Raw genomic sequence first — 144,179 nt, 5'->3', positions numbered from 1 at the left:
TCAAAAGTAGAGAAGTATAGGCATGAGAAAGTATATCTCTATATCTCTATATAGATGTATATACTTGCACATATATACTCTATATAGATGTATATACTTATACATATATGTATATATACTTATGCATATGTGTGTATATACCTATATATGTAAAAGAGTATATAGATTAAAAAAAGAGTGCAATTTTTACTATAGTTCTTCCCTTTGAAAACCTTCAACTGCTCACTACTTCCCATTGAATAAATTCTAAATTCTTAAGCATGGCTACAAAGTCTTCCATAATCTTCTACCAAATTATCTTATCAGTTATGTCGCACTACTTGTTATGCTCTCTAGTCTTGGCTCCAACCAGAGTTTTTCTGTTCCACACTTGTTTTCACAATATTTCTGCTGATTTCAGATATTTTCTCTCCAGTACCTCTACACACTTCCCCTCCACCTCCTTAAATAGCCTCAAACCGCTTGGAAAAAAAAGTCCCCTCTATCATAGCCTTTTAACCCTTAGAAGTGTTGAATAAATACTTCCTGAATTGTAGACCTCACTAATTTGAACTGTAATTAGTTGGTTCATTTTAGCTAAAGGGGGAAAAAATGACACTCTCATAGCCAAAAAGAAATTTAGGGCTTCCATCATATACACAATTAATACAAACTCTGCTTTTCAATAAGCAAAATATGTGCATTAGAATTAGAAACAAAATAAAAAATATACAGAAAATGTATTTTATATTTTATCTAAAGGTCAAGTTAGTCAAAGAAGTTTCTGTGGAGTGATCAGTTATTTTGATGATATAATCAATAAAGTCAGTTAAAATAATAAGGTGAATTGTATATGAAGGTGCAGGCTATTTGGAAAATACCCTATTGCACTACACATCAGGGACAATTTCATCATAGCAGAGGAATCCCTAATGCTTGGTCCAGCTTGCTAAGGATACTTGGTGGATTAATACACTTTCAGACAAACATGCAGAAGGGCAAGATTGCCTGTTCTTATCAGTAGCTTCCCTACCCACAGGGCAATCATCCAATGGCGATTAAGGTAAAAAGATTTGACAAATTATTCTAACAGTGAGAATTTCATAACCATCTTATTTGAATGATAAATGCAAAACTCAGATCAGATTGTTAAAGCCAAATCATTCAATAGAAGGCTTAAAACATCTGAATTATCCACATCGATCTTTTAATACTGATGTTCAAAAACTAAGTTTCACTTTGTGGAAATCATGTCTCAAAAATGAATGCAGCCATAGTATAAACTGATCATTTAAAGTTACAAAGGAAATCTATGAACCTATCTAGATATTGAAAGTAAATTAATGACATCACTTTTTTTTTAAGTGGCTTTTTAAAAGTTATTGTATTTTTTCACTTTAGAATTGCAAATGAAATTCTTGGGGTATTCTTTTCCATAGACAATATCTTATTCTGATCCTTGTTTTATTGCCATTCTACACATACATTAAATACCATTAAAATGTGATTTTATATTTATGGGTTAATATCAAAAATGGAAAAATAGACTTTGAAATTAAAATTATATATATCTATAAATTTCTATGAGCATAAGTAGCATTGTGGTAATCATGACATATGTGAGAAGCAATATAGCATGATGGTTAAGATTGTGGATTTTGAAGCCAGATTCAATTCTAGCTCTACCACTTACTAGCTGTGTGAACTTGGGCAGGTTGCTTAACCTCTGTGTGCCTCAGTGTACTTATCTATGTGATAATTCCTACTATACTGTCTCATTAAGAAGACAAAATGACTTGATATTAATGAAGCACTTAGAATGGTTTTTCTGTAGCATATTACTGTGGCATAGGGATTATGAAACATGTCACTTATTAAATAGAAATTTCTTCCTTAAATAAAATGGTATTTCTCTGCAGTATATGATATAAAGTTATATAAAACTACCCAACTTATATGTGACTAATTTATTCTGAGGACTATAAGAAGACACTACCCAACATTCTGTATTAAATTACTGAGACAGCAGATTTGTTCAAGCAATATCTTTGGTGAATTCATTTCTCATTAGAACATCTATCAGAAGATGGAAGAAAAAAAGAAGGAATAGAGTGTAAAACCCTTTGGCTGTTAGATAGTCAATCTCCATTCATTCATTCATTCATTCATAGGTCAAAACCAACCTCCATAAGGCATAGAACATAATGAAAAATAGCCTCCTAAAGGACCAGAGGATGCCATCACCCTGGTGGATAACTATAAAATAGACGAGCAGAAACTCTTGGGTCTACTGAGTGTGATGATTTATCAAAATGCTAAAAAGTTTTTTCAAAGCTGACTCCAATCCAGGGCCGCTCAACCCAATAAAGCCAGTCCTTATGCAAGAGACCACTGACACTGACTAAATTGAGTTGGGACTCTGTAGGAATAAACTTTTAAATATGAGTACAATAAGTTCATTTATACTTTTACTTGCAAAGTTGCCTGCTCTGAAGAGTCCCCTCCAACAAAAGATTCTAGAATCTGTCCAAATTGCACTATAACAAGCTGTCCAGAGATTCCTATAGCGGTTTTAGAATTTCCTCTCATAACTTCTGGAGTCTCTGGACAATTTATGCCCATCATAAGTTGTCCATGAGCTTCTAATACAAGAAAATGTTCTCCTTAGCCCCAGGCCACACACATTTGAACACAAACTGCTGTCTGTATACTGGGTCTTTCTTGAAGCAGAGGTCCTAACAGACCCTGAGCCCAAGAATTTTCATACCCAGCTAAGCCTCATGCATTGGATTACTGAGGCAGCACCTGGCATACCTGGCATGGTCACAAAAGACTTATTAAAATGGAAATGGTACAGGATAGAATCAAACTTGGGCCTTCCAGCATATCCCACCTACAAGACCTTGCAGATGCAATGGTGCTGGAGAGGTCTACCTTTTTCTCATGCCCACTGGTGTGTGTGTGTGTGTGTGTGTGTGTGTGGGTGTGGGTGTGGGTGTGTGTGAAAGAGAGAGAGAGTGAGAGAGAGAGAAAGAGAGAGAGAGATTACTCAGAATGAACTGAGCAATAATAAGTATGAATCAGAAAATTGAGCTCCTTTACTTTATGATAAGATCAACACAACACGAGATGGAGCCTCTAGCAAGCAATTGCCTTCCATTTCCTAACCAGGCCAATCTTGACCAAGGATGAGACTCAAGGGTCAGCACAACTGACTAAACTTAACACAGTCATCTTAGCACTGGTGGATGCTTGGCCAACTATGTGCATGTCGTTACAGAATTCTGGGACATTACCGATTATATGGTTACTTAGTCCAACCAATGTCAACAACTTTTTATCTGAGTTTACTCCTTTTGGGTTAAAAATCTTTCGGAACATCTTGCCTCACAGACACCCAAAATATAAATCAATGTCATACATGTCTGCGAATTGTAAACCAAAATAAAGCACCTTAGACATTATTGATAGTGACCAAGGAAGGCATGTATTTCACTTCTCAAAATACACACCACAGACTGTTAAACAAGACATTCAATGGAACTTTCACCTCTTAATGGCCACATGCTGTAAGCCTCATAGAGAACCATAATGACTTACTTAAACAAGTTCAAAATCAATTAAATGAGACATGGCACACTTCAGTCATCAATCAAACATCAGTCATGAGTTATAATTGATTCTAATTCTGTTATGGTCTGAATACTGACACTATTCAAGTCCCATCCATCTTCCTCCTGCTTTTTGCCCCACATCTAGGCAAAGTCCATAAGAGGGCCCATGGCCTTCATCCCTTAGCACCTGCTGCGTAGTTAATCACAAAAATCCAAACTCTTGCTCTGACCCCACCCCCTAATCACAATGGAAAATAAAATATTCTCTCTGTCCTGAGTTTTTTCTTCTACCCTTCATTTCTATTTGCTGCTTCTTCAAGATAATCTTAAAAGTTAACACCTCCATGAAACTTTGCTGTTTTTCCCCACAAGACAAGTTCTCTCCTGGCTTTGAATCACACTGTTTGATCTCTGGTGGTGATTTATAGTGTTCTATCCTATAACAAAGTCAGTCACATCTAGTTGCTCCTAAAATTCATCCTGGAGAAGGACAAAAATGAAATTTTACATGTGATTTTTTTGCTATTTAGTTGTCCTTGTGTTAGTTACCTCTATAAGTCTCAATTTCCTCGTCAAATGAGAAGCAATAAGACCAAACATGTGAAGGACTTTGCCTATTATCTTCTTCATACTAAATACCCCAAATGTTAGCTATGATCATTAGCTATCCTGCCTATTTTATCGGAAGCAGTTTTATGTCAGAAATTTGTTTTTTTAATTCAATTATCAAATTCAACAACACTGAGATATAGAAAGCACTTAATGAATATCCTGAATGAACTATACAAATGAACTCACTGAAATTTTAAAGCAAATATACAGTAAGATTAGCACAGTTATATTTTGTGCATGGAATCTAAATCAACTCTAAGTTTACATATATAAATCATCTATTAAAAAAACAGTAGAATTCAGGCAAAGATATGGGTTTGTCTTGAAAATTGCTCACTAACTATAACTAGTTAGGGATTAATTTCCCAAATGTTCACCACCTTTTCTCATCCTGCAAGACACACACACACATATTAACTGGGTTATGGGCCTAGCAACACTCCAGTTTTGTTATTTTAACAGAGTAGGCATTTGTGGGTTAAAAATAGTAGCTTAAGGTTTCTTTCTGTTCAAAATCCTGTCCACCAAGAATTTAGAATTCTGTCCAAAGTCTGACATGACACTCTTAAAACATAGTGAACTAAGCTGGTCTACATGTAAGATTTATAATTTAAAAAAATCAAAAATATTCGCAGAGGTCAGGAAAAAAAGAGATGATACACTCTAATGCAGTAATGCTCTTTCAAGGATCTAATTTAAGGGGAAAATGGGAGCTTTAAAAAGCTTTAAAAACACAGGTAGGTTTGTACAACAATGCTCATTAGAATATTAGTTAAAATGGCAAAGTGTCCTATAAACATGTAATTGTCTGCAGTATTCTAAAGCCAGATATTAAAATAGTTGTTAAAGATAGGTGGGAATGCTCACTAATCTAGAAGTAAAAAACACAAGATATAATATAAACAAAAGGCAGTTATCTCAATTAAGGCAACTTTTTCCTTAACTACAGGATTATTCATGAAGTTTTCCCTTGTATTTTTAAATAAACTACAAGAAACATGAGTTAATTTGAAAATACCTTTTGTGTATTTAATAGCTATGTGTTCGTCATGACCTGTAAGAATAGCCATAGAATGTGCCTGATTGAAAGATAAAGACTTCTTTGAATATGGTTTACTAGCTGTATTGTGAAAGTGACAGAAATTGCATCCTAAAAAGAAATGCCTATTTGTAGATAGACTCATGTAATGTTTCAATCAGTCCTATTCCCCCTGTGCAAATAGTCACCTTAAAATGTTATATATCATGCTTCTCTTTGGAAACAAGAATACAAAAAGTAGTAGAAATAAGACTGCGGAAGGGAGGAGGAAGACAGTTGGGAAATCTAAAAATTTTCATTTAAAAAAAGCCTTAATAATATCCTCGGGTTCTTTAAAACACAGTATTAAATATTTAGTTTTCACAAAAAGTATTACAGTTGGTCATATTTTAAGCTTTTGCTTCCTTGAAAATAAATATATCCTTATACTAACCAAGTTAAACTATGAGCCACAAATAAATCCTACTGTCATAAAGCGTCAGCTAAACATAAAAGACATTTCTGTTTTTATAAACATTTACATACAAGTTTGTGATATAGTAATCATAATCCTTAATCTTAAACCTCATTTTATTTTAAATAATAAAGCAAACATAATTAATTTCCCACATCACACATTAAGAGGCACCATGATAGATTTTTCTGAAAATTCACATAAGAAACTTTGTGATGTGTGGCATGCATGCCATGACATTTCTGTCGTGTCATGCATATGTAAAGACAAACAGCATGGCAGCAGCAGGGCTGCCTCGGTTTTGCCAGTGACTCCACTGGTTTTCTAGGGTGATGATGGATTTGCATTGTCTTAGCTCCCCTCTTTGGATAGGCTCTCAAACGGATGGTAGCAGGTACCTGAAGCTGCAGGGGCCTGGAGAGCAGACCAGAGCATGCAAAACAGACTCTCTCTCCCCTGGCAACTGAATGATCTCATGGCCATGCACTTGGTCTCATTTGTTTAGTGTTCTCACCAGCTGAGCTCACTCATCTTCTAAGATAGAATGAAACAAGCTAGCACAGCTTTCCACAGTTTTATTTTTCTTTCCAAAAGAAATATCACCGTGAAATTTCCAAAATATTTCCTATTATATCATGGACTCAGAGGAGTTTCATAGTAATGAGATTACTATAACAAAATTATTTCAAAAATATGTAAGCATATTGCGGGGTCTGAAACAAAGTCATTTTTAACATACTGGAAGTAAAATTTAGAGCAAACTGAAACATTTACTCATAGCAAAAACAATAAGAAATTTGCCACAGCATTTGCTTTCTTTTATTAGATATAGGAATTTCAAGGGTCTCAAAGTAGGTAGTCAGTCATACCACGTGGCAAAAAGAGCCCTAGCAATAAAGAACCCTGAGACCTAGTCCTAGTTGCCGTTGTATAAAATAATGACAAGCCAGAGTGATCAGTTTCCTCATTTGTGAATGGAAAACTATGTTTGACACAGCAACAGCTCTTACAAAATTCATATTCTTATCAAGACTACGTTTCATATATCAAACATTTTTAAAATTCTAGATATTTTTTATCTGTGACAAAATAGAGCGACAAAACTGTTTTAAGATAAAATGCACAATAAAACCAGTCTGTGCTTTAAAATAAGTGTACACACATCTTCAAGGAACTGTTTTTCCCCATCTGAGAGGAGACAGGATCGCCTGGGTAATACAGAATACAGTTTCGTTAGCTGATTACTTTTCTAGTGTAGTATCGTGGTATTACTGAAAGTTTTATAAGACATTGTCAAGGTATTTTTCATATATTTATTATTTAGAAAGATATTTTCCTCACTTCTCTGTCCTTTACTGTGAAAAATCTTTGAACAAGGGTAAAAGAGAAACCTGAATCTCATCTAACAAACGTCTGCCTTCACTTTATGGTGCTGCTCTCTGAGGCTGGACGGCTGAATGGATTTCGAACAGAAAGCCCTTGCAAATTTTTTCTAACCTTGCATGTCCTAATGGTGTCTCTTTTAGGGTGGCCTTCAGAAAAATATAAAATGGAAAGCAGAAATGATATGAAAGACTCCTAGAGCTGTAAAACCTCTAATGTCCTCAACAAGGTAAGCCCTGTATTGGAACCTCAGATCAAAAGGGATAGAGTAAAAGATAATTGCTGAGGAAACAATCCCTGTTCATTTGGACCTCCCTTTTTCAACTACTTTTATTAAAAAGACAGAACGCAAAGATGTAAGTCATCTCAAACCTTCTCCTCTGAAAAAAAATAAAATCTTGTTTTCTATTGATAATATCCATTTATGTAACTCATTTTTCTTTAAATACATTTATCAAATGTGCTTTAGAAGTTTATTACAAAAATCTATTAGCTCCCAGGTACAAATGTGTTGTATAGGTCACCACTGAATCAGATATTAATGCTGCAAAGAAAGGGGAGATTAGGATCCATGGTCAAATAGATGTATTATTCTAAAATCTTTAGAAATTTATTGGACATTTTGATATGTTTTTAAATTTAGGGATTTAATCAAGTGCATAAATATTTAGGTATTTGCCTCACTTTCTCCAATGAAATTTGCCAAGGATAAATGAATTGTGCTTTCTGCTGAAAACTTCATTAATCTCGTAGCAAAGTGTATTGCCAATAAAAATAATTTTTTAAAATAGACTGTAGGTTTCTAAGCTCAATAATGCATAATGGTAGTAAAGAACAGTGTTTAAAATAAGAGCATGTAAAACAGTGATGACTTTTATTTTTATTTCATTCTTTCTATATTCCTTTATACTGTCGTCCAAGGGACTCATAGTGCCTTAAAAGTTTATAGACTTAACAGTATTTTGACTATACAGTAGCAATTGTTTTCAAACAGTATTTTTTACCCTAAGAATTTTCTGTTGCAATGTATTGGAGAACAGCAAGGAGTGATGTGCTATAAAAGAAAGCAGTAGCAAATTGAGGTGTTCAGACAAGGGAAGAGTTAAGGGGATAAAAAAGAAACAAGAGATCATAACTTCAAAAAAGTCATCTACCTCACAGGAGACAACTTGGGTTCATTTTATCACAGATTCTGCTTCAGTGGGTCGATGATGAGAAAAGCTAGACAAACAAATCTACTGCTTCCTGGATCTTATGAAAGCTCAAATTTTAACTGTTAGATCACATGATGGAGAAATGATTCTTCTCTATAGAGATTACATAAAGATCATAATTTGTTGTTTTCCATAATATCAGCAGACTTAACTAGTGAAAGTCCCTCAGCAACTTATTCCTGAGATAGTAGGCTGTGATTTAGATGCTTCCACTATTTTGGGCAGATTACTATCTTCTCATCATTCTCAGGAAATAATGGCAGCCAATTTTTGAATTCCTTGTGAACATTGATAAAATGTTAATATTAAGTACCATATAATAACCTTTTCTCAGGTAATTATAGGAACTGAAGTATAACCCATAAATAATGAACACCATCATTCATAAAATGAGCTTTATGAAAGCTAATGTATTAAAATTTCATATTCTGACTCCATAGTCTAAACAAGGAACAGATTCATTATCTTTAGCTCTATTTTTAGAAACTTCTGAATTTAACTCAAAGAATGAGGTAAAGATTTCTAGAATCTGAAGTACTAGCTAATCCAATGAATATATAAAAATAGGAAAACAAATTCTACTTCAAATATAACACACTCACACATAACCAATTTAAAGGGAAAAGGACCTAAGACAAGTTTATGTACACTTTCAGTTAAGCAATAATGGCTAACTTAAAGTCACTTTCACGGTAGCTTATAGATTAATAGAATTAACTTTTGGGATTAATTGGAAAATAATAAACTAAAAAAAGTAATCTTGCTAGTATCAATTGATTAACCGATTGCTCTTAATTATATCTAAATGTGATTTGTTCTTCACAAGTGCTTGCATATACTAATATAGAGCCCAATTAAAGATAAAATATCCCCAAATTCTTAAATTCTGAACTGAATATAATTAATTGAGATACTTGTTTATGGATGTAGACATTTATCTTTGGGTATTTCCTCAAATTCATACCTATGGTTACAATTTCTTAAAAATATTAACAGGGTCTCTGAAAAACTATCATCCATGTATGTTCCATTTAAAATTTGAAAAAAATATTCTCAAGACAGTTTAAGTTCCATTTACATATTGATCTTACAAAATTTTTTGGAGTTACATTTAAATTTTTTTATTTTAGAATATACTATATCTATTTAAGACACTCCCTTTCACATTTATTTGCATTATATGTGTCATACTCTGCTCTAAAACCCCTTAGAACAATTTAATGTGGAGAATTTTAGTAAGTAAATATTGTTCTGTCCTAACAACTTCATTAGTCTAAAACAAGCCCCAAACTATCAAGTGTTTATCATACAGAATTATTCTCTCTTACCAGCTTCAGAATGCTCTTACCAAATTGCTTTCATGAATAGCATTAACTTTGGGACCAAAAGTATGTTCAGATGAATATTCAAATTCTTGATTTAAATCCTGAAAGAAACCACCATTGCAAAACTATCGCCAAAGTTGTTTTATATAAGACACTGCTACAGTTTCATTAACTAATAACTTAATTACCATCTGAACCAAGACCATTCAAGATCACTGTCCCTAATCCTTTTTTCAAATAGCAAACTTGAACACAACTGTAGTTCTTTTGAGAATCTTTATTGAATTTTTTTTAACAGTTTAGTCTGTTGGCTCTTGATGCAGTTTATTAAAAAAACTTCAGTACAGCTTCATATAAACTGCAATGGGAAAAGTAATTTACTTTGTCAAAGAAGTTATCTGAAGTTGCAAGTTATGTTTGTAATATGCAGAACAATAAAATGTAAGCATGCTCTCAGATGCAGGTGCTCCTGTGTACAATGGAGTTACTTTGAAGAGCTTGCTAAGGTCTGCAGGCAATTTATGCAATGCAATCATTCCCCCCCCCACAATTTAAGTACATGAGAATAAAACTGATATTTATGAATAAAGTATTTTTCTGAAAAAAGTTGAGGCAGCTTTTGTTGAATGCTATCTGTATAGGTACATTTGCTACACCTTGAATTGTACTAAGTGAAAGAGAGAGCCAGGAAAGAGTCCATGTTCATGCTGAAACTTGAAAAATCCCTCCACACGTGTTGAGGAGTTCCACAAAAACGAAGAAGGTAAAACACTACGCACACTTGTTCAGGGTCATACATTAACAGAACACACCAAGAGGAAAAAAAAAAAAAAACTTTACATAACAAGGAAGCAAATTCCCTTCACTGCTTTCAAAGTCAGTGGTGTCTGCAGTGGAGGGTGGAGGTGGAAGATGCCTAGGACAGGAAAAAGCTTAAGTCTACGTCTCATGCATAGTTGTCCTTGTTCTGTCCGCTACTGTTTCTCAGACATCCGAATTAGAACTGAGGTTTGTTAACCTGGGATCCGCATTGATTTCGTATCTGTAATGATACCCTTCCATGTGATCCCTGCAGGCATCTCTGATGTTATGCATCCACTTTTTTATCCCCTTGCGGTTCAAATACAGAACCAGAAGGAAAATGGCACCTATCAAAGCTAAAACAATACCCAGGAAGACATAAGAAGTCTGTAGAGATGGGGGGAGGATAGGGTCACAGTCTAGATCAGAGCTATTGAGTTCCAAGAGGACACGATTCCTCATTTTTTCCGGGAATGCACAGGTGAGCTTGGCTTTCCCCTGCACTACCTCTGTCTCCTTGAGCCAGGCTACCATGTCAGCCATTTGGCAGTCGCAGACCCAGGGATTGCTGTCCATGAAGACCCTGACATGCGGCAGGCCTTGCAACTCGGCCAAGGTGCCATTATGAAGGACCTTGAGGGCGTTGTCCTCCAAGTGGAGGTCTTCTAAGTGTGTCAGGTGGCGGAAGGACACGTAGGTTAAGCTCACCAGCGAGTTGTTGCGCAGGTCCAGGTACCTGAGGTTGGGCAGTTGAGCCAGCACGTCCCGGGGCAGGTAGAGGAAGTGGTTGCTGGCCAGCTCCAGGCGGTGGAGCCCGCGCAGTGCTTGGCCAGCTCGAAGGGCCTCTGCCACCACACCCTCGAAGCTCCGCTTCTCCTGTACCTCAGGGGGCACGATGTGGTTCAGGAACAGTTCCACTAGGGGGCTGGGGTCCGAGATGCTGGCGTTGCTGCTGGAGTTGCTACCCAAGAAAGCGAGGGAGCTGAGGTTGGTCAGTGGGTTGTGGCTGAGGTCGAGCTGGCGCAGGCCGGGCAGATGCTCGAAGGCGTACTCGCGCACATCCTGCAGACGGCTGCCGCTGAGGTTGAGCGCGGCCAGCTCCGACAGCGGGGGCTGGCGGGCGAAGGCGCCGGAGGGGAGCGCAGTCAGCTGATTGCCGGTGAGGAAGAGGTTGCGCACGTAGTGGGGCAGGTCCGCCGGCACCTCCGTCAGGTTACGGTTAACGCACTTGACCGTGCGCGCCGCCTCCGAGCACTCGCAAGGCGGAGGGCACTGACCTGGCAGCGGCGGCTGGGCGGACACCGCGCTGGCCACAAACGACGCCGAGGAGGTGGACGAGGATGCGGACGAGCTGAGCGAGGACGAGGAGACCCAGCCCAGGAGGACCAGGGCCAGCCGCACTAGCCGTAGTCGCCCGTCCCCGGCAGCGGGGCTCCGTGCGCACCCCGCAGGCATCGCGGCGCGGGTCTCTCCGGAGCTGGGCTGGGACGGCGCCCGCTCCGAAGACTCGGGAGGCCGGGCCCAGAGGGCGCGGGCCGGCCGGAAGCGTCGGGAGAAAACTTTCCTCCCGTGGGAGCGGAGGAGGGCGCCGCCGCCGGAACTCGGCTCACCCCTTAGCCAACTGGCGTCCCCCTCCCGGGGCCGGTTCCCCCGCCCCTTCCCTCCAGAAAGTACGCACGGCGGGTCGGGACGTGGGGCTCCGCGCTCCTCCTCAACCTCCTCTCCCAGCCGCCGCCCCGGGGTGGCACCGCCTCGCCTCTTTTGTTGGCGCCTCGCGCTGGACCCGCTGCGCGACCTGGGATAAGTGCAAGAAGAATGTGAGGGGGCGCGGCGGCCGCAGCTCGGGCGGGGAGTGCGAGAACCGGCCTCTCCGGGCCAAGTCGTCCCCCCCATGCTGTCCCCAAGACCGCCCTCCCAAAGCCCGTCCGGCCTCGCCAGCGCCGATCCCAACTAAGCACATCCTTACCCGGGAGAGTGGCCAGCGTCCCAGACCCTGAGCACGGTCTTCCTCCGGCGCGGGTCTGCGCTGTAGCTATATATACCTTTCCAGTCTCCCCCCCTCCTGTCGCGATCCGACTTGTCCACACGTCTAACTTCTCGCTTAATCCCCAGCGGCACCCGGACCCAACTTGTCCTACAGCTCCCCGCGCGCCCCCGCCTGCGCGCAAGACCTGCCTTCCGGGATCTCCGCCCCCGCCCGGACCTCACCTCCCGGTCCAGGTTGGGATGAGAGGGAAGTTTCAGGTTACAGGAGTCTTTTGATCTCTTTTAGTACCTTCCCGGATTAACTGGAAGTGGAGGAGCGTACAGCTGTCCCCACCCCACCCCGCCCCAGCGCGCGCCCCCGCCAGCCTTTTGGATCCCAGAGGGGTTCAAATCATCTCCAAAGGGGAGGGGAGAGACCGCGAACAAAGGGGCGGTTGGACTCCAGACTTAACCTACTCTGCAGCGTGAGGACGGGGAGGAGCCGGGGTGTCTCCGACTTGGCGGCTACGCTGCTCGCTCACCTCCGCGCCAGCCACGTCCGATGACAACTCCGAGTCCCACCGGAGTCGCCACGACTTCCCGGCTCCGCGCCGCGGGCGCCGACTCTTCTCTCACCCCAGCCCCTGGCCCAACCTCCGCAGTTGGGAAAAACCAACCCGGGGGCGGGGGAGGACCAGGCCTGCCGGAGGGACTTTTCCTGCCCGGTAGCCAACCTCGGTCACCCTGGGCTGGGGGGATTTAAGAAAGTACAATGGGGGGTGGATCTGGGCTACGCGCTTTCTTCCGCTGGAAATTAAAGAGGAATTTGCCGGAAAAGGTGAGGGAATCCCTTTCTTTCCCCTCTCCCCGGCATCCTTTGGTGGTTCCTAATTTTGCATACTTTATTTACCTTGGACAGAAGCAAAACCGCTGGTGAATCTCGTGGAATTCACCCTGATTCGGGCACCTATCGCAGTAGCGAGATAGATGCAGGCGTGACAGAGTCGTGCAAAGCAGCACCATAAAGAAAGGAGCTGAAAATGCACAGCGGCAGCAGCAAAATGCCCAGCTGGCTGCTAGGGAGCTTGAGAAAGTCTTCCCACCAAAGTGACATCTTAAATTATCAACTTCAGACTTAGGTATCATTAATGCGCCCGCACCTGACCCGCCCCCTCACTTCTAGGACAGTCAGGGAACTTGTGAATAGAGACAGGCAACTTTAAGGAAGTGGGGGGGGGGTAGATTCGTGGAGAGAAGATTCCTTTTGATTTATCACCTTCCTCCTCCCAAAGTTAAAAGCAGAGGAAAGAAAATGGCAGCCAACGCATTTTAGAAACAAAAGGCAAATAGCAACAACGTGAGTCACCCAGAAATCGAACCAGCTCTTTTCACCAGATGTTGCAGTGGTCTGTCAGTGCAAATCATTTAAACCCCGAGAGTTCATGGGGTTGGGATTGGGGGTGGGAGGGACGGAGGCCACCTTCAGGGAGAACTGAAGTTTGAATTTGGTCCTAAAATCTAGCATCCAAGACTCCCCTCTGCTCAACTCACTCCACTTCCCCTTCCCCTTCCTGGAGGTGAAGGTAGATGACAAGGAGTTGGGTAAAGAGACCCCTTTAATAATTGATAACAGGGGTGATCTATTAAATCGAAGAGATTTGGGGTCCTGAAAGCTCTATAGTTGCTCTCTCAAGAGCAATAAATCCTGCTTATCCCAGTCAAATAATTTCCCTGCGAGTATGAGAATGCACTTCATTTCACAAAGAAAGTGGCGATGAGAGAAAACATAGTTGGGAAAAATTAAGGTTTGGTGATATAAAATGTTGAAATAAGGAATGTTGGAAATTTGTGCCTGTGATATGTCTTTAGTGTGAAGAAAGGCCCTGTTTCTCAAGTGGATTCCTGTTTGATTACTTTTGTAGAAAGGGATAGTTTGTAGAGCCAACAGTGTAAGACCTGAAGGGACTGGAGACTGCAAGAATTTGTGCAAAGTTTCGTTAATTTACATCTTCAGCATACTTATTAAAATTCATTTTTCTTATTTTTAACTGTTATGCAATGTGAATGTGAAATACTTTGACAAAGGAATCTCAAAATCTGTAGTCACGTAGCTGTGAATCTTGATGGTGGTGGTTACAGAAATCTATACATGTGTTAAAATTCATAGAAGTTGGTATACCAAAAAGAGTCAAATTTTATTGTTTGATAATTTTTAAAGTGAAAATCATTACCGTTGGGAGAAAACTACATTAATACTCCGACATATTAATTCTGGTTCTAATCTATAAAGAGTAACTGTTCTGTTAAGGAGAAAGAGAAGCACCCTAGAATTTCAATAATATATTCTCATCAACTCTGCAGTAGTATTACTGTCTTGTTATTACATGTATTGACTACTTGCCAAGCACTGTACTGATCCCCTTTCCGAAGTTATTTCCTTTATTCCCTATATCAGTACTCAGATAGGTCCTCTCCAATTTTCCAGACAAGAAAATTGAGGCAAAAATAAATTATGTAACTTGGTGAAGTGAGTGGTGGAGGTGGCGACCAGGCCCAGATTTATCTGACTCAAATACATCCCACATTCTACCTTCACAAAAAGTTACTGGTTTTGTTGTTGTTGTTGTCTGTTTGTGTCTGCAAAGTCCTATTCTGGTCCACACAGGCAGAAGCAGACCTTCACTCCTGATTCCATTTCCCTTTCTCTTCTCCCTCTACCTCCCGCATCTAGCAGTTGATTATCCTACTGAAGCAGGACCTAGAAATTCGTTGCCATGGTCATTTCTAGTTCCACCACTTACCTACTGTGTGTCTTCTATATACCTTTGTTTCTTAATCTGTACAGTAGAACCACTAACAAAGCAGTGAGGTATTTCCATGAGAATTGAGATAATGTATGTATCACACTTAGAAAATTTCTTATTTTTGTGCCCTCCTTTGTTACTTTCCCTCTTGCCATTTATTATGCACTCAGTGTATCCCTATAACTGTGTCGGTTGATAGGAATACAAGAAGGATATTCATATGTCTCCTTAAAGAAGAATTACAAGATTTAGCAAATTTAAAAGTTACTGAAATACAGTATACTCAAATGTGAGCTTTAGAGAAGCAATGAATTTTTTATTGCATGTACGGTGCATGTTTATGCAAAAAAATATTATTTACTTGAAATTCTAATTTAACTGGACATCCTGTATTTGATCTGGCAACAGTGGAGCCTGGTGGAAGAAACAGACATAAAAACAAAAGCTTTCAATACAGAACATTGCGTGCCCTTTAATGTGTGTATCTTTCCAATCTCCTCTCTCTTTGTATATATTTTACTGGTGCTTCTGCTATTTTTATATGAATGGGATCATAAAATATGTATTATTCATAGTTTTTCTTATTTTAAGACAACTGTATATCGTTCTGTGTCCATACACATAGATATTCTTTCTTCTGCTTTAAAAACTGCAAAATATTCCAGAATGTGTATTGCTGGATCATAATTTTTAACTGCCCTATTGAAAGACATTTAGATCAGTAAATACTTTTTAAAAGAAGTTTCTTCAAGTGAGAAAAGCATACTAACATCAGTTCTATTTTGATTGTCTTAAGCATTTAATTATCCTAAATTATCATACTTGCCTTACTCCTGACAGCTTGAAAATTTTTTGTGTGAGATGCTATTTACATGCTCTAAAGCAGGACAGAAGATTTCAGAGCACATTTTTTCTCATTTATTCCTCCACTTCAAAGTGAAATAAAAGAAGGATCTGAATGTCCTGTTGGAGAAGAACCAATTTAGTATATTACAATAGGTCACTTTGTAGCCTCCAGGAAAATGTCTATGCACTGTCATTTATTTAGCTGATTGCTTCTTCAGGAACAATTCTTCTTCTAATGACTCAAAGGAAAGTCATTAGTAAATTATTGAACTATTGCCGCTAAATCCTGGGAAGGCATGGAATAATGTAGCATAAAAAAATATGGCCACTCTCAGAGTAACTCGCAGAGAGAAACCATGTGGTCCAGCATGGACAAACATCAAGATTATTAAAGACTAGTTAATTTTGGTCTCCATAAAATTAGCAAAGTTATTAAAGGGGAACACTTTCAAACCTAAGAAATATCTAAAATAAACTCAAGTATTGGTGTACATCAAGAGCATACACTGTAAACTCATGAACCAATACTGAAAACTGGAATGAACACCTTGGGGGGCCCTTTGGAAAGAAAATTTACAGTCATACAAATTTAATTATACATACCTACGTACATGGAAAATAATTTCTAAAAATTGTTAGTGGTTAAAGAGAAAACTCTTCACGAGCTGATTTCAAGTCACTTTTGAGAGAAATTGACTTCTTACCTAAAATATATAACCAAAATGAAGTAAAATAGAAGCTAAGTAATGGGTCGAAGGAGACATTTGTCTCATGAGTGAGTACAATAGGTGTTGGAGCTAGTAAAAGTAAAATATAACAAAGACATTTCAAAATTCACTGGAGATTAAATAAATGCAAAAGAAAGGACAACCTGAAAGGCTATAAACTGGCAAGATTAAACTAATAGATGGAAATGTGATTCTTCATGGTTGAGAAAATATTGAAAGTTAAATAAAAACAATTATATAGTAATCTATAGAAATCACCAGATAGTGTGATTCAACTTTAATTCAGTAAACACTTCTTAAAACCTTATTAGATGCTGTCCACCAGTTTGATGTACTTGAGATATAAAGGAAGATAGGATAAAAATCTCTGCTATCAAACAATAGTCTAGTGACTGAGGTAGACTGTTTTACGTGATAAACATGTGGTAAGTGCAAGGATCAAGTGTAGACTGGAGAAAACTTTATTGGAAAGAAGCTGCATTTTGAATTGTTAGTAAAGAACTTGCTAGACAAAAGATTTGTTGAAAAGGCTCAGAGAACCTGCTCAGTTCTAGAGATTACATGGGAAAAGGATAGCCCACGTGGGATGGAAAGGTAAAAAAGCGTATTTGAAATATGGTGGGATCAGATTAATGCCCTCCATCTAAAAAAGTTGACATCATTCTATTGTCAGGATGCCACTGAAAATGTTCAGCAAGGAAATGATATCAAATGTGCATCTAGAACATTTATAATTAGAAAGATCATCTTTGCTCTCTGTTTGGAGGGAGAATTATAGACAGAGAAGATCGAGGACAGTGAGAAAAATTGGAAGATCCACATGGGAGATGATGAAGAAAACTAAAAACAAAAGCAGTGGTACAGGACTGGCAAGGCAGAAACTAGTCTGTATAAACCAGTAGTTCTCAACAGGGTGGCACTGCCCCTAGTGGGCATTTTGGAGATTTGTGGAGGCGTTTCTTGTCACAAAGATTGGAGAGCCACTGACATTCACTAGGTAGAGAGTCCAGGGATATTACACATTCTGTAATTAGAGAGGCAATACCATCATACAATGAAAAATTATTCTGCTTCCCACGTGACTTTCAAACTTCCATCTCAGCATTATAGTAGATTTAAAAAAACATTATAATCCTTTCAAACTAGGAACAACTCCATTTTACATATGAACTGTAAGTACTTATAGCATAGTTTTAATATAAATTAAATTTTCCAGGGCTGCAACTATCATGTTCATTAGGAAAAGAATATATATTTGGAAGTTATCAAAATTTCCTCTATGATAACTATGTCATTCCTATTATTTGATTCCCCATTATAACTCAGTTGGGTCAGTTTGCATTTGTAGTTACTACATTTACAATGATTCTTATTTCAAAACATCTAATATAAAGAAAAAATAATTGTTTGACTATTGTTCTGATTTCTCTTAAGTCCTAGCCTGTTTATAAGTAGGTGGAAGCATATCACCACTTCATTAGATAATAAACCTTGTTTGACTTTCTAGTATAGTTGTACCCAAACACTTACATGTTATATATTAATTAATATTTGATTATTTCCCTTTCCTGGGATTTGTGTATGATGGTATGTTTTATATAACATACATATGTATATATATAAAGAAGGGGTTTTATAAAATATTTGTTAAAAAATGGTTTTTAAAAGTTTGAAAACATTCTATATAGATACTTAAGAGGTAAAATCTATAAATGTTGGTTTTTCAGGATGAGAATACAAACATTTATAATTCTAAAATATGTTACAGTACAGATAACTTCTATGTTTGAGAAATTCAAATTCTAGATTAATGAGTCAAAACTGACTATAAGGATGTTGGAAAATACCTAGCGTAAAGGACAGAACAGTGACCTTATTTGTTTAAAAATCAGCTTGTTTTGTTGAAAATATGCCTTTAAGAGAAAATGGTGGTAAATACTTAAATCAACAATGTTATCTAATACCCTTCTTCTAATATAAATTAATTCACACATTCTGAAGGTGACATTGAAGATTTTCCATTTCTCTACTCCTTGCTTAAACTGGGTTCAAACCAAAGCTGGAAATCAACCAAAAAAATGGAACTAGTTGCAGTTGTAGCCACAATCCAAATTCAATTAATTTCAATTAAATTTAATACAGTTCAATAAATGTTTATTAATGTGCCTTTTTTTGGTGGTACTCACTTTGTTTTTCAAACAGAGCCATCTCCAAAGCCAGAAATTTCCCTTAAGTTTCTTTCGAATGCTGGCATGTTGACAGGCAATCTATTGCATGTCCATGGCAGAGATTCAACACATAGACTTGGCCAATGCTTGCATCCATGACCCCAGTTTCCCTAAATTATTTTATAATTCTTATCTAGTGAGCTAAAGAATATAGGTAAGTTGCCTGCTAGCACTGCTTGATGTCTTTAAAACCAGTAAGAAAATATTAGATTTAGTTTAGATCTCCATATTAATACTCAGAAAGAAAGGGCTAAAGATATTGTGCATTTCAAAAGAGAAATTTATCACATTACCTTGGCATTGCTTTCATTGAAAACAATGAAATTTAAAGAGTTTAATTGGAAAGACAAAGTTAAGCCTGACAGGGTGGGTAAGAGTAGAATTAAGGAGTGAGTATAGTGTACGTGCCACTGGATGCCTATACTGAACATAAATGAAAGCATGCTGGAGGAGGTACTTTAACCCAAGAAATATTATGTGGTGATATTTGCAATGGATGATATTCAAAATAGTTCACAAATGATATAGATTAGACAATGACCCATCAATGTTCAATAATCAGGGTATTACCGGCAAATAGCTAATTAGCCTTTGTTGGTGCAAGCTGCCTAAATATAAGCATGCACCCGAGAACCTTGTATCTAGGTATGCACACATGCATAGGTTTCTAATAATCTCTACAACTACCCTCCACAGTGCAGTCAATCACTCAAAAATCATTCCTTAACTTCCAAACTTTGCCATAAGGAATTGAAAGCTTTCCTTTAAAATAAGAAAATAAATAGTAGCTATGGATTAATTGTTAAACATTTTTTGGCATGCATGATGAGTGTTTCTGGACACTGTACTGAGAACTGAAGGGACAGTGGTTAAGACAGATAAGTGTCCTATTTTCATGAAAATATTGTTTCCACTAGTTTTTTAAGTCAGTTGACTCAAGTTTGGAAATCTGTTTTCTTTTTTAATGCCAGTCCTTGTTAAACATTCAAAAAAATTAAAGAGTACAGAATGCTTCTAGCCCAGTTTATGAGGCTAGCATTGTACTGAGACAAAAGTAAGACAGGAACAATATAAGGAAAGAAAGTTACAGGCCAATAACCATGATAAACACTGATGAACAATACAAACAAACTGCTATCAACAGCATATTTATTTTTTTATTTTTTGAAATAAGGCCCGTTTATTTTATTTATTTATTTGTTTGTTTTTGAACATTTATTTATTTATTTATACAAGCACTGGGTACAGTCAGAAGCACGGGATGGTGAGAGAATTCACCAGAGCCAGAGCAGGGAGCAGAGCAGGCAGAAGGACCGAAGTACACTGCTGAGGGGAGCAGCAGGCGGCAGGAGAGGTCTGCGCACCATGCGGGACCCTCCTCCGGTGGCCAGGGAGCAGCCGGGGATAGAACCGTCGCTGCAGAGGCTGCGGGCAGCTTTGCAACCCAGCGCTCAACCGCTGCGCCACCGGGGAGGCCCTCAACAGCATATTTAAAGTATCATAAACCTAATCAAGTTGGCTATTTCCCTGGCATGCAAGGGTGGGTCAACATACACAAATCAATAAATATAATAAACTACATAAGCAAAATGAGGAATAAGAATCATGATCATTTTAATAAATGAAAATATTTTAACAAAATTCAACATATTTCATGCTAAAAATACCAACATATTAGATATAAGAAGATACTACTTCAACATAATAAAGGCCATGTATGATAAGACAGGTAACAGTGAAAAGCTAAAGGGTTTTCCTCTAAGAACTGTAACAAGACAAAAATGCCCATTCTTTATCCACTACATTTGTCATATTACAGTCAGAGAAATTAGACAGGACAAAGAAAGGTGTAATAATTAAAAAGAAAAAAATGTCTTTATTTGCAGATGACGTGATGTTACATGTTGAAAACACTAAAAACCCTACAAAAAGTTAGAATAAGTAAATTCACTAAAATTGCATGATACAAGAAGCAACACAAAAATCAGTCGTGTGTCTACACCAACAGCAAGCTATGAAGAAAATAGTTCATTTATAATAGCATAAAAATAATAAAATACATAGAGGTGTTCCTCTGGCACCACCTCTGAGAGCTGTCCCGTCCTGTGCCTGGCACTGCCCAGCCTGGCTTCCAATTGCTGCTGTACCGCTGCAGTGCAGCCTCCACCTGTGATTACTTCCAGCTGCCACAGGTCATTTGCATCCTGGTCCTCCGCTGTCGGTATACGCCAGGGCCAGGCTCACATCAGAGGGAGAACGCTCTCTTGCATGAGCAGCTTTTGGTTTGGACACCTGGACACTGTGGACACTATCTGGGGTAGGACAGTTGGCCACTTGTGGCCAGTTTTCCCTTCTCCCCAATCTCTTGTTTGTTAATAAGCCCACTGTTGTTGCACCCTGAGACTGGGCCATGTCTTGTAATTGTGAGCACCAGGTGAGAACCCAGACAGTGACTCTCTCCCCTGCTCTACTCTGTTTCATTCCTAGTTACTGAAGCATGAAATGCTATTTATTATAACTCCCAACTTTGCTGAATTTGATTTTCTATTAACATTTCTGTTATAAACTTTCCTGTGTATAATCTCATATATTGATTTTCAGTTAAGAAACAAAAGTTGGCAACTCTTCTGCCTGTGACTATGCAGGTGTTTCTTTTCACAAACCTCTTTCCACAACAGCAGCAGCAGCACTCATGCCCACCTGTGACTTTTCAGGTGCCTCTCTTTTTCTCCTTTTCCTAATAAAACTGTCTTTTAAAAATGTTTTGTTAAAAAAAAAAAACACAGAAGTCATCTAACACATACAACTCTATTTTATTATAAAGTCTATTGGGAAAACATTATGCTCAAGAAAACTGCAACAACATATTATCAATACAGATAGGACACAATTTTTGTTTTCAATGTTTGCTTTATATTCCTACAAGCTTATCACTTAAAAGAAGACCACAGAAATTATTTTTTTATATAATTAAGAATTAGAGCGTTCTTCTTTGTCTCTTGGGGGCCATTGTAAAGCTCAGTATAGTTGTCACTGAGTTAAAAACCAATCTTGAATCTCTCTGTCTTTTCTAAGTCTGCTTATCACTAACTTCAACTAGTTGGGCTCACAAGTGGACCTTATTTAAGGAAATTGCCAGTGTTTGCAATTTAGACTAGACTCAGCTGTTATCACAAGAAATAATAAATTGCTTGGTGCAGAAATAATTTCTCCATCTTAGAATTTTCATTACTGTTAGTGCTTTTCTTATGACTTTATAACCAGAAAATGCCAGGGTCAGGCTGCATGTTCCTGACAGAAGCAATTGAGCAAAGACAGGAATCGAATCTATAATGCACACTTGATTGTCATAAAGCCAGTGATCCGAGAAAACAGAGGTATTTTACCCCAAAAATCTGTTTTGACATATCATCTTGAACTGGCCTTCTTCTAGTGAGGTAAACAAAGACAGTTAATCATGAACGAAGAGCCCATCACAACAGTCCTTCACGGTTGGTCTCCTGGTCTTCTGATCTTGGTCATGTTTAGGCCCCCAGAGTTTGCTGTTGCCTTCTTGGAGATCCTGACCCAGGGACATCCAGTTTTCCTGATGGTATCAATGTCCAGCACTTCCTGATGGTATCACTGGGGCAGGACTCTCAGTTCAAAACAAGAGTTTTAGTTCAAAGAAAACAGATTATTAATCACATAGTGTTTACTTGTAGCCTATGCTATGTATGTGCAGATTCTTATACCACGTATGGTGCCCTTTCCTTTCTCTCTAGCCCCTATTAGATATTACTTCTTTGCTTCTTGTTTTATGGTAACTTATATGCAATGCTCTTCTCCCCTACTTGATTGTATGTAAGAGACTGAGTTTTACTCTCCTTTTTGTAAGTCATATCATTTTTTACAGGCATTATGTAATCAATGTCCTTTGAATATTAAATTGTTAATTTGTCTAAATTCAAGTATAGAATTATGATGCCAAAGGCAATAATTAGAGAAAATTTTTACTTCAGCATGATTACAAGCATCCGTAATACAATAACTAACTTGCTGTGTAGATCAATTTATCAGCAAATGTCTTGATCTTCCTTTAGTTCATTTTCTTGAATAGGCAGCAATTCATTGAAGTACTTCCTGTTAGAAGGCTCTTTGATGTTTTAGCACACTCCAGGGGCCTCCACAGTTTCCTGAAACATGTCTTTGGAGAATATGCAAATGCACTGCTGGCAGAAACCCACAATGTTACATTGGAGACACCAGGCATGTCATTGTGGGATTGAGGCAGCCTTTGTCAGAGTATATCTCAGCAGCCCAAGGACCTGGTGCTAGTCGCCTGCTCTAGGGAAACTTTAGAGATGCTGTCTCCTCAGAGATGTACAAGATGACCTTCAAGATGTGAAAAGAAAATATTTAGAATTTCCATTTACAGATTTTGCCTAAAATGTGTGGGAAAAATAATGCTTTTTTAGTGGTACTTATTACATAGATTGCCAAAATCTGTTCCTCATTATATCCTCACAAAAGAATGGGAGAAATGGATGCTGGTGCTCTTTGTTTGCCTTAATTTATCAGGGTTTATTGACCTCAATTCCAATCCTAACCATCGCCAGGTGTCGCACTGTAGTAACCATGCCTCATGCTTGCTGGTTCTGCCTGAGTTCATTGTAGGTGACTTGAACAGTTTGCAACATGCTACAATTTCCTACCTTTAATACCAACATCTCTCCTTTCCAGATTCTCCAGCACCATGGAAATTTGTTCTACCAAAAGCGGCTGTACCCAGCAGTGAAGGGAGTTAAAGCTGCTGGGGACAACCATTAACCAATAGGGGATGAGAGCTGGACAGGGTCCCCAGTCACCCATCATCTAGATAAGGATGATAGTGAGGTAAGTCATGCATGGCTTCTCAGAAGGCTGCTATTTAGGACTGGCCCTCCAGCAGCCATGTGCTTGTTGTTGTTGTTTTTTTAAGATTTTTCTATTTATGCATACAAGAACTGAGGTGTAGGCTAGAGATGTGAGGAGTGAGAGGATTCACCAGAGACAGAGTGGGGAGCAGAACAGGTGGATCTACTGAAATACTCTGCTGAGGGGAGTAGCGGGCAAAACAGAAGAGGTCTGCTGAGCCAGGTGGGTTAGCTTCCTGGCTGGGGATCAAACTCACGCCTCAGTGGCTGGCGATAGCTTGATAACACTGAGAATTTAACCCCACACCCTGCATTTCCCTGTGCCTACCTTTTGCTTGTGCTTCCTGGTGTCACCTTCCATGAAGATGACTTGCATTAAATCCTTCTCTCCAGGGCTGCTATTAATGTAACATAAGAAATTAGTTGAGGTGGATTTATGTGCTATATTATCTGCTTAACCAAAGCACTCATAATAGATATATTTTCAAAAGATTTCTGCAAAGAAACTTCATAATGAAAATAACAGTGATACATAAGAATGCGTGAACAAGAAACTGACATTGCTGACACTTCACTGAATCCAAGAAAGAGTTCTTTGCTAGTCAAACTGCAAAATAAATGTAATGAACAGCTAGTCATATCTAACAAGAAGTGGGGGGAAATCAAAATTGTGAAGGACTATTTGAAACAGGCTGTAGGGTAAGGTGGAAGGTATCAGGCTTTTCTGCTTTCCCGCCATTAGGATAGATGACGAAACCCTGCAGTCCTGAATGCATGCCTGATGGCAGGCACCTGGAGTAGGGTGTGGGCATGCGTAGGTGGGTACACCTGAGCTAAGAGACTGGTTTATAAGGGTGGTGCAGCAGAGTGCGGTGTGGTGGTAGTGTGGTGTCGAGGGTGGAGGAGTGGAGTGTACGGAGGAGTACAGCAACTACAAACAACAGCGAAGAGCATGTGGCTGCTAGAATCGTTCATAAACCTACCCGGAATGGGTTGGTCGCTTTACACAGGCATTTATAGCCAATAAATGAAAAAGCTCACCCCACCTATATGTTGTTGCTTGAGATACTAGTTAATGATACTATATCACAATTGACAAGATTTTTAACTATATTATTTAATTTTGTTTAATCTTTAATTACTTTTCTATTTTTCTGTTTCATAACATGCTAAATAGTAAAGTGGTACATATACAACTTTATGCATTTATAAATAATTGATAAACTTGTCCTTGTATTACTTTCCTAAATGGGGGTGCTGGCTCAAATTTCTTTACTAAAAAGATTAGACATTAACACCACTGGGTAAAGAACACTAGACATTATAACTACGTAATTATCAGAAGTCACCATATTGAAATCTATATTTACAGATTAAAAAAAAGTGAGCTCCACATGGTTTAAGTAGCTTTTTCCAGGAGCACACTTCCACCTGATGGTAATACTAAATTATAATACAGGTCTTCTGACACACAATTCAAAAAATCTTTCTCCTCTCACAGAGTATAAGATATCTAAATGACTTTACCTTGTTTTAGAAGGCACACATTCTCTTCTGTCATCTCTGGCCTTCTTTCATCCATGACCCACCTTGACTCTCAATTTCTTTGTATTCTCTACCTTTTCATGTTTATTGCCATTAACCTATTCTTCCATGTGTCTCTCTCTTTTATCTTCGCTCACCAGGTCTGGACTATCTGTTTACCTTTCCTAAATGCAACTCCAAGACAAACTCCATTTGTCTTGTCTTAAGCTTTGTATTTCCAACTCAATGCTAACTGTGATTTAATGTGACAAGCTAATACTAGGAGGTCCAAATCTTGCCCCCAAGATCTAATTTTGCTTTGAGTTATAGGAGCAAAGGTGGTTTTTGGCATTTCATGTGTGGTTGGCCAGTGGACCCTTCTCTAATCTCCAGTTTCCCTTCAAGCTCTGAATTAATTTTGATTCTGAATTGCTCTAAGATTAGATGAAGTGTTGGAGCTATGAATATGAATTAATTTCTAAATCTACATCTATAAGCTTGTGAGATTGGTAACCATTATATTTTCATAGCTGTAATAGAAAAATAATTAGGACATCAATATAATGCATAGAAATAGAGCAAAAGACAACCTACAGAAATTCAATTGTTAAAAGTATGAATTTTAAGTTAAACTGTGATATAAGCCAAGCCTTACTATGTTTTAGCTGTATAAATTTGGGTAAGTCAGTTCACTTTTCTATGTCCATCTTCCCATCTATAAAATAGAACTAATACTTGTTCTCTCTTCAAAAGAAATTTATGAACATTAAATAAGGTAATATAACAAAAGCTTTTAGAATATGTTTGTGCTATATAAGTTTTAGATAATAGAGTAACCATAAAAGACAACTGATTGGGAGAAATTCATCTATTTACTCTCAACAAATTTCTAATGGCCTATTTCTATATACAAAATTGGACAGGTGATTGCAGTGTCAATAATAAGATACAATACACAATGCTTGAGCTGCAAAGGGGTAAGATAGAATGGGGGTCTGAGGTAAATCAACAGAAATGGTAATAGATATGAGCGTACATAAATTTAAATTTAAAATATTGAATACACAGGATATAGCAGCTAATTAAATATGGGAATAAAAGATGTAAAAAAAATCCCTTTTTCTTCATCCTTCAGCTTGTATGTTTATATAATCTATGTTTTAGAATTAAGTAGGAAATGCAAAAGGAGGAACAGACTTTGAATGAAAGATAATGAGGTTGATTTAGATATTTCTAGCTTGTGATGCCTGTAAGTAGAGAAGAACCTGGAGCTCGGGAGAAAGGGATGCTAGAATTAGAAATGAGATGATAGTTGAGGACATAGGAGTCCTTGAGCTTACCCAGGGAACACATTTATAGGAAGAAGAAACTTCAGATTAGGGCAACATCTAAGAAAACAGGATAAATCAGCAAAGTAGGAAAGAATAGTTAGAAATGTGGAAGCAGGGCCTCCCTGGTGGTGCAAGAGGTTAAGCGTCAGCACTCTGAAGTGAGTTGGATCTCATGCCAAGGAGCTGCCCACATGGAGACCCACATGGAGTGCAGCAGACCTTTCCTGTCTCGTCCGCTATTCCCCTCAGCAGTGTATTTCAGTCAGTCCATCTGTTCTCCCCCACTCTGACTCTGGTGATTCCTCTCCCTGCACCTCTGGCCTACACCCCAGCTCTTGTATGCAGAAATGAATAAATCTTCAAAAAAAAAAAGTGGGAGCAACAACATGGTATAATATTGTGGAAATGAAAGATGGAGAAAGATCCAAGAATCCAACTGCTCCAAGAAGACTAAGATACATCTTAAAAATAAACCTTTAGATATTCTAATTAGGCAATAACTGGTTACAGTGCATTGGTGGAGACAGTACACACTGTGGATAATAGTGTGGGTTAGAAAGGCCTACAGGACAAGACTGGAGTTTCTATGTTGCCACCCACTCATGGTCTGACCTGTTGGACAACATATAACATTCTTTAAATCTCAGTGTTCTCATTTGTATAAATAGGGCTACCAAAGATACCCACTTCATTGGATTCTTGAAAGATTTAAATGAGCTAATACATGTAAGCTGCATATTGTCTGACACACATTATTCTCTCTGCAAATATGAGGTATTATTGTTGATAATGATATTATTAAATTGGTAAGGAGCACATGAGAGTTTAGAAACTATAGACCTCTCAAGGAGTCCACAGAAAAGGAGACGTGAAATATTTACTTGAATGGGAAAGTGTTCTAGACGGGATTTTTTTTAAATTCCAGGATGGAGAGCTTGCGCATGTTTTTAGGCAGATTAAGAGCCAGTGACTGAATAAAACAATACTAGCATAATAATGGAGGGTTCTTTCTATAGAGAAAATTTTCTCATAACAAATGAATTTCACAGATAATGTGATAAGCCCAATACATAATAAAAGAGAGCAATATTTCAATTGAAATTTCTATAGGTGAATCTACTTTGAAACACCTACAATTTGCTGGCTATTCTCACACATAAGTGTTTCCCCTATGGAGTGCTTTCAATTTATAGTTCTTTACTGCTTCAGGATGAATGTGCCTTCCCCAAAGATGTGGCTAAAAGTTCAGGCAGGTTTACCTAGATGGAACATCATTCTTTCCAACAATGTTTCTAATTATGTGAGAATTGGAAAGATGGGGGAGAGAAGTGGGCAGACAGGGAGAGAGAGAAAAAGGGGTAGAGTTAAGAGAAAGAGAGAGAAAAAGGGGTAGAGTTAAGAGAAAGAGAATGACAGAAAAAGCCTCGACAAACCAGGCAGCCATTACCCCAAGCAGATCTCAGGCTGTAGAGTATGAAACTACATTGTTGACCTTAAAATATTCAGCAAAGAAGTCAAATAGACTTCCAACAGAGCTCGAAACTAGTAACTTTCATAACAGGTCCCAGAAAGTGGAAAACAGAGGACAGAGTACTTTCATCCCAGTAAGGAGCTTGGTTCAAAACTAGGCTCTTCCAATATTGTGTGTGTAAGAATTGTAAAGGACCACTTTTGACCACCAGGGACCATTTTGAGCTTTGCTAGAATCATCTTTACACTTGTCATGCTAAAAGCTTAGAAAGCCTTAATAGATACCTCTCCAAGATTTTGCCTAGAGTTGATCTTACAGGTAAGGAAAGAAAATTTTTTGAGTTCAGTTCTCTACATGGCTCAAGTCCCAGTACTTCCTCCATTTAAGGAAGCTCTGCTTTCTTGTTCTGTGGGAAGAGTGAAGGGAGAAATGTTCCTCAGATTTTCACTCTCGAGGCAACAGTAATAGCTCACAGCTCACTGTTCTCACTTTCTTCTTCACCATCTATTGTTAGTAAGGAAAGAAACTAAAAGACCAATTCATGCTGAGTTGCTGATGACTGATAATGGTTTATTATGATAACCCTTCAGGCTATTTACATTTGAGTAAGAAGCAGCATAGACTATGAAGGTAGGAATTTTAAGTACTTTGGAATGCTCTAGGGAAGATGTGTGAACACTTAGGACTCTTCTTAGCACTTCACCCATTATATCACATAAACAACATCCTACTCTTAGCTTTGACAATTCTTGGCAGGCAATAGGACTGAGGATACTAAGAATAATAGCCGTGTGACCGAGGTCTCAATTCTAAACTCTGCCTAGAAAGAAGTCTTTACAACCCAGGAAGACATTGTGAAATTACCTCCTTCCTTTAGCTCTCATCGTGGGTTGGCTAGGACAATTACAAGAATCTTGTATTTAAGTTTTCTCATAGATTGGTTAAAAATCATCCCCAATAGTTCATCAAATCTGAAAAAGGAGAAAGAATATGTACTGTATAAAAGTAAATCCTAAGGCCACCTTCAGGACATAAAGAATTTTCCTTGATGAAAACTTTAGTATACAAAAGCACTGAATATATCAGTTACATAGTAACATTGTAGAAAAGACATATATGCTAACTATTGTAAGTAAATATAAAGGAGGAGACAGCAAGAAACTATTAAATACATGGAAACAAATGTGAAAATAGATATATAACCCAGTGCAAGAGAGAGAGAGAGAGAGAGAGAGAGAGAGAGACTCTGTTAGAATGAGGATGAGGGCATATGGAGTTATCAAACATTGCTTTAAGACAAAGACAGTAGCAGTGTTGTCTTTTTGTAGGGAGATCACTTTTCCAATATATTTTTTTATCTGATCTTTACAGCCACCCTAAGAACTTAATTATTAAAACCCTAAAATCTCAAGTGCAGCAGAGATCCAGAAAAGAGAGACTTGTCTAAAAGGTCAGGTAGCAGGTTGACAGTTGGGAGAGGGATGGGAGTGAGGACAAAGTCTTGCCATTTAGAAATTTAAGATTATAAAATTCACAATAATTTTTCACTTGTTCTATACAAAACATATTATTTCAATTAAAGTATTCACCACTCCTTTATATTTAATCCAGGATAATCTCACACATATGTGAAATGACACATGCACATATCATTTATACATTATTTTTAATGGCACATGTTTGAAAACAACCTAAATGTCTATCTATAGAAGACTGGGGGTGTGTGTGTGTGTGTGTGTGTATTTATTATATATAAATAGAATGAAAAATTTATAGCTATGGAAAGATTTCTGATATTGTTTGATAGGGTTACTGGAAAAAAAGTACCACAAACTGTGTGTCTAAAGCAATAGCTATTTACTGTATCACAGTTCTAGAAGTCTAGAAATCTATAATGAAGGTGTTGACATGGCCATTTTCTTCTGTAACTTCTGTTGGAGAATACTTCCTTGCCTCTCCCTAACCTCTGGTGATTTGCCAGCCAGCCTTGGCATTCCTTGACTTGCAGCTGCATTATTTTAATCCCTGCCTGTTGTCTACTGTCACATGACATTTTCTCTGTGTATCCCTGTGTGCTCTTCTTATAAGGATACCAGTCACATTGGATTAAAGGTCCATCCTATTCTAGTATGAGCTCATCTAACTAATTACATCTATGATAATCTTATTTCCAAATAAGGTCACCTTCTGAAATACTGGGGTTAGAACTTCAACATATCTTTGGGGGAGGGGGGTAGATACAATTCAATCTCTAACAATCTCAAAAATAAATTAGGTGAAAAAAGCCAAGGTACCTAGCAGAGTATATTATCATGATACCTTTGTGTAAAAGATAAATGCACAGGGCCTCCCCAGTGGTGCCGCGGTTGAGCGCTGGGTTGCAAAGCTGCCCGCAGACTCTGCAGCGCCTGTTCAATCCCCCGCCACCAGGCGAGGGTCCCACATGGTGCGCACATGCACATGGACCTCTCCTGCCACGCCCACTGCTCCCCTCAGCAGTGTATTTCGTCAGTCTGCCTGTTCTGTTCCCCGCTCCGGCTCTGGTGAATTCTCTCACCCTTCCGTGCTTCTGACTGTAACCAGTGCTTGTATAAATAAATAAAATCTTAAAAAAAAAAAAAGATATATGCACATACATATTACATAAATGTTTATAAATGCATTAGAATATCTCCAGAAGGACTCACAAAATGCTAGTGGCTTCTTAACAGGGAAACTGTATTGCTGGTAGAAACATTATAGAAGAATCATATGTTTTAGTTTTTGTTTAATTACAGTTTTAAAATTGTGTGTTAAATAATTTTCAATCCCCTTCTACAACTATTCTTTAGTTTCCTTGGATCTATTTAAGATTCAGTTCCTCAAACATTAGGAAAAGGTATTCAGATCTTTTCTTCTAAACTTCTCCGGCAGATAAATTTGAGAGCATTTACTCACTTTAATGCCAGTCCAAAATATTAACAAGTAGAGAGAGAGAGAAACAGAACCAAGATGAGAGACTGGGCTCTGCAATATACAATCAGAATCTGAAGCAAAGCTAATAGGGCAAAAAGTGAGTTCAGAGTCTCCAAAAGGATTATCATGCACGTGAAAGCAAAGTGGAGGTCATGCTCAAAAGTGACCAGGGGAGCCCCACAGTTGTGACTTAAAGTACAGTATCTCCTAAGCCCGCCAATCCTAAGAATCATCTTTTCTTTTTTTTTTTTCTTTTTTTTTTTATAGAGGCATTTTTTTTAATTTATTTATTTTTATTTGTTCGTTTTGTTTTTGTTTATACATGCACTGGGTACAGTCAGAAGCGCGGGAGGGTGAGAGAATTCACCAGAGCCAGAGCGGGTTGCAGAGCAGGCAGAAGGAATGAAGTACACTGCTGAGGGGAGCAGCGGGCGGCAGGAGAGGTCTGCTCGCCATGCGGGACCCTCCTCCGGTGGCCGGGGAGTAGCCGGGAATCGAACCGGCACTGCAGAGGCCGCAGGCAGCTTCGCAACCCAGCGCTCAACCTCTGCGCCACTGGGGAGGCCCAAGAATCATCTTTTCTTCATAAAGATTCCTAAGCACCTCCTCTGGTTCAATTACGAGGCTCTGGCCATTAAATCTGACGTTTAACACATGCAGAGAAAAAATCTGGACAACACTAATGAGCAGAGAGAGCACTCAGTGAGTGACCTTGGTGTTATCTCCCACTGCTGACTCTGCCTTACAATGACTCCTGCTTCTAGGGCATCAGCAAGACATTCATTTCAGGACTGTTTGGATGGCCACCACCTCCCACTGTTATCTTTTATTCATTTCTGCTTTCCCCCAATAACTATAATATATAAGTTCTCTGACACAGGATTTATTTCCCCCTGCATCATTTAGATCTGGTATTTAGCTTGGTATTCCAGAAGTTTTCAAGAGAGACTAATTCTGAAAGATCAAGATTTAAAATGCAATTGGTAATGAGAGATATGAAGTTATCTTTTAGGACAAAAATGAGGCCTTTTATAGATATTGAAATAGGAAATATAGTGTTGATAAAAAAACTTTCCAAACTATTTTGTTACACATGTTTTGTAAGAAATAAATAGTACCCTACTAAACAGGATTGATAGTAAAGCAGATTTGAAAATGCTAATAAAAAATTATTCCATTTTAAAGATTCATAATACATATTAACATAGACAAGGCTCTAAGAAGTTCTTAATGTGGATGGAAATTAGACTTGAGGGGGTAATCATCAGATAGTATATGCAATTGTCTGACTATAATGGTGGACACCAGAAACTTACACAATGCTATAAATCAGTGTTACCTCAATTTAAAAAAGGAAATTCATGATATAAAGAAGTTTTTTAAGTTCATTGAACTAGGGTTTATAAAATTTACTTAAATATAAATTCTTGCATTTTACTTATTAAAGTAAATTTTGAAAACCTGAGGTTCCTAGGAACACAGTTTGGGAAACATTAATGTAAAAATCTTAACATCTTCTTTTGACAAGAGTTTGGAGAGTAGTATGGGAAAGAAAATATTTTCATAAAGGTGAAGTCAGCTGAGTATATGAGATAAGACTATGGGAGCATTTGTTTATTCAACATTTATTGAACACCATTTAGAAGAATAAACAAGACATGAAACCTAGAACCATAGGAATTTTTTACAAGCACCTTTACATACATAATTTCAAAATTTTGGTTTTTTAAATTGCAAACATTTTCTGATTTATCCTACTGCACAATATATTCACAGATTAATATGAAAATAAATCAAATTGTTAGGCCAACAAACAATGACTTACTGGCTCAAAAAAATAGTGGGTTATGAGAACATTAAGGCATTATTTTTTAAAATGTAGTACAACAACTGTTTGTTTTTGTAATGCATTCATTTAAATGCCATTAAAATATTGGAGTTAAAGACAAATATAAAAAATGTCAAAGGACAAGATGACACTTCCAATCAAGCATGGCAAATTGAGCCTGACTGTTTATTTCTGTGCTCTCCTAAAAGCCCTCATAAGTGGCAGCAAAGAATTTTTTTTAAAAAAGATATAAACCCATTATGACAAAGAGGACAGTGTGAGTAATAATAGCAGCTAAGAGATATACAAAAGATTTTACACAATGGAAAGTAGATGGATAAGTGGTTAAGCTTCAGAAAATAACTGATGTCTACCTGCCTGCAATGAGAAAAGCCCTCACCAAGTGTGCTAGTTGAACTATAAATGCCATTTAAAGACATTGGCTACCCCTGATGAAGCAAAAAGGAAGAGAATTAACTGAGAGGCTATCTGTAGGAGTTAAGGCACCCAAGATCATCTCTTTAGCCAAAAAGTGAAGCACACCTTTACAGTGCCTAGAAGGCAAGATAAAGAGCCAGTTACCAGAGCCTCCGGCTCCCCTCTTACACAGATCCCTTCCAAGGCCCTATATTTAACTTTGCTTCATAATTTTTATCTAGAAGGAAATCCCCAAATCATTTAAGTTCTAGGATCTACAAAACCTAGATCCACTCAAGACAAGGTAGAAAGTGTGGACCAGGAGACACCACATTAAAAGGAAGGAAGATGTGGGAGAGTCTGCGTGAAAAACACCTGCCACGCCTGCCATAGTTCAGCTCCCAAAACACTGGTGACCAGGCTGATTTTCCCAGACAAGAGACTGGAAAGAAAAACTGAGCAGTTCAAATCAAACATCCACTAGAAACTGACATTTCGAGGAACCTATCAGTCTCTTGGTTTACCAGCTGACAAAGTCTCAGAGCTTAACAGCCTCGATTTATTTTATTTTATGTATTTTTTACATCATTTTTCATTTTTGCACAATGTATGCATTTTCATTTTGGTTATATTCCCCATACAATTGCACCCCGCCCCCCCTTTTTTTTAAATAAATTTCATTTTTATATTCCCCATACAATTGCAACCCCCTTATTTTGACCCCAATCCTTCCTCTCCCCGCCCCCGCTCCCGGTAGTGTGTCTCTGGTTTATAGTTGCTTGTTGCTTTTGATTTTTACTTTGTATTAATTAGTCTTTTTCCTGGTCCCTTTATTTAGATTTTCTAAATTCCTGCTATGAGTGAGACCATCCAGTATTTTTCTTTTTCTTTCTGACTTATTTTGCTGAGTATGATCCCTTCTAGCTCCATCCATGTTGCTGCAAACTGCATGAAATTCAATATGAATAGACAGTGAAGAATCACCTGATAAGAATCATTAGAGAAAAGTCTCAAATGTAAAAGATAGGGAAAAAGCCAAGGAAAACTTCAACAACAATAACAAACCTTATAATAAACATCTTAAAGAAAAATACTGCATCCATTAAAAAACAATTATGTGTATATAAATACATAATTTTATGCATAAGTATACATTCAGAAAATAAAAACAAAAATGCAGACTATTTAAAATATCAGAGTATATGGATCAAAATATAACATTGAGGAAGTTTCATTAATTACAAGGAGTCCAGAAAAAAAAAGTATGGAAAAAATTATCCAAGAAACAGCACAAGCACATGCTCCAGCTGTGATAATCTGAGTTTCCAGTGAGAGTCTACTAAATGCCCAGCACAATAAATAATAATAATATTAGCAATAATAATGATGATAGTGTTTACAGATGGCTTGTTTGTTATGTGCTTGACACCTTTCTAAGCATTTTTAAGTATTATTACAATCCTCCTTAACGCCCCATGCTGTGAGTACTAATATTATCCTTATTTTATAGTCAAAAGAGGCACAGAGAAATACAATAAACTGCCCACTGATAGACCCAGTGGTCTGGCTCTAGAATCTGTGTTCTTAATCATCACATATTTCTGCCTTTCCAGAAAAAAAAAATCCATGAAAACCAAATTATTTTTTAAAAATTAGAACCCTAAGGCTTTCAGTGGGAAAAAAATTGGTCACATACCAAGAACTGGAAACAAGAATGGCATCAGAATTCTTAATAGTGCTCCTGAAAGCAAGAAGGCGATAGAGCAGTGCTTCCACATTTCTGAGTAAAATTAATTTCCAATCTAGAATACATATGCAGACTAGCTATCAAAGGTGAGAGTAAAATCAACAAAACATTTTCAAATTGCGTATTTGCAAAGAGAATCTGTTTCCTGTGCACTCTTTCTCCAGAAGTTACTGGAAGGCTAAATCAAGAAAGAGGAAGATGTGGTAGCCAGGAATGGAGATCTCCCAAGGAGGGACAGAGGGAATTCCTAGGAAGATATGAAGGGGACATTGTAGCTGTGCTGCAAACTTTGAAAGCTACTACCCTAGACTGGAGCAAGAGGACAGAGGTCTCCAGAAGAAATAATAAAAGAGAAACTGAGAGACTAGCTGTCGTGTTTGACCATATTGAGAAAAGTCTTAGAGCTCCAGCAGTGTGTGAGGAATGAATTAGTTCTCAGGACATGGAAAACTAAACAAAGGCGAAAACATGGCAATTATAGACTCAGATAAAATAAATAGTTGTATAATAAATGAAAGGTAATCATAGTACAATTTATGCTTTTGGGTTGAGTAATATTTATCTAATCATACCAATGAAAACATCAAAAATGTTATAACTATATTGGGTGAAGGAAGGGAGTATGTGTCCTTCCCTTTTCTATTTTTTTTTCCATATCATGGGTTCTTTCTGGAATTATATTATTCAACTCTTTGTCTACTTATCTATTTTTTTTGACTTTTTGCACCAGAAAGTTTACAGGTTTGAGAACTTTGTCTTGTCCACTAGTATCTCCACAATTATATCCAGGAAGGAAAAAAGCAGAGAGTTTAAGTGGGCTAAATCCACATCTGTTAGAGTAAAAAATCAGCAGGCAATGTTTAGTATTGAAAAAAAATCTCAAAATAACAGTATCATTTCAAATAATATCAGAGAAATTTAGTTGGGAGTGATTTCCTCTAGGGAGCATAAATTGGGAACATGAAGGGAGAAAGCAGGCATGAGCTGGGTTTCATTATAGGCCTTGTAATATATTTTATTCTTAAAATGTGTATGTGGATGACTTTGATAATAAACTTCTGAGAAGAGAAAAATATAAATGGAAGCTATATAACTATGTATCCCCAAATGAAGTTTTATTTTACATTAAATCATATTACAATAATATTTTAGAATGACTAATCAAAAGTTACGAAATTAGAGGGGGGGAAAGCAGAAAGGAAATTTCAAGATGATTCAAATGATAGGTGATGAGACCCTGAACTAGATAAGTATCCTGCATATTAGACAATGTTTGGGAAGTTAAAAAATATTTAAAAACATATCCAAGAAACCCACATACTCCACAACCCTCATTTGTAGCCAGACTCATGTACTTTTTCAGAATTGTGGAACTGAGTACAATTCTGTAATTTAAACACTTAAGTTAAAAGAAATCAAAGGTTACCCTTATTTATTGCAAAATTCTTCAGGGCATTTTGTAGTTCTAGTGTCCATGAGGAGCCAAGTTTTTACAATTCTTTGGTACACAAGGTAGTCCCCAAATTATAAGCTGGAATTTTAGTATCCGTATCATATTATTGTCCACAACCCCATAAGTACAGTACTCACTAGCTTCCAGAAGTCAACACCCTCTGATTTTAAAGTGTCAACTGCCATATTCCTGCTACAGATGTTACTTCTTAGCCTTTCAAAGTATTAAAATACCTTGTATTTTCCTTCATATAGCATTTACCTTATTCTGCCTTGAATAATTTTGAATTATTTTCATCCCTCTTATGAGCTGATAAGGCCATTTGGACCAGGAATTATGCCATACTTGTATGTGCTCAATAGTCTTTCTGAGTTAGGTATTCATATATTTGTACATGAATAGAAATTATAGGAAATTAATTATTCTCTTTAAAACAAGCTCAGTTTCCTCACTGAATAAGGAATTAAACTAAATGAACTATCTGCACATTAGAAACATCTGAGGAATATTTTTTTTAATTATGGTACCTAATCAACAAAGTCTGGGTAATTATTTTTAATTCCCTTGTTGACTCTAACAGAGACTGAAAATTACAGGATTAGTTGTATAGCTTTGATTCCCAAACTTGTTTAAGTATCAGAATTACCTTAAAAAGTCCCCTAAAAATGCATCCCTTCCAGCTGTAAACTCTATGATTATGTCTAAGTGGCCCTCAGTCCACTACTAATGATTTTCTCATTCAGTGAACTAGACTTGACAACTTACAGAAGCAAATAGACTTAAGTTTGGACTTGTGTACAGGAATTGATGAACTGGCAGGGAGAGTGTCACTATCATTTACTGCTGCAGGAGGCCTTGATGCCCCAGCCAGATAAGACACTGGCAAGCAGCGAAGCCCAAAGGGCCTCACACCGTGGGGCCAAAGCCAAAGGGCCTCACACCGTGGGGCCGAAGCCAAAGGGCCTCACACCGTGGGGCTGAAGATTCCTTGTGCCTCACACCGTGAGGTTGAAGATGTAACATTCCTTCACTTTCTGTTCTTGGTCATAAATAAGAAAAAATTTCCCAAAAAAGTACATTAGGCACTATATTATATGCATCAGTATATTGCAAATAAACGGCATGGAAAATTAGAAACTAATTATTAAACAATTTGGCCTACTTGACAATGGAAGACAACTTATTGAATATGCCTGACAAGCATTACAATACAATAATCATAGCAGGTCCTTCTAATTTGTTTTCTCTTGAAGTTTCTTGGGAAAGTTTTTAATATGAAGCTATTTGAGTTAAGGAATTTCTAGGTAGAAAAAGTTCTGATAGCTGAACTGCAACTGGTTTCCGGCTGAAGGTCATGTGAATAGAATAGTCCTTTGATGCTTAGGCTTTAGCTGATAGGGATGCACTGGCGGTTATTCACTGTTTTAAATAATTGTCTGAATGAAAAAATAAGTAGCTTTAATGTTAGGTTTGGTTTATTATCTGTTAACCTTGAAAGCTGCCGTCTAGCTGAGACCTGTAGGGGCCAGTGGTCTATGGGAAACATAATATACTAATTGTTTATGCTTTACACATGATAATGTATTTTCTTATTATTATTACTAATAATGAATAAATAAAGACCTGCTGAGTCTCTCGGCAGAAGATACTAGCACCTCACCAAGTGTCAGTGTCTCCTCATTCTACCTCATCCCCTTCCCCTCAGCCCTTAAGTTTTCAGTTCTTTCGTTTTCGCCTAGGCCGTCTCATCCTTTCAGGAACCCCTGACAAGACGTTTTGCTGGAGGCTGGTCCCCGGCAATTTACCTCTACTCACATCCTCCTTCTGGACAGAATGTCTCTCTCCTCCTTCCATTTGGCCTATGTGCAATGGAGGTTTGGAGGTTGGAGCAAGTAGCACCTACAGACTTGTTCCAAGGCCCTGAGGAAGCAAACTGGATAGTATTCCTGAGATGCTTTATGTAATGCTATGCTTGCAAACTATTTACAAATGTTATTCTTTCACCAGAAATAGGCATTATTTATTGGTAAATAATGGTTGTGTAAAAATTACCTTTTTGTATAATGTGGTAAGCTATCCTTAATACTATTTTCACTACAAATAAATATATCAATTACTAAGTAATAATACTGATTTTACTCAATAATTTCATAATACATGCTCATTATGACAATCTGTTAGATAGGTTTGGGTATCACCCCCCATTTTGTACATCAACAAATTGAAGTTAAAACTAGTTATATAACAGCCAACAGGATTTTTGTCACCTGGTTCTAATCTTTGTGATCTTTCTACTCTAATATATTCACTGTCTTTTGTGAAGAGGGTAGAAACTTTTTAGACTCTCAGACCCCCAGTTCCTTTTTGAGGAATACTCGCCTTCCAAGAAGAAAGCAATTAGGCAATTAGGTACTGGATATCCCAAGCAATCAGGCCAGTACAATTTGTACAATAATTTTATATGTTGTGCATATTTGTCTTTTTTCCACGTGGAAATAAATAGCATATTTAAAAGCTGTAAATTTCCAGTAAAACTGTACAACTTAGATACACATTTTTATTCTATAAAGACAAAGAAGAATGTGATAAGCATCAAAGGACTCTTTTCCCAGGTTGGTGAGGTAGGTATTTACTATCCGGTTCTGGAAAACAATCACCCTCTCTGGTTCCAGTGTTCAGGATGCATGCACCTTGCTCATCCTGCGTGTATCAGAAGACACATTTGACCTTGTTGTACAGAAAAAAGGAAAGATTGTATGTGGAAGAGCCAAAAGGAGACTAGAGTGGTTATACAGAGAGGTCTAATTACAGGTATTTAAAACATAAAATCATTGTTTAGAATCTCTTCACAGAGAAAAGCTTGTCCTCTACCAGCTGTATTTTTCCTTGCTCTTTTCTGCTTTTATGGAAATCAAGTCCTTTGTTACCCTTCCAAAATGTTTAAATAGACCGGAGCTATATTTTGAGAGACAATTAGAAACTCTAGAGCCCTACAAAAGGTTAAAAAAACAAAAAGAGCTTTTCTAATTAATGCTCATAATTTTACTTCATTTTAGAGTGTAAAACTGGGCAAAGAAAACCTGAATGGGGAGTTGAGACCTTATTTCTAGCCCTGATTCTGCCACAAGCTTGTTATAATACCCTTGGGCACATCATCTAACTTCTTAAAGTCAGTATTTCCTCATCTGTGAAATGAAGGCATTAGACTAGAATGATCTTTGTTCCCAGCCTGAACATTTGTAATGCTAAGTTTTACAATTCTCAAGTTTAATCTTCTTTCTACATTGAACATATCTGAAATGTAAAATGTTTTATAGATCCTCTCTTCAGAAATTTTGCAGCCACTAACACTGTTTTTCAACTTATGGTCCTCAAACTTCCTCCTAACAGAGTCACCTGGAAAGATTAGGACCCTGACCATGCTCACTAAATCAAGACCTTTAGGATGGGATCTAAAGTGGAGCAGCAGGACTGTGTTAATAAATGCTGTATTTTATACTTGAAAGTTTCTAAGAAAATAAAAAAAATAAAAAAGAAAGTTTCTAAGAAAATATATTTTATAACTTACACACACACACACACACACACACACACACACGGCAACTCTGTGAAGGGATTATCTGCTATCTGCCTTACTGAGGACATTGTTCACTATATATATGTATATCTCAAATTACTCTGTACCTCTTATACTTAGGCAATGTTATATGTCAATTATATCTCAACAAACCTAAGGGAAATTTTTAATTTAAATTTAATTTAAATTTAAATCATGTTCCTGAAAAAAAAAATCTTTAGCATAGGAGGAGGGAAACCCTAATATATGTATCTAGTGAGCACTGTAATAATCCTTATTACCCCTAAAGGCTGAGAATAACCGAGAAACCAGGAATACAACATGAAAGTGGGAAGGGAAGAGTGATGATGAAATAGTGATAACTGCTACCTAGATTTGGAAGGGGAAGAAAGAAGCATAGAGGACAAGAGGGCGCATCGGGATGGAGAGGCTGCTCAGCGCCCCACCCCCGCCAGAGATGGTGGCTCTGCTAACTTGGCTCACATTGGCCTCGTGTTTGAATTGACTTAAGTCAAGTCTTGTTGGTGAGAAGTGGTTGTGTGACCTCACAGTCATAGCATCGACTGATACAAAGCGTCCCTAGCTTTGGTTTTCCATGATACTCAAAACCATACAAGTAGCTTGTGATCAGAATATACCCTTGACTACAGAAAATAAAGGGCCCACTTTTTGGACAATAAAACATGGCAACATTATAATAAGTATTGTTAAATATTTTGTTAAAGATTTATTTATTTATGCATACAGGAACTGGGGTACAGACCAGAGGTGCTAGGGGTGAGAGGATTCACCGGAGACAGAGTGGGAAGCAGAACAGTTTCACTGAAATGCACTGCTGAGGGGAGCAGCAGGTGAGACAAGACTCATGCTGCAGTGGCTGCTTATAGCTTCATAGTGCTGTGCTTAACCCCTTGCGCCACAAGGGAGGCCCTATTATTAAATATTTTGATTTGGAACTATCAAATCATTTGTCTGTTTTACTGCAATTATCTGTTAAGAAGTAAATTACTTTTGGATTTTTCTCATTTGAAACAAACACATGCAGCAATTATTTTGTTCCAGGTACTATTCTAAGCACTTGGAAAAAGTTCCCATGTGGCAGTGTAAATGAAAATTTTTCAAACTCAGAAACAAACTTTCATAGATAATGTTATTATTTTTATTTGTTCTGACCATGACATAAACTCTACATGGCCATTTTCCTGCCTTCTGGTGTTAACAGTGAACATTCATCACAATAGGCTTCCGTGTAACTGAACAGCAGAATGCAAAATGCAACCTGACTGTTATAGCCAAGATTATCCTCCAGTTCGCCAACCTTCTGAGGCTGTTTCATTTCATATCTCTCAAAATGAGTCAAGTCTTGTCTCTATTCTTCAATGTCTCTTTTTGAGGACATCATTTTCCTTAGGTTTCCTAGCTTTCCAGGCTCCACACTTATTTCCACCTAACATTCTTCTCAGTACAAACAGGCTGCCCTTCTCTTGGAAGTGCTCCACCTGGATCCTCCACTGCTTTTCTTTCATGCCTCCCAGAGCACTGTTTTCACAAAGCTGTTACCTGTAGTCAATTTTTATTGATGTTTCAAGGGAGGGATGCCAAAGTGGGGGAGGAGGTGAAAAGAACACAGTAGCGGTAACTTCAACACAGAACAGAAAATAATCTTAAACAATTTTGACATCACTCTTTCTGGCATTTATAGCCATTTTCCTCCATTAGAATTCTCGCTGCCTGTTTTTTGCTGCATCTTGAATTTCCTCTCTTCCATGATCCTCCTTGCCTTTTCACCCTTCTCCCTGTTTCCCAGGCCCTTTACTCATTTGCCCATTCCTCGTTTCAAGGTTTTTTCCCAGAAAGCAATTTCCTCTCTTCCTCTCTCTCTCTCTCTCTCTTTCTCTCTTTCTCTCTCTCTCTCTCTCTCTCCTTTTTCAACCAAGATAACTATGCCATTATGATCCTTTTCAATTGAAAGGGCACTGAGAAAACTTATCATGAAATTGTGTGGGCAAAGCAAACAAATTTTTTAAAGTAATGATGCATCAGAATCCTGGCAAGAACCAAAATTCCACTCCAAAAGAATTTAATTAAGGGACTGAGGTGTGAGGCAGCTTTGAGAAACTAGCAAGAAGCATTGAGGCACCCAGGGAGCAGCAGCCACCCAAAAGGAAACTTAATACTTCTAAGTCTGAAAGAGCAAGAGAAGGAAATAGTGTCTCTGAGCCTGGTGAGAGTAAGAACTGCAGAAGAATGAGTGAGAGTTGTTATTTTAGGGGTCAGTACACCAAAGCAGGGAGAGAGTAGAGGAAGAAATACCCTGATCTCTCGTTGCTCTAGCCCACCAAGCTCCTTTAGTCACTCCCTATGGGCTGAACCAAACCAGAAGTGAAAGGGCAGGGGAGCCTGGTGAAGTAGGCTGCAGAGATCTCTACTCATGGTCCAGAACAGATTGGGTGAGGCTGGGTAATGGCAAATAACCAGAACAGATTGTTTATTTACTTAGGGTAACACTGAAAGCAGAAACTGGAAGGTCAGCCACTGCTGGAAGGCAGAAGCAACTGCAATCAAACTGTTGCACTCAGAAATTTTGCACTTCTCATACACTGGAAAGCTTTTGTGGAGACCAAGGTTAGAACTCACCTTCTTCCCTAGTTCTGGGAAAGTGTCTAAGTTGAGGCAGAGCAAGCACAAGGAAATGTTCAAGCAATATTCCCTGTGTTTATATTGTCAAGAGTCCTACCTCCTTTTCTCCTACCACAGGTATGCTCTATAAGAAAAAGGAAAGCACTTTTTGAAGCATAAAACAAATCTGTAATGACCAATCTAGAAATTTAATTAAGTACCAGGAGAAGCCAAACACAACTGAGGATGTATACTTTTTTTTTTTTAGATTTATTTATTTATTTATTTATACAAGCATTGGGTACAGTCAGAAGTGCGGGAGGGTGAGAGAATTTACCAGAGCCAGAGTGGGGAGCAGAATGGGCAGACCAACCAAACACACTGCTGAGGGGAGCAGCGGGTGGCAGGAGAGGTCTGCACACCATGTGGGACCCTGCCCGGTGGCCAAGGATCGAACCGGCGCTGCAGTGTCTGCAGGCAGCTTCGCAGCCCAGCGCTCAACCGCTGTGCCACCGGGGAGGCCCTGAGGATGTATACTTTTGAACTCTAAATTCTTTATTTTATTTAAACTTAAGCTCTTAACCACCCATGAGAAGAGTTGACATAATTCTTTGAAATCAGTGAGGCAAAAACAGATTATCAAAAACTGGAGAGGGGATATAGGGTTGTACAGGGTTGATTCTTTCCTGAAGGCTGAATACTAATTTGAAGGGATGGGGTGTGTGTGTGTGTGTGTGTATGTGTGTGTGTGTGTTACAGAGAATGGATGCTGCAATATAAAACCCTGGGTACTCTCCCAGCCAACTTGGACTTCTACTTGGAGCTCCTTCATCTGATGGTATTGCAATTTCCAAAGGAATGATGAAATAATTTCTGGAGGAGGCTTCAGTTCAACCCAACTCTGATATGCCTCTGACCTGCATGTACCTAGATAACTATGCCATTATGATCCTTTTCAATTGAAAGGGCATTGAGAAAACTTGTCATGAAATTGTGTGGGCAAAGCAAAAACTGTGGTGTCAAAGAATGAATTCTATAAAATTTTTAAGAAGAGAGTATTGTCCTCCATAAAGATTACTCTTTTCTGACTTGAGGAATAAAAGAGTGTTGTCCTTAGACATACATATATTCTCCTTCACATTTTGGTGTTCAGGACAGCCTGTAGAAGAGGGGCTAAAATGACTAATGAGATAATCATTATGTTAAACTCTAAAATCTATTAAGGACTGAACTTAGTGCTTTACATCACCTCAAAATAAATCTGGAAAATACACACAAAAATATCCCTATTTTAGAAAGAAACCAGGTTTAAAGAACTGTGTTTGCACATAAACACACAACTTGTACAAGGTGTAGATGATATTAGAGCACAGTTCAAAGCTTTTGCTCCTAACAACCACATGACACAGAATGAATACGTCAGGGAACTTGGAAAGAGGGCAGTGAGATGGTGAAGCAGAGAGATGGTCACAGTTGTCTTCAGGATTTTGAATCTATATACTGTAATGATTTAATTAGCCAGGAATCTGGTTAGAATTGATAGAAACAATTCAAACCAGTATAAGCCAGGATTTGGGAAGGAAGGAATTTATTATTTTTTTAACCTAAAAGTCCAAGAGCTGGTAGGTTCCAGTATAAAACCAGGGGCTTAAATGAAGTTTCAAAACAATCCTCTGCATATATTCATCTACTAATCTTACTTTCTTTGGTATTGGCTTTAATTTGTAGATTGGTGGTATCTATGTAATAGAGAAGTTAAGTACTGACAGAACTAGACTTACATAGCTCATGACCTCATAGATCATAACCTCAAATCAGTAACTAACATTTTCTCCCTAATCATCTATATCAATCCTTGAAAAACACTGTTTTCACTTGGATCACATGCCCATCCTTGGTCCAATCACTGCATCTGAGAGAAGTAAAATATTCTTGCTGGCCAGCCTGAGTTATAGGCTCACTCCTAGTAGGACAGTAAGGCTTCCCAAATGAGAGAGTTTCCAACACAAACGAAAGAAGGCTGAAGAGGCAAAAAATACAAGGAAATAAAAATGGGCTCAAAAATTACTAAACAAACAGTTCGGTCTCTGTTTGTAGGTGACTAAATGAAGTTTGTGAGCGGAGACGAGCATATATAAAAAATATTGCTTGTTCCCTCATTGAACAAGAGATACACTGTGTTAAAAATAGCTCACTTTATCAGTGCACATTGCTCGAACAAAGATAGATGTTTTCTTGTTCTTAAAATGTAGACCTATACAACTGAGATAAGAATAAATTTTATTCCTGAAACTTGTTTTTTCCTAATAAGGAAGTCTCCATAGATACTGAGTCGCTTATCACCCTGAGGAGTATATTAAGTATATTGAGGAGTATATTAAGTTTATTTTAGAAGAGAGAAGGGGAAGGGAAGAGAAAGATCCAGAGATCATCCAAAGTCAATGCCTGAACACTAGCATTCTTGCATCTAGAACTCTCCAGGCAGAACAGCATTCTGAGGTGTACTTCTGAACTCCCTAAAGCTCAACCTACCTCCAGATTCAGTTTTCTAACAGCCCATCTTAGCTATCACCCTTTGGATTCTTCTTACCAGCCTTTGTCCCCTGACTGGTCAGTGTTCAAGGGGTCTTGGACTAAGAATTTGAGTTAGTTTATTGATTAACCTAGGGAATCCTCTTCCTTCTCTACTCTCCTCCCTCCTTTCTTCAGCTACTTGAGTAACTGCATTTTTAGACTGTTCAACCAGCATCCCTTTTGTGCTCACTTCTATTACAAAACTTATTTTGTTGTCTATTTGTTTATATATGACTCTTTCTCCATTTCCTCCTAACCCTCCGTCACTCACAAGATGATGAAGCTCATGTTAATTCATGTTTGTCTCTATAGCAGTTTTTATACTACCTGACATATAGTAAGTACTCAATAAATGTTGGGAGAATAGTCATTTGAGTTTTTCTATTAATAAAATGGGATCCTTGTAAAAATTAAAAAGTTATGTGCAAAACAATTAGTTTGTAGTAAATGCTAAAATGTTCTCTTAATGTTGAAAGAAAATATATAGCAGAAACCCTTAAAACTAAGAGAATGATATCTAATAATTATATTAGCCTAAAAATTGAGGAAAGACTAGTACTCTTTTTTTTCTATAGGAATTCCTTATGGAATACCAGTATTTCATAAGAACATAATTTAAAATGCATTATGTTCTAACAATTTTTTTACATAGTCATTGCGAGTTCCAATCAACTGACTCAAATATGAGCCTTTGGAACCCAATCCATTTGTTTGTAACTGAAAAGTTTTCCATATGTGTGCATGTAAATACACAGACATTTCCTTCATCAGATTTAGTTTTATTATTTGTGGTCATCCTTATTTAATTTTAAACTAGTGCTATACAATAATCTTGTTATCCCTTAAAGCTTCAAAAGGAAAAAAATCAGAAAAATATCCATCAGTCTTAAATTACATGATTTTGAATTATGCTAAGAAATAAGAGGTGACTGATGGTTGATCTTCATTTAACACAAAAGCAGGAACTTTAAAGACTATCAGAGCCTTTGCTGAAATAGCACTTTCATTCAATAGCTAGAAACATAATTAGTAAAGAATAGGAAAATCATGGGTGAAGACAATCATCCTTGTAATCAATCTTTTATAAATTTCCCTGTGGGTAATTTATTTAATATAATACTACCAAGTATTGTAATTCCCCCCAACTATCAGGTGTTAAAATTTCCCCAAACCCAGACATATCTGAAATTCAATTCAATAACTCTAGCCACAGAATTATATCAAAAGATTAAATTAACAGAAAATTCTGCATAGCATATCTATCAAATACAAAGAGATTGTCCTCCACAGAGATGGTAGGGATTCCTGAGCCACCTCTGTCTATGGAGCCCACTCAGTTAAATCACATTCTGTCCTGAGAATCTGTGACAGACATTAGTTTGCAATCACTTTTATATTCAGTTTCCCAGGGCTTTTTGGAAAGAGTTTGTGTAATAAATCTTGAGAGTAACCAAGAATTCCCTTTTGACTCTTGGCTTGTAGAATCATCTCTCCACTCTAGAAGCCCTTGCTCCTTTCCTCTGGCTGTTACTTATTTGTCAGTCACCTTGCCAGAAGCCATTGAACAAAAGAAGCAGTTGCCTGTGGACCCTAGAGAGATGAGGATTCACTATGCTGTTGCAAAAGGGAAATGAGCATATACTCTTGGCTAGAGATCACTACGTTATTTCTCTCTTTTTTTTTTTTGGCAGGGAAGAAGTGGGGTATAGGCCAGAGGTGTGGGGGGGCGGGGTGAGAGGATTCACCAGAGACATAGTGGGGAGCAGAACAGGTGTACTTACTGAAATATATAGCTAAGGTAAGCAGCTAGTGAAACAGGAGAGGTCTGCTGCTATATGTGGGTTCGCTCCCTGGCTGGGGATAGAACTCAGGCCTTTGCAGTGGTAGTGCTGAGACTTAACCCCTAGGTCACCAGAGAGGCCCCATGATAACTTTCTTATCTTAATAATATCTCCTACCCCTATCCACTGAATCTTCCAATGGTTTTACTATCCTCTTATTTTTGCAATACTTCCTTTAAGGCATACCTGCATGACAACCTTATTTTCATTGGTGTGCTGGAACATACCCAAATGGGAGGGAGAAAGCCAGCTTGCATAATAATGACCTAACATCAGTGAAGAGAGAAACAGTGTAATCTAGTCAATGTTGAATATTAATGAGGAATAAATTAACCAACATCCAAACCAACAGCCAAACTCTGTTCTCAACTCTCCTAGAAAAATATGTATTGCTGTCTTAGTATTGTTTTTTCTCCTTTCAGATATGCTGTTTTTCTTCTCTCTTTGTTGACTAAGAGTTAACTCAGTGATTTAGGGGGCAAAACTCCTTTCCTGCCCCCTTCCTAACAAAATATTTCCTTCCATAGTCATTTCCTTCATCAGATTTAGTTTTATTATTTGAAGATATCCTTATTTAATATGTAAAATGTATATATATTTAAAGATACAGAGATAATGATTTTAGATAGATGATAGATAGATAGATAGAGCAATAGATAAAAAATCAGAGACAGGTGGATTAAAAGTATTGGGTATTATTTTAGTGAGGGTATATTAACAGAATTAGATTTTCTGATACATCCAAGATTTCCTAGGATTTGAAATGTTGCTAGTTGATGGGCTCAGAATTGAAATACTGAATTTTTTTTTTTGAAACACTGAATATTTCGATGGGATAGTTTTGGTAAGTCAGCCAGTTCTCTAGAGATCATATGCTGCAGCAAATCAGCATGTGGCAAGATTTCACTCATTTCCAAGGCTACATCATATTCCATTGTATACCTATACCATGTTTTGTTTATCTATTCATCCATCAACGGACATTGAGTTGTTTCTACCTCATGACTATCAATAATGATGACATAAGCATGAGTCTCATTGAGTCCCTTCTTTCAATTCTTTTAGATTTATACACAGTAGCGGGATTGCTGCATTTTATGGTACTTCTATTAAGAATGTTTTCAAGAACTGCCATTCTTTTTTCCTTATCTGTACCAGTTTATAATGCCACAAACAGAACATGAGGGTTTTATCTTGCCATATCCTCACAAACACATTATTTTCTGGTTTTTTTTTTCCCCCCACTAATAGCCACTATAATTAGTGTGGGATTTCATTATGGTTTTGATATACAGTTTTCTAATAATTAGTGATGTTGAGCATTTTTATATTCTAATTGGTCATTTGTATATCATCTTTGTAGACATGCCTGTTCAAGTCCTTTGCCTAGTTTTTAATGGGAGTTATTTGTTTTTTGTTGTTGTCATTGAATTATAGGAACTTTTTATATATTGTGATTATTAATCCCTTACAAATAGATTTTTTCAAATATTTTCTCCCATTTTCAATGTTGCCTTTTGCTCTGTTGATTCTGTCTTTTGATGCACAGAAGTTTTAAAATTTGATATAATCTTATTTGCTTATTTTTGCTTTTGTTTACCAGTGCTTTTATGGAAATTATTGTCAAATTCATTATGAAGTTTTTCCCATTCTAAGAGTTTTATGGTTCAGGGTATTACACTTAGGTACTTAATTTACTTTGGGTGAGTTTTTTTTCTTATTTAGCATAAGAGTCCAGTTTCATTCAATTCCATGTGGATATCCAGTTTTCCCAGCACCATTTGTTTTTTTGTTGCTGTTGTTAAAGATTTATTTATTTATGCATACAAGAACTGGTGTACAGGCCAGAGGTGTGGAGGGAGAGAGGATTCACCAGAGACAGAGCAGGGAAAAGAACTGACAGATTGACTGAAATACACTGCTGAGAGGAGCAACAGGCGAGTCAGGAGAGGTCTGCAGCACCATGTGGGTTTTTCCCTGGCCAGGGATCTAATTCGTGTTGCAGTGGCTGCAGATAGCTTCATGGGTTGTGTCTTAACCCCTTGCACCACCAGGGAGGCCCCCCAGCACCATTTGTTGAAGAAAGAATATTCCAATGGATGTTCTTGATACCTCATATTAAAGATTATTTGGCCATGAATACAAAGGTTTTGTTTTTTGTTTTTTTTCACTCCAGCTTATTTTGAATAAACTCAATCCTACTAAAATTAGGTGCCTCTGACTCTGTACAGAGATTTAAATGCGTCTCTTGTATAAGTCAGCATGAGTGTAAGTTCTCCATCATTTACCAACAATATGATGTTAGATAATTTACCTTTTTCTGGTCTTATTTTCCTTATCTGTAAAACAGGAATAATGATATTACCTTTCTTAGAATAGGATTGTGAAGATTAAATACAAATAAAATTTGTTAGAAAGCGCCTGATACAGAGAATACTCAACAAATCTTGGCTTTTATTATTGCTGAAATTCACCTCTCACAATTTTCCTGGAACACATTCAACATAATTATACCTCTCTAAGGATTTTCAAATCCTAGTACTTCTCAATTCTAGATGCCAACATGATTCATTCCTATCATGCACTCTCCATTATGTTTCAGCACTTCAAGGGGAGGATATTATTTACTTTATCTTAACTCCATGAGAACACTTGGATTGCAGATTTCTAACCATCCTGTACTTTCTCTGAATGCAAGAAATGGAGAATGATCAATATTTGAAAAAATATAAAGAGAGTAAAGGTGTCTGTAGTTTCTCAAAGTTGGTGCTCACTATGTATTGATCTGAGGACCTAAAATAGATTTGAAAAGGATCAGAATCTCTGCCCACCCCAGTCCCCATTATTGTGTTCTATTGTGAAGTGAGCGGTGTCAGGTAGGGAGCTCACTAAAGTTCTCTTTATAGCATACTAGAAATTGACAGGCAGCTACCACAAAAATATACCTGATTCTTATACTGCTGCACTGCCCAATTCCTTACCAACTGACACAGCTGGTTGAATAAGAATAAAATAAAATTATGTTAAATAAAAATGAACATATTCAGTATACTAGCTGCAGAGTAAGTCAGAGCAACCAAGGAATTTGCATAAATCTAAGCAAAGGTGAAAGTTAATATTTGTTGCATCCACCTGGGGTTAGTCCCATCTCTGTGCTTTGAGTCCTTGGATAAATTTTTTTTTGTTAGAACACAAGTTCTTTCCCTTATTATTTGATCACTATCTTTTTCCATATTAAAAGGTATGATTCAGAGGTATAGGGTTACACCCTTTCAGATTTATGTTACCACACCACACCCACCACCAGGGTCTTCCACCCTATTCCATTGGGACCCCTACACATTTTGTTTTGCAGGTCTCCTCTGATCCCTCTGGTAGCCTTGAGCCTACAGTCAAGTTTCTAGGGTGTGTGGTTGGTTTAATTTTGTCTGACCATTTGTTCTGCTTCTCCACATTCCACATATAAGTAAACCACCCAGTATTTTTTTCCCTTCTGACTTATTTTGCTAAGCATTATCTCCTCTAGTCCCATCCATGTTGTCACAAATGGCAAGATTTCATCTCTGTCTATAGCTGAGAAGTATTCCATCGTGCGTGTATACTATTGTCTGTCACTGGGTACTTAGGTTGTTTGCATAACTTTGCTATTGAAAATAGGGCTGCAATGAACATGGTGTGCAGATATCCCTTCAAATTAGTGCTTTTACATTCTTTGTTAGATATTTAGCAGTAGAATTGCAGGGGCATATGGTAGGTCTATTTTTAATATTTTGAGAAATCTCTATACTGTTTTCCTTAGGTGCTGGACAAGTCTATATTCCTACTGACAGTGTCCAAGTGTTCCTTTTTCTCCACATCCTTGTGAACACTTATTGTTTCTGGTCTTTTTGTTATGAGCCATTCTCGTAGGTGTAAGATGTTATCTCATTGTTTTTGTCCTTTACACTAGGAACCTGACTTCCTGGGACTACCCCAGCTTCTCCACATGTATGTCCCCTCAGTCAAAAGTGTGTTTCATGCTACTCAGCTCTCCTCTTCCCAGGGCCACATGCTGAACGCAGCAGCTCCAAGGTTTGCACCATCGCCTCCTAACCCTGGACTGAAGCCTCCAAACTTCCCTTCCCATGAACCTTTTCTTGAGTGGAGGTGAATCTCATCAGTGTCCAATCTGGTTCAGTCTGGACTGGTCTCTCAGGGAAAAGAGGTATTCCAGTTTTGCTCCAAGTCACAGGACCCTCTGGATTTATTTAGCACCCTTCTGGATAACATTCAGATTATCCTCCTAGTTGTGAAGCAGGAAATCTTCTCCGATGCCATCTTGGCAGGAACCTACACATCACTTTCTATTAAAATGAGGCTGTAAGTCCTTGGAATCTTTATAAACTTTTTTTTTTCTTCTGAGTGTATTCCTTTTCATAGGTAGAATTCCTCCAGGAATATTTATCTTAGACTTGATAGTCAGCAAAAATTCAATGAAACACTAGATGGATAAAGACATTGGGAACCCCCATTAAGAGAAATGAATTTAGCAAATGGGGAATAGATTACATTGAATGCTTAGGAAGACCCTAGCAATGTCACCATAGTACATGTGAAGTTATTCCTGGAGTTGTATGGAGATTAGGTGATTAAATGTTTTTGAGTATATGAAAAGATAATTCTGACAAAATCTTAGCCTGCAAGAAGCTTATTGCTCAATAAAAGATAAAGCTGTATATACAAACCAAGATAAAGAAAGCTGGAGAATAACATGAAACTGGATCTGAAGTTTGGATAAGGAGTGTCTTAGAGGGTCAGGGACTTCCTAGGATGACAGTGTGGAAGAAGAAAGAGAATCACAGAGAAGCAAGAGGTTCTCTACAGAAGCAAAGTGAAAAATTCACCTGATATCTTAGGCCCTGGCTCAACAATTGAAATTGTGGCACAGAGACTCAATTCTAAGCTTGGCTTTCTCTCCCTCAAAATTTCACTCCCACAAGAGAGTTCCCAGGACCTTCAAAAAATGTGCTCGCGTGGAGGTAGTTGGACCACAATTAAACCTTTTTTTTTAAGATTGATTTATTTATGCATACAAGAACTGGGGTATAGGCCAGAGGTATGGGGGGGGGTGAGAGGATTCACCAGAGAGAGAGTGGGGAACAGAACAGGCAGATTGATTGAAGTACACTGCTGAGAGGAGCAGTGGGCGAGTCAGGAGAGGTCTGCTGAGCCATGTGGGCTGCTCCCTGGCCAGCTGGGGATCGAACTCGTGCTGCAATGGCTGCAGACAGCTTCATAGGTTGTGTCTTAACCCCTTGCGCCACCAGGGAGGCCTCTAAACTTTTTATTTTTTAATGGAGTCAATATACCAATATTTTCTCACTTGAAAAACTTCTTTGTGTTGCCAAAAGGGGGATAGTTGAGCTAGCTGTGGATTCTTTAGTAACTAGCCCAGTGTGGTTATTAATGCAGATTTATTTTCAAAATGGATCTGAATCATAATTGATAACAAATTCTAACTTCATGATTTCTCTTTTCCAACTGCTGGTGACACCCACTTTCTGGCTCTGAACTCCCTAAACTCAACCATATCGTTTATCCTTGTTCCTCTTCTGCTCCCTCCTCCAGTATTGCTACCGTAAAATGCAGTGTTCACATCTCATTTCTCAGCAAAATTATGAGATGTGTTGAATGACTTTACATTAACAATATTTTTGCTAACAATACTGAAGCATCTACACACCATTTACCAAGGAAACTAAATTATTTCAAATACGTGTGTCAAAATAAATGAACCAAGGCTTTAATGATGTAGTAGCCTTTCATTTCATTGTGCGTATAAACACAACTCACTAATCTCCAAAACTCAGCAATCTTTTTTTTTAAACATTCTTTCTTCATTAGTGGGAGTAAAAAATGATCTGCTATAGATTTTTCTCTAACTTTAAGTGGTGGAATAAGGTATTTCTTCCCCAAAGTAATTCAAACTAATATGAAACTCTTTTCTAATATAAAAGTATCTTTAGGACATCTTAGAGTTATTGCAAACAATAAATAGAATTTATTAAGGTTATGAATCAAGGAGAAAGAAATGCTGTGTGATCTTGTCATTAAAAAAATTTAGAGGTTAATTTTTTCTCCATTTTTTTGCTTAGCAATGGCTATTTTTTTCCCTCTCTCTCTAATAGGTTCTTTTTGGTTCTAAGGTATCCCCAGCTGCTGAAAGCCACAAATTCTGTCTGAATAGCGTGGTGACTTTTTACAGAGAGGAGCAATATTTGTAAGCTAAAATACAAAGGTAGAAAAAACATGTACCATATGACTGTGAAGAAGAAATCTCATTCAGACTGTCCTGTCTCAACCCCACTCCCACATCCACTTGAGTATTCCAACTTCTTCACCTATCCATTTTTCCCTGACCTTGCTGGACAACTAGAACTGCCAGCTCCAGGGACATGGGAGTCCACTCATGCTCTTCGATGTCTTTAAATTTCTGCCTCAGTGCCCTTTGTCTCTTGCCAGGAGGAAGCAGCATCTGGCACCTGAGTTCCATAGAACATAGCTGACTGCTCCTGGGAAGGGGAATTACCAAGCTGCCTACCTGCCTTACAAAGACAGGTGACCTGAGGTAACCCTGCTCACTACCAGCCACACATGATGTTCTATCTGGACCAGATGGCCTCAGGTCCCTAGACCTGAATACACTTAACTTTGATTCTCCAAACTGCTTTGCTTTCTTTACCTCCTCCCTTATTCCCTTCATTTGTAGCTCTAAAAAAAAAAATCACAGGCACTGCAGTTACCATACATCTTCTGCCATATCTTTGCATACCTTTTTCAAATGTTCTCTTTTCTCTCTCTTGCTTATTTTTAACCTCACAATTCTGCTTTTTGTCAACCAACCAAAGATATCTCTGTGTTACTTAAAAGAAATATTATGAGACAAACCCTTTCCTGGTACAATAGCTACAGAATTATTTGCATTTATAATGTCTTCCTCTGCCTCCTGCTACATGGGCCTTTATGTCTCCAATCCTCATGGTGTAACAAAAGAATAAATTATGGTACTGCTGATAGAACATTAAACTGACAATCTTCTGAGGCTCTGGCAGTTTCCGGGCAGTTTTAATGGAAACCAAAGAAAATTCAAAATTATACATTTTCTTGTAAATGTATTTCTTTTTCCTGTCTGCTGCCTCACATATTATCAATTTTCTTGCCTTCTTATTCCTCAGTTTCTTATCGTCCAAATAACAAACCTAAAGCTACTTTGTAGTCAATCTCTCATCACTGAAACTGAATTTTATGATAGACAGTTAAGGCAAATCAATTAAAAGATATTTAAGCTTATAATTTAAAAATTAGTTAAATCAATAAATGATAGCAATTTCAGAAGGACTAAATAGATTACTTAATATTTTGCCACCTTTGCGACTACTTTGGAAAGACAGGAAAAGTCAAAATAAAGGTGTTTATATAGTGCCATCTAGTGGCTAATATGTTTTAAAACTGTTTCATTTAGTTGTGTTTTTTTTTTTTTTTAATTGTGGTGATAACATTGGTTTTCAACAATGTTTGTGATCCAGAGGTTTAGGATCACACCTCCTCAAATGCATGTCACCTCACCACACCCACCCACCAGCAGCACACCCAGAGTCCTCCACTATAGTCCACTGGGTCCCCTCTATAGTTTTTTCTCTATCTTTCCCCTTTCTCTGATAATTTTAATTCTAGAGAAAGATTTCTAGTGTCTGTTATTGAATTGGCTTTGATTGACCCTTTGTTTTATTTACTTATATTCCACATGTCAGTGAAAGCATGTGATATTTGTCTCTTTCCTTCTCACTTATCTTGCTTAATATTATCCCCTCCAGTTCTACCCATGTTGTTGGAAGTGGTAAGAATTCTTCCTTTTTTTTTTTTTTTTTAATCACTGAGTAGTGTTTCATTGTGTACATATACCACATTTTCTTAATCCACTATCTGTCATTGGGAACTTAAGATTATGTCCATAACTTGGCTATTGTAAATAGGGCTGCAATGAATATAGAAGTGCAAAAATCCTTTTGAATTAATGTTTTTTGCATTCTTTGGGTAAATATCTAGGAGTGGTATTGCTGTTTCATATGTACTCTTATATTTTTCTAAAACCTTACTTTCAATAACTAAGTTATGAAAATAGCCTAAGTGCCCAAGGACAGATGAGTTCATTAGAAAAATGTGGTATATACATATGACAGAATACTACTCAGCTATGTAAAAGGAAAACTCTTGCCATTTTTGATAACATAGATAGAAATGGTGAGGATAATGCTAAGCAAAATAAGTCAGAACAAAAAAAAAAAACCAGATTATCTCACTCATATATGAAATATAGAGAAACATAACAAAGGGTCAGTCAAAACCAAACCAATAATAAACTCTAGAGAGTTTATTATTATTAGGAGAAGGGTGACAGTGTATGTGAGAGGAAAAGAAAGGGCCCAGTTCTACATGGTAGAGAATTTTTGGGGCTCTGGTAGATGGCAGCATGTGAAAACATACACCTGTATGGGGTTTAAACCTATCACTCCCAAAGCAGATACAACAATCTAAAACTACTTTTCCTCAGTAAACATATTCTTTTTAATTAAAGAACAACACTAGCAAAATCAGAAATGACTGTCCAATATAATGTATTTCCAAGGATCTTCTTGCCCTTTCAAAGAGTGATCACTAAATTGTACTTGTGCCTGACTTTGTTTTGAGTGAGGTACTTACAGCAGCAAGTCTATCCTATCTCATACTTTCCAGCTATTATTTCCAAAGCACTTCTGCCTTTTTCAGCATGGCTCTCCTGCACTGAGAGGCTGAGGGAATCTTCATTTGACAATCATCACCCTCTCTCAAAAGGTGACAAAGGTAAATTCTTACCTTGCTTACTCCAGAGGCTTCAAGTTTCTCAAGATCTCTTCTTGTGTATTCTTTCAGTCTGCCATAGTCTTGTGAATAAACCAACAGTTGTGAAAGCAAATTGAAATATAAAAGATGCTTAGCAAGTAAAAGATGCTTTGAATATAAAGAGATAGTTGGGTCCTCCCTGGTGGCGCAAGGGGTTAAGCACTACACTATGAAGCAATCCGCAGCCTCTGCAGCACAAGTTTGATGCCTGGTCGGCCAGGGAGCAACCAATACGGCGCAGCAGACCTCTCCTGTCTCGCCTGCTATTCCCCCCAGCAATGTATTTCAGTCAGTCTGCCTGTTCTGTTCCCCACTCTGTCTTTGGTGAATCCTCTCACCCCCTGCATCTCTGGCCTGTTCCCCAGCTCTTGTATGCATAAAAAAATAAATCTTTTTTTAAAAAAAGAAAGAGATAGTTGAATGAATAATTCTCAGACCACATGAGATATATCTGTTGAATCAGGGGGCTAAATACTAACTTCACAAAACAACTTGAAGCATGGAAATTTCTCCTTAAATTAATAGGTCACCAGTCTCATGTTTCCTTAGCACAAAAGAATTTCTTTGGTTTTAATGTTTTATTCATTAAAATACTACCAACTATGAAAACAAACATTAATTTCCAGAATGCTGGATTTTAGGACATTGTAATTTTATAATGTTAATCAGAATGACAGTAACTGAAGGAGGAATACTTGTCTAAAGCAGTCTCAATTAAAAAGAACTCAAAATCTCTGTTCTTAACTTCAGTTAACTACAGAATTTTTTTCTTTCACAAACAGAATAGTAATCTCTTTATCTCTCTGGTTTCAGTGTCCTTCACCCCCCAACTCAAATGCTTCCATTTTATTGATATCATTAGCAGGGATTTCATAATTGGTAGTTAGAATTGATATGCAGTGAAGTGTAAGTGGTTGTTAGGATCTTTGTTGCTTAAAGATTTTTTAATTAAATACCAGTTTAGTTTCTGGTGTTGTTTGAAAGGCCAATCTTCCTCAGCAGGAATTTTAGTGGAAGAATGCCAAGCAATGCTCTTAGTTATGTCTCACTTTCAAACCTCTTTAGTGGTGCCAAGTTTGTTATGGGTTAGAAACCGAATAGGATCAAGCAGTCCATTTCTAAAATGTCATTATTTACTTTTCATATGTTTTTATGAAGGCAGTTTAATTATTTCATAGTTACATAACCAGAACATGATATGATGCAAGGATTTGATAAGTGCACTATTTGAGACCATAAGTTAGGAAGAAAATGTTAATTAAGTCATATACAGAGATTCAAATAAAGTAATACATAATTGTATTAGCATCTCTTTCCTTTCCAGATGGGCATTAATCCAGTTTTCATGGGGCTATGTAATATAAGCCTTCCTTCTCTGTTATTCTGGTTTCTCTTAGCCCTTAAGCTTTCTGATAACCCATAAGACCCTGTCTATATCACTCTGAAAAGTGGAATAAAAAGATCCAATAGTAAGAAAGAGGAGCAACGATTTATTAGAGGACCCTCTTCCTGGAACTGTTTTTTTTTAAAGATTTATTTATTCATGCATACAAGAACTGGGGTACAGGCCAGAAGCACAGGAGGGTGAGCAGATTCACCAGAGACAGAGTGGGGAACAGAACAGGCAGATCCAATGAAATACACTGCTGAGGGGAGCAGCGGGCAAGACAGGAGAAATCTGCTGCTCCATATGGGTATCTCGCTGGCCGGCCGGGCTCGAACCCGCACTGCAAGAGGCCACAGACAGTCTCACAGCACTGTGCTCAACTGCCTGTGCCATCAGGGGAGGTCTTCCAGGAACTGTTTATCTCTGCTCAGCTTTTGTCAGTAACATGCAAATAGAGCTGGAGGGAGGGATTAAGCTCACAGCACACCTCGAAATAACTACAAAAACAGGCATGTTTGAGCTGTCCAAAAAATATTTCTAGATTATTTAGATCTGATTGAAATTTCATGGGTGTTATGGACATAATTAAGTGGCAAAATGATGCTTGTTCTGAGACAAACTCAATCTGAGAATTCTAAGGTCACAATAATCCGTTTTACTAGTTTTCCTTATCCTAGGAAGGATTTTTATATATCAGGTACTAAAGAAAAGAATGAACGCAAACAAATATTTGTATTCATGGTCTAGAAATATTTGTATTTCATGGCCTAGAATTTATAGTTGTGAATATGTTGTCAATGTTCTGGAAATGACCTTTCCCTGGTCTAGCAGACAAGGAACAAAGCCATCTGCATAGACTTGAAGTGAAGCAGAAATGTAAATCTGCTGCCCGTGGACAAAGCCAGCCTTTGCAACCTCTACTAAAGATTGAGGAGCCAACTAAAGAAGATTTAAACAATGGATTTCCAGTCTTTGTAACTTAACAGTACATTTCCTTAGAAACCAAGATTAAAAACTCCACTATTTGCCTTCCTCTGTGCGTAGATAGCATCAACATATCTTTAAGTCAAAATAACTTAGGATCAGAAGCCCATCTCTGAAGAATAATTACATTTTTGATGTCCATGATTCGCTGTTCCTATCTACATAGGAATCAAGCTTGTGATTACCGGGACAGTTCTCACAGAGTAAAATCTGTCAGATTGCTTCCTGGGATTGAAGTGTCACTGTGATTATCTAATAAAGTCTGTCTAACTATTATTGATACTTTTATCCCAGTTAATAAGTCTATACTTATATTATCTAAAGAGACTCTATCACTGTATATTTTTTAAAAAGAGACAGGGTGATTCTGATATTAAGCAGAACCACAGGGAACCAAAACTGATACCAAGTGAAACTGCAGGGAACCAAATCAATACTGATGAAACAAATGAGTGTCCAGGTACCCCAAAGTGTTAAGGGGAAAAACCCATGTTGCCTGTCCTAGAGGTTCAAACCACCCACACACATAAAGACAGGTAATTAGACTCTAGTGTACTCAAGGATTTTTAACAGAGAGAGGGGAAAGGAGTAGGGGAGAAAAGGATTTCAAATAACAGAACCCCATCAATCTCCAGAATCACCCATCCCTTCATGGGCAAATGCCCAGGAAAACAGGCAGGGTCCAGAGCTGAGCAGCAAGTCTCTAGGAAAATGAGTACAAGGCACTCATTCCAGCAGGAGAAAATAAGAATAGGTTGGTCAGAGCTCACAGGTCAGGGAGAAAAGGAAAAACCTGATGTTCAAAATGTACCAGCTAAGCTGGAGGACCATCATAGGCTCAAGGTAACAGTGTAACAGGGTGGTCCCCAGGAAAGGGGGAGGTTTCCTGCCCCACCCAAGAGAGGGTGGAGCTGAGCAAGAAGAAGAGAAGCTGCAGAGGAGACTGAGGAAGGAAGCACGATGGAGCCAGAAGGAGACCTGGAGGAGGCGCATGGAGCCTAGAGACACGTGAAGAAACTGCGCTTGTCTTTTGGTCGTGGACTGGGTGACACCGATGTGGGTGAGACCTGTGGGGAGGTGACAATGGCAGCTTTTATCTTGATGTTGATTTCCCCATGGGGCTGACTAACCACGGATGGCTCTGTCCTAAATCTTCGTGGTCGCCAAATCTGTTATAGGACAGGGAGAGGGGCAGCCCAAACCCCACAAACCTGCCTATTCTACATGGGTTCTGCCATCCGCCGCATCAACACAAAACATATGAGACTTTAATGGGAAGGAACTTTAATAAAACTAGGAAACAATACAGGAAAAGCAAATAATCTAGTTTCTAAATGAAACACCCAAAGTTACCCATCCCCTCGTGGGTAAAACTCCATCCAAATGGGATCGGCCCAGAACAAGGCCCCAAAGCCTGCCACAAGTCTAAAGTATCTTCCAGTGGGGACCCACAGAAAAGGTTCACAAACAACCGGACAAGCCCGGAAGGAAAAGAGCAAAATCAACATCAAGATAAAAGCTGCCATTGTCACCTCCCCACGGGTCTCACCCACATCGGTGTCACCCAGTCCACGACCAAAAGACAAGCGCAGTTTCTTCACGTGTCTCTAGGCTCCATGCGCCTCCTCCAGGTCTCCTTCTGGCTCCATCGTGCTTCCTTCCTCAGTCTCCTCTGCAGCTTCTCCTCTTCCTGCTCAGCTCCACCCTCTCTTGGGTGGGGCAGGGAACCTCCCCCTTTCCTGGGGACCACCCTGTTACAACAGCTGCTATTGTTTCTGCAAAGAGCCAGATCCAAATTGCTAAAAGCACAAGAAGCAAGGACCAGGAGTAGCCTGCTTAGTGTTTCTTCTGTTTTTCCCTAGTTCCCCACACAAAGTCCATGACCCTCCTTCCTCCTTCCCAGCAGACTTCCATTCACAGCATGCTGGGAGTGCTAGAGTCAGAAGTTAGTGGCACAATGACAAGGACAAAATTTATAGTGTCACTCTGTTTCTGAGTTTGCAAAACCCAGCCTACTTCTAACAATTCCTATATGTGAGGGTAAGAGTAAGAGGAAGGTGTGTGTGGAGGAACTGGGAAGGACAGATGTTACACACCCACATTAGGAAAGAGGCCTAGGTCCTTTAGGACATCCTATTCTGTAAGAAGAGACTTCAGTGGAGTGGGAGAGGTAATGACCTGATGTTGATAACTTGAGCACCAGGGTTGTGGCACCAGGAGTCTACTTGAGGTTTCTGGATGAGTCCTCAGTTGTGGGCAGGACTAGACTGCTAACAGAGAACTGCATATCTATGAGCAAGAGTTATTTGCATTGCTGTCAGTTATCTCCAATTTATAGGGTTGTAAAATAGTTCAAAGACAGTGGAAAAACCCAGCCACCCCATAGAATTAGCTGATTCAACTAGTTTTCCATGAAATTATTTGTAATTTTTTTGAACCATTTCAGATTCTTTCACAATTTTTCCCTTTGTTGGCAAGCATGGAAATAAGAGATTGTTTTCAGATGCTCCACAAAATCCTACTCACCTCTAAATCTTTCACAAATGACTCTACTTTGAAGTTTTGCTGATTCCCACATCTGATTGTGATCTCTTGTTTTTATATTTCCACAATTCTATTGTCTCTAATGCCAGTATTTCTTTTTACCATCAGTAATAGATATGTCTATTTTAATTCCTATGATGAATTTTTAGTAGCTTTTTAAAAATCCTCTATTAGAGGGTCTATATATGTTATATGTTCAAAAGATAAGTTTTAATGAATTAAATATGATTCTTACGTCCATTTAGCTTGTCCTGATTAGATTTGCTTATAGGTAAAGATGGTAGTTCCTGCAAAGTATATCTCAGGACTCAGTCTTCATCTCTTCTCTCTCTCTCTCTCTCTCTCTCTCTCTCTCTCTCTCTCTCTCTCTCTCTCTCTCTCTCTCTCTTTCTCTCTCTCTTACTGTTATGAGTACCTAAAACATTTTCACCACAAGATTTAATAATGAATAAAGGCATGATCTCTAAAGAGCTATTTCAGTGTCCCACTAAACATTTGCTCCCATTAATAGATCAACATGGTATAATTTACCAATTTGATTGGTCCCAAAAGACTGGTAAAGAAGAGGAAATTTTCCCCTCTGATAGTAAATGAGAAAATAAAACATTTGGAGTTGGGGAATCCTGGGTCATAATTATTGAAGATGAACAGAAGTTCTTCATGGCCATCCTCATAAGAAAACTTTACTGCTCCTTTCTTCAGTGAAATTAGAAACTCAGAAATATATTTCCATGAGAAGTATGAATTAAAAATTTTAAATATTTTTAAGGCTTCCTCTTATTTTTTGTAGTACAAGCTAGATCACGATCATCATATAATATGTACAATATGATAATATTATACCTTGAATTCTTCTTTATGTCACTGAATATGTGAAAACATTAAGAAAGTCTAAATCTTGCCTTCAAAACTAAAAGTTATTCCTCTGGGATAACCCAGAAACTATTAGCATCCTTGCATAAATGACACTTGGTAACACATATCAGACACTACATTGGTCTAGAATTCCAGATTAAATTATCCACAGTTTTGATTCAATTAGCCTTTGATTCAGTGCCTTTGTCCTTATTAACAAAGTCATTCCAGGAGAAGTTGAGCCCTGTTAAAGTTTTACCTAGCTAAGATTCTCCTGAAGGGAAGATGTGAGTTACAGAGTACTTGCACTGGCAAATAAAACCACAGTGCAAGTCTGCTCCCTGTGGATTTTAATTTGCAGCAACAATAAACTGCAAGTAATGGGCCTTAGGTTGGATGGTTTAATGCAAAGTTCAAATCAGAATTAGGAGATCTTGTCTTGAAAAAGGTGAGGTAAATGTCACAGGCCAAATGGTCTGAGAGTTTTATAAAATGCTCCCTTTCTCATATCTACATAGACTGGTTTTACATCCCTCCCCAGATAACTTTATATAATTCTTTTCACTTGAATTTGTTCTTTCGACTCAGGTTGCACTTTGCACTTTTAACCCCAGGGGAAAGGGACAGCAAATATGACCAGGAGAAAATTTTAGGCTGTCAAAACATTAATCTCCCAATTAATACCTGCCCTTTTTATATACTTTTATCTCTAATTGTAATGTGCATGCTGCTTTCTCCCTCTATATTAATTCATTAATTTATCCTTTTATTTTTATATTATTTTACTTATTCATTGATGTTCATTTATTCTTTCCTTCAATAAACCAACATCTATTGAGAGTCTACGGTGTTTCTTAATGGAGATGCTATTTGGCATTTTGGGGAAAATAATTCTTTGAGATAATTATTTGTATAAGATGGTCTAGTATATTGCAAAACATTTATTATATCTGGGTTCCATCCACAAAGCACTTCTTATTCCCTAAGCAACCTAGCCTTACTCTTTACTTCCATTTCTAAACATCACAGAAAAGAACCTGGGTATAATCTACTGTCAGAGGCTATCAGGATGAATAAGACAAAATTGTGGAACCACAAGAAGTTGTTATCCTCACAGGAAAAACAAATAAGTAAATAATATAAAGTGTGATATATGCTGTGAGAGAAATAAAAACAAACTGATGACTTTCCGCCAAGACTTCTCAACGAAGGAAATGCTTGAGTAAAAATGACATATATTTTGATGATATATTTCTAGGCATCAGAAGAGGTCCAAAGGCTATGCCAGAGTTTAGAAAAAAATGTTTTGGAAGAACTGCAAGCAAATTCATCAGGGCTGGTGCATGGTGGTTTTGCTGGCGAGGCGGTGACTAGTAAGACAGGAGGTGTGATTGAGAGGAAGGTGTCCCAGGCCAGGCTAAAGTATTTAGACTTTATTCTTAGGAATATGGGGGCATGAAAATGAGCTGTTCAGGAGTTTTAAAAAAAATCTCTCTGGAAAGGACTCTGGGATCTTGATTAAAGGAAATAAGAATGAGAACAAAGCATCCTATTGACTATGTTAGACTATTTTATATCTGAAAGTTTGTATCTTCTGACTCTCTTCACCCATTTTGACCACCCCTCACCCCCTGCTTCTGGCAACCACCAATCTATTCTCTATTATCTATGAGTGTTTGTTTAATTCCACATGTAAGCATAAAGTATTTCTTTTTCTCTGACTTATTTCACTTAACATAATGCCCTCAAGGTCCATCCATATTGTCAAAATGGCAATATTTCCTTCTTTTCATAACTGAATGATATTCCTTTGTATACTCATATACACATTTTCTTTATCCATTCATCCATTTTTGGACACTTACAGTCTTTCCATATCTTGTCTATTGTAAATAATACTGCAGTGAACATGAGAGTGCATATATCATTTCAAGTTAATGTTTTCATTTTTTCTGGATGAATACCCAGAAGTGGAATTGCTGGATAATATGATAGTTCTATTATTTTGGGGGGTTTCTCTATTTTTGCCTCTTCTCTTATCCACTCCATACTGTTTTCCATAGTATCTGCACCAATTTCATTTCTACCAATTGTACAAAGGACTTCCCTTTTCTTCAGATTCTCACTAACATTTGTTTTTTCTTATCTATTTAGAATTAGCCATTTTAACGGTAATATCTCATAGTGGTTTTGAGGTAATATCTCATAGTGGTTTCGATTTGCATTTCCCTGATGCTTACTGATGTGGAACGCCTTTTCTTTTACCACTTCACCATCCATGTGTGTTTCTCCTTTGGAAAAATGTCTATTCTGATCCTCTGCCTAGTTTTTAATGATTTTTTGCTAATAAGGTGTATGAACTTTTACATTTTCTGAATATTTAACCCTTATCAGATATATCACTTACAAATATTTTTCCCCATTCCATGGATCCCTTTTCATTTTGTTGATGATTTTTCTTTTTACTATGCAGAGCTTTTTAGTTTAATGTAGTCCCACTTGTTTATTTTTGTTTTTGTTAATGTTTGTTTCTTATGTTAAATCCAAGAAAATCATGCCCAAGACTAGTTAAGAAACTTAACATCTATTTTTATTCTAGGAGGGTTTTTTTTTGTTTGTTTGTTTGTTTCACCTTTTTACACTCAAGTTTGTAACCATTTTAAGTTCATTTTCGCATATGGTGTTAGATAATGGTCTAGTTTCATTCTTTTGCATGTAACTTTTCAGTTTCCCCAGCACCACAAGAGATTGTGCTTTAGTTTTGTAATATAGTTTGAAACCTAGGATCATGGGCCTTCCAATTTGATAATATAGGTTTAAATAAAGGAGTATGATGCCTCTAGGTTTTTTCCTTTTCAAGATTGTTTTGACTGTTGAAGGTCTTTTGTGTTCCAGAAACATTATAGGATTGTTGTTTGTATTTCTTTGGAAAATGCCATTGGAATTTTGATACAGATTGTATTAAATTTGTAGATTACTTAGGGTAATATGGACATTTTAACAGGATAAATTTTTCCAATCCATGAACACAGAAAATCTTTCCATTTATTTGTGTCTTCAATTTCTGTCATCAATGTTTCAGAGTTTTCAGTGTACAGATCTTTCATCTCCTTGATTAAATTTATTCCTAGGTATTTTATTCTTTTTAATTCAATTGTAAATGGGGGTATTTTCTTGATTTATCTAATTTCTCATTAATAGTGTATAAAATGCAACTGATTTTTGTATATTGACTCTGTGTCTTATAATTACTAAATTCATTTATTCTAATTATTTTATTTTTGTTGTAGTCTTTAAGGTTTTCTGTATATAATATTATGTCATCTGCAAACAGTAACAGCTTTATTTTTTCCTTTCTCATTAGGATACCTTTTATTTCTTTTCCTTGCCTAACTTTCTCACCAGGACCTCAAAAACTATGTTGCATTAAATTGGTAACAGAAGGTATTCTTGTCTTATTGTTTATCATGAAAGAAAAGCTTTCAGCTTTCCATGAGTCAGTGTTTGATCTCTTTTATTACTATCTATCAGCAGATATAAAGGAAAGTAGAGGGCATGAGTTAGTTATTTCTGTAATATCTATTTCCCTTTTTCCATTTGGCTACTAATTTCCATTTTGGAGCCATGTGATTCTACGGAAATTTATTCCACTTCCAGCTCCAATATGAAACACATAACTGAATTTAAGCTTATTAATTTATCCCATTTATCTGGCTAGAGTGATTGGTTCAATGATGGTAGAGATGGTCACACAATAGAAACCAGAAACAAACCGTACTGAAAACTAGGATACAGTGGAACAATTCCTGGCCTCAGAATGAGGCCAACTCTGGGAAAGGTAAAAAGAAAAAAAAAAAAAGAAGGGGCCTCCCTGGTGGCTCAGGTGGTTGAGCACCACACTGTGAAGCTGTCTGCAGCCTCTGTATCTCAGGTCTGATCCCAGGCATCCCAGGAGAAACCCAGATGGCACAGTAGACCTCTCCTATCTCGCCCTGTCTTGCCCACTGCTCCCCTCAGCAGTGTATTTCTTCAGTCTGCCTGTTCTGTTCCCCGCTCTCATCATCTAAGGACTAAAATCTGTTTTTTTCATGATATTATCTAATCTAATTAAATTCAAACAAAAAATTAACTGTAAACATTGCACTGTGCTAAATTTTGTGAGAATGCAAAAGTCAGGTTCCAGTTTCTAAAATTTAAATCATATAGAGTGCACACACACATACCATACCATTCACCCCCTCGCTTATTAAATTCCTAAAAGCAAGATGAGACAAAACAGGAGGAAGAACTCAAGTGAATTGTACAGATGGCAAGTGCAATAGGATTTGAGAGAAAGTGGAAGGCAATCTGTGCTATTCAGTTAATGTGGGGTGATTAGAGGAAATTCCCCAAGGCTCTCTTTTCTCTCAGTTAATATGTTAGCATTAAAGAGGGTAGCAGGCTTACTCTCTTTCTCTGCTGAAAGAGATGAGGGATCTTTTTACAAGTTCTGTGACCTTGAGCAAGTCACTGAGCCCCATAATGCATCATTTTTTTTTTCATTTTATACACTTAATGATAATGTAAGACCCTACTTTTTTTTTCTTAAAGTTATTGTAGAGGATCAAAATCATAATGGGAAATAATGTTACAGTACTCTGTAAACCAGAAAGCATTAAAGAAAAGTAGAAAATAACAATAATTGTAGAGGTGGCCTTGACAGACTCAGAACAGTCCCAACTTCTCTAGCTTTTATTTAGTTTTGCTTTTTGTGAAATCTAATAATGAGGTGGAAAATTTTGAAAATGTAGAGGATACCTCTGAGGCTCATCATTGTCATTTCCATTTTGGAGCAGTCCTGTTGGGCAATTATGTAAAAATTTTATAAGTACCTATCTAGCTACATTGTACTCACAAATATAAAACTGACTACAATGAAGTCAATCATTTCTATTTTGGACCAAAAAATATCCCACTCAAATGAAGTTATTCATGTAACTCTGCTTTTGTAAACTTTGCAAATTAAATACTTTATATTACAACATAAGTACATTATGTGCTAGTCCAAGGAGCCCACAAATTTAATATAAAGCAGTAATTGAGGGAAATACTGACTATGGGGTCCTAAAAGATCCTGCATCTCTTCCATTTTCTTTTATTTAGAACAAAACAATTTCTATAAATCTTATTCCTTTTCTCTTAACTACATGCTTTATTCTTTTCTCTTGCTTTCTTCTCTGGTCCTTTGCCTGTCCTCTGTCCACTTCTGATCTTCTTAAATGCAGGATCATGATAGATTTCCCTTCAACATCCTTCTTTCAGAGCTCTTATTGAAGTTGTACTTAAGAGCAATAAGATTTTCCAGGCATCATCTTCTTCCCTCTAAGAACTAGTATGGGCCACTCTTAAGAGAATTTGAGAGAGGGCAGTGCTGAGTATTAGCAATGAGGTATAGAAGAGAATCTATGCTCAGTCATTCTTGGTGGCACAGGGGTTAAAGTTTCAGCACTATAAAGGTATGGCCAGCCCTTGCAAGACTAGTTTGAAGACTAGCTCCTGGCCAGGGAGCTAACCCACATGGTGCAGCAGACCTCTCCTGGCTCACCTGCGGCTCAGCAGTATATTTCAGTGAATCCACCTGTTCTGCTCCCCACTCTGACTCTGATGAATCCTCTCACCCTCTGCACTTCTGGCCTACACTGCAGTTCTTGTATGCATAAATAAATAAATGTCTTTTAAAAAAGAGAATCTATGTTCTAGACATAGAATTACATACAAACCATGTTCTGGTTTCCTAGGGATTTCAGAGCAACAAAACCCCTCAGAAAATAAAAGCCATCAATAATTGTAAGGCAAAGTAGACTCTGGTTCTTTCTGCTTCTAGAGTTATAATCAAACAGCTATAATCATGCTCTTAACAAAGAAATTCTTAGGGAGTATTTTATATCCATTTATTACTTTCTAGCCTGATATCAATTTCATCAATGGTTTCAGTGTGTAGGTGTACCTTTTAGCTAAAAGTTAAATTTATCACTGCTCAAAATTCCTCAGTAAATAGATAGGCTATTGGAATAATCAGAATAAGAATCAGCCATTATTCAAAGCTGCAAACAACAGAGCCCGCATTGTCTAGTTAAGCAGAAAAGGAATTTATTAAGATGTTGGGCAGCTTACCAAATCTCTGTATAAGTGGGCCTTAATCCAGATTTACAGGCTTCATGGCTTGTAATAATTAGGCTACTGGGCTTCTCAGTGAAGATTCTACCCCTCCTGCTTCTGGATGCAGGACTAGGTGCTTGCACATTTGCACTGTCATTACTGAATGTGGGATTCAACTGCTGGGGCCTCTACCTTAGCTGCCTGGATGAGTTTTTTAAAAACTTTATTTCTATTTTATCACTTATTAGAAAACCTTTTTTATTCTGAAATAATTATTAATTACCCAAAAACTGTTCAGAGATGTCCCTTCTATCTTCACCCACTTTCTCTTACTAGCTATATCTTGTATAATTATAGCACAAATTCAAACCAAGGAAAATGACATTGGTACAATTCATAGACCAGGAGTTAGTATTGCACTGATTCAAATAAAATGTGAAGACCTTGGTATTATATTGATTGATTTACATCCCCCAGCTTTGTTCTTTGGGCTACAGTTGTCATTTATAGTGTCTATATGTAGAACCACAGGCAATATCATGGCATATGCTTTGAAGTTATAGGTATTCAAAGGCATTAATAGGAAAATATCAGCTTTGTATTTATTGGATCTTATTTGCAGTAGTTTCATATTTTATAAAGTTGTCACAAACACAGAATTAATGTATACTGACCCATCGCTTCAAGGAGATCACACTAGGTTCCTGGGAACCTCTGATCGCAGTGTATTTATGAACTGATCATTACATAACCTTGTTTTAGGTATGTTTCTGTTTAAAGAGATCTTATGTTCAATATTGAACTGATTGGTATAACAGCACTGTAAGTCATGCTTGAAGGAAGCTTATCTAAGAAGAAGATGTGAATGTGCTGATGAGAATGTGCTGGGAATAAGTATACTGGGCAACTCATCATTTTTGCTTTTCTGCATATGTCCTTGAATGACTGAAAACACTATATATTGATTTGGGGGTGACGACTTCTAGCTAGTAGGTGAATTCACAGATGTGGAATCTGTGAATAATGAAGACTGAATATATTTCCTTGAGTATTTCCCATTTCTCATGTTCTTTCTTTATTCCCAAAATTTTGAGTTTATGGCAGTATGGCAGTCACTTCTAGATGTGGAAAACTTTCTGTGCTGCTACTACTATCTTTCTTAGTAGACCTGTCTTGTTGCTTGGGATTGTTACTCTTCTGTCCAATCTAGCTTCCTGTCCATTATTCAGAGGCTCTTCATAGGTCCTGACATCAATAGATACTTTTTTCTTTCCAAAGCACATATCAGTATAGCCATTTAAAATATTCCTTTCCTGCCAGAATTAGGGGTTTGTCACATGAAAGAACGCTGTAGAAAATAGCCAGTCTGCCTTTTTTAATTAAACTTCATTTCAATCTTTTTCTTTTTTTTTTAAAGGAAGCAGTGGCGATAATAGCTTGATTTAATTATTTAGCTAGGAAAAGAAGGAACATAAATTATTCTAATTTAGAAGAGTTAAGAGAGGGTATACTACAAACCTTAGACTTACCAAAGGAGAGAGATTTTAGGGAGTTCATATTGTTCTGATTATAAAAGAACACTAAGCTTACGAAGTTTGTAGGTTTGATTTCTCACTTGTTTCATATGGGCTTTGAATTTACCTTGAATTTTTCTAGTCTTTGCCTTACATGTCTTAAGATTTCTTGACCTACTCTAAGTATCCCAGGCTTATAGAGTTCTAAATTTACATACAAACACTGCCACCTTGTGGGCCATTTCTTGTGTCTCCCATTCCTCCCCTCAAATGCAAATATATTCATCTAGCAAGGTCAACTTTTGTTAAGGGCTAAGGGCTGTACGAAGACCTTTACGTATATCAGCTCATTTAAACTTCACAAGAACTTTATGAAGGAAGTACAGTATTACTACTTCTGTGTTAGAAATGAGGAAGTTGAGATCTAGAGGGATTATGTAACTTACCTGAGGTCTCACAGCTAGTAAGAACAGGAGTAAAATTTCCTGTCTGTGTAGTTTGCCTCATGAGTCCTTGTTTTTACTGCATCCATGCGTGAAACTAATAAGTTAAAAAAATAATACTATGTGACACAATAACTAGTAGAACTCGTAGAGAAGAGAGAATGACTGTTCTGGGTACAGTCAGAAGCGCGGGAGGTGAGAGGATTCACCAGAGCCAGAGTGGGGAACAGAACAGGCAGAGTGATGAAATACACTGCTGAGGGGAGCAGCGGGCGTGGCAGGAGAGGTCTGTCTCTCCATGCGGGACCCTCGCTGGCGGTGGGGGATGGAACCGGCGCTGAAGAGGCTGCCGGCAGCTTCACAACCGCTGAGCCACCAGGGGAGGCCCGGATTTACCATTTTTTGAGAATGTGGTCTCCTCTGAATGTTTGGAGGATAGTCTTCACATAAGAATGCAGCTGGGACCATATTCCCCCAGATCTAATTGTATAGAAATACCTTATCATTGTTTACTTTTTGTCTGCCCTGAACCTTTTAGTCTTGGGGAGAACTACTTACTTTTCGTAAAATATGAGATTCTAGCAGAGATAGCCAATCGTGATAATCTTAACTCTTCACCTAGTCTGAGCTAATATGATTACATCAGGGGTCCCTGGAATTTTTGCACTTCAGAAAGAGGGTTCAGTGCTATCTTCCTTAATGGTAAATTTGAGGTGTGTCTGAGAAAGTTGCTTCAGCCAAGCATTTACACATATAAGATAATCTTTTAAGCCTACTTTAGAAATTCCAGTCAACTATTTTTCTATATTTTTATGCTCTTGATTTAAATAGATCAGTTAACATTTTGTAAGAGAGCCCCCAGTCTCATGGCTGCACCCTCTGACTTCCCTCATGAAGGCAACTGGGCGAAAGTTGGAAGAAAATAATGAGTTTGCTGCTCCACACGCTGGTGTCTTCAACTGGGACAGCTGGAAACAAGGGGTAGAGTAGAGCCTTGGGGTACACTTTAAAAGAATCAGTGGACTTTGTGGGAGTGTTATAGGACAGGGAGAGGGGCAGCCCAAGCCCCGCAAACCTGCCTATTCTAAATGGGTTCTGCCATCCGCCGCATCAACACAAAACATAGGAGACTTTAATGGGAAGGAACTTTAATAAAAACTAGGAAACAATACAGGTGAGGCAAAGAGTCTAGTTTCTAAATGAAGCACCCAAAGTTACCCATCCCCTCGTGGGTAAAAGTCCATCCATATGGGAATGGCGCAGAGCAAAGCCCCAAAGCCTGCTAAAAGTCTAAAGCATCTTCCAGTGGGGACCCACAGAAAAGGGTCACAAACAACCGGACAAGCCCGGAAGGAAAAGAGCAAAATCAACATCAAGATAAAAGCTGCCATGGTCACCTCCCCACGGGTCTCACCCACATCTGTGTCACCCAGTCCACGACCAAAAGACAAGCGCAGTTTCTTCACATGTCTCTAGGCTCCATGCGCCTCCTCCAGGTCTCCTTCTGGCTCCATCCTGCTTCCTTCCTCAGTCTCTTCTGCAGCTTCTCCTCTTCCTGCTCAGCTCCACCCTTCCTTGGGTGGGGCAGGGAACCTGGAACCTCCTTTCCTGGGGACCACCCTGTTACAGGAGGGGCTGTGGTTTCTGCTCAAAACCCATAGGCAGCTTTTCATCTAGCTCCGGCTGGTTGCTCTTAGCTTCAGGGCTGTGGTGGTCTGCGGGTTCCTGCTCTCTTGAGAGACTTTGGTGACTGCCATCTCGACCTCACGATGGATTCAGCGTGGGCAGCATATTTTGAACTTTGGTTCTCTCCTCCCCTCCCAGCACTGCACAGCCTCTTACTTGTGTTTCCTGCAGGAGGCTGCCTTGGATTCATTCTTCTGGTGGCTCTGTTCTTGGTCCCTCAGCGTTGAGCCCTGCCTGTTGGAACATTTGTGCATGAGGAATGGTTGATTTTGGAGTTTCTGTATATTGAAATTCTTTTCACCCTCTATTCCCTTTGAAACTTTCACTGTTTTAAAATCTTTGGGCACACCAGTTTGATTACTTTGCTTTTGCCTTCATGGGTGAGCATGGACCCTTAGAACAGGCAAGATGGGTTTTTCCCCTTAACAGTTTGGGGTCTGTTTTGCAACCATCGCAGACGAGGTCGGTTCATTGTCAGTTCAGGCAACTTAAAAGAGAAACTTGGAGACAGCACTTGGCATCATCCCCACAGGTGGCTTTTTATTTTTTTAAGATTTATTTATTTATTTATTTATACAAGCACTGGGTACAGTCAGAAGCATGGGAGGGCGAGAGAATTCACCAGAGCCAGAGCGGGGAGCAGAGCAGGCAGAAGGACCGAAGTACACTGCTGCGGGGAGCAGCGGGCGGCAGGAGAGGTCTGCGCGCCATGTGGGACCCTCGCCAGTGGCCGGGGATCAAAACCGGCGCTGCAGAGGCTGCGGGCAGCTTCGCAACCCAGCGCTCAACCACTGCGCTACCGGGGAGGCCCAACCCCACAGATGTTTTTATAATACAAAGGGGAAACAAGACAGCAGGAAGAAAGCAACTTGGGCCCCCTACAAATCTTTATATGCTTTTTCCTCTGGGCTTTCTCTGGCGTTCTCTCGGGTTCTCTTCCTCTCTTTCTTTCGTGCTCCTCCTCTCTTAGTGATGCTGCCTTCATAGCCTCAGCCTCCAGACTCAGGTGTGCACACTCACTCATGCCCACACCATACTCCAGGTATCCACCATCAGGCATGTGTGCCCTGAGCCCATGCTCCCAAGCGTCTCCATATCAGCATAATCAAAGGCACAGGTGAGGGCCTCCCTGGTGGCACAGGCAGTTGAGAGCAGCGCTGCAAAGCTGTCCACGGCCTCTGCAGTGCGGATTTGATCCCCGCCGGCCTTGGAGGCCTTGGAGCAACCCACATGGCGAGCAGACCTCTCCTTTGTTGCCTGCTGCTCCCCTCAGCAGTGTATTTTGTCCGTCTGCCTGTTCTGCTCCCCACTCTGTCTCTGGTGAATCCTCTCACCCTCCCGTGCATCTGGCCTGTACCCCAACTCTTGTATAAATAAAATAAATCTTAAAAGAAAAGTCACAGGTGAGAGCTACAGAGGCCAGCAGTGTAGAAGCCTGACCAATTCACTTGCTTTACAGGGCCCCTGGGTACCTCTTGTTTTTAAAAAAAATGCCTAATTTTGATTTTTACCTCCCCTAACTGCTTCTACCACACATTTTTCATTCAACTGTACTTCATTTATACTATTCCTAGTCATCCCGACATTCTGTCTGGCAGATAACCAATATCTTTGAAGGTACCTGAGTTTCCAGGGAAGTGGAGAACTATTCTATGATCTTGCTTCATCTAGTTGTTTCCTAATCATTTTTCAGATTTTAATTCGATTATTACTTCTTTGGGAAGTTAGATTAAATTTATCATTGCATTATTTGCATTACTAACAAAGCTGCAATCTATTATGAGTGGGAATATCATTTTTGCTCACTTTTGGTTTCCCAGTGCTTATTACAAGTATCTGGCATTTGGCAATTGTTAAAATGAATGACTGCTTGGAATAATTCTACTGTAAAGGAAATATTTATAAGGAGTAACACTTTTACAAAGTGCTATTGTGTGCTTGGCTATATATATCTGTATTGTTGGAGGGGGCAACAACCACCCCATCTAGGTTGTTCTAAGACTTGATTGATGAGCAAAATAACCAGATTAGTAAGAGAACAAGTCAAAATTCAATAACATACATATGGAGACTTTACCAGGTGGTAAATGCTAAGAAATAATGGAAGTGACTGGGGATTTAGGGACTTAAGAGCACCAAGGAAAGGTCAGTTACATAACAAATGAGAGTAAAGATGGGATTCTTAGGACATGTTCACTGGTAAACCTACAAGTGTTTGAGACCCCTCCTCACACAAACTATATTCTCCTAGTTTAAAGGGGAGCAGGGATTTCCTTTTTGATTAGGAAAATAGCAACAGCTTAGTCCTGATGCTCTGTCCTTTAATTAGGGAAAGGTGAAAGGTCTGGGTAAGGACAGAAGCTTCTCTACCTCAAAGGATTTCATTGCTTTTTGCTAAAAATACAGTGCATGCCAGAGCCAGGGTTTTGAGACCAGTTCTGACAATTTTGGGGTGGTTAGAGTTGGGCATCTTCAATTTCATTACATTTCACAACCCTAAGCATTATTGTTTTTATTTTACAACGAGGCGTCAGGAAAGCTAATTAGCTTACCCAGAAAAACAGAAAAAGACAAACGGTTTGAACTCAGGTGAATACCTTTATTTATATTATTGGTTTCACTTGCTACTACTGGCTTCTTTATGCATGCATTTAAAAAGTCGTTACAGTTTATTTTCAAAATCAATTTTTACATTGCACAGTGCCTTTTGCTAGGTGTCAAAGTAGGAAAAGGCAAGAATAAGGGGCAAAGAGACAGAAAATTGTATTGGGGAGGGCAGCAGGATTAATAGTCGCGTAGCCTCGGGCTTGCACAAGGAAGACTACAAAAAGTAGAGTGAAGCTGAATGGGCCAGTCCCCAAAAAACATCTAGTCCGAATTCTAAAAGTTTTATCTATGAGAATGACTAAGCGGTTCGCATAACTGCCCACGTGGCAAGAGCTGTACAGCCAACTCCTACCCCTTTGTTTGTTTTGAGCGTTCCTTGAACGCTTTAATGCGTGCTTTCTGTGTTACGCATTCCGCTGTATTATGTTTTGATCTCTTAGTGTCGATTTCTGGCTACTTCGGTCCTTTTGTTTTCACTGATCACTTTTAAAATGCTTAGGACGCAGTTGGCGGGAGGGGGGCAGGTAGGTAGGTGGGCAACACAGTGCAAGCCCGGAGTCAGGCGCTGAGAGGCGCGAGCTGGGTTTGCAGCTGGCCCCTCGGAGGCGTTCTAAGAAGACACTGACGCCTTCCCACCCGCCGAGTGACTCCCGGAAAATCTGGGCAGAGGTGCGAGTCGGAGGGGCTTGGCTGTGTCTCTGTAACCCCGCTGGCCGGGAGAAAGGAGGAAACTTTTCTCCTCAAATGCTTAAGCATTTGGCGTCTGCTTTTTAGCGACCAGGTGCCTGGAGAGCGTCTTTTCTACCTGGCCCTCGGAGGACTGCGCAAGGGGTCACTTTCAGCGCCGCTGCTGGCCTGGAGCCCCCAGCTCCGCTGCTCTCCGCCCTCAGCTGGCGCCCAGAGCCCCAAGGCCGGCAGGGTCAAGCTCCCTCCGGGCGCCAGGGAAAGGCCACAGTTTAGGTGTCGCCACGCGAGGCCTTCTGGGCAGACACCAGCCAATCCGCAAGCGGCATACACGAGCCCCAGCCAATCAGCGCCCTACTTATTGCTCGGTACCGCCCGCGCCGGCCCTTTCTCTCAGCCCCCCTTCCTGCTGCCTGTAGTCGCGGCTGTCGCTGCCGCCGCCTCCAGAGCTGACCGGGCTCTGGGGACTGGTCCCTGCTGGCGCCGTTCGCTTTTTCCTGTCGCCTTCACTGAGGATGAGTCCCCGCGCGACTGTGCGCTCGCCCCGCGGAGACGACCGGCGCTTTTTCATCTAGCGACTGGTGAGGGAGCGCTCGGGCGGCCCGACCTGGCGGAGGCGACGGCGTCCCTTCAGCCGAGGGGCGGGGGACTGCGCCGCGTTCCGGAGGGCGCGGGCGGGCCGCGGGAGGCCGCCGGGTGGCGCCCGGGCTGCCTGGCGTCGCGGGTCTGGCCCAGGGGCCGGTGTCCCGGCAGCCGCCCCCCGCCGCCTCCCCCGGCTTATGAATGGTCTGTGGAGGCGACGCGCGGCGTCCTGCCGGGCACGCCCTCCAGCGATGTGGCAACGCGGCTGTGTCCCGTGTCGCTTCTCTGTAAAGCTGGAGTTCGAAGCGTTTTCTGGAGGCGCCCTTGTGCCGTCTCCCTCCCGCGGGGTCACACAGTTTGAGTTCACTCGGGATACAGTTTGTGACAGTTGTGTGAAAAGAGAGCGGTTCTTTTTGGGGGAGAGAGGATAGAGGCCTTTTTTTTTTTTTTTTTTTTTTTTTTTTTTAAATCTTGTCAGGTTCTAAAAGAAAAAGTTTTAGTTAAGTGGCGAAATAGGTAACGCAGGGTCTCCTTGACTCTTCTTTCGCAGCGTAGTTAAAACAAAACAACAAAACCTTCATGTGCTAGCCAGACAAGTAATTTTTCAGGAAGGAGGGATTGATGTAGCATCTTTTTATTCTCATGCCTCAAAATAGGGCGTTTGAAGATCAGAGTTTATCAGAAATACTCAATGTGACTCTTGAGTGTCCTGTTTCTGTGCCCATCACATGTAAAGTCATATCCCTTTATAGCCCCTTGTTGACCTTTTCACTCCTTTTTCTATTTTGAATTCCTTGATTTTCGTTGGTTTTACAAACTGATATAAGATAAATGAGGGCAGAAGGGGCTATTTTCTAGAGAATTATAAGTGTATGCGGAAACTTTATTTTTAAAGATTTATTTTTGCATACAACAGCTGGGGTACAGGCCAGAGATGGGGGGGAGGTGAGAGGATTCACCAGAGAGAGAGTGGGGAGCAGAACAGGCAGACTAACCGAAATACACTGCTGAGGGGAGCAGTGGGCAAGACAGGAGAGGTCTGTTGCACCACGTGGGTAGCTCCCTGGCCAGATGGGGATTGAATTTGTGCTGCAGAGGCTGCGGATTGCTTCATAGTGCAGTGCTTAACCCCTTGCACCACCAGGGAGGCCACCAGAAACTTTATTTAAAGCTGAGTTCAAGACTTTTTATTTTAAATGGCTACTCTGTTATTTAAAAATAAAAACCTTGTATTGGGGATTTTGAGGTTGATAAATTCTGTGTCAGGAATTTATTGCATTTTTAACTCATGTTTCATGACCATAAAAGATTATGTGGTCATGTAGATATGTAATATTCCTATTACATCAAGGAGTGCAGTATTAGTTGATTAATTATTAATGATATCAAAGTTATTTTACTGTCATTAGTAGGGCAGTGATTCTTTGCCGCATCTAGAAATATGCTTGCCCTCTAAAATTTGCGGGATTTTTCTATTGTAAAAAATTGAAGTTTCTATTTTGTGTACCTAGAGAATATTTAAGATAACATTAGAGTAAAGCACAATATTGATAAAGCTGAATAATTAATTTCCTAAAGTGGTATTTGTGTTTTATAATTGTTATGTGAACTATTTTCAGTACTTACATAAGTTTTAAATTTTACAGATTCTTCCAGTTTGAGTCACTATAATTTGTAACTTTGTAGCAGTTGTTTTAATGTAATATTGATACAGAGTTATGGGAGATACCTTGGCTTTAGAGAGCGCTTTAAAGAAAACCCTACTCATTGAATACATACTACATTTTGTGGAAAACATGGAGTATGTTATCCTCTCCCTCCTCCCTTAAAGAGCTTAAAATCTTTATTGGTAGGCAATGTACACATTTCCAAGGCAGGTTATTTTGCAGATGAAGAAATTGAGGATTAGGGAGATTAAGTTACTTGGTCAAGATAATAGGATCTTAAGCCTTATAATTACAAATAAGGGTAATTTTTTTTCTTTTCTCTCTGAAGAATTCTTAATTGCATTTTGGGTAGAGTAGGTAAATTCATAGTACTCATTTCAATCTGTTTAATTTTTGATAGACTACTTACAATTTCGCTAGACTAACAAATTCGCAACAATTTCCCAATGTAAAGTGTAAATAGTCATATACACAGGGCTATAATGAAACTGAAAAAGGATTAAATTACTTAATTTATGTAAAGCAATATGCTTGTCCATATGAAATTCAAAAGATGGTATGTAAGTCATGAGCAAATTGGCAGCCTTGTGAAGATTTGAGTGAAAAATATTCAAGCAGAAAGGACTTTAATATAGTTATGCCATTTTCTGACCTACATACCAATATATCTCTTTTCACTCTTTTTTCTTAACATTTTTTGGGTGCTCACATAGAAATGTATTTTTCAAAACAACTCAGGTGATAGCTGTTTACCCTCTTTTTACAAGTGAGAGAATTAAAACTTAGGCAATTGTGCCTAGGTCTTTGCCTAGTTACAGGTGTACCCTCCTGGGTTACTTACTCAGGTATTCTGAATTCAGGTAAACTTATATGCTACCTAATCTCCAGATCTAACTGGAATCCTCTCTGAGATGAGGCTTTGTTTATACCTTCCCAATCCCTCAAATTCCCCTCCACCCTGAGTATCTCAGGCAAACATGTGCTCGTGATAAATCTTAGCTTATACATCTTTTGCAAGAAATCTTCCCTGTATCTTTCTTGTCTACTCTCCATTCCTATGAATCACTTGTTTTATCTTTGCCATTGGTTTCTAATCATGCTGTGTTATTTGCTTAAACAAAAATCTTTCTTCTACAGAACTCTGATCCTTTGATGGTAGGTACTGATCAATAAATGTAGCTGTTAAATAAGCACTACTTTCACTTAAGTATTATCTGTGAACTTGTACTTTATCATTTTATCCAATATATTTAGGTTCTATTTATTGTACTCCCAATACTTGTGACCTACTGTAGATACATTGGAAAGGTAGTCTAATGTAATGTAGCAAAATTAACTTGGACTTTAGGACTAAATAGATGTGTGTTTGAATTCTTACTGGTTTGGTTACTTATGATTTCTGTGATTTAATGTCTCTGATGTAAAATATTCAGTATGTATTAGATATTTAATGAGTATTTGCTTTCTTCATCTTCAATAAGCGATTGTTGGATGCATAAATAAGATTTATACTAGGCATTGAAACTAAGGGCCTAGGGTTTAGGAGAGACACGAGGACCAGTGATCGATTGAGAATTAGGAGCATGTAGGTTAAAGTTTGACATGGAAAAAATTGAAGTTAGCTGAGGAGAATCTAAAATACAGAGGAAAAGAAAACTAAGAAAACCACTGTTTGAAGGCCAAGGGAAGGGATAATGCTTTAGTATGTCATGGTTGGAGAGAACCAATGGCTTAGTGGATCTCTACCTTTTCAATGTCTGCTTTCTAGATTCTTAGGCAAATACAGTATTTACTCAAAAGCAAGGAAGTCAAGTAAGAACTGAAAAGTATTCAAAAGTATTCAGCAATTTAGTGTTCATTGGTAACATTAATGAGTATGGTTTCATTGGAGAAGTATGCAAGGAAACCAGGTAGTTGAGATATTGAAGCTGAAACATGAACTTTGGGATTAAAATTTGTTACTTTGTGTTACTGAAGAACTAATAGTAGTAAAACTACTATTTGTTGTATGCTTGTTTGGTGCCAGGCACCATGTTAAGGTGGAACCCTTTAAGGTTGCTCCCATTCTTTCCATTTTCAGATGAAGAAACAAGGGTTTAGAGAGCTTATGTAATTTTTAGAGTTACATAACTGGTAGCAGTAGGCATTGCTATATTTGAGTCCATATATGTGTGACTCTAAGAAGTCCTACCTCTTAGTCACTTCCATATTTATGTTCATAGTGTTCTGTATGTAATTCTTTCCATACATAGTATGTTATCATTTTTATATTTTTCTTCCCCAACTCCCCTTAAATGTTTACATGGAGTAACAGATTAGTAAATTCTTTTCTGTTGTACCTTAATTTTCTTATGTAGAGTTTCAGTGACTTACCAATAAGTTGTTCCTTTCAGGTATTATGAATACACTGAACCTACAAAAATGGCAGAATTTTATAGCTTGTAAAGAATAAAATTGCACATGACTGTCTGTGACCACTTCGTATGTTTTCCAGTCTTGATGTTTTAAATTACTTGAGGCTTTGGTACTCTTTTCTTTGTGTCAACCCAGCACCAAACGTTTTTTGTTTTGTTTTGGTTCAAATCATCATATTAAGAGGAGGATGATTTTTATAAGTACTGTATATAAAACAGATTGGTAGAAAAAGAACTGGAGCTAAAAGGGATTAGGACTCATCTAGTTCTATGTTGTCATTTCCAGCAGGGAAAATCAGAATGGGTAAAACAGAAAACTAGATACAGTTAGGACTTCTGACTATTAGTGTGGTTTGAAATGGGAGTAGACAACGCAGAATTGGGATGTTTCATATCTATGTTTGATAAGCACAAGTTTCTCCATACATACAGTAAATTCATGTATATCCTTAATAGATTTAATAAATTTTCTGTTAAAGTGTATGTTTTAAAAATCAATGAAATAAAATATTTTAGGAAATTTAAGTGTTTATGATAGTTTGATACCATGAAGAAGAGAATTACATAAAATTTTTACTATAAAAGCTTTACAATCTAGGCTTATGAGTGGATTGAGTATGCATTTGAAATCCAGAGGATAAAAATACTAAAAGAAGATAAATAGGAAACAATAAAAAGTTGGAAATGTCAGTAGTCCACTTTAGATAGAAAATTTCTAATATATTGGTGGTTAGAGTTCCAACAGGAAGTGAAAAAAATGAAAGTAGTTTATCAAATAGCTGACAAATTGTATAGCATTTTTCTGAATCAGAATGATGCAAGGCAGACAGAATAGCATATGGGGGAAGGAAGCTAGCAAGAGGTTCATACCTGATAGTTGTTTATATTTTCCTGTGATCTGTCTGATCAATCTATCTGATCAAATCAGACCAACAGGATGAAAATCAAATGTGACATTTCTCCAAAAACAAGAGGGAATTTAAATGTTTCATTAAAATGAAACACTTAACCTCACTCAAAAGAAACTCATTTAGAACCACAATGAGATAGCATTTTCAGAACAGCGAGGCTCAAAAAGGTTGATGAGGACCTCTCCTGGTGGCGCAGAAGTTGAGCGCTGCACTGTAGCTGTCCGCGGCCTCTGCAGTTGCCGGTCCTGGCGGATCCTGGCCGGCTGGTGAGGGTCCCACATGGCACAGCAGACCTCCCCTGTCTCGCCCGCTGCTCCCCTCAGCAGTGTATTTCAGTCATTCTGCTTGTTCTGTTCCCCACTCTGTCTCTGGTGAATCCTCTCACCCTCCGGCGCATCTGACCTGTACCCCAGTTCTTGTATAAATAATTTTTTTTTTTTAATTAATAGGGAAATAGGGCCTCTACGCCATTGCTGGGGAGAAGATAAACTAGCATCACCTCTATGGAGAGCAAAACAGAGTAGCAGGAAAAAGGGGCAGAAGGGGCCGGGCAAGTTTCTGGTGAAAGGAGCAAAATTAAAGTCAGGGTAAAGGTTGCCATTGTTAACTTCCCCACAGGTCTCTCACCCACATCTGTTTCAAATGTCTCCTTTCATGTCCCCCAAGTCCTGTGCAAGTGCAGCTTCTTCACATGTCTCTCTCTCTGCTCCATGTGCCAATATCAGGTCTCATTCTCGATTTCCATCTCTCTCCGCTTACCCTCTCTGCTCACTTCCATCCTTCCTTGGGCAGTCCAGGGAACCTGGAACCTCCCCTTGCCCAGAGCCCATCCTGTTTACACTTTGAGATTATAGAAAAAAGAATATTTTCTTCTGATGCTTATGGTGTCATTAGTTTGTCTTTCAGCCATTTGGAATTTATAGTGGTGTGAGGTATATAGTATATACATAAGTATATACAAAGTCTCCCCCCCTCCCCCCCACAGCTGGAACAATGTTTTAACATTGTTTAAGTATCATCTCCTCCTATGGTGAAGGACCTTCTAGGCAGAGAGAATAACTTTAGCATAGTATCTGGTATTTAGTAAAAACTAAACAAATCATGAGAATGTTGTTACTGTGCTTGTGCTGGTGATGATATAATTTCCTGGGGGGGGGGTGAAGGTTTGGGGTGGGATTCATATAAAGATGGTAGATCTAAGTGTGTTTATTGTCAGTGATAACTAATGGAATGTAAAAATATAGAAGAGAAAGAATGAAGGTTCTGGAAGGAAAGAGGTGGGCTCCATAATATAAATACAGATACTATGCAGGGTCAAAAGTTGATAGTCATTTTTTTTAAAAATAGCAATTAGGCGCATATAAATATGGAGATAGTTGTATTTGAGGAGAGTGAGAGATGGATTTTGTGTTTTTTACTTTCTCTTCTTTTTCACTTCTTTTACAGGTCACCCTTGCAATTATGGATATTTAAAAGTATCAGACAGTGTGGAGGGGGAATTCCCCTCCTCACTCCCCCTTGGTGCTTGACTCCAGGAATAATTTATATATAAACTGTGGAAAGTTTTTTTTTTAATAAAGAACTTTTACTTGATATAAACTTTATAGAATTATTTATAATTTTTTGATTTCAGTGCCAAAATAAATTGTACAAAGATATATAGTTTTATATGATAGCTGTGAGGATTTTAAATTATAATCCTAAACGGGTCATTTATTCTCTATAAATCTTCATGAATAGCACCTTTATGTCCTGGGTTTCTAATTTTTTTAAATTAGTCTTTACTATCCTGAAGAAATAAGCAGTAGAAAAAACGGTTAGGATGAATTCTTCTATCCCTGACTGCACATCGAAGTGTCGATCCCTGAAGCATGCTTTGGATATCCTTTCTGTGGTAACAAAGGGGAGTGAAAACCAGATTAAGGTCTTTCTCTCCAGTCATTGTTACAATGCTGCAACTATCAAGGATGCCTTTGGCAGAAATGCCCTTCACCTTGTTTCCTCCTGTGGAAAGAAAGGCGTGTTAGATTGGCTTATTGAGAAAGGAGTGGATCCTTTGGTGAAAGACAAGGAGTCAGGATGGACAGCTTTGCACAGAAGCATTTTTTATGGACATATTGATTGTGTTTGGTCTCTTTTGAAGGTAAGTGTCATTTGTTTATTTAAAACTACTGCATCTGGTATATGTTTTTCTTAATCTGCTTCATAGATTCTACTTACATTTCCCAAAAAAATGATTTAGAGATCTTACTTGATATCATTTACTATGTAACCATATTTATATCTTTAAAATTCAAATCCTATATATATTTTTTTTATTTAAACTTTATATGATATAAAATTTTAAACCTATCAAAGTTAACAATATTTGGCCAATTTTGTATTATGTATACCCCTCATGGACTTTCTCCATCCCATATTTTTTAAAGTAAATCCTAGACAATATCATTTAATTAGTGCTATATATCTTTTATTTTAAAATGTTTACTTTTATATAAACATTATCTACTTTAAAATGACACAAGTTACATCACTTAGGTTTATTGTGTAAATCAACAGTGAAGTATTTTCATAACCTCAATGTCATTTCACTGCAGATTGCAATTTAGAAACGCAGTGTCAGAAGTCATGACATTTAAACTTAGCAGTTTTCTTTTGTATGGAAAGTTTATCATGTTTGTGGAAGACCCAGTGAACAAAAACAGTTTCTGTCTTCAAGGAACTGTGGTCACATTAGGGAGCTTATCTTTGAAGTAGTCATCTTTTTTGACTTTTTAAAAATTATTTATGTAATGGTGTTTATGTAGTAACATTTACTGATAAAATAATTTTCATCATATATTAATAGAAAAATAACCTTTTTTTTTTTTTTTTTTGAGCTAACCTTTCTATGTTTACTACTTAGTTATCTTGGACAAGTTTCTAAATGTTGACTTTGGTATTATCTATGAAGAGATCCTTCTTCCTCACCTAGGGTGGTTCAGTGAAGAAAAAAAATCGTTAAGTGGTTAATAGCATTGTTAATTTTTCTGACTATTTAATTCCCCCACGTAATCTCTGTTATAGGTAAAGCTAACAGTAAGAATTAAAATATCTGTCAGCTTTTACCCTTTCCTGACTCTAAAAACCTCAGCTTATATTCGGTTTGTGCTGGAAAATTGAATGACTGCCAATCATGTTGTATTTGAGAAGGTCCATGGATTTTTCTGCTATCCTTAGCGGTTGCCATTCAGATGTAAGAAGTTATAGCCTCAGTTTGAAATGGGGTTTAACCTGAATTTTGGAGCTTTCCTCCAGTTGTCATTTCATTTCTCCTTAGAAATCATCAGTCTTTACTATCATGGCTAAGAGTAGTGAGGAAATTTTGCGTTGGGCCACCTTGTCTTTGCCTTGACTATCTTTTATTATCAGAACCTTACTGATCTACGATAGATACCCAATAGTGGATGCATTCTGCTGATAGTTTTCCCACAAAAACCTCTTTTGTTCATTTAGTATTCTCATGTTAGACAATCTGTATTTGTTTTATCACAGTCTTGTCTTGTCTTTGGCCTTCCAATTCTTCTTTATAGGGAATGACTGCAGTGTTAGGGGTGTTCATGTCAGTTTCATATTTGGTGACCTCTGTAGCAGTAAAGGTATTATGCATTGATGGGAAGCAACTCTACAGATGTACACATTTTAAATAAGTTGCATTTGATTAAAACTTTATAGCTCTAAAATATTTTGAATACCATAATAAAATACATAATTATGTAATCATACTCCTAGTTTCTCATTGCCAAAGATACAAAACCTTAGCGGAAGCTTGTTGTCTAACAACAGCTAATGTACAAATAGTGTATCTTGCACAGCTTTTCTCTGATTCCACGATGGGGTACATAGCGGGCAAAGACTGTTTACATTCGTTGTGTCCTTTTATTATTATAACATTGTTCTTTAATACTGGTGGTTAGTCTTCTAGGACTATGTGTGCTGTTTTTCTCCTTGTAAATGGAAGAGATTGTCTGAATTAAATTATAAAACATTTGTAAACTCTTTGGAGCAAATTGTCTTTTGAGTACCTGTTATGTGCCAGGTGCTGTGGAAATTGTAGTGAGCAAGAGAGCCAGATCCTTTTTTTTGGGGTTTTATTCTAGTAGGAGGAGATAGATCAAAATCAAATAATTAATAGGAAAGTGCTTAATAAATGTTGGTGTATTAGAGCTCTTTTTTCATGCAAGGAAACTAATGATGTTAGCATAAGAAAAATATAATAGAGGGATATCATACCACATAGATTAGAGAACCAGAAGAATGCAATTAACTGTCAAATTATAAACAAGACAAATCTCCACAAACTAAAATACAATAACTGTAAACAAAATAGAATAACTGATCTAACCTCTCCTCTCCCACCCTGTTAAAACCTTATCATTTGAATATAATAGAATGTTTGCTTTTTCTTTTTTTTTTTCTTTAAGTAGGCAGACATCTAACCAGTTTATCCAAAAGTACTATCAAAGCTTTAGAATAAGCTTGAAAGGAGCAGTATACATCTTTATTTTATCCCACTGGAGATTATAATCTCAACATATTCTTTGATTTTGACTTTTTTTTGGCAGTACATGGGTAGCATTAACTATTAAATTCATTCAACTTAGCTTATAACCAGTTTGGAAAGATGAGTGCATCAGATAATTGTGCTGAACTATTTCATGTCATTTTGACTTCCCTTATTATTCTAAAACCAACTGTGGTAACCAGATGTGCACAGGCTTTTAGCAGCTTTGTGTAGGTGTGATCTGCACCTGTGTTTGGCATGTACTGCATGCCTCTTATTTTGTGCCCCTAGGATGTGGCACTCATACATGATCAGCCAAAAGTAATGGAGAGCTAAAGCCCTTGGTAGAGCAACTCTTGGCTAATGAAGAACGGGAACCTGTGGTAAATACTTTCTAATCCCCCTTTTATGCCTTGATTGAACAATTCTGTGATTCTGTGACAGTTACTCTATATTTCATAAGGTTCCCAGAATGTCCTGGCAGGATCATACACAAATGTCCTTAGTAGTGGTCCACTCAGAAACATACCCTGGTGTTGAATTTTTCTTACTTCCTTGGATTTTTCACTCTCCTAGTTCCTCACGACTGCTCTGTAAGATCTCTTCCTAAGGAAATTACCTGCATGCTTTATCTCATGTTTTGTTTTTGGGGCAGACAGTCAAAAACAGCTTTCTATATTTCCTGGTAGACATCTTCAATAATGTTACCAGTGATTTTCAGTGGAATAGCTGTGTCTAAAGTCCACCTGCTTCTTGCATGAAATGCTCATACTTCTAAGCCTTGTCTGTACTTATATGATATTTAATAAGCTAATGAGTTTGCTGTTTTGGGTAAAGTGTTGATCTTTAATAAACAAATTGGCCCTATTAACTTTGGAGTTGAAGATGAACAGATTACTGTCAGAGCCCATCATACCTGAAAGATTTAAAGACAAAAAAAAAAAAACAACTTCCTAATCCTGTATGCAGTGGGGGGTGTAAGGGAGTACTTAGGATAATCAAAAATATGTAGCTTTACTAGGGTCCAGTTGGTTTATATATAAAGTTTAGGACAAGTTTATAAAACTGGCAAAATAAAATCTGCAGGGATCTAAGTTTCTGGGATCCCATTTGGAACACTGTGCCCCAGTTTCAGTCTTTTTTACTCTTAAAAGACCATACCCAGGTCTTTCTACATGGATTTATATTATATCTAACTTTTTGAAAATAGTAACATACAATTTTAAATTTATTTAGATCGTAGATAACTTCTGATTTTTGTTTCACTTCTTGTTAACTCACTAATGTGGGTATAATTCTATTCATTGACAGTTCTTGTGAAATCAAATGTTACAACCTTCTAGAAGACAGAATTTTAATTTATTAGGAACCAGTTGTTTCAATGTAAGAGAAGATTTCACTTTCCTAAGTAACACAGAATAGCATTCCAACATGTCACCATTAGAATTTAAAGTATATTACTATGAATTGAATGTTCTTTGTTACGTCATTACAATTTTTAAAATATAAAAGATACTCTTAATATTCAGTAATGCATTCTACAATTATAGATTCATCTCTATTTTAATTGATACAAATCATCACCTTTTTTTTTTAAGATTTATTTATGCATACAAGAACTGGGGTACAGGCCAGAGGTGCGGGGGGTAAGAGGATTCACCAGAGACAGAGTGACCGAAGTACACTGCTGAGGGGCGCAGCAGGCCAGACAAAGGTCTGCTGCGCATGTGGGTAGCTCCCTGGCAGGCTGGGGATCCAACTCGTGCTGCAGAGACTGGATAGCTTCATAGTGCTGTGCTTAACCCCTTGCACCACCAGGGAGACCCCCACAAATTATCACTCTTCACACAATTTACGTGGGCAGTTATAGGCTGAGATGAACCATGAATGTTTTGACATCTCCCTTTACCACCGTTATACTTTGAAAGACAAACAACTGTGGTGATAGGGGTAGGGTGTGCTAACTGCTTTAAAAAAGTCGCACAGAAAGTGTTCTGTTTTGCTTGAATTTGAATTATGGAGATAAAAAATGACATTACTTTTAATTCAACCTTAAAACACACAGATTTTTTAAAGATAGATTCTAATTATGTGATTTGTAAGCCCACAATTACATAATGGTATAAATATTTAAGTAGAGACATGAAAATATATGACACAAATTGATATATTTGTGAATGGAAATAACTATATTGGAAGTCAAGGCAAATAGAGACACAGCATAGAGGATCACATTATATATGTAAAAGTAAATTCCAATGTAAGCTTTGTTCTGTTACTGTCTTGAAATCTTTATATTTCTTAGGTGGGTATAGGGTATGACTTTAAATAGAAAAAAATGTATGTGTGTGTATATACATGTACATACAGGCACGGATCCAGATCTAGGGTTTTCCTGGCAACCATACCTTCCTTATTGTGGACAACTTTCATGTCCAGTTAGTTCACTTTATTTCCTCATGTTTTCTGGCCCACCCTTATTCCAATGTGTATTGCATATTTGTTTTCTTTTAGCTGTTCATTTTTAAAATGTATTTATGGACTTGATCATATGACATTTCAGTATATAAGAAGTTACTCATATGGAAATGGTTAAGATAATAGTTAAAATACATGTATACTTTTTTTCTTTTAGCATGGTGTTAGTCTGTATATGCAAGATAGAGAAGGCTTGTCAGCTTTGGATCTTGTAATGAAGGATAGACCAACCCATGTAGTATTCAAAACTACTGGTAAGAAAATTCTACAAATAGATATTCTATTAGGTAAAGCTTGGAAATTCCATTTGTGTGTGGATATGTGCAGAGGATTTTTACTTTGGCATATATTGATATTTTGGTTTTCTGTTCAGGATATTTTGATTTATTTTGCATTTTTCAATTTCAGTTTCTTATATAACAGTAAAAACATAGCCTAAAGTGGGAAAGCATTTAGAATTGTGACTACTGCAATTAATGTGCATCCAGAAAATCACATAAGTATTTGAGGTAGAGGGGGGAAAAGGTAGTGATCTTTTACCCACAAATTTTTCTAATTTCATTACCCCTCCAATTTGTTTGCCTTTTTAAGCTTTGGAAGTGGAAATTGGAAGAAAAAGAGGTTTTAATGGGGCATTCTAATTTGCATGTAATGAGTGAGTTAAGGAGACAGTCTCATTTATTTCCACTTTGTACACTATTGCAGGTTACAATTATAACTTCATTCAGTAACTTTATAGACCTTCCCAAATAAAAGTGAAGATTGTCATAAACTTAGCTGTAATTAAGTTTTATCCCCTTTATATTGGTACTACCCTAATTGAAAGTGTGATTTTATATCTATCAAGAACAAACTATTGTAAGCTAATGTTTCTGTCAAAACAGGGCCTTTCCATTCATGTATTAATAATATCTTACATTTAGAATAGCTATATTTTATGGAAACTAAGTGGATATGACAGGTGGTATTACTTGACAGTTAAACTTGAGCTGTAAAGAAACAAGGGAAAACATGTTAGTTTGCTTACATTGAGACACATCTGTGCTGATTTGGATTTTCTTATTTCTATTCCTAGAATTATATATTAATATATATATATTCATGATTTTAAAGAAGCTATTGGCAGCATCTTTAAAAATATGGTAGTTAAATTAGTTCCTGTAAGAAGTCATTTTAGGTAAAATGATTAGTAGAGTATGTCTATATTGGCACTAAATTGATATTTATTTTAAAATATCAAATTAAAATTTTTACTTTAAAATAAAAATTTGTTTTAAAATATGAAAGAGTATAAAAACTGATTTTCATTTTAGATCCTACAGATGTCTACACTTGGGGAGATAATACAAATTTCACTCTGGGTCATGGAACCCAGAATAGCAAACATCATCCAGAATTGGTGGATCTATTTTCCAGGAGTGGGGTCTATATAAAGCAGGTATTTTTCTTATTTGGATTATGTTAACTGTTGAAGATACAATAACATTTTAATGAAAAAATTGAATCTATTTTAGATTTTCTTAGCCTTAATTGTATTTATACTGGATAAAATTCCATAAATGGAGATATTTTGCAAGCAGTATTAGAAATTAGAAGGCATTGTATAAACATTTAATTGTAAAAAGGTACAACTTAGCTCAAATTGTTTTCAAGTGATTTTGTTTTGGTTAGTATTATTACCTTTAGATAAGTGAACCTGAGTTCTTAAATATAAGTAATCATAAAATTTTAATTGATATATATGTAAAGGTTTGGTCTTCAATGTTGTGTTACTGTGCTGGATAGTATCTTCCACTTCCATGGATTTTGTTACTGTTGACATACTTATCTTTTCCTCTATGTGTGCAAATGTATGTAATTTATATCTAGCCTCAACCTTTCTTTGAGCTTCATTGCAGTTTTATTCTCTGCATTTAAATTTAGCATGTATGAAGTGTGAATTTTGCTACTCCTAAATTTTCTCTACTTAGAGATGTAAATCTGTTTCTCAATCTTGAGGCTTATACGTTAGAACCTGTCTATTGAGATCATCTCTATTTCCCTTTTCAGCTCAAAAATATTTTAGTGATATGTTATATGCCATATATTTAGGGAGCTGTATTTAGGGCTCCCTTGAATACTTTTTTTTTTTTTTTTAATAGCAAAAGCCATTACCTAATATATCACAACTAGCAACTTTAAAAAAATGAAATAGAAGAATTAAAGTCTAGTGAATATTAAATTTTGAGACGCCAGGAATACGAACCATAGGAGTGAAGAGTGACTGGAGTTGTAATTTGTAGAGTTGTATCATGAAATCTAGGATTCTGGTGAGCCATCTAAATGGACCTTGGGATAATGAAAGAGGGTGGGACAGGAGTCATAAGCCTGGAGTCAGAGGCTTTCATGAATGTGAGAGAGCTGAGCAGCATGGTAAGCAGTTGGAGCAGGGCTGGCAAACGTACATGTTGCTCATACCCTGATTTAGTGTAGAGCCTTTGGTAGATATTGCTAGTCAGTCACAGCATATATCCCCATTACCCATATATAGGTGATGTTACTGAAAATACTCTTAAGGTATTTCCCCAATTTTCATTAATAACATGTTACTGTTTGGTAATATTTATGCATCCTCTGATACTCTGCTCATTGTTACTGTTTAAGATTTTAAAAGATTGGACTGGCTACTACTTTTATATTCTAAGACTTAAGACTTACTGATTCTCTTCTGTTAACACATACTTAATTCCTTCATTGTTTTTTTTTTGCCATATATCAGTGTTTTTAGACATAGTTTTAAAATAAAGCATATATATTAATTTTATTGCAGAAAACTTTAAATATATATAAGTAGAGAGAAAAGCATACTGAATTTCCATGCACACATCTTCCATCTTAAACAAATGGTAATATTCTGTTATGTTTTTGTTTTTTAATAAAGGATATTATAGTCAGAGAAGTTTAATAGCATTTTCTTGTTTTTTTCTCAGGTGGTGCTTTGTAAATTTCACTCTGTGTTCCTCTCTCAGAAAGGGCAGGTTTATACCTGTGGTCATGGTCCTGGAGGCCGTTTAGGTCATGGAGATGAACAGACATGCTTGGTAATTAAAATCTCATTATACAGCCTAAGTAACTTAAGTAAAAATTTAATAAACTGGAGCTTTAGGTAATAAAACCATTTTTTCCATAACCAAGTATAAGGAGATAATAGATTTTAAAAAATTAATTGCTTTTTTAACATACTTTCAAATTAAGGGTTTAACTATAGTACAAAAATTTAAAGTGTCAAAGAAAACTTTTATTTTGCTTATAGCAATTATAAAAACCCTCTTCCTGATGAAGTCCAAGTTTTTATTGTTAATTTCTTTTTTTTTTTTTTCATATTGTTAATTTCTTATGGAAGTATTCATGGTCTAAATATTGAGCCAATATTTTCATTTTTTATTCATAAAATTGATTCTTATATTACTAAAATTTAATGCTAATGAGAAGAAACTAATCATTACATACAAGACAATTGCCTGTTTCTAAGGTAAAAAAAATTTTTTGAAGGGACTACATTTATATTTATCATCAGAAGCACTTGTAAAAGAAGGGAAAGCTATAATAGCTTCTTTTTTTTTTTTTGAGGTTTTATGATATTTCAGCTATTGTTTATGCTTTTCATGTAGTGTCATTACTTTAACTTAGGCCGCACAATAGTGGTGATAGGTATTTATTTTCCTTGTTTTGTATGCAATGACAATACTAATAGCCATCATTTATTAATTGCTTACTCCATGCCAAAGACCGTTGTGTTTTATATTTCCCAACTGATTCAGTCCTTTCATCAGTCCTGTTACCTAAAATACTGTTAATAAGGGAAGCAAAATAGGCCCAGAGAAGTTAAGAAATTTGGTTGACTTATCAGGGAATTGCAAATCAGAACCACAATGAGCTATCTCACACTGGTGAGAATAGCCCACATTAAAAAAACTAGAAATAACAAGTGCTTGTGAGGATGTGGTGAAAAAGAAACCTTACACTGCTTGTGGGAATGTGCAGTGTAAATGATCCAGGCACTGTAGAAAGCTGTGTGGCAGTTCCTCAAATACTAAAAGTGGATCTACCATATGATCCAGAGATCCTACTCCTAGGAATCTACCCAAAGAACACAAAAATGTTAATTTGAAAGGAAACCTGCACTCCCATTGCAGCACTATGATATGGAAGCAACCTAAATGCCCAAAACAGATGAGTTTTCAAGAATATGTATTGTTGTATATGTATATATTCACATCAGAATACTGCTTGGCAATCAAAAAGAATAAACTCATGCCATTTGTGGCAACATGGATGGACTGGAAGGGATTATGCTAACCCAGATAAGTCAGAAGGAAAAAGATAAATATTGGATGGTTTAACTTAAATGTGAAATACAAAGAAACTGAACAAAAGGTTAGGAAAAAAGATAAAACTTGCATGCTGACCGTAGATCTGAGGCATACAGCAGGGGAGGGAGAGAAGAGCACAAGGAACTATGGTGATGGATCCACAGGTATTGCGGTGATTGAACTATGGAGACTACAAAGAGAAGAGATATCAAATACTATCTAAAAATTAACAACAATATAAGGAAATAAATAATTAAAAAAATAGGTTGCAATCAAATGGCTAGTGGTAGAATTAGGTTTTGAATCCAGGGGAGAAAACTTCAAAGGAATGTATTTTATATTGATATTTGGTTACTAACCAATTATCGTTTTTTTTCTATACACTGAGTACCTTGGCTGCAGGATTCTTTATTCACACCAGCAAATTTGCACTTAGGTGTTTAAGGGCTCAAAAATCATGTTGAATTATTTTATTGAAGTGCCCTGATGAGATTTTATATTTTACTAATAAACCTATATCCATATCCTAGTAAAGTCTTCTGCCTCTTTCCAGAGTACCTGTGATAGATGCAATTATATGTCAGTAGTGGTGATGTGATTTTGTACATAGTATAAATATATTCTATTTGCATTTCTATATAAATGTTTACTGTATTAAATTTAATTTTATTTTGTAGGTCCCTAGGCTCGTGGAAGGACTAAGTGGCCATAATTGTTCCCAAGTAGCAGCTGCTAAGGATCATACTATTGTATTAACTGATGATGGATGTGTTTATACATTTGGTCTAAATATTTTTCATCAGTTAGGAATTATTCCTCCACCTTCCAGTTGTAATGTACCTAGACAGGTAAAAATCTCTTTTTTAAACACTAAGATGACTGTTGGCTATAAAATCAGTATAGTCAAAAAGATGGAAGATATTGATGGATCAACTTATTCTACTTATAGTCAATGGTATATACTTCTTCAGCAGCAGGTATTTTATTTTTCATAGAAATAATCATATTACATACTGGATTTGCTTGGAGTGAGAAAGAAATCAGTGGGAAATTAGGCACCAAATTGCTCTAGATTCAGCTTTTAAATATTCCTAAGTAGAGGGGAATTTTGGGGCTGTGAAACTAATTTTGAGTGTCTCCTTAAGAAAAAATATGAGGTTTATAAATATGAAATGGACCTTCTAAGTGAGATAACTAGGAGAGACTAAGCTTATTGGTTTCATGGTAAGAGTGCCTCTGCACAAAAGTCATAACCTGGCAAGTTACTATGAGAGGAACTAAACCCAAAAGCCACAATATGTGTTTAACAAAGAATTGTGTCTTTGTGTCAAAGAATTGTGGTTATTTGCATAACCACAAAAAGGTGCACTTTCCTCAACTTTAGGGACCTCTAGTTCCCAAAACTGGGACTGATGCTAAATTAATGTTACTAGAATCATTTCCCCTAACATATGTTTTCAGCACATAAAAATTTGCATTTCAGAGATTTATTTCTTTACTGATTTAATTCTTGGGATTTAAGATTATTATTAGATCTCTGTATTTTGTTAATGAACATCTAAATCCAGCACTTTTCCGTTCTAAATGACTAATAACTCAAGAGGAATTAGTCTCTAATTTGTGATTGTTTTTGGAAGATATATTTTCTGTAATCAACTATGGAATTTGTGGTTAATCATTTTTTATATTTTATTCTTATTTTTTAATTCTCATCATATGGTCACTTTGGTGCTCTGGATTGATGTGGACATGTAGAATATTCTCACTTGGGGTCAGTGTGTCTCTTAACTCCCCCCAACCCCAACCATTTGGCAATGTCTAGATGGATTTTTATTTATTTTTTAAAGATTTATTTATTCATGCATACAAGAACTGGGGTACAGGCCAGAGGTGTGGGGGGTGAGAGGATTCACCAGAGACAGAATGGGGAACAGAACAGGCAGACTGACTGAGATATACTGCTGAGGGGAGCAGTGGGCAAGTCAGGAGAGGTCTGCTGCGCCATGTGGGTAGCTCCCTGGCCGGGGATTGAACTCATGCTGCAGTGGCTGCGGATAGCTTTTTAGGTTGTGTCTTAACCCCTTGCGCCACTAGGGAGGCCCTCTAGATGGGTTTTTAGGTGTCTCAACTGGGAGGGGTCGGAATAGGGGTGGTGGGAGTGGGATCTAGTAGGTAGATTCCGGGGAATGCACTAAATGCCTTACAGTGCACAAAACAGTACCCCACAGGGCCTCCCTGGTGGCACATTGGTTGAGCGCTGGGCTGCAAAGCTGCTCGCAGCCTCTGCAGTGCCGGTTTGATCCCCAGCCGGGCGGTGAGGGTCCCACATGTCTAGCAGACCTCCGGTGAGGGTCCCACATGACTAGCAGACCTCTCCTGCCGCACCCGCTGCTCCCCTCAGCGGTGTGTTTCGTCAGTCTGCCTATTCTGCTTCCCGTTCTGGTGAATTCTCTCACCCTCTTGCGCTTCTGACTGTACCCAGTGCTTGTATAAAATAAATCTTTAAAAAAAAAAAAAACAGTCCCCCACAACAAAGAATCCCTGGACCAAACATTAATCATATCACTATCGAATGACCTTGGATGTGTCAAATTTTCAAGTACTGTTTTTCAAATAAGAATGAATGCCTATTTTGCTTGTTACGTGTTAACAAAATTAAATGATTTGTTTTTTATGCTGTGCCAACTTTATGTTAAAATTGTTGACTTAAAGTGTTCTGAGAAGAGTCAGGGTGTCAGTATTAATGCTGAGATCTATTGGTGATAACTGTCAGTACTTGAAGGGGGCACTGGCTGTAATTCGCCATATACTTAGTACCCCAGTCTACTGGATCTTGGCAAAGTTGTGCTATTTCATAGTTACATAGTAAAGTACAGCCTTCTTTATCTTTTTTAATAGATTCAGGCAAAATATCTGAAAGGAAGGACAATCACTGGAGTAGCAGCAGGCAGATTTCATACAGTACTATGGACTAAAGAAGCCGTTTACACTATGGGACTTAATGGTGGCCAGCTGGGTGAGAAATCATTGATATGACTATCTCTGAAAAATAAATAGGATCCTTAAAATGGATATTTTGTGATTTGTTTTCTTGTATAATTTTTTAGGGTACTTGCTAGATCCCAATGGAGAAAAGTGTGTAACTGCTCCTCGTCAAGTCTCTGCTCTTCATCATAAGGATATTGCTCTCTCTTTGGTTGCTGCAAGTGATGGCGCCACAGTCTGTGTTACTACAAGGGGAGATATTTACTTACTTGCAGACTATCAGTGCAAGAAGATAGCTTCTAAGTAGGTCTATTTTGTGAAAGATAACTAATAATCATTCAACTCTTCTAGCAAATAATCTGAATAGCAACTTTACACTATACTCTGAAATACCACTTCTTGTATGAGGGAAAGTCAGGAATTTTTGCCTTTGATTTTTTTTTTTTTTTGGCAAGGATCTTGTGACAAAAAGTTGTTTGTAGGTTGTAAAACAGTATTTCTGAATTATGTTTAACAAGTGGTTAAATATGACCTATATATTTTCTTTTTTTATGCTTCAGATGCACAGCACTAGATTAATCATAATTCTTGGTTTGTGACAATGTCATCATTGGTTTATATGTGGCTTTTGTTCTGCTGTGCACTGACTTATTTAAAAAAAAAATATATAGCCGATCTTGTACAATGGACTCAGTCTGTGTTTATACCAAACTGGAAACTTTTTATCTTTGATTTTGTGTAGCCTGTTATCATCTGAAAGCATGTTATAGTAGCATGCAGTAAACTGGCAGATGACTAGCTAATCAGAAAGTCAGAAATCCTAAAGTTAAGGGTTAAGTATTGATCAATTCACCAAAGTTCCCTGAATTTTATGTATAAACCAAACTTAAAATGTGATACTGGGATTAATTTTGAGCAGTTTTATGGAGCAAGTTCTTAAACATTTGTGAGAAGTACAGAATCTTACATTTTTCATACATTTGCAGTCTTGTACAGTTGATTACTCCATATCTGATTTAATAATAGTTTTTGCTCCACATTGTGCTATTCCAAACTACTTAACCTTTATAGAAATCATCCTTCTGAGACTGTTACACTAGTTTATTCATTTTATTTTAATTGTAATAAATATGAGTAGATGCAGTTATTGGCACAAATACAATGATTACTGTTATACCCATACTGTAATCAAGAGTAGTGTGATAATTGGAAGCAGTGGTGTTCAGAAATTCTAGAGAGTAGCTATCTAACTTTAAATGTAATTGGGGATTTAAATTGACATTTAAATACAACAAAATGTGCTTTTGCCAATGTGGTGAGTCGGTAACTTCACATACAGATAATACCCGTGAAATTACCTCTTGACAGTTACAATGATTTCCATTTTATAGTAAATGGCATACAAATCCAGTATGCAAATACATATTCTGATATAATATCTAAAAGCATGATACTTTTGCTGACAAGGGAAAGAAAAAAGCCAAAAATTTAGAACAGACTACAATTACTGCAAACAAATAGACTGGTGAATACCAAATTCAACTCATACTCAGGGAAATTAAACACCAGATCCTCATGTCCATGATTACCCTTAATAATTTATTCTTTAATAATTTACCAGAGGAGACTAATGAGATGATGTTATCCATGCTGATTAATCAGTTCCCTGGTTTCAAAGAAGTATGTTGGATACCCAAGAAGCATGAGATTACTTTTGTAGAGTTTGAAAATGTTGGACAGGTTGGAACTGCCAGTGGTGTATTACAGGAATTTAAGATCATAACCATTCCATGCCATGAAGATCACCTATGCCAAGAAATGACTTTGGAATTGCTCTGTTAAAAGGATTTGGTATTATTTATAGTGTTTGTTTTGAAAACATTTGGCCAAGTCATTTTAATAGTTGGCTGGGGTGGAGAAGGTGATGGGGGAGAGAGTGACTTTTTGTGAAAGATTAAAAAAAATTAACTAGTATTTCTTAAGCCTTAGTTAGCTGTGAAATATTAAGACCCAAATTTTGTAAAATGAACTATTTGTATTCTTAAAAAAAAAAAATTTCTTCATGAACAGAAAATGTCCAGTATCCATTTGTCACAGCTTCTATGCATAATGCTTGGGAAGTTATCAGTTATAGGTTATATTCAGTTATAAAAAAGATGAAAATGTGAACATAATTTTTAGCACTGACTGGGTTGTTCACTGAGTATGAGGTGATTTGTGAAATACTAAGATTTGTTTTTAGCTAACATAAAATTTGCCCGGGTAGCTTTAAATTATGTAAATAAGAGTTATCAAGTTTTCACTAAGAAAATTCTTTTGTTATGGATTGTTACATCGTAGAAACTTAGAGAAGAAAAATAGCTCTTTTAAATGCAAGCAAAATATCTGAAATTTAATACAGAACAATCATTAGCATAGGCAGGCTTCATAATGCTGTAGGCACGTTATGTTTGCATTGTAATGAAGTATTTTACTAGTGGGTAAACTATTAGCAATAGTGATGTTTTTCACGGGAGCTGTGTTTGTTTAGGGTTGTTCATATTTGACATTTTGCTAAATTTTTTTTTTGCTAAAATACAAGTATACCTAGGAACTTTTTAACAGTCATTTAAACTTAGACTGAATTAGCAAGCAGGGCAGGGGATTTAGGCATGTATCTGTGTGAATAGAAGTATGTGGGAAGGAAGGACTTGCTAGTAGGAGGAAGCTTTCATTGTGTAGGGGAAACTTACAGAAAGGGACTAAGGTTACCAAAGACTAAGTCATCTTACCATTCATAATAATTGCTTTAGATTATTGTTCAAATAGTAATTTTTATAAAATTGAGCATGTGTTGTGGGAATACAATTAGTATAGCTATCATAGGAGCCGGTTTCTTTTCAGGTTAAATATATACTTACATATGACCTAACAGTCCCACCATCAAATATTTATCCAAGTGAAATAGGAGCTTATGTTTACACAAAAACATATACATGAGTATTTTTTTTTAAGGAGTGTTTTTTTTTTTTAATAGAGGCATGTTTTATTTGTTTGTTTGTTTATACATGTACTGGGTACAGTCAGAAGCGCGGGAGGGTGAGAGAATTCACCAGAGCCAGAGCAGGGAGCAGAGCAGGCAGAAGGACCGAAGTACACTGTTGAGGGGAGCAGCGGGCGGCAGGAGAGGTCTGCGTGCCATGTGGGACCCTCCTCCGGTGGCCGGGGAGCAGCCAGGGATCGAACCAATGCTGCAGAGGCTGCGGGCAGCTTTGCAACCCAGCACTCAAACGCTGCGCCACAGGGGAGGCCCAGCATGAGTATTGATAGCAACTTTACCAAAAACTAGAAACAACCAGATGTACTTCAACTTCAGAGGCTAAAGAGCTATGCTACAGATATAATGGAATTCTGTTCAACCATAAAAGGAAATGTGTTTTGCTAAATGAAAGACGCTAGACCCAATAGACTACATACTTACTGTATAATTCAATTTATAAGACTTTCTGAAAAAAGCAAAACTGGAGAACAGAAAACAAATAAATGGTTGCCAGGGATTGGGGGTAAGGCCATGGTTTGCTATAGAAGGACTTCAGAGAATGTTTTGGGGTGAAAAATCTTTTACATCTTTATTTTGGTGGTAGATACATGATTACACTTTTGTCAAAATTTATATACACCAAAAAGTGAATTTTACTGTATGTAAAATTTTTAAATGTCAAAAAAGAATCAGTGTTTACAACTGTAAAGAAAGCATAGTGTAGCTCTTTAAAGGTTAAGGAACCTGCTTTCTTTTTCATTCTAGCCTCATAGAATGAGTATAGGTATATTTAATGCTTGTTGAAAGTGACTTTTTTTCTGCATCAGCTCATAGTATTTCTATGTTAATGTGAGACCAACAAGATTTACCAAAATTTTTAAAAAAGCACATAGGAAAAGAAAATAAGTTTAGCATATGTATTTTAGAAACCATATTAATCTAGCATTTTCTTTATCATCCAGACAACTAAACTTGAAAAAAGTTCTTGTTTCTGGGGGATGTATGGAATACAAGGTTGATCCTGAACATTTGAAAGAGAATGGGGGTCAAAAAATTTGCATTCTTGCCATGGATGGAGCTGGGAGGGTAAGTATGTGTATGTAAAAGTGTAATGAACTTGTTCTCAGTTGATAGCTTCAGAAAATCTGATAATGTAAAAAATGTGTTGCTGTGATGTGACTCTTTGTATTGACTTAGTTTGCTTACTTATTTTTGACATCCAGTACTAATTAGAAAGGAGCTAGTATTTCAAAGTGACAGTTAACCTAATGTGCATATATATTGCTTTGTTGAACTATAGTTTAAAGTTTCACTTACTGTGCTTAATTAAAATGGAAATAAGGGATTTTAATGGCTTATATGATGTATACTTGATAATATTAAATGATTTTAAATTGCATATATAGGAGATATATAACCAACTTTTTTAAAAAAATAAAAGCCAAGCAATATTAAACATTTATCCATAATTGGAACATTCCCCTCATTTATTTTTATCCAAATATTCACATATGCAGAACTAACTATATATATAAATGTGTAAAACAGATTGTACTACTGAGACATAAAATATCTCATCTCTTTTCATTTGGTTTTAATTTTAGTTCCCTCTGCCAACATCAGTTCATTTCTCTAGTAAGATTGTTAATTTAAAAGTGTATTTTATACATTAATGACAATGAATAATTTTATACTCTGGCTAGATAGGCAGATTTTTTGGTTTTTGTTTATAGACTAGAAATAGTATGTTTCCTGAGGTTTCTAAAAGTGCTACAAAGTTTGATATTTTAGAAATTGAATTATTCATGAAATTCCACTCACCTAGTACATTGTAGGCATATATCTACTGTGATCGATAATTGTAATAGAGGAAGCTGTATCTTAGAAATAGAACTTCAGTTTATACTAATGGAAGGAACAAAGGCGTGGGATTACATTACAAAGTTGAGCATAGGGGCCTCCCTGGTTGCGCAAGGGGTTAAGTCTCAGCACTATGAAGCTATCTGCAGCCACTACAGCCAGGGAGCTAACCCACATGGCTTGGCAGACCTCTCCTCTCTTGCCGCTGCTCCCCTCAGCAGTGTATTTCAGTACATCTTCCTGTTCTGCTTCCCACTCTGTCTCTGGTAAATCCTGTCACCACCCTGCCACGCCTCTGACCTACACCCTAGCTCTTGTATGCATAAATAAATAAATCTTTAAAAAAAAAAAAAGTTGAGTATAAAAAATTTGTTTGACTTTGAGATGTGTTTCACTTATATTAATAAGGATTGTATTATCGTAATTTATACCTCTGGATATTTACTTTCCACAAAATTAGCCTTATTATGAAATCTGAGTTCTAAGGAATCAATCAATACAGTCTTTTTGTGTGTACATAACATTTTTTGTTTTGAAGAAGAACTGGGGTATAGGCCAGAGACGTGGGGGATGAGTGGACTTACCGGAGACAGAATGGGGAGCAGAACAGGCATATTTATTGAAATATGTTGCTGATGGGAGCAGTGGGTGAAACAGGAGAGGTTTGCAGGACCATATGTGGGTTAGCTCCCTGGCAAGGGGATCAAACTCAGGCCTTCAGGTGATAATGCTGAGACTTAACCCCTAGGCCACCAGGGAGGCCCTGTACATAACTTTTGAGTAACCTTGATAGATAGTATTTTGTGTGTTTATTTTTATTTATGAGGGAATTGAACTCTTAAATTAGCGTATTTTTCAAGTGAAATTTTCTTGGAATGCTGATATATGAAAGAAATGAAGGGGTTACTACGTTGCATGAATCTGGATTGGGAAGCCCAGTACTCCATCTCTCATTATTCTGTCTCTCCCTAAACACTAGCCCCTGAACCATTTCTCAGGAACAGTAAGGTTTGTAAAATCACTCAGAAGTCATTGAAGTCTGACAGTTATTTTTCTGTCCCTGATAATTTGTTTTCATTACATAATTGAGTTATGCCTACATTTCCTTTTTTTCATGAGAGTGAAATTTGGTTTTTTTGTGGGGTAATTTTTCATTGTACTTTAAATAAGATGGTGCTACAAGTCTGACATTCAGTTTTAGCTCTACATTTTTCTTTTTCATTTGTATTATAGTAGATATGTTTGTTCCAAACAAATGCTATTGACAATTACTTCTTAAGAGCATCTTTGAAGAATTTTTAATGCTTCATATTTTACAAACTTTTTGAAAGACACAGTTCTTTAAAACCATCTTTTATGGTATCTTTTTCCAGTGGAAAAAGAAATGTATTTATCAGAGCTTTTATTTTGAAGATGTTGCTTGATTTCAGTTGTTGGTGATTCAGATACTGTATTGCTTTGTATTCCAGTGTTATTTGGTTTTATTTTAGGTATTTTGCTGGAAATCAGTTAGCAGTTCTCTGAAGCAATGTCGATGGGCCTATCCCCGCCAAGTCTTCATTTCTGATATTGCTTTAAATAGAAATGAAGTTCTATTTGTCACACAGGATGGAGAAGGATTTAGAGGGAAGTGGTTTGAAGAAAAAAGAAAAAATTCTGAAAAGAAAGGTCAGTTCATTTATGTGAATGGTACTAAAAGTACTTTTCAGTGAATTTCAAGTATTATTAAGCTCAATTGACAGGTGTTAATAGTTTACTAGGTTTTACCCTTTATGTCTTTCCTTTTGATTTTGGTTTGTGTGTGTGGAGGTATACAGAGGGATTTCAGTCCACTTATGTCTGTACTTTTCAACCTTAACCATCTTAATATACCCTGAGATCTTAGTACATTCCCATTAGTAACCATGGCTTACTACTGCCAGTTGCTAGCCTTGGTTCTCAGCAAAGGAACGTGTGTAGTTAAACAAAAACAAAAAATACTTCCTAGACTGTTTTGACATCTTCTACCTTCCTTTTCTTGAGATTTCATTGCTTATGCTATATGTATATGTACATTTTTTAAAGCTTATTTGTGTATATGAAATGAAAGTTTTAGGAGGTACATCTTATAACTTGGAAATCACAGGAAGAATAATGCTTTAAGAATTGTTAAGAATAATGTTAAGAATTCTTAAAAGTACAGTAATTTTATTAAACAATTGTTGAATAATTGGAAACATTTTATTTCATTCCTTGATGAATATAAAGGATAGCTTTAATTAAGATGCTACCTTTCAAAATAAGAAGTTATATATTATGTAGTTCATTTTAAATTGGTTAAAATTTATAAACTTGTGATTACTTGTTTTTTAGTTTGTTAGTCCATTTTTCCCTGCCATTCATAATTATCCATTCAATTAGTTTTTTCCAGAAAAACTAGAGTTCATTACCTCTTTTCATCTGATCGCTCCTACCCTAGCGCAAGCTATGTGAACTACTGTCAAGTTCTTTTATTTCCACACGTGTCTCATTTTAATCTATTCTCAGCTGATTACCAGTGAGCTTTTAAGATCTGATCATAACATTCTTGTATTTAAAAAACTCTTAATAGTTTTCTTATTTCATTAACATTATTTATACGGTCCATACTCTGACCCTTATATATATATAATATATGAACTGATTTTGAGTTCTCTTCCTTTTACTTACCACTCTTCAGTCACATTGACTTACATATTTTTATTTGTTTAGCTATGATCAGTCCCAAAATCTTTCCTAATTTTTCACATCTCAGCTTTATATTTCATCAGATTTTTTCCTAATTTTCAATCTAAATTGAGTTACCTTATTTTGCTTTTAAGAGCACCTTTATATTTTCATCATATAGCATTTCTACTTGTTAAATATATTGTTTTTATGTTTTATTATTGTGATTTTTTTAATGGTTGTTTTGAATTAGACTGTAAGACGTCAAGGGTCATGACTGTTATACTATATCCTTAGCACTTGGCATTTTCTGGCATATAGTAGTATGCTAAAACTATATATGAAGCACATTTACAAATACTCAAAAATAAACATTTTTCAAAATCATAAAGCCACAAAGGAGTGACCTTACATGATTAAGTATTTATAGTTCATGGTGACAAAACTATTATGCACATAAGGTTTTTGAAAGCATAGAACTTGGAATAACTGAACACTGGGAAAATGAGATTTAACCTTTAAATAGTGAATTTGAGAGACTAAACAGAATGCAAGCTCAATCTGTAAATGTTGGATGGCCTTGTTAGTCTTAGTCATATATATAATAGTCTGACTTGAATTCATGTTGTCATATCCACATATCTGTTTTTCAGCGTTTTCCAACAAGTAAATGCTTATTTTTGATTCCATGTTTTCTTTGGCCCCCTGCATCTAGTCAATCAAAAAGTTTTGTCACTTCTATCTCAAATATTTCTGAAGATTTCCCCCTTTTCTCCATTTGCATTGCTATAACTTCAATCACATCTTTTATTTGGGGTGGGGGAGCTATTAAATGGTCTTTTAAAGGATCTCTGTACTTTCTTTGATAGCCTTGATCTGACTTACAATGATATAAACCATTTGTTTAATGTCTTTTTCTGCTCAATTATATATGCCAAGAATATAGGGAATATTTACCTTCTTCCCCACTATATCACTAGGTATAGACTAATGATCACTGTATCACATAGCAAAGTATGGTCACAAATATTTGCTGAATAGGTGAAAGGGGAAGGAAGGAGGGAATAAGCAGATTATGAAGATACTTAGCTTACCTTTTTTTTTTAATGCAAGCTGAAGAATTTTAAGAGTTGATATAATGTTAGATTTGCTCTTTAGAAAAATAACTGGTTGTAGTGAAGAGTATTTTGTTGAGAGGGTTAAACCACGGATAATTGAGAATTAACACACCAAAATTTTACCCTATAATATAATCCATGTATATAGATTGCAAACTGTGTTGGAGAGGATGTATTTCTTCAAAAGGACTTAATACATATGAAATATTTCCATACTTGTTTTTTAATTCCACTTAATTTTAAATCATTTATGCTTCAATAAAACCTTGATTTTATGGGAGTTTTTATTTTCTTTTCAGCAGAGATTTTATCAAACCTACATAATTCTTCATCAGATGTGTCTTATATCTCTGATACAAATAATGTATATGAAAGAATCCGACTTGAAAAACTTACTTTTGCCCATAGAGCTGTTAGTGTCAGCACAGATCCAAGTGGATGCAACTTTGCAATCCTGCAGTCAGATCCTAAAACAAGGTATACTTGTATGTATTAAATTTCATTGTTAACAGGAACAATTACTGTGTCTTATTTTGTTTTCAGTAGCTTGTGGAGCAACTCTAATTGAAGAGCTGTCACCAAATCATGTAGAGACTTTAGTCATATAATCATGTTACAGGGTAACTTAGAGGTGGAATTTGTAATACTGGAAATGATGAGTGTTCTATTTAGTTTACAAACTAATACTTATTGAAAATGTTGAAGTGGTAGGTGATGTAGTCACCTGTAGAGCAGTAGGAATCCTCTTGCAAATTTCCTAAGTCACATTAGAGACATTACAGGTTAAGTTAAACATCAAGGGTGCTATTAAAGAGGAAAGAATCCTAGAAATAATGTGACCATCCATCCTTTGTTGCCCATATCTGTCTCACTTTGAGCATTGAAAATCTCTTCTGGGAAACTGCAGTCTTAGGCAAACTATTAAGATTGGTGCCCATATCTAGAAATACAGCTTGGGAAGGTATGATCTCCTTCCTACAATACTGAACAATCAGGGTAATATACTGATTGTATATTTGAGTATTTACCTTTATATTCTAGAGTTTCAATTTGAGTTGATCCAAATTGCTCCTTGAATTTATTTATTTATTTATTCATTCATTCATTCTTTCTTTCTGTGGGACCCTCACCAGCGGCCGGGGAACGAACCTGCGCTGCAGAGGCTGCAGGCAGCCTCGCAGCCCAGTGCTCAACTGCTGCAACACCAGGGGAGGCCCTTGAATTGATTTCTTTTGGGATCTTGGACTGGAAGTATTTGGGCACTGTATTCTTCATTTGTAAAAAATGTGAAAGAGTAAAAGGTTGAGAATTGTACTCCTTTTTGAATGTTTTTAAATATAAAATAAAAAATCTGTATGAAAGTAATTTGAATTTAATTTAGCATATTCTTGTGGAAATAGAGAATACTGCTTTCAAAGGAAAACTTAATTATTATAATTTTAGTTTAGGAGAAAAATATAAATTTAAAAAGGAATAGAAAAAAATTGAAGTGTGATACAGTAAGGTTATGTCCAATCTTCTTTCTTTTTAGGAAATACCAAATTTAAAATTTTCTAAGTTTAATAAAAAAGAAATTGTACTTTAAAAGCAGAACTGACTAGTGATGCTTTTGTTGTTTTCATTTTATTGAAAGTGAAAATTGATTTTTGTTTCATTTCTAGCCTTTATGAAATTCCAGCTGTGTCCTCCTCATCCTTTTTTGAAGAGTTTGGCAAACTGTTAAAGGAAACAGATGAAATGGACAACATCCATGATGTGACATTTCAAGTTGGCAATAGAATTTTTCCTGCACATAAATATATTTTGGCAATGCGTTCTGACTTTTTTCAGAAATTATTTCTTTCAGATAATGCTACTTTAGACTTTGCAGATGTTTACCGGAAAGATGAAGATTCTGCAGGATGCCATCTCTTTGTAGTAGAGAAGGTTCATCCTGACTTGTTTGAGTACCTTTTGCAATTTATATACACAGATAATTGTGACATTTTAACTCATGGCTTCAAACCAAGAATAAACTTGAATATAAAATCGGAAGAATATCAAGGTTCTCCAGATTCTCATTTGAATAAAATGAATTGCCATGAAGAAAATCAGAAGTCAGCTTTTGAAGTTTACAAAAGTAATCAAGCTCATAAAATTAGTGAAATGCAGAAAAGTAAACTTAAACCTTCTAAAAAAGGAAAAAATGTTGGGGAAAATGATCCTATAAGAATGTTGCAAAATGTTGCAAAGAAATTTGGTTTCAATAATTTGAGTAGCAGGTATGGTTTCATCTTAATATCTGTTCTCTGTACCTCAGTATGTCCTTTTAAAAATTCTTTTTCTTAATGATCCTCTTTTCTCTTTCTCCATTTCATGCTAAAGCTATCTCTTTGGGATACATTGGATTAAAACTTTAAAGGATGGGAAGGTTGTTAGTGGGTTTGAACTTTGTGGTGTGTGTAGTTGGAGGTATCTGGAGTGGCAGCCATTGTGTTGTGCTGGAAAGTATAGTAGTTTTGGATTTAGAAAGACCTGTTTTTGCCTGCTAGCTGTCCTATATTACCTGCTAGACATGTTTCTTAGATTCTTTGAACCTGAATTTCTCTATATAAAAAATGGGAGGGATAATATCGACCTCATATTGTAGTTTTGTCATATAGCATGTATAAAATGACATAGTAGTTGTCAGATTATAAACCAGATTATTTGAAATTCTTTTTTTTTTGGTATTTATGATGCTTATGATCTTAGGTGTGGATGAGAGTAGGGAAGAAAGTGTATCATGTTTTTTATTTAAAAACAATGGAGGGCTTTGTGCCATGGTTTTGATTTGGTTTTTGTCAATATTTAATATATTTTAAATTCTAAATAAAGTGAATGAGAATGTCTACCTTTATCACAGAGTAGGGATTCACTGAGATACACTTGTAGGTGATATAAATTATATGTCCAGATGTAAACTAATTTGTTCAGTTTTTATTGTTTGTTTAGATAAATTCACCAATTTGTTTTTTATCTGTTCTTTATAGGTTAGATGGAGTCAGATTTGAAAATGAAAAAATTAATGTTATTGCCAAGAAACCTGGTAATAAACCAAAGCTAAATCGGAAAAAATGGTAAGTTTGGAAATGAAGATAAACTTTTCATCTCTAAATTTTGGAAACTAGGTGTGGAAATAAAATCCTTCATACTCACATGTGAGGCACAATGTGTAGGTAGATAAAACTTCTTAACTTTTTTAGTCTTCATTTCTGTAAATATTGGAGAATTGCTGAGGTAAATGAATAAAATACTAATTAAGACACTGAAGTATTTTTTTTTTTTTTAAGATTTTATGCGTACATGAGCTGGGGTACAGGCCGGGGGTGGGGGGGGGGCACGCAGAGGTTTGACAAGATTCACCAGAGACAGAGTGGGGAACAGAACAGGCAGACTGACTGAAATACACTGCTGAGGGGAGCAGCGGGCAAGTCAGAAGAGATCTGCTGCACCATGTGGGTTGCTCCCTTGCTGGCCGGGGGATCGAACTCGTGCTGCAGAGGCTTTGGATTGCTTCATAGTGCAGTACGTAACCCCTTGCGCCACCAGGGAGGCCCCTGAAGTAGTTTTTATTGGTTACTTTTTAATTGAAGAAAAAATTGTCAAATTTTGATTTTTTTTTTTTCTTATCTGAATTTAGTATCTTGTTATAAAATAGGAAATGATGTTAACAATCAAATTTAGTGTGGCAAACCTATTATCGAAATAGGTTTGATATTAAATATGTTAAAAGTTTTTGGTTTTAGGTGTTTGTAGGTGAAACGTTTTGAAAAACTAAACTGATATTCTACATTGTGCTTAGCACAGAATAAGGTATACAAATAAGTGAATTAAAGAGGTTTTGACTATATTGTCACTGTTTTACTAGCATCTGGCCTATAATGAGAAATAGTAGGAATTTTTAAAAAATCTATATTCAGTTCCCTTTTCAAATGTTGTCTTTGTTGTAAGGCCCTAATCTTTCCTACAGTGGAGGGAGATGAGTACTTTTATTTGTGTATACCCTCTGCTACTTTTAATTGCGAGAAAAACAAAGGTAAGCCAAATTCTCTAAAGCTTCAATTGTACTCTTTTTTGCAGTTCATTTCTGTGTGATGTAACCATGAAATCAATGGATGGAAAGGAATTTCCTTGTCATAAATGTGTTCTTTGTGCTAGACTTGGTGGGTATAATTTTTTTATTAGTTGCTGACTATATATTGTTTCACTATACAATTCTTACTGAGTTGAACTTTTTTTCCTTTCAGAATATTTTCATAGTATGCTGAGTAGCTCATGGATTGAGGTAAAATTTAAGTAGAAAACACATTGGCTGGTAGCCACACTTATTTTTTGGGAAATATAGTAAAGAAATTAAAAATGGGTACCTGATATTTTAACTCAGTTTCTCTTTTTATTGGGCTTCATGTAAGCCTCCTGGAAAATAGTATTACTTAGAAATAAATGTTACTTAAAAGTTAATTCAAAATTTCCCCATTGTTATTTGGACATGTATTGGGAATGTAAGTGTGTTTCTTTTCCTTCATTCTTGATCCTTTTTCATGTTATAAGTGTGATGTTATTTTACATTTGATTCCTGTTCATAGTTTTTTGTACCAATAACCTAAATCTGAATGTAATAGTATTCTGTTGTTTAAAATAAATTATTTTACTTCATTTAGGCTTCCAGTTGTGCAGCTCTGGAAATGCCAATACATTCTGACATATTGAAAGTTATTTTGGACTACCTCTATACTGATGAAGCTGTGGTGATAAAAGGTATAATAATAGTAAGAATTAAGATATTAAATCTTTTAGATGTAATAATGGTAAGATCAACATGAATCTTAATTTCTACTTGAAATAACCCATCAACAGACTTGATTTAGAATATGTAATAGTATTGAATAATAAGGGATGATTACTAACAGTATCCTCTACTTTCTTTTGAGTTTTTACATATGATTTCCTTTAGTTTATGGACATATTTATATAGCTGATTTATTACTAATAGCTCTGTGTCTTTTTAATTGTTTATTGTGTTATTTTTACTGCAGTAATAGTTTACAACATTTTATAAAATTTGAGAGTAGGTTCACACCGCTTCAGTTGTATGTTACTACACCATGTCCACCATAGAAAAACACCCATAATCCTCCACCATATTCCATTGGGTCTCCTCCCTCCTATTGCTCCCTTCTACTCATGCTCTTCCCTGGTTGCTTCAATTCTGCAGTCAGATTTCTAGAGTTTGCTTTGGGATCCATTTGCTTAACGGATTGATTTCCAACCTGTTACTTAGAGCCTTTGTTTATCTTTGGAGCGCAAGTTGTTATAATGGAGACTGCAGAAGCCACTGTGCCTTAAAACTGATCAGTTCAGGTCATTGACTTTTAGGAAGATTATTGATACATAAATGTTAATTGACATTTTGCTGTTTATTTTCTGGATGTGTTGCTCTTTGTGTCTGTCTTTTGTTCTTACTCTCTTCCATTGTATTTTGAGAGCTGCCTTTTGTGTAGTGTTTGCATTCCATTTATCTTCTTTTCTTTAGGTACTTTCCCCCCTAAGGTTACCAGGTAGCTAATATATAGGGTTGTGTATTTAAAATCAATCTTAAGTTTAAATAAAGATAATTTTTGGTTCATTTCATCAGACCCAATTTTTATTTTCCTTCCCTCTGTATTTATTGTTTTTGCAGACTTATTCGAAGTGGTTTTTTTTTTTCCCCATTTTATAACAAACCCTTTAATATTTCATGCAATACTGGTTTAGAGAGATGAATTCCTTTAACTGTTGATTTGAAAAGCTCTTTATTACTCTTAAATTTTTAGTGTGAGTGTTAGCCTAACTGGATAGTGGATTCTTGGTTTGAGTCTTTCAGATCTTTGAATACCTCATACCACTACTTTTTGGCTATGAGATTGTGCTGAGAAATCTGCTGATGGTCTTATGAGCATTCCTTTGTATATGGACTTATTCTTGGGGCTGCTTTTAGAATTCTTTATCTTGAATTTTTTGCTATTTTAATTATAATATGTGTTGGTATACATCTGATTGAGTTTATCTTGTATGGAACTCTTCTGAGCTTCGTGGATGTCTCTTTCCTACTCTGCTTTGGGGTTGGTCTCAGCTATTTTATTTCTTCAAATAGGATTCCTGCCCCTTTCTCTCTCTCCTACTTCTGGAATCTTTTTGAATAGGTTGTTCTTTTTGATGTTGTCTCATATCTCTTATGTTTTCTTCATTCCTTTTCTTGTTTTTTTTGCTGATATTTTTTAGACGATTTCTACTATCCTATCCTGCCCCACTGGGCTCCTTAGCCTCTTTGAATCTACTGGTGAGCCCTACTATTGCATTTTTTATTTCAACTATTCTTTATCTCTGTGACTTCTATTTTGAACTTTTTTCATATTTTCTCTGTCCTTGTATTTCTGATTTTGTCATTCATTGTTCTCTTAATCTCAGATCTCAGTAAGAGTCACTAATATTGTCGCTCTGAATTCTTCTCCTGGAAGTTTGGTTAGATCTGTTGAAGTAGCTTTTTTTTTAAAAACCAAACCAGGGTTGTCTTGCCTCAATGATTGGGGTGATTTCCTGTTTCCTCATTTTCTTTTTTGTATGGTTTCTATGGAATAAGCTAGCTTGCTTTCCTTTCCAGTCTTTATTTAACTGTCTTGAGTTAGAATTTTAGGTGTTGGACTTGGTTGTGCTTTCTGTTGTTGTGTTGATTCAAGTTATTTCTTCATTTGAAGTGATTGGAGGACATGAGTCATGGAGATCCAAGAGTCTAGCCTTTTCTGTGTGCTCTGGGGATGCAGGTGTATGGAAATTGTTGCAGATTGCCATGGTCATATGCCTCCTTCAGCACTGCAGCTGCTTGAGGGAGTGATATGTAATCACTTTCTGGTCAAGGGTGGACAAAGCAGATTCCCCGCATTGGTGCTTCGGCCTGCAACTAACCCTTTGGCTGCAGCCTAATTTACTTTTGCATGTTTGATAGGCTGTGCCTTTCCCCCGAGCTCAGGCACATGCACAGGTTGGGGGGGCATATGTTGTTGGCTCCAGCCCCAGCCAAGTACTGTGTGTAGCTTTAGACTGTAGTGTTCAGGCTGTCAGAGGACCTGCCAGAACCAAACCAGTATCTAACTAGTGCTTGTTGGACTGCTAGATTTAGTCTCCTGTAACAGTTGTGCTTTTTGTTCAGTAGGGTGTTCTCTTGGGGAGTTTTATACTCTTCAGTACAAGTTCCCAATCTTGTACTGCACAAGCTGGGAGCCGAAAGGAAGCCTAGATGTTGCATGTAGGAGAGGCAGTTTCTTCTTCTTGCCACAAGGCCATCCCCAGGTAGCCCGAGTACCCCGTGCTCAGCAGGCTATGCTTTCCCCACATGTCCTGCACACTCTGGCTACATAAGGTAGTAGGGAGGTCCGAGGAGGTCCAAGAGAGATCACTGGGGAGAGGCAGATGCCTCTTTCAAATCCCAAACCCAGTCAGTCACAGGTAGCCTGACTGTTCTTTGTTTAGCTTGTGTATTTTTTTGTGGAAGCTTGCAATTTCTGGCTGCTGAGCTGGTAGCTGGCCCCATAGAGAGGCAGGACCCTCTTTCAGTCACCAAACCCAGCTAGCAGGAGCCACCTGCTAGCACCCTGTGATCTCCCCAGGAGGCTGTAGTAGGGAAGCACTAGGGATCATTTTGGGGACCTCTGCTGACTTCCTGTGTCATGCACAGATAACCTGAGAGTCCTTTTGTTCTGCAGACTGTACTCACTGGGGTGATTCACACTCTGGTTGTACATTTTGAGAACTACCTGGTAGCACAGAAATTCTGTGTGGAATCGGTGAATGCTTCTCTACTGCTGAAAGCAGTCACATGCTACCTGGATGCCCTTTGTTCAGCAGGGTACGCTTAACAGCAGAAAGCTTATACTCTCTGGCCATGGCTTGGGTACCTTCAGGAAAATGCACATCTGGAAGGAGAAGGGTGGTTATCACTCCCAGTGTCTTGGCATAATTACTGACACACTGTCTTATTCTTACCTACCCTTCCCAGTGTTTCTCTTTCCTTCCTGTGCAAGCAGTGGCCTTTACTTCCAGCTCTGCTCCAGATGTAGTTGCTCCTTATTGACATTGATCCATGATGTTTGTGAAGGAAGTGATGACTCCACGATCCTATCAGTCTACCCTCCTTTTTCTGCCTCAGTAGTTCTGAATATTATTTAGGAGCAGTTTCTATTGACTTTTTTCCCTTGTATGGCCCATACTAGTATCTTTCAAAATTTTTATTGAAAATTGGACATTGTACATAATACAATGTAGCAACTGTTGAAATCATGTTTTTAGCCTTCCTTTGGAGTTACTGCTTTTGCTGTTTGTGTAACACTTTTTTTTTTTTTTTTGGTGGGACCCTCGCCGGTGGCCGGGATTGAACTGGTGTTGCAGAGGCTGCAGGCAGCCTCTGCAACCCAGTGCTCAACCACTGCGCCACCAGGGCAGGCCCTGTTTGTGTAACACTTCTGAATCAATTCTGGAATCTGTACTCTTTGTCTTATGTGATTCCTGATATCTTTATTTGGCTTACTTAGTGGTCAGGTAATAATTAGGCAAGAATTTTCTTATGTATTTAAACCAATATATCTCCCAACCTTTGCCTAGGATCTTTTTATGTGTGTTGGGGCAAGCCTTCAGTTCTCTAGCAGGCAGCTTACCTTTGTAAGCTGTAACTTTGACTTCCTGCTTTTGTAGAGTCTCAAATTTAGCTACATGTAAGAATTTGGGACCTTCCTAAAGTATTCTTGGACAGAGCGTAACTCTCAGCAGTGGACAGCTCTCAACAGGTGTGTGGTTTTCGAGACTTACAATAATATCTCATGACTTCAAAGTTCCCTAAAGAGAGTTGTATTAGTTTGCTTATAAAATATCGTTAGCTGGATGGTTTAAACAACAGAAAATTTTTTTTAAAGAGACTGGATCAGGGTCTAGCAAGTTTGGTTTCTCGTGAGGACTCTTGCTGGCTTGCACATGAGTGCCTTCTCTATGCCCTCACATGACCTTTCCTTGTATCTTGTGTGTGGATAGAGAGAGGGTTGGGTGCAGGCAGCTACCTCTCTAATATCTCTTCTTAGAAGGACACTAATAGTATTGAATCAAGGTCCCGCCCTTTGATTGAATTATTCTCAAAAATTACCATCTCTGAATATAGCCTCATTGGGAATTGGATTTGAACATATAAATTTGGGGGAACACAAATACTCAGTCATGACAATATCTCTTTCCCTAGCTATTCTTAAGTTGTTTTTGATTCCTGTTTTCGTCAACCATTACGATGATTTCAGTCAGGTTTAATTTTAACAGTTTCCACTGATTATTTATAATCCTTTCAGTAAAATGCTGTTAGCATTGGGCAAACATTGAATTAGGACCGATAAAGACACAGACCTGCTAGTGGGGTTTGTAGGGATTACCAGAGAGGTCAGATGATGAAAGTCCTTTGATAATGTTGCGCAACAGTTTTTTCTGCTTCCTTCTTTAGTTCCTAGTTTCCTTTTCATTATTTACACAATAATTATAATCTTCTCTGTGTGTTAGTGTTTTAGTTACTTGAACTTTGTTTCTAGGCATGTGTTTACAAAATAATAATGACATCTCTTTGTTTTAGAATCACAAAATGTTGACTTTGTGTGTAGTGTTCTTGTGGTTGCTGATCAGCTTCTCATAACTCGATTAAAAGAGATTTGTGAAGTAGCATTAACTGAAAAACGTGAGTAATTTTAAATTAGAATATTAGTATGTGCTTGGGTTGATCCAGGATTACAAAAAGTTTTGTTTTTTTTTTAAATTGATTTTATGATGCCCTTTATTGTAAAATGGACGTTACTTTTTGTAGCATGGAAAGTTTTCAAAACATTGAGAGTGTATTTTGTCTTCTGTGATCACATTCTTATTTCAGAGATCGTTAAATATGCACATCTTAGAATTAATTTTTATTAAAATGACAATAAGACCTGGAATAACGATAGTCACCATGCTGCAAATTGTACTGGGTTATGCAATGTAGATGTATTTCATAGAATAATTTTAACATTTTCTTCTCTTAATTTTACAGAAGAGAGAATAAGTGTGCTTTATTAAATTAAAAGAAATTTAGGCCTCCCTGATGAACTAGGGGTTAAGTTTCAGTTCTATCACCTCTACAGCCTGAGTTCGATCCTTGGCCAGGGAGCTGACTCACATAGGTTTGGGAATTGAACTTGAACGTATAAATTTGGGGGGACACAAACATTCAGTCATGACAATATCTCTTTCCCTAGCTATTCTCAAGTTGTTTTTGATTCTTGTTTTCTTCAGCCCTCATGATTATTTCAGTCAGGTTTAATTTTAACAACAGACCGTTCATCTCACTCTGCTGCTCCCCTTAGCAGTGTATTTCAGTCAATCCACCTATTCTCCCCACTCTGTCTCTGGTGAATCCTCTGAAACGACACAGCCCCCTCCCCCACCTCTGGCCTACACCCCAGTTCTTCTGTGCAAAAATAAGTAAAGAAAACCTTTAAAAAGAAAAGTTGTTTATCATTGAAAGTTAAAATTGTTAGATGGGAGATTATTCTAATTTGTTTGCTTTTTAAATGATATGTAATGCTCCTTCTGTATTTTCTTTAAACTGTTTCTATGCGTGCTTATTTTTCCTCATAACCAATCTTTTAAAATTACTCTGGCATATTGGGATAGAAAACTAGTTCTGTATTTCCCCTAATGTAAATTATTTTTGCAAGAAAGCATTTCCAGTTTTCCTTGTTCTAAATGTTCAAAACTGACAACTTTAGAAGTAAGTATATTTCATTGTTAATTTGCCTTTCATCTCATGGTAAACTTTTCTTTCTTTGTAGTTACCCTTAAAAATGCTGCTATGCTACTGGAGTTTGCAGCAATGTATAATGCTAAACAATTGAAACTGTCTTGTTTACAGTTCATAGGACTGAATATGGCAGCTTTACTTGAAGCAAGGTAGGTTGGATACATGTATTATATGACTGTTGGCAAAAGCAGTTGTTTATATATAATAGTGGGTATGTTAGTAATTTAAAAGTAAATGATGGTACATTCCAACTATGTGGAAATTGAAACTATATGGAGATACATTTATGAACAAAATAGACAAAAATCTATGCCCTCAAGAGAGTTTAGGTTCTGATTGAAAAGTTGTGTAACAGTGTTACCATACATATTTTTTTGAATGTATGCATATTTCCTTTCTTATTTAGGTTGGTAAGTAGGTAATTGTTAGCTTTAGTTTGGCAACTATGTTTCACTATTTAAGCTAGCACTTCATTACCTTACATGTAAGCAAGCATGAAATTTATTACTCATTTTCTATTTTCTTTTAGTATTTAACCTCTTTAAGATATTTCCTATACTATTATTGATCTTTGGTTAAACTTAAGCTGCAGGAGATAGTCTGAAAAATTTGTCTAGTTTGTTGCAATTTTATGTATGAGAAGCTTTTAATAGAAATAAATGTAATGAAATGTTTATGAAAAAATGACACATTTTACATAAGAAATTAGCTAAATATATATATATCCTGTTTGTAAGCTACTGTATCTTATTGATTGATGTTTACTTGGATGGAAAGATGATTTTGAAATCTTAGACATTTCAAAATTAGAGGGATCTTGGAAATTTCATTGTTTTCAAATGTTTCAATAATTGTGGATAAAATACAATTTGTAATGATATGAATTTACAATAAAAACTTGTAAAAAGTCCAAATTTGATTTATTATGAAGTCAAAGGTGAGAAAAATGAGTGTTTTGGTGAATATAATATACATTTGAGACTAGTATTATTGTCATTGTACATTTTTAAAGCTTTATTCAGTTTATTTCTATATTTTGTTTTATAATACTGTGATACTAGTTACTGGTAGTACTAAATAATAATAGCAATAATGATAAATAATGCAATAATGATAATAATAAATAATACCAGATAACATTCTTAAAGTAATTTCTAGATTCAGTTAATTTTCATGAAAACTTTATGAAATAGGTTCTGTTTGCAGCTTCATGTTACACATGAGAAACTCCAGGGAACTTTTTTTTGCAAAGAATCAAGAGAGTCTTGATCTATAGAGTTTATTATAAATAGTAACTTTTTTGAGAACTCACCTTTCAGAGAAAATTCTAATACATGATTAAAAATGTTCCACTATTTGTTTAGAAGTGAGTAGCTAACAGATCTTAATTGATAGTTAGAATTCAATTTATAGGAAATTCTTATAACATTTTAATGCATTGGTATTATGTGAAAAATCCTTTTCTTTTTTATCATTTCATAAAGTTTTAACTTTAGCTGAGTCATAATATAGAAACAAATTTATTGAGGCAGATGATACTGATTTTTTTTGATACTTAAACAAATTTTATTGACACTAGCAGTCACTAAGTGCATGTTTTTATACAAAAACTTGAATTTATTTTCAACATTGTAAAATGAGTATAAGAATATATACAAATACAATTTAATATTATGAGATATTTAAAATGTCATTTTAAAATGCCTATGGTATTTTAGTGACAGAGCCTGGCTAGAGTTTCAGAATGGTTTCATTTCTTCATTGACATTGCATTAGTGATTCTGGTTATTTTCCTACCTTGTATTTCCAAATTAAACTTATTCATTTTGTTAGATAAGAATCAACCAAAATGTAAAACAAGTATCAAATCTAAAATATTGGAAAACATCTCGCCCTACTGTTGTTAATTACTGTGTTGTGACAAGTTTGTCGGCAGAGTTGTTTAATAAAGGATGGCACTTGTGCTGTGGTGATGATTTTACTTGTATAGTTTTAAGTAGACATGCATAAATTGTTTTAAAATAAAAACATAAACTTAGCCATTGCTAAATAAAGAATCGTTTTGCCAGAAGTGTAAATAAATCTGCACAGGGATATTAAAAGGACGACAACATTAAAATTTTAGTAACATCAAAAGTTAATTTTCCTCAAAGTTATAAAAAGTAGTTTGGTACAGATTTGAATGTGCGTGTGGTTTTGTATTAGCTTTTAGATTGCAAACTTGGTTTAAATTTTCACTGATGCCTTTAAGTACTTTTTTAGAAACTGATACTTCCTGAAATCTATTTTGAAAGCAAATTATTTGATTCAAATGTCATTTTATACATGAGGATACTAACATCCAAAAAAGTAAAGTAAGTTGCCCAAAGGCATGCAGGTTATTTTCCTAGATAGAATTCAGGTATCTTGATAAACTTTCTGTTGATGTAGTTGTTCTTCTGTAGTTAGAGTGTAATTTGAGGGGCATGAAGGTTGGAAAAGGAATAGTTGCCATTTTGTTATGCCATTTATAAGAGATACTTGACTTATTCAAGATACTTGTCTAACATGTTTGCTGATTATTAGAAATATATTAACCACACAAATTTTCAAAAATTTTAGTAGTGTAATGTTAGTACTTCCAAAATAACTTGAAAATTGAGTTGTTTGAAAATCTTGACAGGTATTAAGTTATTGAGTCTTTAGAATTTTGTATTTTATATATAAATGTATTTTATATTTTAGGTCTCTTGATGTTTTGAGTGATGGCGTTTTAAAGGATCTTTCTTTGTTTTACCGTAAAATGGTAAGGTTTGTATTTGTTCAGTGAAATTGGCTATGGTATTATCAATAAAAGTAGTATATTAGGTAGGACTTCTTAATGGAAACTTTTCATAATGAATTCTTACACATTAATGTCTTAAAAATGAGGACATAGGATTTCTTTATAGATCATAGAGATGTGTGATAATCAAAATTTACTATATTTAATAATAAAATTAGTATTTGATTCTTCTACAAATAAAGGTTATAGAAAGCTTCAGATGGTCATTATTTTCATCAAAGCTCAGGACTGTAAAACATTGAATCACATAACAAAGAAATGAACTAATCTGTATTTGCTAATAAAGGGGAGGTTTTTTGTTTTTTGTTTTTTTTTCCTTTCAGTTTCATGGAATAAGCCAATCAGTCAAATCAAATTTTTCTCCCCTGTACATTTAGGAAATGATTGAGCATCCCCAACTTTTTCTAGTTAATGTCACCACATAGTAAAACAAATGGTCTATTATACCTATTTAAAAAGAATCTTTATAAATTTTATGTTTAAAAAGTGACTTTTTTTTCTATAGATTCCAGCAATGGATAGACGACTCATCACACCTTATCAGGATGGACCAGATATTAGCTATTTGGAAGTAGAAGATGGAGATATCTTTTTGAAAGAACGGATAAATATAGAACAAAATTATTCGTAAGCTCTTTTTCCCCCTTCCTCCTTTTTTTTCTTCTCCACTCAATGCATACACCGTGATCTTAGACACTTTCATATTGATACTTAAAAAAATTGAAAACCTGATATGTATTTATCTTCATTCTTAACTTTGTTTTAATACAAAGAATATGCATAATTAATATTTGCAAATATAAGCAAATGTAAATATCAAAGGACTATAATTCTCACGTTAAACATGTTGGGGTATTAAGTGCATCTATTTAGTCACTTTTGCAAACACTACTGAGATTATACTTAAAAAATAAATATATTGCATTAGGGTGATGTAGAAAAGACGATTTTTTTGTGATTCTTTCAAAGAGCATTGATCTCAACCTATAACCTATTCAATTAAGTGATTACCTTTTCTTTATTTAGACTAGAAATTTGCCCTCTAGAGAGGTTAAGCCAGAGATACTCCAGAGAGGAGTATATCAGCCACTTCTCAGCATTCTTTAGATAACTGGTTTCAGTGATATGATGTGCAGTGACTGACATTTGGAAGTCCTCCAACAAAATCTCACATAAATATATATGCCACTATGGTTATATAATAGTCAAGTGTGTAGCTTGCTGAAAAACTCTTTGGGTTTTTCTTTGGGTTTTAGTGATCTTTATTTGAAATCCCTTTTTCCTAGAGTTTGGTATTTGGCATTTGGGATATTTGTAGCATAGGTATCTGACTTAGATGTATGACATTATATTAAAATTTATAATAAAATTAATGACACTGACAAATACTTTGGCCTCTACAAAATAATATTCACAATTGACCTGCATAATTGTGGATAAAATACATAATGAGACCTTTAATTTTCAGGTAAAACAAAAGTTTCAGTCTACATAATTTTAATTTCCCTTTAATTCAAAAAATTAAGCTTTTCCTGAAATGCTTTCAAAATTACCACCAAATAGTTCTATTTCAAGGTCACAGTTCATAATAGCTTGTGTGTAAACATTTGTAGTATTTTTCTTTTCAAAGTATTTTCCTATGGATATACCATCTTGTTTGTTACTTTCACAGAAATGCTAAGATTAGAACAAGTAATAATTTAAGCTGATGTGAAATTAATTTGCTACAGGCCTCCTAGATAAAGGTGACTGTAGTGTATGTAACCTTATATGTTTTCTATTTCACTGAAATGCTACAGTCTTTGATTAAAATGCATAGTTCTTCTAGAGTCACATCTCTAATTTGTATGTAGAAAATGACTTATGTTTGCTTTTTCCTAGGGAGAGTATGTTCAAGAAGGCAAAAACAAAAGCAAAAAAGAAGCAACGTAAGCGTTCAGATAGCTCTGGAGGTTATAACCTTTCAGATATTATTCAGAGTCCACCATCTACAGGTCAGAGTCCACCATCTACAGGTTAGTAGGATCTATTTTCTGATCTTCTATTTCATATCTCTATTCATTATCTAATTCATGTAGGATGTATTAAATACTGTTATATGCCTTCTGCCTGGACACTGAAATAGCAAATAGCCCTTGTCTTAGGGCGCTGTAGAAAATGGTAGTACGTTATAAGTACTGTTAAGTTTTCATTGGGTGTACAAAAGTGTTACCCAAACTTGCCTAAGGTCAGGAAAGACCTCTTAGAGGAAAGTGATACCTGAGTTGGACCTTTAAGAATGAAGAGAAATTGTCAAGCAAAGTAGGCAGAGAATATGTAAAGGGAACAATATGTTAAAAGGCATTAGAACAATAAGTTCAAAGGCATTAGAACTGTACCTTTTTTGTGCATATGGTGCAACTTAGCCACACAGGGTTTGTGTAGATTGGAGATGGCTTTGAGAGGATCAGACTTGAAAGCTTATTGTGTACCAAACTAAAGAATTTAAGTTTTATTCTAAAGGTTATCAGTAACTTTGGTGAATTTTTAAATCAAGGTACAACTGGGTAAGTTTTGTTTTCGGAAAGACTTCTTTGCTCACTATGGTACAGGGAAGTGTTTATCCTGGGTAAAAACATGACAGATATTATCAGGTGAATTCAATTCATCTACATCAGTACTTCAAGTGAGATGCCATTCTTGTGCATAGAAGGTTAAAATCTAGTAGTAGACTGTAGCTCATTTTGTATGTAGACATTATGTGAGCATCTTTGAAAGTGAAGGTGATGTATTTTTCTTGAATTTTTTCCCCAGCTTTTTATTTTGAAAATCTTTCACTTACTGAAAAGATGAAATAAAAATAACATGAACATGATTATAAAATACCCATCACCCAGATTAAGAAGTCTTATGAAATTTGCTTTTTCCTGCAGACTTTCTGTTGAATACATAGTGTATATTGTACATAGACAATAATTGTTTTACTGATTCACTTGGAAGTTGTAGACATGACCCTTTCCCCAGCTCTAAATTTCTTAAGAGTAAGGGTATTCTATGCAACCAAACTACCAAACCTAATACAATTAGCATTAATTCATTAATATTATCTGCTGTTATATTCTGCATCCAAAGTTCCGTAATTGTCTCCCAAATTGTTATAAAGCTTTTTTTGTTTTAATCTTAAAAAATGTCTAGTGTTCTATAAAAATTAAACTTGCCTTTTGCTTGTTAATATCTTATATAGAGCAGCACCCCTCACACATCTTTTTGTTAACCAAATTTCAGGCCAATAGTACTATATTGCTTTCAAGATTCATCTAAATAAATGCAAATTAAAATGTCTAACTTTTGAATAGTATTTTTTTAGATAAAAACATGAAGTATGACAGTAAAATCATGAAATTACAATATGGCTTTGAGAAATGGTAGATGCGTGTATAGTAGTTAAAACATAACCTGGGTGCAATTTTTTTCAGCAGTACTTTCATAGGCATCCTTCATACAAGCAACTTTGAAAAATAGAAGCATAATTGTTTTGTATTCTTGTGGAAAAAAAAAATAGCTATTATTCAGAGCAAAGAATATCTTTTTATATATAATAAGATACTTCAAGTGAGGTATTTGACATGTTTAAAAAGCTCAAATGGAGAAATGTCAAGAATAGTTGTTTCAGATAACAAATTTTTAAAAGATAATATACATGGTTAATTATTCACTAAAGATAGGAATCTGGTGAGGTAGTAAATGGGTAAAACTTATCTTAGAATCTTTCAAAATTAAATATCCTATGAGTTTGTTTTCTGTGTTGTAAGGATTACCACTAGTACTTGGAAGGAGCATAGTTGGGTTGATGGAATGATGAATGAATGGATAGACAGCAATGAGATTAGTAATTTTCCAGTAACCTAGAAGATTTAAGGAAAAAGCAGATATTTGGTTTGTTTTAAATAGTGCTATTGTTAGCACATGTGTTAGAGTCTTAGCATTTCAGAGCTGGAGGAGACATTAGTAATGAGCTAATTTAGGATTCTTCCTATAAAGCTGTGGAAACAAGCGATTCGAAGTAGTGAAAGAAATAAATGGAATTTCTTGATTCCAATTCCATATTCTTTCTGCTGTACCATTCTTCCTATTCTTCCTTTGGCCAAAGCAGATAATGATTACACAGTTAAACTTAATTGGAGGCCATAGAGATTCTTCTGGAAGAAAATTTAATATGAGGCAAATTTCATCAGTTGTATGAAGGCTTAGCATTTGTTTTAATCCTTAAAGTAAAAAGAGTGAAATTGTTTTTAACCACAAATCCTCTTTATTTATTTGACTTTTGGGAGCATTCCAGTATTAAATATACTTTCTTAGAAAAAATATTATTGAAAGATTGTGGTTTAAAAAGTTTATTTCCAAACTGTATTAGCTATGAAGTACAAAATGAACAAAGATAGTATATTCTGTCAAAGTTATTTGCTTTAAAGAAAATAACATTTATTTGAATGAGATAATTTAAAAATAAAATTACTAATTGTAGAACTTTTTTTGTGATGAAATTTTACCTTTTAGTTACAGCTCATGTGATATTTTCTTTTCCTATGTCATTTAGAATTTACTAAGTTTGAAATATGAAAATAAATACCTGAACCTTAGCAAAAGTTTACTTTTCACTCCCTTTATATTGAAATTATTCTGATCTGCTAATAAAGCTGGATAACCAAGTATGGCAGAAGAGATAGTTGTTTAGCTTGCATAAGGGAAGAAATGACATATACATTTAATAACAATCCTTTTGCTTTCTTTAGGCAATAAACTAATTGAAAATAATTTTCAATAGATAATATTTTTTACAGAATGAAAAACCCTCAAACAGGCCACAATTTGCTTCAGTGAGCCTCTGCTGGTTGGCCACTGTGCTGGCTACAGGAGAGTTAGAAGGCTAAAATGCTTCTAATACATAATGGGGGACCAGATCCCCTCTGCCTAGTATAGAAATTTCTGTACAGAGAAACAGATGAGAAATAGAAAGTGAAGCAGGCTGTAGTTTAATTTTGTCTTCTTTATGGAGTGAAAAGTTTCTGAATTACTCTTTTAGTAGATCCCAAAGAACTGTCTTCCTTAGTCAATTTGTATGTAATTAAAATGTATAAAACGTAAGATTTCCATTTCAGATTTTCACATCAGCTGATTGCTTTCTTCTAGCTGGTTTACAGTGAATATAATTGTTATTAAATCAGGATAAATGGAAGCTTTTAGCTTTATTTGGTTTTCAAATATATATTTGTTTAATATATCCACTGAAATTTTTGAAATTTTACTTTTTAGGATTATTAAAGTCCGATAAGACCTATTCTGTGGAATCTCTTCCAGAACTGTTAACATCAGACTCTGAAGGAAGCTATATAGGAGTGGGTAGTCCTAGAGATTTACAATCTCCTGATTTCACAACAGGATTTCATTCAGATAAGATTGAGGTTTGGTTTTTTTTTTTTTTTGCTAATGCACTGTTCTCTTAATTTTAGGTCTATAAATAAGTTTATCTTAAGTTTTTTGTTATTTCTTGCTCTGACTTTTAAACACTTTCCCAGCTGGTTTGTAAGGAGATACTAATGATACAGTAAATGGTAGTGGTAGTTTTGTCAGTTTTACATAGTGTTTCTAGCTTTAAAGATTTTAGTGGCAGTTCTGAGCCTTTTATGATGTTATATTTTTAACCTTTCTGCAATTAAAATATAATGTTGATATAAAATATAGCAACACTATACATTGAAAAATATATAGGTAAGTCAGAATTTTATTTTGAAATGTCAGTTAACATAAGCTAAAAACTGTCAATGAAAGTTATTTTGAAATTAACACTGATGTCAAATTCTGCTGTCTTTTTCTTCCATGTTAACTGGCAAAACAATCTGAGTTCTAGTCTAACTTATTCCGAGTTTTGCTATTTTTTCTTTTAGATATCTCTTAACATTTTATTTCATAATTGTTGATCTATAGGGAAGGAAATGTATAACTTAATAGTTTTTTTCTCTGACCCTTGTACATCTACAAAACATACTAGGGCAAAAGAATGTTACTCTGTCTAGAATCTTCTTAGAATCTTTGCATTTTTTTTTCCTTTTAGTTTTTATTATGCAAAAGTTTTGGGGTAATTCATTTAACACCGAGTTTGGTCTGGAACACATTGAAGTTTAACAGAAGATTGAAGCAGGTTATGAATGCCTGGCATTAACGGAAGAATTTATCATAACAGTGAACTTTTTTTTTTTCCCTTTATTTTTTTAAAGATTTATTTATACAAGCACTGGGTACAGTCAGAAGCGGGGGAGGGTGAGAGAATTCACCAGAGTCAGAGCAGGGAACAGAACAGGCAGAGTGATGAAATACACTGCTGAGGGGAGCAGCGGGCATGGCAGGAGAGGTCTGCGCGCCATGTGGGACTCTTGCCAGCGGCTGGGGATCGAACCGGCGCTGCAGAGGCTGTGGGCAGCTTCGCAGCCCAGTGCTCAACCGCTGCACCACCAGGGAAGGCCCAAAAGTGAACATTTTTAAAATAAATTCCTTGATATATTGTAGCAACAATATATTTTGTAGTAACAATATATTCAGGGTCTCTTGAAGTATTTAGTAGTAGTTACTTTTATTGATATTTATATTCAGAATGAAACATGACATTTATACTTCATTATCTTTCATATTAAAGTCATGGACACTAATTTTAGGGTTATTGCTTCACATCTTATTTGAATGACTTACTAACATTTTGTTTAATGCTCATGTGCATTTTGCACAGTAAGTACAATATGCAAACTTATTTCTCTGAAAATTATTTCCCAAATTCACAATTACTGGATTAGTCACTTGTACAGTTTGAAAATTGGTATAGGCGCTACTTTATAAAAGAATTGAACCTGATGTAGGATTTTACTTTTTTAAAAAATACTTTGATTTGTTGATTGTTTACATAACTGAAGATTTTAACTTTTTAAAATAGTGTATCTATATCATTAACCCTTTGCACTCCGAACCATTTTACGACATTTTGATTTAATTTCTTGTGCCATTTCAAGATAAAACTTCAGGGAAACATGCATGTCTCAAAAAGTTGCGTTGAAATAATGGTCTCACTCATAGCAGGAATCTAGAAAACTTAAATAAGGGACCAGGAAAATGAATATAAGAAAGTGAAAATCAAAATCAACAAAAAAACTATGAACCAGAGACACTTTTTGGGGGTGGGGGGGCGGGAGGGGAAGGATTGGGGTCAGAATGGGGCGTTTGCAATTGTATGGGGGAATATAAAAATAAAATTTAATATTTAAAAAAAAAAAAAAAAAAAAAAAAAAATAACCTCAGTTCCCTGTAATCACTAATGAATTCCGATGTCCCCTGAGAGGGGACAGTGGAGTGCAAAGGGTTAAGTACTATATATTAACTACTGTACTAGGCATCTATTTACTTGTTTTTCTCCTCTCAGGGGAAAGTTAAACAATACATTAATGGCACACCTCCTACATATTCTAAGGAAGATTTAAAACCATGGGAAAAGTCACCAAAACTTAAAATATCTGCTCCACAGCCTATTCCCAGTAACATATTCGATACTACAAACTCTTCCAGTTGGGTTGCTAACTCTCTGAGGTAGGCTTTTCATTTTGTTGTGTACTTGTTCATCTGAGAAATATAATTTTTAGTCAAAAAAATTTAAGGAAACATTTGAAAAATATTAGTATAAAAGTTTTATGTATTAGAAATTTATGAATATAACCTAAGTACATATAAATAGCTAATCAGCTAAAAGAGGCTTTTTTTCCCCCTACACTGTCAAGGAATCCTAATACTCAGCTTTTTTTTTTTTTTTTTTTTTTAAGGATAGTATAGAGTAGTTAAAACTCCCATTTAGGAAGACCATTTTGTCATTTCTTGGCATACTTTATCATTTTTTTTTTTAGTACATTAAGGTATTTAATCAAGATCATGATTCCACAGAGTGCATTTTTGTTCAGGTATTCATTTAATGTTACACTGTGATTTTTAACTTGCCTCTTTTTTAAAAATTTTTAAAGCTGAAGTAGATATAACTGAAACATAGTACTCTTGAGTTCTTGTTAAACATTTGTACTATCTAGCCACTTGTGAATTATGATGCCCAATTTATGTGGCTTCATTATCAGGTAGTTCAGAAATTGGTCATCATTGTGCTGCCTGTCTAAATTTCTATTTTCTAAAATTGGAGCATATAAAATTTGTGGGGATACTTAGACGCATCTTCTAATTGCTAATTTTAGAATTTTTTTGTTAAACATGTTTTAAGAATAACTTGGTGTAAAGTCAGCAAAACAATTTTGAAATTGTTTATTTCAGTACAGTGTCCATTGATAAAGGGCTTAGCAATATGTGCTAAGCATCCTCAGTATGAACATATACATACATATTTCTATATATGTTCTGAAATATCTAATAGAAATTATAATTTTTTAGAGAAAATAAAACAGGTTATGCCTTAATATGTAATCGTAGACTTCATTTAGATCAGAAACTATTTCTAAAAAATGTAGAAATTTTTTCTTCTTACAGCTGTCTCTGGTGAGTCTTTAGTATTGTTGACATTCCCAAGTTTTTCCATTAACTGGTCATTTTTAATTTCATTAGGGTTAACATTGGTAAAAATTTTGTTAGAAATAAAGGAAAAAATAGAATTCTCAAGTATCATTTATCATATCATAAAGGATGGGAATTTAGAAGTTTGAGTTGAGTTTCTGCTGTATCATTTAATATTATGAGCTTCACTTGCATTTTAGTATTTATATATGTAAGAATGACTTTCATTCAAAATATGCTTTAAGTTGGCTGCAACTGATCTAAATTGCTCTCACATTATCAGTCTTACATAAAATTTAACTTTTCAGTAAACTTTGGGAATTAGGTTTCATGGATAAATGAATGTTATAAAGTAACCTTTGTATGTGTTTTAGTCCTATTAGCCCGCCTGTTATGGATCTCAGAACTATCATGCAAATTGAAGAAAATAGACAAAAGTGTGGAGCTACACCAAAGACAAATTTGGGGTTGGTTAAAAATCATAAAATAGCAAAGACTATGTTGTTATATTTCTGCCCTAAAGAATTGAAAGATGTGTACTGAAATTATTCCTATTTTTTATATTTGATATTAATGATAAGCCCTTTTCTAGAAAATTTTGCCTTGTAACTTTTTTTTAAATATATGAAGAATGAATTGGGTTGACTTGTATTCTTGTGGAACATAGCATTCCATGCCAGAAACTTGTCTCTAAAGTGATCATTGTGGACTATTTTTGATGCAAGTGTGTTAGTAGCTGGACTGATAACAGATATTGGTTGATCATTGTCACTGTTGAAACTTGTCATTTTGATCCAATAATATTAAAATTACATTAAATGCAAAGAAATGTAATTCCCTATAACCTTCATTATGCAGAAATTAATCCTAATAGGTTTAATTTCTAGCAACATGATTTCTCATAGAGTTAAAATTTTTCAGAAGCAGTGAAACTAATTGGTTAATTTAACTTAATTTCTAGGAAAATGACGTCTCATGGTAAACTTTCTCAGAAACAAAGAAAAATGATTGCAATGATTACCAAAGAAAATAATTCAGGAATGAATAGCATGGAAACAGCTTTAACCACTCCTTCAAAATCCCCCAAGCCAGCAAATGCATGGTATGCTTTAATTTTCATTATAAATAAGTACAGATCTGTGCATAACTTTTGATAGTTTTTTGATTTCTGGATTCCACCTATCTCCCTGTGTTTCTAAAGTCTTCTAAAATATTTCATTCCCCTCTTTGCTTTTAAAAAAGTTAAAAATTGGAACTTGGGAAGTGAAACTTTGTTTTGACATCTACATCATAATTTTCAAATTTTTTTGTGTGTAGATAAAATTTTTTAAGTGCTCTAGTATGTTGCTAAAACAATTTTAAAAAGCAATCTCTTTTCCCCCATTTGTATAAAACAGAAAATTTTTATAAACTTATTTTAACCTTTATTTCTTTGTCTTTTTTTGTGCATTATGAATATATGTACAGGGTTTTAGTCATAGCTTGTTACTTTTTTAAGCAGATACATTAATGAATATTGCATTAGATAAACTTTCTCAATCTGAATATGGCCGCATTAATGGGAATAATATCCAGAGATCACATAACAATTTTGGAACATGTAAAAATAGGTTGCACTTCCTGCTCCCACCCTCCCTTTTCCTTGTAACTTAATAATTGGAAACCAGTTCTAGAGGAGAAGTATTTGCATGATGTAAAAGGCAAAGTGAAGAGTAGAGATCAGAGGAACTGTTTCTTCCACAAGTATTGCACAGTATCTGAGAAGCAGTAACTTTGGTCTGGGGAATCACTTCATTGCTTCTAGTGTCATATTTTCCTTATAAGAGGGAATAATTTTCTCAATTGAAATATAAGTTATTTTGAAGAGTGGCAACTCTGAGTATTTGATTGCCACCACTGGCACAAAATTAATGTAATGTCTGTCAGAGCCACTACTAGAACCAAAGCGTGATCACAGAAAAAGTAAAACAGGAGCTTGGAAACCCAAAGAAAAAAAACAGTAAAAGTTGAGATTTGGGGTTTAATAAAATATTTTTTAACTATCAGTATTTGTTGAATACCTTCTACATGCCAGGTACACTGCTAGTTCTGCTGATAAGGCAATATACAAGATTAATTTGGTCAGTGTAGAGTTTATGGAATAGCTGCTACAAAACTGAATTGTATTTTTTTCTTAACAAAAAGGATAAAAAAGCATAGATTAGTTCTCAAGATATTAAATATATTGCAATTTTGGAGAATTAACTAAGCACTGAGGAAGGTCTGGAGGGAATATTTGGTGTGCTATTTAGGTATATGACTTTTTTTTTTAAAGAATTATTTATACAAGAGCTGGGGTACAGGCCAGAGGCGTGGGAGGGTGAGAGGATTCACCAGAGACAGAGCGGGGTGCAGAACAGCCAGGCGGTCCGAAAGCACTGCTGAGGGTAGCAGTGGATGAGACAGGAGAGGTCTGCCGCACCAAGTGGGTATCCCCCTGGCTGGCCAGGAATCAAACCCGCACTGCAGAGGTTGTGGACAGCTTCACAGCGCTGCGCTCAACCCGCTGTGCTGCCAGGGAGACCCATATTACTTGTTTTTTAATCAAATACATAGGGTGTAAATTTATGTAGTATGTGCTTGAGGAAATTAAAAATGGAATAGGTTTCCCTCAGAATCTTTCATGTAAATGTTGGTCTGTAAAATATTGATAGAATTTAAATTTTACTCCATATTCATTATCATAGTGATTTTAATTTATCTGCTTTTTTAATACTTCATAGAAATATATTCTCTTTTGAAGAATCATTTGATGTAATTTTCTTAGATGTCTTTATACTATGTTTATCTAAGTAGTAGGGTTAATAGGCAATTAGCAAATCACAAATTAGCCCTCTTAGTTTGTTTTTACTTAACATTCATTTACCTAGTTTATATGACCCTCAGTGTATAGTTGTATTTTGCTCCCTGCGGTTAGGTGTGGCAATGTTAAGTGTTAAAGATAACATTTTCTTAAATTAGTTAACTAGTTCAATTTTACATCCCAAATCTATAGGATTTGGCCACTTTTTATTGTCAAGTGTTTTACTTGAGAAATGCTATACTATTTCTCCAAGTCATCTGGAGTTAAAGAATGCACAATATTTGTGGTCGGACTTGATGTATGAATTAATTCTTGAAAATTTCATTTCAAACTAACCTGTAAGTTATACACCAATTTCAATTATTTAACTTTTTAGAGCAAGAAATTTTATTCATTAAAGCAAAATTTTCATGACTGTGTTAGCTGTGGATCACATTTTTAATTTTTTATGTGGCTACAAATGCTTCTCCATAAAGTTTCCCTGATGCTAAGCTGGAAAATATGGCTAGTCTATGAACTGGGAAAGTAAAATTGTGGGATAGTTATCAGATACTATTTTCAGTTGTGCCATTATCAGTAGAAAGAATAACAATTCTTTTAAACAAATCCGTATAACACATTTTATAGGTAACTACATGATTCATGAACATGTGAGTTTAAGGTATTTTATAAACACTCTCACCTATATTGAGTCTTAAGGAGATAATATTACCACAATTAGGAGGCTTCAAATTACCACTAGGGGGAATATAATAACTTGTGCTTTTTTTATACAGATCATTACGAGTTTCAGTGTTTAGAAACGTGAGTTATTTACAGAAGATATTCAACAGATTTTCCTGGCAAGAATATTTGCCAGCAGTGTTCCCAATTGACTAGTGATATATTGTACTTTATACAATACTTGTTTGCCAATAGGAACTTGGAAGTATGTGTGTTTTGTGGGGGAGAGAGTTTGTAAGGAAATGAGTGATTATATTTATATATATATATATAGAATATATATAAATGTAATTTTTTGTTCTATGTGTGTGTCTTTTGTATGTGATAATGTCTAAGTCGTTAGTTCCATTTGAAGAATTTTTAATATGAATACATTAGTCGGTCATGTTTCTGATACAAATCTATAAAGTTCATATGATTTTAGATTTTACTTAGGGTAAATGACTTAAATGTGGACACAACAGTAGAATAGAATGATTACGTTCTAAAGTGAATCTTTGCCTGAATTGTGGCTCTATTACTTAGTAGCAGTATGAGCTTAGATTAGTTATTGTCTTTTGTTGTCAATAGGGCTGAAAACAATACCTGTTTCACAGGTGTTTTGAAAAGATTGCACTGAATCATTGCATGAAATACTTTTAGCAAAACATTTTCAGCATTGTACAATCAAATACACAAATGTTAGCTGTTATTATTTAAATAAATTGTAACTTAATTTATAATGATCTTTACGTAGTAAGTTTTCGTGAATTTTTTTAAAGGAAAAGCTTATATGAGGCAGACAGTTTACATTGTTGTAACCTTTGAGTAATTAGACATTTCTAGCCAGTTTTGGTATGAATAGATGCTTAGCTCATACACTAATAAAACTAAGTATGAATCATCATTTTCCTCCCATCTGTTATCTTTGGCATTTTGTAATATTGTGTTGATTCATTTTGAAGGGCAATGGTAGACTAGATGGCAAAGGAAGAGTTTTAATGGTCATTAAGAACTGGATTTGCATTCCAGCCCTGCTGTATTTCTGAAATTTGGTTGTTCTTGCCTGTTAAATATAAATGGTGGCAAAAATACTCATCTTTTAGTATTGTTATAAGGGTAATAATGCATGTATAAGTATCTTGTAAATATGGTTTGGTGATTAGAGTCAGGTACAAATGAGCTATTCAAACAGGCTATAGGATTTTAGAAGACTGCTATTTTATAGAGTACCCCAAATAAGTATGAACTCAACCTGGGTATGTATTTTATGGTTTCTTCAAAATATAAAATAAACTTTTTGGGAAATTTAGCTAGCAGTTGTGCTCACTAAGATGACTACATCTTCTAAGAAATAAAGTGGGGAAAAAATTAGGAAATTTCATCTTAGAATGAAGCAAAATTGTGAAATAGCTATGATAAAACAAGTATCAACAACATTTTCAGCTTTCATATAGTACAATATTAAACTTTAGATGTTTGCAACAAATTGACAATCTTTAGAGAATTTAGCCTCCTAAAACAAAAGCCACATAAGATTAGTTAAAGCTTCTTTCAAAGATTTTTGTTTAAAATGAAGAGTATCAGTTTTAGCAAATTCAGATTTTAAAAGAACTAAATTATTTTTTGTTCATACAGATTTTTTTAAAAAGGAATTTGTGTTAGATTTTTATGTAAGAATAGAACTGATAAACATAATGTCTCAACTAGTACTTTTTCTTACTAATTAGAAACAAAAGATCACATTTTTCGCCCAGAGATAAATAAGGAGGTATTTTATGTGAAGTGAAAATCAACAAAAAGCACATAAGTAATAATACAAATTACACAATTGTCTTTTTTTATAGTTTAACATTCACATATAACACTGCCATTATGGGATTTCCATAGGCTTGGGGGAAAATTTCTTGGTGTCAGATATGTTTTGCAAATACCTTGTTATCTTAATGATGTCTTCTGTGATGCAGTTTTTAATTTAAATTCTTTATTTGATGGTTATTACTGTCTCGCCCTAAGAAACCTTTGCTTACCAAATTATAGTCTTTTTCTAGAATATTTAACTTTTGCATTAAGTCGATGATCCATCTTGATTTAGTATGGGGTGAGATAAAAAGTCAACTTATTTTTCTTTCTAGAAACCCTCATTATAGAAACACTTCCCACTGAATTGCTTTGGCAATTCAATTATCAAAAGTAAAATGGCCATATAGGTGGGTCTGTTTCTAAGCTCTCTGTTGTGTTCCATTATTTGTTAATCCTTGCCAGTTTCACGTTGTCTTAATTACTGTAACTTCTTCCAAGTTTGTATTTCTTTTTTAAGAATACATTGGCTAATGTAGGCTTTTGATGCCCATATAAATTTTATAATTTGTAAATTTCTACAATACCAAGATTGGTGAAATTAATATAGGTCTGTACAGATTTAGTTTTATTTTTGGTAAGTTGTTTTTTTCAGGATATTCATCCATTTCATGTAAATTGCCAAACTACTTGCATACTTAAAATTTTCAAGATTTTCTTGTTAGCTTTAGTATGCTTTTCTTTGTATTTATCTTTTTGGGGGTTTGCTAAATTTCTCAAATTTTTAAATTTGTCTTCCATCAAATTTAGACATTTTGGCCATTGTTTATTTAAATATTACTGCCATCTCTTTTTCTCCTTCGGAACTCCAATTATACTTACAAAAGTCCTTTAGATAGTTATCAAATAAATTGTTTTTTAAATATTGTATTGTTTTTGAATTTCTATTTTTGTGTTTCATGGTATCTTCCTCTGCTGATCTTACTTCAATTTGTTCTGACTATATTTTTTGTTGGTACCTGAGGCATAGTTATAAATAGCTGTTTTTAATATTACTGATTTAAACATCTGTGTTATATCTAGTATTGTTCTTCATTGATTGTTTAGTTCACAATTGAAAGTAACTGCATTGAAAACTGTATAATATTGTAAAATTCTTGGTGTATCTTCTCCATTGTATCTTTGTAACTTTCAGCAATGACCTTTTAAAAGATATGTTTTCACATGATTTGTCTTATCCGTTACAGGACATCTCTACATTCAGTTTCACCCAAATCATTCCAGGATTTCTTAGAAGAAAAAAAATCTATTACTGATCACAGTTCAGGAGATCATGTCAAAAAAGTTTGTTTTAAAGGAATAGAAAATTCACAAGCTCCAAAAATTGCAAGGTAGTAAAATTAACTTATTTTCTATCTTAAAATGTTCTGAAATAACCTTTAAAAAGTTATGAGGCAAATTTTTATACATTTCTTACATTTAAAATTAACATGTCTGTTCTTTTTTAAATTTTTAAGCATCATTGTGGTATAACTTAAACTTTTGACATATGTGAATACCCATGAAACCACCAAGATACTGGGTATAACTCATTCTGAAGTTTCCCCATACCTCTTTGTATTTATTGTCTTCCTTTTCTATTTAGATATTCAGAAACTCAACTTTCTTTAAATCAAACAATATTTCCCTCATAACCCTCTTTGAAAACAAAATTAAAAATATAGACAAAGCATAAAACAACTCATTCTTTCTGATTTTCCTTTCTTGGTAAATGGCATTTGAAAGCTTCTGGCATGTCCATCTTCCTCATCTATCACAGGCCTTGCAAGTTTTATCTCTTTAATATTTCTTAAATCTATATACTAAATTATTTTTTATACTGCCATCAACCTCACTCAGACTAATGTGAATTTTTATCTGGGCCAACTGAATGACATATGTCTGGTCTTGCCATAACTTTCCCTCCTTCTGGTACATTCAGCCAGTGTGGTTTTTTTTTTTTTTTTTTTTAATGCAAATCTTACTGCTCTAAGTGTTCTTATGTGGCCTTCAAGGCCTATAGTGTGGTTCCTGCCAACTTTTTGAGCTTTATCTTTTAACATGATCTCTATTCTAATCACCTTGACCTTCTCATAGTTTCTCAAATGCCATTTACTTCTTACTTACCTACCCATTAACTAGTTGACTCTGCCTTTTTCTTTCAATCCCTGTGCATTGTCATCTGATCTACTACAAGTTTTTTAATGTCTATTCAGTTATATGTTCAAGTGAGAGCAAAGAAGATTGAGTTCTTTGTTCATCATTGTATCACCATGCTTAGAATGTTTCCTAGCATGTAATAGGTGCTTGGTGAGTGGTAAATGACTAGATGAATAGAATAAAATTGTAGCTATTTTTTAGTAACATTTGTTTTTAATGTAGTAAGTTATATACTTGAGATACATAAATATTAACCTATTTTTGTTATTATTTTTACACTTAATATTAACACATTGAAGTTTTCTTTCTTTGGATAAGTATTTTTATATCTTAAAATATTAGGATCTGTGGTTTCACAGTTGATCACTAGAGTGTGCTGTAACATCAGGGCTCTTAATTGTGAAAAGTGGTGTGTGCTTTTATACTGCTTTGGAAATATTAAAGGAGTATATGATAGTATCATGCCGCTCATAACTTAGGTGTTTGGTAAGTGGAAGCTCATGTTGTAAAGAGCTGTGTGTTAGCTGATCACAAGAAAACAGCTTGAGTTTTGATTTCATCATAGAAAATACAATCATAAGTAACCCTTAAAAAAAGGAAATAGTAACATAACAGATAAATATTGGTTCAAATTATGGGGTACATGATATTAATGCAGTATTCTATGGGCTTTTCTTGGGTATTTGTAAATGTATAATATGCAGGCCCGGCCTTCAGTTTGCTTGATATCTAGTTGGTATGTCTAAATAGGCACATGGAAGTAAAATGACAGAACAAGAATAAAATTATAGTACAATATAACACTATTAACAAGAAAGGGCCTCCCCAGTGGCGCAGCAGTTGAGGGCTGGGTTGCAAAGCTGCGCGCAGCCTCTGCAGCGCTGGTTTGCTCCCCGGCCACCGTCGAGGGTCCCACATGGCGCGCCGACCTCTCGTGCCCCGCCCGCTGCTCCCCTCAGCAGTGTACTTCGGTCCTTTTGCCTGCTCTGCTCCCCGCTCTGGCTCTGGTGAATCCTCTCACCCTCCCGCGCTTCTGACTGTACCCAGTGCTTGTGTAAATAAATAAATAAATCTTTTTTTTTTTTAAAGCACATTTAAAAAAAAAAGATAAGAAAGCACAATAATATATGATTAAATTCCAGATGAGTGGTTCAAAGAAAATGACCTATGGGTTATATTGTCAGGGAAAGTTTCATAGAGGAAGGAAGGACTTGTATATTTACTTAAAAAAATATTATTGATCCATTTAATTGCCACAAGCCTTTGAACGTAGAATGGACTTTTTTTTTTTTTTAATTGGAGCATGGTTTTATTTATTTACAAGCACTGGGTACAGTCAGAAGCACAGGAGGGTGAGAAAATTCACCAGAGCCAGAGCGGGGAGCAGAGCAGGCAGAAGGACTGAAGTACACTGCTGAGGGGAGCAGCGGGCGGCAGGAGAGATCTGCGCGCCATGTGGGACCCTCACCGGGGTGGCCAGGGATCGAACCGGTGCTGCAGAGGCTGCGGGCAGCTTTGCAGCCCAGTGCTCAACTGCTGCGCCACCGGGGAGGCCCTTTAAATCTCTTAAAATCTGAATTTCCCAAGATTGATATTCGTCATTTTGAACAAAAAAGTCTTTGAAAGATTTTAGCTAATCTCATGTTGCTCTTATTACAGAAGGCCAAATTTTATAAAGATTGTTGCAAACACCTAAAGCCTAATATAGTACTTACTATATGAAAGCTGAGAATGTTTTTGATACTTATTTTATCATAGTTCTATTTTTAAGATGAAATTTTGGCAGACTGAACATTGGGTACATTTAAATTACTGAGATTGTCCATTGAAAATCATTAGCTGAAAGAGTCCTGGCATAATGCTGGACAATAGATTTGAGTTTATTATTTACAGTAGCCCTCTGTGAACCTGTTTCATATATGAATAGACAATATTAGTGCCTATCATATGGATTTATTATAAGGCTTAGATCAGATTAGGTGTATGAAAGTACATTATAAATTATAAAGTGTTACATAGATAAGCAGTGAGATCTGAAGTATAACAACTTAACTTTGATGTAGCAAAGCCTGTGTAAGGTACTTTAGTCCTGATATTCATTTAGCCACTGACAGACCATTTTCAAAGAAAGAGCTTCATACTGCTTCTTAATAATTTGGGTCTACATTATTTTTGCATTTCTTTGAAAGTGTCAAAAACACTTTAGTTGATCCCAAGACCCCAGGATGATTTCTGAGCACCACTTTAGTCATTATCTGTGTTCTATGCTATGCTTTAAAGCTTCATAAGGCCTCTTAATCTCTAGCCTTAGACTGACCTTAGACTTTAACCAAGGGAAGCTGCATTTAGTATCTAAAGTAATTTATCTGATCTATCAGAATAGATGTAGAATTTTTCCATTTAGGAGTCATCCCAGTCTAGAGTCTCATCTAACAGTTTATCAAGTTCATTTCCTTGACTTCATTTTTCTTCTGGCTGAAAATCTTTTACATTGTCCTGGAGACTACTTTTATTATCCTGAAGGTTTAAAGTCTTAGAACTTGAAGCTAAGAACCCATAACTAGACCTACTTTGTGTTTCAGTACCTACATCCAAAAGAAAAATGTTTTAGTAATTCAAGGGGATAAGGAACTTTAAAAAGCTTATCCCATATTTAAAATCTTTTGACTTTCTGTTAAAATCTTTTAGCTTTCTGCTTTAACTATTTATTCTCTAATTACCTTTTTACAACTATGTTGCAGATGTTTTGCTGGACATTAAGATACAAAGATGAAAGAAACAGTCTTAAACCTTGAGAAACAGGCCTGTAAATAATAACAGTTTGTAAAGCTCTATAATAGTAATTGAAATACTCAGAAGGAAGATGATATTGATAGTTGGTACACTACTTAAAAACTGAGAAGACATTTAAAGTTGACTAATGAGAATAGGAGAAATAAAGGCAGCTTTGTGACAATAGAAAAAAAAAAAACAAAACAGCATTTTGAGTGAAAGGCCCAGATTTGAATTGTGAGTCCCACAAATTCTATAACATTCTTTGAGTCTTAGTTTTTTAATCTGAGTAATGGAAATAACACATGCTTTCTTTACTCATTACTGCAGAGATTAAATGAGACAATGTAAATGAAAACACTCAGTAAATGTTTGCTTAAAATTCTGATCTAAACAGTTTGACTTTCAGTATATTTTGGTTGCACCTTGACACTACTGTTTTCATTTTTTCTTCTAATTTCGTCCATACCCCAATCCAGTCATTCTGTTTGTGAAAGAGAACAGCCACCTTTACTATGCTACCAAAATCTTTTACATTTCCAGTTTCATGTATTTGTATGACCAAAACATGATCTCAGTGTTTCTCTCCTCAGCTTTTGCAGTGAAGCCTTCCTCCACTGTATGTCAGTTTCTCTTGTGCATCTGTAGTACTTTGGATATTTTAGGTATAGTTACCAGTTGTAGTATTTGACTATCTTTTGTGAAGCCCATCTAGGCCTGCATTTAATTATTGCTGAAAAAGGGCTTTGGATCTGTGTAGGTAATCTCTTGGTACCTTTCAAGCTCTAAAATTCTATAATTAGGCCATTTGCTCTAGTACCTTAGTAAATTTTTCCCCTAAAGGACTATTTCTACTCCCAAATGTTCTATACCACTTTTACTGTCTTTTCCATGAAGACTTCTCAAGTGACTAAAACTTTCTATATATTTTGAAACTTAGTGCTAATTTGTCACTTTCATAAAACATTAATTGAACATTCTTTACAAAGTTGTAATTACTAACATTTATTTGATTATAATAAATATTAGCAAAATAATTTCTTGTAAAATCTTGTGGCATAAAATATCATAGAGGAAGATCTTATAACTACCCATAAATTCTTTATTATAATTTCAAAGGTAAGGCTGACTGCACACATTAATTTTTCTCCTAAGTCAAACTTGCAACTCCTCTATATTTCGACTGGCAAGCAGCTTTACTAATGTTACTAGAATCTTTAATCTCCAGTTTTGGCATTTGTTTTGCAGATGCTCTACTCATGGCACCCCACGACCAGAAGGCAACCATATCTCAGATTTGACACTTCTAGACAGTCCCAAGTAAGGTTAATTGTTTAGTTTTGGAGTCTCTAAAGCTAGGGTGCTACATAGCTTTGAAAACAATATTAAGAAATTGAGAATAGTAAGATAACTGAATAGAATGTATTATCTGACTACAGTGCTGTACAGTTTGAATTACTTTTCTGTTATAGTGCTTTTGTTCCATCTCATTTTTTGGTGTTTTGAATTTTCTCTGCTGCATTATCTAAAAAAAAAAAAATCCGTTTTCTATTTCTCACTACTGTATAAATGGGATGCAAAAGTTTCCAGTTACCCTTGTATTTATATTGTAGATCACCAGGAAAATATACTTTTAAAATGTATTTGAAGATATTTTATGTGCAAAATTTGGGAAGATGAATGAAAACTTTTTTTTTCAGTCCCTGGCTAGTTTCTTCATGGACCTCTTCTGTAGCCCCCGTCACTTTTGCATCTATTGTAGAAGAAGAACTACAACAGGAAGCAGCTCTTATCAGAAGTCGAGAAAAACCCTTGGCTTTGATTCAGGTAAATAATATACCTATAAAGGTTTTAATTTAGGGAAGACTGCTATATTTTCATCCTTAGGCCTTAAGAAAATTATGTCTGGGAGCCTCCCTGGTGGCGCAGGGGTAAAGTCTCAACTCTATCAAGGTATGGCCAGCCACTGCAGCATGAGTTTGATCTCTGGCCATTGGCACAGCAGAGTGTGTCAGTAGATCCGCCTGTTCTGCTCCGCACTCTCTCTGGTGAATTTTCTCACACCCCCAGCCCCTACCTCTGGCCTACACCCCAGTTCTTGTATGCATTATAATTATCAAATTAAATTGTAAATTCAATGTAAAGTAAAACTGAGGCAGTCAGCAAGTTAGGTGTTGATTGAAAATATTCAGGATAATTACTTTGGAACTAATAAACTGTGATTAAGCCATTTTTTTTTAAGACATTTATTTATGCATACAAGAGCTGGGGTACAGGCCAGATATGTGGGGAGGGTGAGAGGACTCACTAGGGACAGAGTGGGGAACACAACAGGCAGATTGACCAAAGTACACTGCGAGGGGAGCAACGGGCGAGCCAGGAGAGGTCTGCTGCGCCATGTGGGTTGCTCCCTGGCCGGGGATCGAATTTGTGCTGCAGAGGCTTTGGACAGATTCACAGGCTGCGTCTTAACCCCTTGCACCACCTGGGAGGCCCAAAGCCAATATTTTCAGCACTGTTATGCTTTGTACTATTTTAGTTTTTAAAAGTGACCAGTAAAGAACTTGGCAATATCTCAATCTGCATTTGGCTTTGGTTATGTTCTCAGGTGGTAAGCAGTAGATACCAATTCTGGGTAACTTAAAGAAAAGGAGAGGTATTAAAACTTAGCTGAAAGACCAGAGACAGGACTCCATAGTTGTCATGAAGAATTTAGAAGAGTTAGAGGACATGTACAATAACAACGTAAGCATCTCACAGAATAAAGTGATTGGAATGAATTCCAGCTATTTTCAGTTGTGTTTTTCTTTTGCTCAAGATTAAAAGTCAAGAGAGGGTGGCTAGCTGATTATTCTAGCTCTGGCCTTAAGCCTTATTGTTACCAAGAGGATACTAGGAAACCTAATTTAATGCTGCTATATATTTTTTTTCCTTCCAGATTGAGGAGCATGCTATACAAGATTTATTGGTTTTCTATGAAGCCTTCAGCAACCCTGATGAGTTTGTCATTGTTGAAAGGACACCACAGGGACCAGTGGCAGTACCTATGTGGAATAAGCATGGATGCTAATTCACCATGGAGAGATGAATTTTTCATAACTTCTGATAGTTACGTGGAAGAGAGTATTTACATATTTGGTAACCTATCATTCTACATAGACTAAGAGAGGATCTCACTTCTTTACAATTTAAGCACATAATGTTTGTATGATTAAAAAATTCCTTAGAATTGTGATAATAGTAACTTACTGTGAGAAGTTAAATTGAAATAGAATTATTTCTTTGCATAGTTTAAGAGGAAAGCATGAGTGATGAATAAAAATAACTTTTCCATTTGAGAACTTGGGGTAGTCACTCTTTTTAAAATATGACATTGATGAATAAAGTAGGAGCATCAACCATTACTTCTGATTTATTAATGACCAGAATTTTGCTTTTGCTACAGTAGTTATGTTTCCAGTTTGTTTGCTTTTTTTCCCATCAGGCTATGACTGTTCTAGGTCTGTTTAAAGTACGAACACCATAGAGTTTGGACAGCACATTCTCCATGTTGTATTAAGGTATGGAGTACAATGGACAGAAAATTAGTAACTATTCTGAACAACTTAGTCCAAGATAATTACTTTCTAAAATTTGGAGCCATTGTGGGTTGTGTTTTGGTTGGGAGGGGAGATCTTACAAATAGCCTAATTGTGAGAGAATTTATCAAAGTGTTAAAAGTTTCTAAAATAAATGCTTACTATGTATAAGAATAAAGAGTTTGGAAGAAGGTTTTGTCTTTTAAAATTATGTTCCTAAGTTACTGAATAGACATAAAAATTTTCAGCTTTCAAAAACAAAGCAATGTTAAAACTGTGCTTCAGTATCTCGACAAATTGGAATGTTAATGTTCTAGTTTCTGGGACATAAATCTAGGAGAGAATATAGTCAGTTCACTAGTTATAATATAGTTGATGAAAATATGACTGAAACTCAGTGTTTCGAATTTAGTTATACCCAAAAACAGCAAACTTGTAAGCAAATGTGCAATTAAAAAAATGTCTTCATTTATTTCACTAATATGTTATACTGATAGACTGCTAGAGCCAGAGTTTAATTTGATGCTCTGTCCATTCTTGGCTTTAAAAAGACAGTTTTCCTAAAATGCACTTGTGAACAGTTTTATATAGTATGTGAGTAATTTGAGAAGAAATGAATTTTATGTTTTATTGAGAAATGTTACAATAAAGTTGCTTTCTAATTGATTGATTTATTGATTTCATTTGAAATTTAGAATCTGCCATGTAGGCATCTTTAGTATATAAAGTGGTGATATACATGTATACTCCATACCACCTAGGAGCTTGTATTGAATGGGTTGTGAAAGAGGTAAAGGGTCTTAGAAATCTCAATCAGCAGTTGTATTCTTTTATTTATTTATTGGAATAAAAGGCATCCAAATTGCAAAGGAAGAAGTGAAACTATCACTACTAGCAGATAGCATGATCTTATTTTATAGAATAGCAAAAAACTCAAAAGCTGTTAAGAACTAATAACTGAATTATGTAAAATTGCAGGATACAGAGTCAATATACAGAAATCAGTTATTTCCATACATCAGTGTGGGATCACCAGCACCACTTGTTCTTGGGGAGATTGTCTTGGTGCCCAGAGTTCCTGCTTGTCAGCTAGGTATAGGGTCATGCAGGGGGTCTCTCACTAAGGGCAAAAGTCCTGGTATGAGGAACTATTGGGAAACCAGTATCTGCTGAAAACAGGCAGATAAGAGATAATATTCATTGACCTGCAGGAACAATGGAGCCCCCCAGGCAATAGCCCCTGGTCACTCTACCCTAGGTTATATCCCCAATAACTGCTTCCCCTCAGGTACTTTAACTTGCCCCACCTTTGTACTTAATGTTAATACAGACAAGACTGCCTTTGAATGAGGGTAAACATTACTTCCAGGATAGCCCCTCTAGGCTTCTCATTGCCCACATGTGGACTTTGAGTAATCTTTCCCTCATCTAGAGATACTTCCCATACTGCCACCCCACAAGGCAACACACCAACAATGAACTATCAGAGAAATCAAGAAAACCCATTTATAATTGCATCAAAATTAACAAAATACCTAGTAAAAAACTTAGCCAAGGAAGTAAAAGACCAGTACAATGAAAACTCTCAGATACTGATGACAAATGTAGAAGACACGTAAGTGGAAAAGCACTCCAGTTTCATTGATTGGAACAGTATTGTTAAAATGTCCACACTAACCAAAGCTACTTACAGATTCAATGCAATCCCTATCAAAATTTGGATAGCATTTTTCACAGAAATAGTAAATCCTAAAATTTGTAGAAGAGTCACAATGGCCAAAGCAATCTTGAGAAAGAAAACTGAAAAGCTTACTGATTTCAAACAATAATTACAAAACGGTAGTAATCAAAGCTGTGGTACTGACATAAAAACTGACACATGGGACAAAAAGTTTAGAAATAAACCTAACTATATGGCCAGTTAATTTGTGACAAAGGAGACAGGAAAATACAATGTGGAAAAAACACTCTCCAATAAATGTTGAGAAAACAACTACTACATGCAAAACAATGAAGCTATCTTATACACAAAAATTGACCCCCATATGGATTGAAGATTTAAAGACCTGAAACCATAAATTCTTAGAGAAAATACAGACAGTAAATTTCTTGACATTAGACTTGGCATTGTTTTTCTGGGTTTGACCCCAAAGCAAGGGCAAGGAAAGCACAATAAAAATAAAAATGGGACTACATAAAACAAAGGCTTCTGTACAACAAAGAATGACACCAAAGAATGAAAATGGAAACCTACTAAATGGGAGAAGTTATTTGTAAATCTTATATTGGATAAAGGGTTCCTATCCAAAATATACAAAACTCATACAACTCTTATTTTTTAAAAATTCAATCAAAAAATAGGTAGAGGAATTGAATGGGCCAAGAGGCACATGAAAAGATGCTCAATATCACCAATCATTAAGGAAATGCAGTCAAAGCCACTGAGGTGTCACCTCCTGTTAGAATGGCTACTACCAAAAATTAAGAAAACAAGTGTTGGCAAGGATGTGAAGAACAGTGTTTTCTGCATTTGATTTGTTACCATGTCACCTGTCACAGCTTCTGGAAACCTGAGAGACAGATTTAAAAAGGTAAATAACATGTTATGAAAATAGTTTTGATCTTACCAACTCGTGAAAGGTTGAGAAAGTGGTTGAGAATAATTGCTTTAGTCCCTTGACTGTTACTCTGTCTTCTTGTTAGGTCTAATCCATTAATCTCTAACTCCCAAATGATACTTCCAAAGTATATGTCTTGCCTCATCCTGTTCTGAAAACTTAAGCTACTCCCTCTGCACTCTAAGTTCAAATTTCCTCACTTTGGCCTTTCAAGTATTTTTGGTTCAGGAGGGGGTGGAGGGTGGGTAAGTTTGATTTGTTTGCTTATTTTTTTTGGTTTATAAATTTAGTGCCAAACTCGGACCTGCTTCAAGCTTTGTTCATTAAGCTCTCTGCCTAATTTTTTTCACCTAATAAAAAATTTCCATTATTGAAGAGACCCAAATAGTATTTACTTTATTGTTTTTCTCCCTCAAAAATAAAAATTTTTTAAAAAGTAGAACATACATAGACTGTGGTTTTTTTTCCTCTTAACACTTCATACTTTTTAAGGTACTTGTCATATCCTGCTACTGTTGTTTTTCTATTTATCTTAATTACTTTTACTTTGAAGCTATAGACTTCACATTTTTGACCAGATGTGGTATTTCTGTCTAGACTTGGCATTTTTTGTCTTCTTGTATGTATGTAAATCTATAAAAAATTGAACACAAAAATGTACAAGACAAAAATGTTTCAGTCAGGGCCTCCCTGGTGGGCTAGAGGATAGTCTCAGTGTTATCACCTGAAGGCCTGTGTTCAATCCCCAGCTAAGGAGCTAACCCACATAGATGCAGCAGACCTCCTGTTTTGCCTGCAGCTCTCTTTAGCAGTGTATTCAGTAAACTGCCTGTTGTTCTTCCCACTCTGTCTCTGGTAAATCCTCTAACTTACCCTGCACAGCTTTCTCTCCAGATTCTGATAATTGTTGCTTCCCCTCAACCATTCAAGTCTAGGAATAGTAAGTGATACATTGTTTTCAGGTCAGATTACTGCAGTATTCATTGTATTCCTTACATACTGCCCAAACTTTTATAAAGAGTTCATTATTAATTCATCCAAATTGACAGTGCCATCTGTATCTTGCCAGGACCCTAATTAATTCAGAAGTGACCTGGGTAAGTGAAGGAAAAAATAACAATGTAGAGGTTTTGGTTGAAGGATATTTTATCTGGAAATAGGGCACTGAATAATAGGTAAATGCAGAGAAAAAAATGGTAGTTAGATGGGTTACTCATGCTTTTAAAAAATTTTAGTCTACATCTAGAGGGTAGAAAAAAGTCAATGTGTATAGGAAGAGATTGGATATTCTGGAAATAAAGACAATTGCAGAATGGGGATCAAGACAATCAAGAATACAAAGTACAACTACTTGGAAAGGAAACAAGTGCTCTTTTTCTTAAACTGAAGGGAACAAATTGATAATCATATCCAGTGGGTATAAGTTTGATTTCTAGATTAACAATATTAACATGAGTGGGAATGGAAAATGCAAATTATTAAGCTCCACTCTTTTTGTGCTAAATCAGAATCTTGGGAAACGAAGCCTGCAAAGCATTTGCTAAGCCCTCTAGGTGCTTCTGAAGCCTGCTAAAGTTTAAGACCCACATGATGGAAGCAAGATATTTTGAGGTAAAAGAATTTGCTCGGACTTGATAATTTAGATTATTTTCTATAGCACAGAGGGTTAGTTACTGGGAAAGAGTAGAAACCATACCTGCTATATAAATTAAAAAGATTAAATTTTGCTTATTGCCAAATGGGGTTTTCTTTGATAGCAAAGGGGGGATACGTATAAATCACTTTTTTTTTAAATCACAGAATTTAGTAAGGCTTAAAAAGA

General features: G+C 36.3%; 2 protein-coding genes across 11 annotated transcripts; one reads left to right on the top strand and one right to left on the bottom strand.

Annotated features, from left to right (window-relative positions):
* Positions 1 to 5,637: 5,637 nt before the first annotated feature.
* On the bottom strand, positions 5,638 to 13,039 carry TPBG (trophoblast glycoprotein). 4 transcript variants are annotated; one of them, XM_037520010.2, is made up of 2 exons: positions 12,864 to 13,039; positions 5,638 to 12,216 (listed from the first exon to the last, which is right to left on the bottom strand). In XM_037520010.2, the coding sequence occupies exon 2, from the start codon at positions 11,874 to 11,876 to the stop codon at positions 10,605 to 10,607; it is 1,272 nt and encodes a 423-aa protein (XP_037375907.1). In that variant the 5' UTR covers positions 11,877 to 12,216; positions 12,864 to 13,039; the 3' UTR covers positions 5,638 to 10,604. The 4 variants fall into 4 exon arrangements, with proteins under 4 accessions (XP_037375907.1, XP_037375911.1, XP_037375909.1 ...); XM_037520014.2 differs by having other exon boundaries at positions 12,929 to 13,039; XM_037520012.2 differs by lacking the exon at positions 12,864 to 13,039 and adding an exon at positions 12,630 to 12,729.
* A 10,806-nt stretch (positions 13,040 to 23,845) lies between these two features.
* Positions 23,846 to 140,408, top strand: IBTK (inhibitor of Bruton tyrosine kinase). 7 transcript variants are annotated; one of them, XM_054698987.1, is made up of 29 exons: positions 23,846 to 23,867; positions 82,006 to 82,702; positions 87,738 to 87,834; positions 88,894 to 89,018; positions 90,550 to 90,660; positions 92,610 to 92,780; positions 94,831 to 94,948; positions 95,040 to 95,220; positions 98,899 to 99,022; positions 101,287 to 101,464; positions 103,899 to 104,076; positions 105,261 to 105,860; positions 106,611 to 106,697; positions 107,701 to 107,783; positions 107,868 to 107,905; positions 108,282 to 108,378; positions 113,258 to 113,359; positions 114,486 to 114,603; positions 117,179 to 117,239; positions 117,784 to 117,905; positions 119,160 to 119,293; positions 122,571 to 122,719; positions 124,723 to 124,886; positions 126,221 to 126,313; positions 126,808 to 126,948; positions 132,438 to 132,581; positions 137,410 to 137,481; positions 137,862 to 137,988; positions 139,100 to 140,407. In XM_054698987.1, the coding sequence occupies exons 2-29, from the start codon at positions 82,382 to 82,384 to the stop codon at positions 139,229 to 139,231; spliced, it is 4,068 nt and encodes a 1,355-aa protein (XP_054554962.1). In that variant the 5' UTR covers positions 23,846 to 23,867; positions 82,006 to 82,381; the 3' UTR covers positions 139,232 to 140,407. The 7 variants fall into 7 exon arrangements, with proteins under 7 accessions (XP_054554962.1, XP_037375902.1, XP_054554961.1 ...); XM_037520005.2 differs by lacking the exon at positions 23,846 to 23,867 and adding an exon at positions 75,366 to 75,566 and having other exon boundaries at positions 103,902 to 104,076; XM_054698986.1 differs by lacking the exon at positions 23,846 to 23,867 and adding an exon at positions 75,366 to 75,566.
* Positions 140,409 to 144,179: the final 3,771 nt, after the last annotated feature.

The sequence above is a fragment of the Talpa occidentalis genome, unplaced genomic scaffold (genome assembly GCF_014898055.3).
Source record: "Talpa occidentalis isolate TD23 unplaced genomic scaffold, MPIMG_talOcc4v2.1 talOcc4.2, whole genome shotgun sequence".
Lineage (NCBI taxonomy): Eukaryota > Metazoa > Chordata > Mammalia > Eulipotyphla > Talpidae > Talpa > Talpa occidentalis.
This window is presented reverse-complemented; position numbering and strand designations above follow the sequence as displayed.

Bases quoted from the DNA above. Each gene is read 5' to 3' on its own strand.
- IBTK (XM_054698987.1), top strand. From the start codon at position 82,382: ATGAATTCTTCTATCCCTGACTGCACATCGAAGTGTCGATCCCTGAAG. The intron at 82,703-87,737 runs GTAAGTGTCATT...TTTTTCTTTTAG, and splicing joins GTGTTTGGTCTCTTTTGAAG to CATGGTGTTAGTCTGTATAT. The intron at 126,949-132,437 runs GTATGCTTTAAT...TATCCGTTACAG, and splicing joins CCCAAGCCAGCAAATGCATG to GACATCTCTACATTCAGTTT.
- TPBG (XM_037520010.2), bottom strand. From the start codon at position 11,876: ATGCCTGCGGGGTGCGCACGGAGCCCCGCTGCCGGGGACGGGCGACTA.